Here is a 144,179-nt window from a genome sequence, read left to right on the forward strand (position 1 = left end):
TACTGGGGACAGAAATCGCTGCAGATATAAAAAATACAAGTTCCTGCTTTTGTTCGCAAAAAAATAAATAAATAAATAAAAGGCTGCTCGGCCAATCAAATTTGAGAACAGGACGCGGAATTATATGTATTTTTTTCTATTACTGGTAACTTTTTATGTCACTGCTTTTATATCGATGTTTTATGTGCTTTATTGGCTCATCAATTAGCCCATATTTGTATGTTATACACTATAAAAAATAATGCAATATATAATGTAAGAAAACAAAAAGGGTAGTCTTATTTAGCTATAATGCGTCCCTCTTTCAGTGGAAGGTTTTTGGTTTCTTTTTAAATCTATTTTATTGTCCAGACACAGGCCGTGCCGCTAATACGTAACAGTCCTTGATTCGCTTTAAAAGGAGAGTTTTTCATTGTTCAGCACTCTTTCTTCTTTCTCAGTGCTTTAGTATGCTTTACTGGCATGGCAAATCATGGTGTATTTGTACTGCTGTAGGAGTATCAGGTTAGAGACCGTCTCTCTCACACACATCTCCATGTATGTGTCTGCTCTCTGCTCAGGCCTTTCACACACCGACAGGTTTGGGACCCCAGAGCAGCATGACACTGCATGATGGATGAGCTCTCGGACCTTCAAACCAACCCCACCATAGGAGGGGTCTATGTGCGCTCTCCGTCTCCCCACCAGCACCTCATTCAGAATGCCAAACCCCCACCCTAGCCCATCCCGCTCCACACACTCTCCTCTCGTCCTCCTGAGAGCCACTCAGCAGGCGGGCCAGAAGAGGTCATGCCGAGGGCAGGACATTTATGAGGTGTAGATATTTGCCTTCTCTCACAAAAACACACTGTGGCATTGACACGGTCTGGCTTCTGCTCTTTCAGGTTTTTAAGTTTCAGGTTCAGCGAGTTGCCGGAGTAGCCGGCTATGGTCTGATACAGCTAGCAAAAACAGGATATTTGTTTATTTGTGTCGGTATTCGTGTCAGCGAGCTAAACATGATTGAATCCTGGAATGCTGCCCAAAAGATACTGTAAATTTATAGTGAACACACTGCTGAAAAAATCCTCCCTCAGTGGTCACATGCGTCTGATGCATGAACGGGCCTCCGGCTCTGGATTTGACTGATGTGCGCTCATTAACTTCGGTTCTTCGGGTCAGCCTCTCCCTCCAGTACTAAAGTAGTCACAAGCATCTCAAACCTTTCTCTTACACCGAGGTAAAGAGATAGTTACTGAAAAAATACCCCTGCTGATTCTACAAAAGCTTTTCCTACATCAATTATAAATTATTATTGGAAGGGTCAGGAGAACTGATTTACCAAATAAATGTAGCCTTGATGAGTATAAGAGACCTTTTTAACAACATAAAACACTTAACTATTCCAAACTTTTGACAGGTAGTTTATAAAGTCTAAAATGTTAAAATTAGGTATGCTTTTTTATTTTATTTTATTTTATTTTTTGCTTTCTTTCTTTTTTCTGACTTAACACATAAGATAACTTTGAGGAAACACAATTAGACATGAAACGGTAGAAAAAAAAAACATTGCAGAAGTGTCCCTGCTGTGTTTTGAATATTAATGTACTGGTGTCTCCAAGAAGCTTCATCAGAAGGACTTGTTTTCATTGTTTTGCTTAAGAAAAAGCCCCTTTCCAAAAATAAGGAGTTATCAAGAACATAAATCACACACAGGACGTAGGTTGCATTTTTAGCTTTGTGCACAAACCATCTTTTTCCTGCATTGTGAAGGGGGGCATCATACTTTTACATTACTCACTGTGTACAAAATAGCTTTACTGCGTGATGCATATGAAGACTTTTTAAGTGGTTCTTTTGAAAGCCATCTTTGGTGCTTCAAAGAAACCAGAAAGGCTTAATTTTTCCGGAACCAACACGCTGAACTGAAGAACGTATAGCCTAATGCAACATCAAAACTTTTTTTAATCTCCAGAAAACCATAAGGCGAAGTCAAAAATTATTTTTTTCTGTTCCTAAGGTGCTACAAAGAGCCTTCATATCTAGTGTAGATGAGTGAATTGACAAAAATACTGTAAGTGCAAATAATTTTTTCCAACAAAAACTAGATTGTTTTCATGAAATATAATTATGTGTATTTATCATGATTATTGTGCAATGTTCATCAAAAAGTTGCAATGTGAATACATTTTAAATAAGCATGAATTTTATACAAAATATTTTGTCTTTCTGTTGATTTTAAGGTGACATATGACATATGCCTGACTTTTACCCAGGTTTAATCTGTTTTAGTATTCAATCTTTTTTATTACCTGCAGAATTACCTGTCATATTTGTAGCGTGCCATTGTTTGCAGACTTTATATTTATATATTTTTATATCATCCATTTCTCCTCCACATCTCTCTCTCTTTATCTGTCCATTCTCAAATAGGTACTGGAGGAAAATGACCTGCATGTCTGCTCTTTGCTGCAAAACTGCTGAGATCAAACCAAACAACAGCAGATCAGTCGATACTCTGGACCAATTTTTTTCAAATATAATATTTTAACATTATTTGCTGTTTGCAGACAGTTAATCGGGTTAAGGTGCAAAGACAGTTTATAATATGCACATACATTTCAGTACATTGTTGCTTTCAACATACATCCACCAAACAAAGTACAACAAGGCATGGTAATTTAGATTTTTTTTAATTAAATGCAACACGAATGCAATAAAATTAAGATAAATAACATGTTTTAACAGTGGAAATATCTTAGATTTATATTCCCCACAAGGTCAAAAAGAACATCCACTGTAAAAATCAGTTCCAAGTGGGTCTCAAATTCAGGTTACACAATGATTCTATTTCCTTTGAGGCTTGGCCAACTTCCTGGCACGCTGGTGGTGCCAGTGCTACCATATCAAGCGTTGAATCCAGTGTTTGTTTACAAAAATACCATTTTACTTTTTTTTATAGACCCAGAAAGTGACATTACATTTATTTTCACATCAGATTTCTTAAAGCTTTAGCTTTTGCAGTGTAACAGCAACAATGTCCTTAAAAAAGTAAGTCATCCTTTAGGATTGAAAGGCATATCTGTCCTTTTTCACAATTCCAACACGGAACAATCTGTACAGGCTTGCATATTAAACAAATAAGAGTACAACGTTGACAATGGAGAAAAAAACAAAAAAAAAAACAAACAGAACAATTTTTGGCAAAGCAGGAAGAAAAAGTGACAAGAGGCAATATTTTAGATTAAATCTGTTTTAAACTGCCCTCACTAACAGGTTATGATTGTCCTTCATGATCACGTGACACAGGACAGCAGGAGGCTTCAAGTGCTGGAAGCGTCTGTTCACGCTTTGCATTTCCATACCCACTCCTTGCAGACATAAAATCCTTGGCCCACACTTTGCTACAACATTGCTGAAATATCGTAAGAATATTATTTCAGCTGTTTTCAAACACAAACGCATTTAAAAAGTTATCTGCAAACGTAGTTGTCATTCATCTAAAGTACATCAGGCAAAAACATTGCAAGTGCCCCTTGTTTATGATTCAGTCTACATATTTATTGCAGCTGGAAGTATAGTAATTCCAAGGACATACTTTGGTTTGATATTTTGGAGGCCAGATTCCTTCAGTCAGTATTTAAAATGAATTTCCGGACGGTAAAACCACCTCCACATGTGCTCTACGGACCTGGGACTTTTAACTACGGAGTGTTAGCTTTTTGCGCAAATTGTTACCAATTAGATCACACAAAGACGATGAAATGCAATAAAAAACAAACCATTCTTTCAAAGCCAAAATCAAACTCCAAAAGAAAAGATGAAAGAGTGAACACAGACAGCCTGTTTCCTCTGACTGGACTGCATTGTGTCGGTTCTAGTGTTTGCTCCGTGAGCAGAACGTCTCCCAACCCTCCCTTCCCTCCTATACAACAGTGAAGAGGGTATTCAGTAACTAAGGTCTCCCAAATCATGTCTGTCCCCAAAAACAAACCTTCCAATCAGAACAGTTATTTCATTTTAAAAAAATAACACAATCAAGAGCAATAAAGAGGAATAGAGTTCTCTCTTCATTTATATTATATTTACAGTTTGTAGTTTTTAATATATATTTATATATTTACACACATCAAATAAATCAATTGTACAACTATACACCTGAATGAGAAGATACGCAAGAGGTACAGAAGTGTATGGCTTGACTGGAAAAATCATTCCTTTTGTTTTTTGTCTGTGTTTGTTTTTTGTTTGCTCATTAACCAACTTATTAATATATTGACATTAGCGCCAAAACAAACGAGAAAAGAACAATAAAAAAATCCCTGGTATTGTCAAAAGAGGTCATTAGACTGTACACATATGAGAGCATCATTCAGTTTAAAACACCAGTTAGGCCTCTAATCTCCAGGTTAACACCCATTCCTGTTTCTTTTGTTTGTCTTTTTTTGTGGCTGATCTCTACATACAAACGTGGTTGTTCACATATTTGCATACAACAAAAAATTACCCTCTCATTCACATCTCCTCTCACGCAAACACACAAACAATCAGATCATACCACAGCTTAAAGTAACAGTGTATTTGGTCCTGCTGGGATATCAAAAAGTCCTGGGGACATCAGTTTGACGTGCTTAACCAGTGAAGATCTTTCTTAAAGAACTTTCCACAAATCCAAAAACATAGTCAGCGTTTTCAGCTCCAATTCATGTTGGTCAGTCTAAATATCCTACTCTGAACGAGTCCAGTGCCTTTTTCACTAAAAGATATAAAAGATGACCTTCACACAGCGATCACCACAAGTTGTCCTCCCCATAATACGTTCAATAATAAACTGTTACTCCAAGAGTAGAGAAGAAAGTGGCTGCAGAAACCCATGTTTGTGGGCTACACCCACTTTCCACATCATGCTAGTTTTGTAAGACTGGCCTGATTATCAGCCATTTCTTGTATATCATGATTTCAGTAGTGCTTTCAGCATTTTTCTAATGTTAGCAGATGATCGACTCTCCCTCAGCTGTCACCAGTTGGCCACTGGTTGGATCGTAGGTTCCAGCCAGATAGTAAAGATCTTGACTGTTGCTGTTCGGTTTTCTGATACGGCTCAGGCGCTCATATTCAGCTCGGCTTACCACCTGGCACTTATGGGAGATGGTTTGGACGTCATTTTCATCCTCATGGGAACTTTGGTACAAGGCATGCTATGAAGAGAAAAGAAAGGTTAGGTTATGAAATATCTACCTGAAGTCAATCAAAACCAATGTAGACCTTTGGTGACTACTGTACCTTCCCATCCCGGTGCCTTTTTCCAAGCTTGGTCTCTTCAGGGTGGTAGAACCACTTAACTTTGACCACCATGTTGCTGGACCAGGATTCCCAAAGACTCTCAATGCGACCAATGAAGGGGAGATGGGGCCGGCCAGCCGAGAGGAAAACCGCACAGTCGCCAACTTGGACAGTGTCTTTCCCCCGAACAATGGCCTTGTAGAAGAGCTTTCGAGCTTTTCCTTTCAAACCCCGTCTCTGATGACAAGAAAGTCAAGTTTAAGGGAGTCTTTCAGAAACTAAAACCATCCGTTTTGGATTTGTGTTAAAACAGAAAAATCAGGACAGGAAATTACCTGAGTGGGGTTCCCAGACCACCTCCACAGTTGCCGTCCTGGCATAAAAGAGGATGAGTTAGGTGAACCCTCTGATGGTATCTTCTGTTTTTTAAGGAAGTCTTTGGAAGATTTGGACTGTACTACAGAGGAATTGGCAATCTCTTTTCTCCTCTGAGGTTTTCCTGTACTACTATTGACTGCAGTCTTTGAATTAGAGATAGTCATAGTTTTGGCTCCAAAAGTGTGCCGTGGTGGGGCGGCGGGAGGTTCAGGATGCTGCTGTTGTTGAAGCAATGTATGATGAGAAGAAAGGCAACCCTGAAGTAGAAGACGTGATGCTTCTTCTTCATCCGAACTATAGGACGAGTCATTGTCAGATGAACAAATGCTAGAGCTGGACAGTGAGCCTGAACTAGACGCGCTAGAGGACCCTGAGGATGACGACGAAACAGAAAGACGAGACAGAAAGCGTCCAGAGGTGCGCAATGCCGCCCTTCTAGCATCTTCTTCCTCATCTTCATCTTCATCCATATCTGAATAGGAGCTTAGGCAGTCACTGTGGCAGTTTGGCCCATAATCTGCATATTCACTAAGCCCGAGACCCTGAGGGTGCTTACGCATTTCTGAGGAACTTTTGAGAAGATGGCAACTGTTCCTTTTGGCATCTTTGACTAGAAGAACTGACTGGGAGTAGCCCATTGTTGAGGTCAGTTCTCCTATTCCTTTGGCTCCAAAGCCCTTTTCCATCCGTCCACTTCTTTGTACCTCTGGGTTTCCAAGAAGTAACAATGCTTTTCCGTTCTTAGTCTTGGGGGATGTTACCCCTTCATGGTCCAGTTTGACCAGAAATTCCTTCCTGTCTCCTGACTTTCTACCCCGTAAACCAGGGACGCCTTTGTGACCAAGAGGCAGACCTGTTGCCAACTGCTGATTTCCAAAGGAAGTACTACCATTCGCAATGCTGCTAAAGGAGTCCACCTCAAAGGAAGTGCTGAAGATGCCTTTGGCTGGCGTGGTCATGGTGGAGCTAAGTAAAGGGAACATGTCTGACTCCTTTCCCCTTAGAGCTTTCTTTGTTAGCCCGTTAAACTGGAACAAATCCATGGAGGGTTTCCTCCTGGACATGGCAGCAACCGGCCAGCCAAGAAGAGGGGAAACAGTTTCAGTCACGTTCTCCGATGCACAGCTCTTTGATGATGCATTGATGGATTTGGGCCTTCCTGTTGAGGGAGACAAACAAAGGCATTGCTATGGGGATGTAGGAAAACAACCGTTCCATCAGTGCTCACTTATTTGCATTTTCCAAGCTCTGTTACTACCATATTACCTGTACCCCCTTAAAACAGATACAAACAGATATGCCTGACAGTGGAACATCTGACGTTGTTGTATTTTTGCAGATAACATCTAATGAGTTAGAGCTGCTGGACTGGTAGTACAGGGCTTTAGGATAGACTCTTTAGTTAAGTAGCATTCAACCTTGACACCAGTTTCTCTCATCCATTTGTTCAGTCAAATACGTCTCATTCCATTGGTCAACAAAACACTGATCTCATCAACGCTGATGTGTTAATTGCACAGTGTGATTAAAAGTAATGAGCGAAAATGCTTTTTTCTCTTGCGCTTACACAGATTATCCAACCTTACATCTGATAAGACTTTTAGGGCTCTTGACAAACATTAAATAAATCATTCTGTGGGAATGTCAGTTCCAGGAACAGGAACCAAGAAAAGTAGTGAAGCGTGTCCTTAGGGACAAACAGGTTGAGAAACATCTACCTAGCAAGTTTCTCTGACAGTTCTTGTGATTAGTGTTTAAAACACTAAATCACAAAAACATGTTGTGGAATCTTGTTTGATAGATACTTCTTAAAATGCCTTTGAAACAACATGTTTTATCCCTTTCATTGTAGGTTAAACGTAACACCTTAGGGATATATGTGAATTATGAGAGATTTTAATCTTAGAATGCAAAAAGCATCAGTTTGAAACACATAACCAAAAATAGTTTTAAATTCAACCAATGTGGAATTCAGGACACAGTAAGAATGTGGATGATGCAGCTGTCATCCCGCACCTGGCTTGGCTTTCACAACATTCTTCCTGGGCTCTGCGTTAATGGAACATTCTGAAGACACATCAGCCTGTTGAGTCATCTTCTCGTGAGTGGAGGTCTTCCTTCTGCGGTAGCTAGGTGAGAGCAGGTGGGCTGGTGATGGCTCTGCACCTGCAGACCATCAACAATGCCACAGGCTTAATGACAAGCATGGAAACTTGGCACATTGTCTAGAATTGCTAAACACAAGACTCTTTGTTTATACTGGAGATGAAATATGTTTATGTGCAAAAAACGTACAGTGGATTTGGTAGCCTGGCGGAAGCAGGCGAATGTTCGAAAGAGAAATCCATCCCCGGTCTCCATCGTCAAACTCTACCATGATGCAGCCTTCCTTCTGTTCCTCACCTGGACCTCCTGTGGAAATCACAAACATACAGGTCTGAATCCAAAAACATAAATGATTAGTAATAATGCTAAAAATGTTATTATATATTTGGTACTGTTTTAGATGAGGATTTAAAATATGATGTTGACTTTCTAATCCTTATATATCAAGAAATAGCAAAAAAAAGAATGGATATCTAAATAGCATTTGAGTGTAGACTGAGTTTGTGTGCTTGCACATGTGAGAATGATCTCACCTTTACGGACATATCCAGGATACAGACAGCGGGAACGTTCGCTCCAGTAAGCACACACTCTTGTTCCAGCTGTCAGAATTTCCACCGTCTCAGGCTGCACATCTAAAACCTGAAACACATGGATGAATTTAAAAATTAACCTACATATCTCGCAGACAGGCAGCTTATCAAGCATAACAAGTTGATTTAGTTAAAAGGCACACATGAAGAACATGAGACACGTCCACTTTGCAAAAGCATAGATATCTTTGAGGCCCTCCCCTTAATGCAATTATAACCATGGGTATACCTTTTTCAAGAGACGCTGTTGTTTGATTTTGTTCCCATAGACACTTTCTAATACTGAACCAGAAAGAGAGCAAATCAGCAGCGCTGAATAGGGTGTCTGCTTTGAAATAATGGGATAAAAGAGCAGAGAGGTGAAAAAGGCCTAAATCGATGACTTTATTGTGCGGCTGCCAGCTCCCCTCCCACTACACAGAGCACATGCACTGAGGGCTCTTTCAGGCCCAGTTCAAACGGGTCTGCTGCAGATACAGCTTTTCTGACAGACAGAGCAAACGACGAGCTGGGAACTTTTTAGCTGGGATTTGCAGGTAGTGGTGTTGGAAGCAAACAACTGATAAGATGTCTTGAAAGCAGCACAGGAAAAAAATAGGAGATATCACTGCACTGAGGCTAATGCTAGTGGCTAGCAGTGTTTCCATTAAGGAAAGTCCCCCCAGAAGTATAAACAATATAAAACAATTGTAGCCTCTATCAAAACACTGCTATTTGTTAGAGCGTGCTATCTCGTCCAAATACTGATTCAACCAATGGCATATGTTTGGACTATATGTTTATTTGACCAATGGCAGACCAATATTTGAATACAGAAAAAATTAAAATGAAAAATGAAAAAATGGTAACTAATACAGAAAAGAAACTTCTTATATGAGAAATTACAAATTATATTTACTCACTCTCAAGTCATTTTAAACTTTCTTCTGCAGAAGATAAAACATATTTTAATGAATACTGATAACCACCAAACAGTATTCCATCAATTTCCAGTGTATGGACAAAAAATATAATGAAAGTCAATGGAAACCAAAAATGATTAATGTCATTCCTCAAAGTATCTTCTTTTTGCAGAAAAAAAAATCTGCATGCAGGATTAAAACAATAAGATTTTTCAGTTGAAGATGAGATGAGTTTCCTTTCGGATTTTTGTGTGTACAGTCCCTTCAAAGTCGATATTCATCTAAAAAAAATTGCTATTGGTAATGGATCAGGAAGACAAATGGGATTTACCCACCAAAATTGACAAGACAAAATTTATTTGAAATTGCGAAAAAAAAGGTGAAATTTGATTTCATGTTGACTTCAAGTTTATGTAAACCTGAGCTGTGCTGGCTTTGTAATTCCACATTAGATCTAGTAATGCTGATACACAAACATACACATAGGAACAATGCTGCAGGCTTATGGGCGAGTCCAATTTGTTGGAGTAGAGTGTAGCGTTCAATGTCAAAGCTTTTACTCTGTTAGCCTTCAATAAGAATACAGTGTTAGCTCTTTCGTTCTTTCTGTCCTTCCAGCTTTATCTCTCCCACTACTATGCACAGTTGCATCCAACACTGCCACAAATGACAACCTCCTCTCTTTGTTTTGCATTTTGTGAACAATCAAGAGCTTTTTGTGTTGCAGCTTGTGGATTGTATCAAGAAGAGATATCTTCAGATGTTTTGTGTACTGTACTGAATTTGAGAGTTGCACAGAGCATGCTCATTAATACGTCTTTGAGGGAAACTGGGAACGGGTGGGTAAAGCTTGCGATAGGCGGTCCCTAGGCAGCGAGACAGTTTTTTTTCAGCCTATGATACTGAGAGAGATGAATGAGAGAAGTAACGCATGTAATGTATTCAAATGAATGCATGCCGACAAAGAGCTGTTGGTTTACGGTGTGTAATCAGCTCCCTTTTTCCCCGTCGGCTTAGATAAACTATGCGTGTAAGTGCAACCCGCAGTTCAGCCCCAAAGATGTTCCTAAATAAGAAGATAAATAAATAAAAAAGGGATAAAACATGCTTCTCTGTACATCCTCCTGGGGGGCCACGCAGAACTAATAAGGAACAGTCATATACAGTCACAACGTGAAACTGTATATATGCACAAATCTAATGGACTGCTGGACTGCATTAGAAACAGCTAACGAAGGGTACTGCCTAAAAAAAAAGCTATATTAGCGAGTTCCTTTGGTTGTCTACATTCTCTATCACAACCAGATGCTGAATGTTCCTTTACAGATGAATATGATGCTCAATGAGATAAAAAAAATAAGCAATAAAAGACGCACATGTGAAGGAATGCCTAAAGTTGAACCAGAGTCCTTCAAACACTGATCATAGCAGTTTACATGCTTCATGGTTAAGTAACTGCCTATCGGTGCACACACACTCACACAACCCCAGATGCTATGTTCTTAACTGCTTTAGCAGAGAGTCACAGAGCTGGGCTGGATCCAGCCTTGAGCTGATGGGGCTCTTGGGGGAGAACAAGGGGTCTGTGAGAGCCTGTGAGGGTGGCCTAGAGGGCTGGTTCAGCCCAAGGCCTGTATGGGAAGATGGAGGAGGTCTTTAGGGGAACGAGTCCCCTGAAGAAGCTTTTTAAAGTGTCTCACCGCTTCCTGAAGCAGCTGCTCAAGAGAGTAGATCCTCTGCCTGTTTCTGCGCTCTCCTTCAACAACAACGCTATAGCTGAAGAGACAGAAATAAAGATTTTTTCATTATTTGAAATTCTGAATGTAAATCAATACATCCGTTCATCCATCCACGCTTTTATCATTCCATCCATCCAATTTTCAATCTATATATATTTTTATATCTCTATCTATCTATCTATCTATCTATCTATCTATCTATCTATCTATCTATCTATCTATCTATCTATCTATCCAATGTTCAATCCATCTCTGTATTTATATCTCCATTCTTCCACTCATCCATTCATCTTTCCATCTATCCATCCCTCCATTACCCATTCATCCATCAATATCTCTATTTATTCATCCATCCATCCACCCATCCATCTTATTGTAAATAGAGGGAGATTGTCTTACATATCAGGTAGGTCCAGTGTATGTACGTAGGCAGCATACAGTAACTCATCCTCTTTTGAGATTAACACTTTCAGCCCGTCCCTCAGGATTTCTTTGGTAAGAATGCAGTTGGGCAGGGCTGTTTGTGACAAAGACAGATTAAAGTAAGAGGGCATTCCACGTTTACCACATGCATATCCTGTCTCGACATGAATTCAGTTTTATGTAAATGTAACAGCATTATGCATGTCCGATTGTGTATATCTTACCCGGTAGTGCACTGCCCATTGGCTCTGGTTCCTCCTCCTCCTCTTCTTCCTCCTCTCCCTCTGAAAAGCTGCTGTCATCATCGATACGAAATCCCTCATCGGCAGCAAAGCTCTCCAGCAAACGACTGACTGCTCGCCCCTTAGCCTGCTAACAGTCACGAAACGGCGAGTGAGTCGGTGAGTCCCTCTCTCTAACACACACACACTTGTAACGGCCCCGGAGAGAGTGATACAGGGCTCCAACATTCATTCAAACTCCCATCCAAATATATCATAACCTCTCACACCTTAACAGGTCCATTCTTGTGCACAGCCCTCGGTACTTAACATTGCTCAAAAAAGATGTCATATATTAACGTGATGGAGGTTTCGTCACTTGGGGTGATGCTGTTCGGTTTTCATTTTACAAGTGTGTCTCTAGGGTGAGGCCCAGGTGAAGAATGATGCGTGTCTTTGTTCTCTATCGTGCTCTTTGAGCGGAGTGGGAATTTTCCCCGGCTGCTGATTAGGCAGGCAAAGTCCCCTCGCATGCCTCACTGATGACCTCACAAAGGGCCGACGGTGACAGCCTTGACGCCTATGGTGTAAATCCTTTCAAAACTATTGACTGTTTTATTTAGACAATGCATGATTCAGCCTGTGAATTAGCAGGCGGATCCCATCTTATCTTTATTGTGAGCAGATTTACGAGAGCCCCTGACAGGACAAACCACGCGAGATTGCATAATCCTTCTCGGAGGGATGACTTTTTATGGGCGCCAAGAGGGCAAGGCAGATAGATCTAGGCCACTAGGGGGTAATTCGCTATGTGGCGCTGCAACTTCACTAGATCTCACTAACTTTCAGTATAAGCTCAAATATACCTTTCATTGCTGTTCACTAGTAAATATTTCAAAATCTAAATATTTTCAAAATCAAAATTTTGTCATTAACTGTTCAACCTCATGTTGTTCCAAACCCTAATTCACCTTCACGGCACAAATTATGATATTTTTGATGAGATCAGAGAGCTATCTGGCTCTTTACAGGCAGCAACACAACTGAAGTGATCAAGGTCCAGAAATGTAGTAAATACATCATTAAAACAGTCCATGTGATATCAGTGACTTTTTTTTGTGCAAAGAAAACAAAAATAACATAATTTACTCAATCATTCTAACCCTTTAACTAGCTTATCCTAACCAGCATAACTTTTAACTGGTCATACACTTTTCATTGAAAGCAAGCATGGGAGCCATTGCATACCTGCTTGTTTCTGATTCGTCTGCTCCAAGTAATATCATCATACTGAGACGACAGTGCTTCTAACCAACAGCTTTTCCTCTGAAAGATCCACAGGGAACATGTTAGCACAGTTAGACCTCCATAGAACCTTAGTTGTAGCTGTAACATTGCTACAAAACATAGATATACCTTTCCAAGAAGCACAGCACTCTTCCTGGTGGTCTTTTCTCGTGGAGTAGGTGATGTCTTGAGAACCCTAGTGTGGTCAAAGGTGTTCTCCCTTGACCCCTCTCTCCACTTGGGGCCAGTCAATCTCCTCTCTTCCTCCAGTTCTGAGTGGTTATGGTCAGCACTGACTAGGGCCGGCCTACAGGGGGCCTTCCTTCTCTTCACCTCTTCCTTAGCGATGGTCACGTTCATAGATCCTGAAGGGAACACAAAAAAACAAAAACGTTAAGTGTGACAGTGAAAAATGAGTGTTTGCAAACTAAGGTGATATCTGTCAATCTCTGCTGTCTAATTATATAAGGATGTAACATTTACCAAATGCTTGTCTTTCCGTTTTGTTCTTGGCTTTCTGATTGGCCTCTAGCTTCACGATGGAGCACTGTGAAGGACGGCCGACTCCAGACAGTTGCTCTTTAGATGATAGATTCTTGATGCCCTCTGCCCCTTCCTCGCTGTCATAGATGCCGTCATCTTCCTCCTCTGTGAAAATGATAGATCGATTGAATGCATTGACATCTTGACTGGACTACAGTTCACAGCGGGCATCTGAATCGGTCATGGTGAACGCAGCCTGACGATTTCTCTCACTGTATGATTTATTCGATATTTAGCAAAGTTCATGAAATGGGTGCCAAATGTGGCTGTGACTGTCAACGTTCACAGGAACTGTGGCGGTTAGAGAAGTCTAGTCACTGACAGGTTTGACCACCAGACCTTTGCTTCCCACAAGTGTCAGATTCCTGTTTACAGCCACACATACATGACGTTTCACAGGTCTGGAGTCACTAAAAAATTATGTTTTTGAAAGAAATTTATATTTCAATTCCCCAAGTATAAGCAAAAATGGCAACTGATTACATTTCTATTTCAACTTCATTTGGTTCTTTAAAATTTCAGAAGAACATTGGACATAAACTGCTAAATGGAAACACTGAAATTGACATTCTTTAAAACTAATACCCTACTTACCCCTTACCCTTAAAACAAACTTGGCAATTAAAGTATTCAAATAATTTAAAGTGCAAAAATTGCTTAAAACTAAAATTGAATCAAATACAACTATGACAAAAATGTAAGAAAATACATAAAATATAATAATAATAAAAAAACTTATAAAAAAAGGTAATACATACACTATGACAGCTTATAAATGATCTTAAAATATCATTGTTTCCCCTAGGCCTACAACTTCACCCATTTCCCCAGAGGTGATGATTTTGATATTCAAGTTTGTAACGTGAATAGATACAGCTATTGAAACCTTATGCATTCTAGCTGTCAGTTTATTAAGATATTCAGTTAAAGATGCTTTCTCTGGCACTGTTTTTAAATAATTTTGTACTTAGTACTGTATTTTTGATTACTTAAATTTTAATTTCTTTTAAAAATATACAAATACCTTTGTGATTACAAATCTTTCAAACTGTAAAGTACGCACACAAAGTCATGCTCGGATGCTTGGGTGTCACAGATACGTATTGGCAGATGCCGTCTGTGGGATATGTGTCTCGCATAGAGCGGAGATGGCACGGTGGCAGCAGTGTCGGGTGTCAACACAGTGCTGACACACTTGTCACTTACAAGGCGCTCGTCAACACTCTCGCAAGCTCGTGAAATGTGAAAAGGATAACTTTCAGGGCAATTAACAGAGCGGCGACAACACCGCCTAGCTCGACCGCAGGCATAGCTCACATTAGCGTTCATTACCGCCATGATTTCATCTCCACTTTGTTCACTTGCTGAAGTGTGTTTGCAGGCAGTGTGGACTAAAACGTAGCGGAACTGGGGCGGTAAAGGGAGTGCATCTCTTTTTTCCCTGTAGGTGTGGCATTCTAAACACAGCATGACGCAGGCTAGCGTTACAGCTTGGGTTTTGCCCAATGCATGCCTGAGGAGGTGTCGTTAATTTTTTTTAATGGCTTGACAGTCGAGCAGGGGTATGAGAGGATCCGCTGATCGTCATGGTGGGATGCATCTCTCTCGGCCCATAACTCACCTGTGTCGCTGTCAGAAGGAGAGATGCCCTTCTCGGTAGCTTCTAGCTTGCTATCGGTCACAGCTGTATTGCATAGCATCTGCTGAGTTCGGGTTGGAATTAGTGAGGAGCTCGGGATGGCCTTTGACCTTGCGCCTCTTCTTATCATAGTCCCCTTCCCATTTGATCCCTGGTGGAGTGCTGCCCCACTGCCTGCTGAGACAGAATAATTGTAATCTAAAATCTAAAATAACTTAAAGTGATCTAAATATCAGTGCAATCAAAATTCCTGCCATATACATCTAGCATGTATTATGTTTACCTGTGTCACTGTGCTCTCCCGTTTTATTACTGTGTGTGTGTTCTTCTTTTCCACTGTGCTCTCGGGACAGATGTTCTGTAATGGCGCTTGCTGTATTGGTTTCTCTGTGACACAACAAGTTCACCAGTCTCGATCCACACTTGGCTTTGGCTTTCTGCTTCAGCTGTGAGCAAGCTTTCTGTTTAAACTTAGTGCTGAGCAGTCTTGGCCTGCCTCTTGGCCTACAATGAGCCTTTATCTAATACAAAGAGAGATAGAGAATTAAACCAAAGTCAAAATTGAGTTGCATTAATGCACAGCATTAAGCATCACTGTTGATGTTTCTTAACCAATCCTTCTCTGAAGATTTTAATTAATTTGTCATAAGCAAATGTTTGTCTTCTTCACTAAAATGCATAGACAACAATTAGCATTCAGAATCTAACCAACAAAGGTGACATAACTGGGATTTTGGTAAAACTGAATTGTGACTGGCCTCATTGCTTCTGTTTAATTAAATGGGGTTTTTTAATGTTTTAACTGTATTTAACCATGCAAGCTAGAAAACAGCTAACCAATAGACAGAAAACAGTGTTAAACATCATGACAACAGCAAAGTTTAAGAACTGAATTTTGACATAAATGTGATATTTGTGTCTGGTCTCTTCTTGCATTTAGCTGAATGCTAAAATGTGATAAGTCTTGCTGTTTTACAAGTATTTAACCACTTGACAGGAAACCAACTAACCAAAGAAAACAGCTTAAAGCAGCATAAATAAGATGACATTTCTGAAAACACAACACATTTTTTCAGCCGTTTAGAACAGAATAGCTACAAACCTGTGTGCTACTGAGATGGTGGTAAGGGCTACTGGTCATCCTTCTCTTCTTCCTGTTCCTGTCTCCGCCTCCAGTCAAGTCCTCCGCCGTAAGCAGGCCCGGCCCCGCCCCCGCTCCAGCCGACCTGTCCATCACAACAGAGAGGTATTCATGAGGGGAGAGAAGAACGAAGGATGAAAAGGAGAGATCAGAGGCGAGCGGAGGGCTTGCCTTCCCTCTCTGTGGCTCTCTAATAACCTTCTTTTCAGGCTTTGATGAATGGAGAGGCAGGGGCCTGGTTCCCCGCTGCACGCTTGAAAAATTGGGATCTGACGCCAAACCGAGAAATATCTGAGAGAAGTGCTGGTAAAGCAACCTCCCACTCATAATTTTGTTTGTTCTTTTTTCCTCGCTCTCCCTCGTCTCAGTCTCTCTGTCTCTGCTTACTCCTTTTCCCATTCTGTGCCAATGGTTTCGGGGCTGTGAATTCCAGCATTACATTAATAAAAAACCCTTCTCTGTCTTATTACCATATCAATGCATCTGTTCCTGCACAAAGCAGCACAATGCACAGGCCTTCAGGAGGGCAACGAGAGTGTGTGTGTGTGTGTAGCCAACCATCTAGCAGACCTATTACACTGAAATAAGGCTCATACACTCGCTCTGCGGCGATCGGTCTCTCGTTTTGCAGTGTGTAAGCATCAGTGTTTTTACTCCCGAGAAGCAGACAGCTACTTCAAACCCTGCCACGGGCTGCCTTAGTCAGTGCTCGGGGCGGAGCAGACATCAGCTGGCCCGTCAGTCACCAGGATGACTGGCAGGTGAGTGTCGGAAGCTGTGTCGGCTGTGTGGTTGGTGAATTCCAGCCTCTCTTCTTTGTCCTGGAGACAGCTATAGTTTTTACAAGTGACTTCCAAATCAAGCCATGAAGACATTTTTAATTTTTCTTGCAAATCGAAGTGCCACAACACCAACCTGACCCCATAATTTCTACTATGTTAAATGCTGAACTGTTTCCCAGCATGCACCACAGTATGCATAAATCACCTACTGCCTTGTTGTTTTAATGTTTGTTACAATTTATGCAACTCAACTTAAAGTATATCTTTACCATAATGATGTGAAACACTGGCCAAATTGATCGGTGCACAAGCAATCTGCACTGCCTACTGGGTTGCACATGTACAATTTGTCATTAATAATTAACATAAAAATAATTGATTAATGAATAAGGAAATATTGAATAATTTGAACAACGCAGTCTTCCACTTTTGGAGCATTTGGCCTCCCGTGCAACTAGCAGCTTAATAAAAAGGCTGTGTGAAGGCTTGCATATGCAAATAAATATATCAAAACAAAATAAATACATGTGATATTTCAGAATACAATTAGATGAAGACCTGATAGAAATGTATGATGCATATGTACACGCATGAAGACATTCGTTTATACAGACTTGCATTCACCGCACAGTCCCAGCATTGGCTGCGTTGTGTTCCACTCTTCCTTTCAGCTGTCTGAACACTGGCTGTCTGCCCTTTACTCTGGCCGGTGCTGTCAGAAAGAATCAGTGTCCCCAACACATAGACCCCAGCCCTCCTCCTCAATACAAAGAGCCCCTGCTTTATCTGGAGATGGAGGGAGGATCCCGCAGAGACAGAGAGGCACAGATACATGACCAGGACAGATGGGTGGAAAAACATAGACTGTGGTCCAAAAACCTCAGCAGAACATAAAGTCCCGGTCTGTGAAAAGTCCTTTCCATTTGCAAGCTGCAACTTTCTAAACTAATATAACACAATGCTGATCAAAAGTTGGCAAATACACATCTGCAAAGGTTGAGCAGTCTCATTATGAGTCCTGTAGGTGAGATAAAACATATCTAACTACCTATGAAAAATATTGTATAATTGTAATAATTGTATAATTGTATTAACTGAATGGTATTAAATTAATTGAATATCTATATTTATATACAAACATGCAATGTTTGTGTAAATAAAAGTCATTATGGAAATTAGCATTACCATACAAATGCAGCTCAATCAGCAAAAACAAAACCAGAAAAGCCAGAACAACACCCAAACCATTCTATAGAGTAAGAGAAATGGCTCAAGATCAAAGCGGACACAAATGAGTAGAACTGATGAAGTGAAGTGAAAGAAAGAAGAGAGAGAGAGAGAGAGAGAGAGAGAGAGAGAGAGAGCAATCCAGCGGGAGTCACTCGACTGCCCGGAGCTGGATCAATGGACACTAACCTCTATCGACCCACCACCACATGCAACATGAACATGCCCGTCTACGCCCCATTCTCCACATCTGCATCCAATAAATTCAGCCGAAAGCATCATATTATCACCCATAATCCCTATTCCAAATGCCCCTTCAAAACACACCTGGAGATTAATTATTGTTTTTTGGGAGACTGAGCACAACAAAACTAAGTGGAACTGTAGGAAATATCTTCAAAAACAAAAGCATTGCTAAGAGTAAACTGTTCTGGTCTGAACAGAGTAAAGAGAGTGCTGAGTGCACTTCCCTTTCTCCTCCTTGTGGCACAAGTACATCTATCTACAGATCCTCAACTACGGTCTTATGAAGTCGTTAAGGGCCTTAATAAAGGCTCTGTTTTTGTCAAAACAGTGAATAAAGCTTTGGTCTGTGACAGGGAGGTATTTTCTCCCCGACCGTGTACATCTCCAATTCGTTTCTACTACATTTAAATGCCACAGAGTCTCTAAAACCCCCAAGGCCCGGGAGACCAGGTAACCGTGGAAACCTGATTAGTAACCCGACACCAGGTCCGAGGCAGGGTTTGGTGTGCGGTTGCTTTAGCTTGATGAGGACTGTGGCATGGGCGTCTATTAAAGAGCAGAGCTGACAGCCCACCGCCCTCCTCTCCGCTCTGCCTGTCGCCACCCAAAGACGACCTTCCGACCTCCTGACCCCGAAAGGCCCCTCTAGTCCTTGTGTCAACTCCATGTCACATTCCTGCTGTTAAGAGAGAAAGAGTATGTGTGTGTGTATTTGAGCGAGTATGCTGGTAGGAGAATTCACAGTCCTCTAATTACAAACCCCTTCTCCTCCAAGAGGTCAGGATTACACAGTAATGCTATTCAGGGAAGGCCATTGATTAGCAAGACACAATCATCAAGAAGAGAGAGAGAAAAGAGAAGAGGAAGACAGCAAAAGAGAGCAGGAAAAAACCGGTTGTGTGTGTGTGCGTGTTCCTGCCATGGTATCCTTCACAGTCCAATAATCAAATTCTAGGAACTGAACCGATAAAAGATGGTGTATGTTACTATTATTTACTATCAAAACATTCCAGCAAATGAATATCTATATATATGCATAAATCCCAGCATATGCAGTTTCATATGCAGAAAAGCGCTTGACAACCGCAAAGTGACCAAATATGTTTTCTTTTGGTCTAACCCAAAACACTTGGGTAAAATATATACTTTTGTAATTTTTTACCTTCTTAAAATAAACATCAATTGGTTTTATATTGTGTAAGCTAATTAAATAATATTTACACAGTTTTTCTAAAAGAAATTTGTGGTTAAAGCACACTTCAGTTTAAAATTTGCTCATGTCAAATCTTATGCTCAAAATGCTGTATTTATGTGATGAAAAACAGTAAAATACAGCAATATTATGACACATTATTGCAACTCAAAATAACAGATTTCTTTTTTATATATTTTATCTTTTATTCTTTTATAATATATTTTAAAATGCAATTTATTCCTACCTCATCAGTCTTTAGAGTCACATGCTCATTCAGAAATAATTCTAATGTACTGATTTAGTGCTTAAGACATGTCTTATACCAATGTTTTTACTTTTTTTCAGGATTCTTGGATTAACAGTACTGCATTTAATGAAGAATCTAAATACTGACTAAAAATTATTCTATATTTTATATAGCAAAATAACTTTTTGTCTAATTTGACCAAAAGTATGAAACCAAATTTGAACAAGATAAATTTGCAAAACTGTTTAAGATACACGGTATGGTTTGTGTTCAGTCAATCTATCTTTATTGTAAGTGTATTTTGTCTGCAATAACACTCAATTCTGCAGTGCAGCCAGACAAAATATATTCAAGATAGAATCTATGAAACTAAGCTTCAGTATCCATTAAGATGCATCAGGGTTGCATCTTAAGTAAATTTGTTTTGCACTTTGTATTTGTTTGTTTTAAAAATTATCTCCTGGAAAAGTCAAAGTCAAATAAGTCTACTCCCATGGCTTTTCGGGAGAGTAAAGTGTTCATCAGAGAAAACCAAGCATATTCAGATACAGAGTTAGGTGTGGTCCTCTTTAAAATCTGCAGACTGACCAGGTCTCCAACCCGTGCTCCCAGAATGCACTGCAAAAGGCAAAACGTCCAGCGTGTGCAAGCGCACATCACATGACTGGCCCATTCCTCACGCTCAAATGGGATTCGATCCTTTTGGCAATGCTGCAACGACCCATCAACACCCTTAACCTTGTCTGATGACCTTTGACCTCAAACAAATTTGGCCCAACACCAAAGGATGTTACAATTTTTAGTACACAAATGCATAAGGGGAATGAGAGACTGAAAAAAACCCCACATACCCAACACATAACCTCAAATCCAATAATGCTGACAAACACTACAATAAATGTTACCGTTCAATTGCTCAACAATTCATGTTGTCTGCCATCAAACTGACGTAAACCATGATGAGAAAGTCAAACCTCGGCTTCTCTCTGTCATTCCCTAAAGGGACTCTAAAAAAGGCTTTTTACGGCTCGGATAAATTTTAGTGGCGGGAAGTTGTCATTTGTTTTATTTGGCAGGGGAGCTTTATTAACGACAGGGATAAATGTGCGCTGGGTATAGCATGTGTAATTAAGCTCTGGCTCCTGCTTTTCATTAGCACGCTGCTAATCAACCAGGCTAGTAATAAAATGGGAGTTTTGTTAATCAGGTAGGGTAAACTTGATTTGACCGAGTTTATCAAAATGTCTAAAGCCTGGCGTAAACAGAGGTGTATCTCAGGGGAAAATGCTCATCCATCAGAGTGATAACTTAAAGCCCTGACTTGGTGCAGGCAATTGGTCTCCGCGCTTTATCAAATTAATATCGCAGACGCGTCATGGGTTAGAAGGGAGTCGCAACACTTGTAGATAATCAATGGAAGTTGTAAATATGATTAATGACGGCTCTTTGCACTGATTAAGTACTTAGTCTGCCTTGTATGAACTGATAGGAGCCTTCTAGACTTATTTACATACACACACTCATAATACGTGGTGGCATCGGATTGCACATGCACGTACAAAATGAGTTCACAAACATAATCTTTCAAAACATCTCCTATCTAGACTGTTATTAATGCATGTGAAGCCTTTGGCGACAGGTACGGAATTGTTTCTTAGCTAGGCTTAATACCGGTCGCAGTAAAGTGCTAATTTAACCCCAACTTTCTAGAGCTAGAAACTGAGGAAGAGCACTGTGATTATTAATATAAAAGAGCACAAGAACAATAACACTTTATTTACTGCTCTATGGGATTACATGATATTAAACATACACAGTACTCACATGTAAGGACCTCCCATATATAGCACTTACTCAAAGCTAATTATAATTAGATTTATGTGAACTATTAACTAATACCACAGCATTTGCCAAGCCATTGTTTAACAATGGAAGTAGTGACAGATTTATTCTTCTGTACTGTGGCACATTTAACATATAAAAAAAAAAAAAAAAATATATATATATATATATGTGTGTGTGTGTGTGTGTGTGTGTGTATTTTGAATTCCTATTGTTTAATCATTTAATCATAAATATTATATTGTCCTATGTAACTTTAAATCTAACTTTTTTAATCATTTGCCACAGTAAAATCACGAGTCATACTTAGAATTACGACAACAGAGTTTGAAAGACCATTAAATTTAATTAATCAAAATCCTGCCAATTCATGAACCTTTTTTCTATCAAGGAAAGTTTCTGCAGTTCAGTTGTACTGCATTCCAGGAATTTGGCCCCTAACAAACACACTGAAACGGTAAGTACGAAGAAACTAGTACAAAAGGAAACACTCACTTGACTTTTTTAGGGCCATCTGTGGGGATAGGGGGTGCTGGTGTGGACTTGCGCTTCCTTGGCCTTCCGGGTCCTCGACGAGCCGGACTGCGTGAGGTCTCTTCTTTCCTGTAAACACACAAACACGCGCACACACACAGCCTGTCAATCACTCTAATTCACATTAACGATGCTGAATGGAACGAAACACTAAGCCATCCTAATTGTGAGAGTGGACTAGAGGAAAGACTTAAGCACAGCTCAGGCTTATGCAAAGAGGGCTCAGCACACACTGGGTGGTCTCAGCAGAGCGTTGCGAGGGGACAGAGAAAGAGCTGGAGAGAGACTGTGTGTGCTGGAGGATCGAAGAGAGTTCGATCTCTCCGCGCATGTGTGTAAATGGCTTTTGAAAGGTGTGCGGAGTGCATTTATATGTGGAGGGTGTGTATTTGTGAAAGTGGTCTGTGGTTTGCTCACTGGTGGTCATGTTTTCTCTGTAGCTTGGCCAGCTCCCTCTGTTTTTCCTTGTAACGCCGCTGCAGTTCTGCCAGACGCACACGCATCGCTAGCTCCTCCCGGTCCAGCGTTTCCATGGTACCCTTAACAGGACACACCTACACATGGAACAAATAATCGCCAGTGAGTTTAAAGTTTATAGCTTTCTTTCGCGTGACACAAGAGGAGATATTTTGAATAATGTTCACAATGCTCTTTTCCATACAGTAAAATCAGCACATTTCATGTCTCATGAAACTAAACCATTTCTTTAAGAAATAACTCATAATAACTGAATCATAATTGAATAGTTTTTTTTGTATTGGCAGAAAAAAGCAGGTTAAAGCTTTTTTCTGTTGAAAACAGCTGGTTTATGAGTCACATTTTAAGTGAAAACTGTTGCCACATGTTGTGTTCCGTAAAATAAATGAGAAAATATGAAAAACATAAATGTTGATGAATAAACACAAGTTACATGTACCGGTTCGGGACGTGGCGTCCACTTGCACTTCCTGCGTAAATTGAGGATTCTGCGAAGGGGTGGAGTTGAGTCTGCTGGTATTGGTGGGACCAGTTCCAAGGCCCGAGCAGCAGCTAGTGTTGCCAAACTTTGGAGGTCAAAGGTCAACATGTCGTCTTCTGCACAGGAGAATAAATAAAGGAAGTAGAAATTAGACCATCTGATCTTACAATGACACTGAAGAAGAATATACAGGGAGACATCCACTAGGATGGGATGTCCGATCCTGTTTCTAGAAGGTCAACTTCCTGCAGAACCTGGCTCCGACCTGGAAGCTTCAAATAACTTGATTGTATTTAATGACATTAAAGTCAGTTATACGCTTGAGTAAATGATGACAAAATATGCACTGGGGTAAACATCAATTGATCATTGTTGCCTGAGATGCATTTGGATATGTTCACATGTTTATTTTTATTTTTACCTTTCTAAATGTGGATTGAGGAATAGGCCCTACATACATGTGTATTTAGTGAAAATCATTGGAGACAGATGTTAATATCAGATGTAAACATAGGCTTTCTCTTTCCATGCATATTCAAAGTGACCTAGCAAAACAGACACCCAGCCTATCCCAGAAGATGCAAGTGAAAAAACCTGTAAAGGAGCAAAAATAAAAAGAGTCGAAGAGCGAGAGAGAGAAAGAGGAAAGCCTCAAACGGTACAAAGCCGCCTCTAAGCACGCCGCTGTTTCCTGACAGCACTTTGTGCTTTCAGAGGCTGAATGAGCAATGATGATAGCTATTAACCAGAGAGCTTATCTCTGTACATGAGGCTTAGATGCCAGGAGCCATGTTACAGAGAAAAAGAGAGAGAGAGGGAGAGAGAGAGATGAAGAAGGGCGAATTCTCAACATTTATCACTGTCATTAGGGCAGGCCACATGCTCAGTCTCCACTCAGCCAATGAGGCTTGAATATTCATGACAGCCAAAGCTGGCCTGGGGATACTGAGAAGACGGCATGAGTGTGTATGTGTGAGCGACTGTGTCTGTGTTAGCGGGTGTCCACGGCTCACTATTTTGTTGCGTCACGGCAAGGCAGGGGCACAGTAAGGGATCGGCAAGGAGAGAGACTGAATAAGGGGGGAAAGAGGGAGGGAGGGGAGACAGGCAATAAGAAGTAAAGTGTTTATTGAGCTATCTATTTATTCGCAAACATCCCCTCATTACTAACATGGAAAGAATCCAATTTTCTCCTCCGAGGGGAAATGCATGGTGCACAAGCAGACCTGCGCACAGAGGGCAGAGAGCAGAGAGCAAGAGGAGATCAAAACCGAACGAGAGGACAGAAAAAGTCTGGGGAGAAAACTGTACATCTTACAAAAACTGTCCGAGAACATTTAATAAAAAAAATGTATACTAAAATTTAAAATTGCATTTAAAATTGGCATTAGGTCATGTGTAATTTTTTTTTTTAAGTTTAAATTCTTTTAACATGTGGTGCATTTAAGAGAAATCTGTGTAGCATGTTTACAAAGAAAAACCTGTTAAGATGGGATTTTTTTTTCATGACAGTTAAGCATATTTTCCCACAAATTCACAATGTTTCACACTTCATGCTTTTCCCATTTTTCTTGATGGTGATTCTAATTATAAACAGTGAAATATGGTAATGATAAATTACTGTAATCATCAGGGTGGCCTTTCAGCATTACAGTAATGGGAACTGAATGAAAACGTTTTTTTAATTGCCATTAAAATAAAGTAAAATGTAACAAATGTTTTCAAAATGGTTCTAAAAAAACATTGTTTTCGATAATCCACTTTAGACATTCTACCAACAGTAAGTAACTTTGCAACTCCATGTCAACCAGCTGTCACTTGAGTATTAGTAGATTGCTTAATATCTTAAACACTTTATTTTGATGGGTGCACAACATACTGACTATGGGAAACCTGCTGTATATGTCAACTTATTCTACTAATCCTAAACCTACCCTAACAGTTTACTCTGAAAGTTAGCAATTGTAAATTAATGAGAATTAGTTGACATGGATTTACAAAATAACTTATACTGTATTTAGTAGAATGTCTAAATTGGACTATCACTATAAAGTGTTACCAAAAATAAAAATAAAAATAAATAAATGAAACAATAAAACATTTCCTCTCTTTTTTCTTTTCTTTTGGTTTTTGGGCTGTAATGTGACCTGAACAAGTTCTTGACAAATTCTACGAGATTCACCTAAAACAGGAAGAGGAAGGAGAAATTTGAAAGACAAGTTGTGCAGGCTTTAAAAGAATTATAGCCGCATGAAGGAAATCTCTCAGCTGAAACGGAAAGTGAGAGAGACAAGTGAACCGAAAGAAAAAACCAAGAAAGACAAGATGAGGAAGACTGGATTATGGTGGTCTGGGAGGGTCTTCGGTTTCCCACCTAGCTGAAATCATCATGCCACTTTTAGCCCTGTGGTGGTCTTTTTGAAATCGATGCCCATCGGCCTGCCGTAACGAGGCCGGTGGGGACCGGAGCCACGGAACGGCGCATGGATAGAGTGATAGCATGAAAGCAAGATGTACAAGTGGGATGGAAAATCTGAGGCCCAAAAAAGAAATGAAAACGAGAGAGGGAAGGAGAGAAGACAGATAATGCTCTCTGAGAGCATTTAGCCCAGAGATCTGTGGAAAAAAAAAGAAGCGGGAATGCTGTGGTATCACTGACTAATCAATAACAACTACCAACAATACTTCAAAGAACCTCTCAAAATCTATATAATTTTATCACATGTTATTTGTCCGTACTTCACAATGCCCATAACACCGCAAGGAATGTTAGCAGAGAGCGCCCGAGACGTCTGCCATAGATAAGAATGCTTGAAATCAAATCTGTAAATCACTGAAGAGTAAACCCAATCGCATATGAAATCTTTAGCTGCCGAGAGACCGGGTCCTGACAGCCCATGTGGCCGCCTCACCTCCAGTTCTTTAATAATTCAGTGGCGGACGTGTTTATTGATGACTTCTTCCCCGCTGCAAAGAGCTTAATCATATTCTCTTATTAGTCCCTTTAGTGCAGCTTGCTTAGACAAGAATTACACAGCAGATTACATCCCTGTTTTAATATGGGTGGAAAACACATACACAAACAGTGAAAACGACGCACAACGCCAAATGCGGTTAGATTTTTTCCCCTGCACAGTGTGAGCGTTGGGGATTTCTCAGCTGCTAGAGGATGCTGGCGTAAATAAAAACATCCTTTGGCAGGGAGACCCTAAACGGTCCCTGGAAAAGCAACAAGCCTTTAAAACAGCGCTCACAACAATAGGGCCTAATTAGCCGACAAAAACGCTGTCGTCCTGAGAGGAAAAAGATCAGCTGTTTTTACTATTTCATCAACTTCGCACTGAGGGACTCAAAAAGCTGTGGGAAAGCGCCGAGGCTTTTTTCCATCTAAAATGAGGCTTATAAAAGTGATCAAACAGGTTTGAGGAGCAGGGGCAGGGGAGCCGTCCCTCAGGATGAGTGAGTGGACACAGTCCAATCCGGCAGACCCGGGGGGGGACTAGCTATCATTAGAGCTGCCTTTTAAGACAGGCTAAAGCCCTTTAAAAACATGGCCCCCTCCTCACCACTCCGTCTTAGTCTCTCCCACAGGAAGTGCTGAACCCCAAAAGGCCGGGGAGCATTTGATCTGTAGGCAGGAAAAGAAGGCAAGAGTGCGAGCTTGTGCACAGTCGAGTGAGCGAGTGTGTGTGTTCCTATGAAAGTGGAAAGCTGGACGGTCAGCTGAGAGTTAGCATTTGTGTGTATTTCAGTGTGTCTCTGCACGTATTGTCAGGATGGTGGGATGGGGGGGGCTTTGTTATCTTTCCTTCACACAAAGCCTGGAGATCTGGCTGGGCTGAAAACCCTATTTTTTGTGAGGAGAGAAAAAAAACAAAATGAAAGCCTCCATCGTGGTCTTCCCCTGCCGCCTATATCACAGCTCTACAAGACCGCTCATGCAAATCACTGATGAGGAATTAAATCATGTGTGTGATTGGGTGTGCTTTCTATTGTGATAAGAAAGAACAGAATGGCTGTTTCTGTCTTTTTAACTACCGTTTGTTAACCTGTTGGTGCTGGAAATGTTAGTAGATGGACAGTCTTCTGAAATCGTGTGGGTTAATGTGGTGTTGGTGTACACTGGGAAGGATGTAAGCAAATTATATCAGGGTGTGAATAATTAAGGCCAAAGGGAGCCTCAACAAAAGATTGGGAGGGTTTTAAAAGTTGTAAGCACATACTTAAAAGGTGGAACAAATTTCAGAAAATTTGCTTAAAATTCAGCATATCTACTTTCTAAATGCTTGTTAGTGGTCTCATCATGAATGATTCATCCATGCATATGTTTATTTCAGCATATGTGGAATTTTTAATCAGAATTCTGTGGAAACAACAGTTTTTTCTCTAGTGACTTCTATATTCTACCATTTTTGTGTACAATCCACTGCAAACTTACATTTAGTTCTAAAAATCAATCAACAACCAGTGGACATCAACCAATCAACAACTCATCCTACAATTTTTGCTTTTTTGATAATCTGTTTCAAATGGATGTACAAATGCGATATGTAATAAAAGATATGTTGCTATTTCAATTCCACTGAGACATACATTTCTTTTGATTAGCTAGAACATAAAATTGCAATGACATGCTATGTTATAAGTATTACAGTTTCCACATGCAAAGACTCTGGCACAACTGCAGTAAATAGATGCTCATGAACAGAAATTGTTTGCCTGAGGAGGTAACTGTAGCAACAGCTGACCATTTAAGCACTTTGTGTTTATTTCTAAAATAATTTTTAGGGAATCATCTTGTGCAACTAAAATTGTCTTTTGTCACCTCAAGCACTTTGTGTCCTTTTCAGATAATTATTGGATGAAAAACATTCAAATGCATAAACACTTACATTATCTCTTTATAAATGATTTTCATAAAACCGTTTTGCTTAAGAGTCTTTTAAAGTACAAATATCTACCTAACTGTGTAATGGCAACACAAGCCACATTTGGGCAAGATTAACCTTAATATTGCTAGCCAAATATGTCCTACTCCTTTACAAAAGCAGACAGAAAGTCACTGAAAATTCTGCACACAGAATGAAAACAGAGTACGAATATGCAATTCAAAACCTTGATTAATCTGAATATTGGGGGGCACATGTGTATGTTTATCCTTACCTCTGTTCTCTTCGGTGTTGTTCCTCTGCTGTTGGGATCGCTCCAGCTCTGCCAGTTCACTCAGTAACTCTATACCATAATTTGGGGCCACTGCGTTGCCAGACACAGGTGCCGGGACTGCCATAAGGGCATCTCGAGTGGCACACAGTGCTGCTGCGATAAGCAGCTCCAGGCTCCAAATGCAGCTCCCAGGGTACTGATTCCCCAGGGCAGAGGGCACGGGGCAGGGGGAGAAAGGCGGAGAGGGTGAGTCGGTGGGTGACGTGCACTCATCCTCAGCGGTCCTCTCTGGAACCTGCTTGGTAAGTTCTACAGACTCAGAATCCAGTGTGGAAGTCACAGCTGAATCATGTAGCTCCTCAACATGCTCCTTGTTGTCTTCAGCTGGTGCTGGACTCTCTATTCCACTCGCCTGGCTTTTGGAGATCATAGTCACTCTGTCCGGATCTGCTATGGTAGAGTCAGTAACAGGGCAAAGAGAAGTTTGTGAGAGAGTGACATCCACCTGTCCTTCATCCACCTGTGCATCTGCTTCTATTACTCCTCCCTCGTCCTCTACATCCTCCACCTCCTGGGATGTTCTAGTAGGAGAACCCACTCCAGTGTGGCACACAGGTTCCTCCCCTTTGGGTGAAACGGGGTGAGGTTGGGGTGCAGGTTCAGCTGGTTCCGCTTGCTCAGCCTCCAAGTCTGCATGCTCGGCCAATTGGACTTCTTGAGGGGAGGGGCCACCTTTGTAACCCATTGCGATGGCAGGGTAAGTGTAGCCAGGAGGGAGATCTATAAGGAAAAATATGAATAAAACTGATTGAGTATTTCCATAAACACTGATGTTGGTTTGGGCTCCTCAACCTTATTTGAAGTCACTCTATTACAAGCATAAAGATTTAACTGCTCCTGAAACACACTTCAGCGCACAGCGAACCAGCAAGCCATTACCATTCATTTGTAATACACATCACAATATGACCTTGTCAGTTAAGGGGCATGGCCCCCTGCCGCTGAAGTGCAGAGAGGGGTGATATATATGCTGTATACAGAAGCATTAGCGACAGTGTGTACCATTCGCTGCGTTTATCTAGTATAACTCACACACATAATGGAGCTGGCGCCATAAAGGCTATGGCGCAGGCATGAGAGATTTTTCCATGAATATTGAATTATGTTCAAGTTGTTATGGATGCAGTGTGTGCGAGAGAGAGAAAGAGTGCACGAAGGAATGTTTGTGTATAAATTAGTCTTTAAGTGAGAGTGTGTATTCGTCTCGTCTCGAAAACGATTGCATGGGAAACGTTGCTTGCATGAAAGAGCGAGTGTGTGTGTGTGTCTATATGAGATCTGCAGCATAGCCTGGTATATTGATGACAGCATGGTGTCTGGGTGTGATTGCACAGCCAGCCCTGTCACCTCAGCGCTGTATTATTGATGGTATCCATCCGCCAGATGAATGCGTATCCCTCCGCCAGCCAGCACTCAAGGACCTCTGAAGGATAAGAGAGGCCCTGTCTGCTGTCTCACTGACCTCCCTACTGTTTTCTGTCTGTCTCTCTCGCACCTACACCGTACGGCAAGCCGCTCCCTACAGCGTCTATGCTATCTTGCACATACAAATGTGTCACAAATGGATACAATGGTGCAAAGACATGAACACAAAGTGAAAAGTCAGCTCTTACACTTCCATTCGCATTAACAGGCTGATTGTCTTCGGTAATCAAAGGGCAAAGTCCTTCAAAGGCCCTGTATATCTTATCTGCAGCAAAATATCTCTCTCTTCTGTTCACTGTCCCTGTGGTCAGGGTCTTTTTTTTCTATTCGGCCATCTCTTCTCTTCTTTTTTCTGTCTCTCCTTCACTTCACTCCCTCTCCCCCGGGGGTTTGTGGAGCCAGACGCGATGGCAAGACCCTAACCTTGAGAATGAAATGAAATGTTCCAGCCTCTTTCCTCTAGTCGCTGTTTTTTTAGACTCAAATGTGAGAGCATTGGGATAGGAAGCATGTTAGTGAAAAGCACTATTCTTTGCTTTATTGTATTCACCCCCTTTTTCAGACTGAATTATTACTCCAAATAAACCAATACACTGCCTTTTTATTGTCAGACTCCTGTAAGAATGCTTTCTGATTCGAATACTAAGCACGTATAGGACATAGCAAACATTATTTTCAAAATTTAGAAAGCTGGAATCAATATGGAAATTCTGTCTGAAACTGATGCTTTTAATTACTAATATTTTTATGCCAGTAAATGATATATTGGCTGATATTAGACATAAATCTATGATTTTGTCAGTCTGATCACAAAAAAACTTAAACTGTATAAAAGTTTAGATTTATATGTGATGATTCTTAAAGATTATTAAGGTTTTATAACAGCTAAGCTACTTGGAAATAATAATTGAAGTACTATTATCAACTGGTTATAATTTTTTGGCATATGTTGATAAATTTACCAAACAATGACTATATGCCTATAAGCATATCCTGCATGTTAATAAATAATCTTGGTGGGGTGAATTTTTTTTTTTGCCACACATGTACATGTACATGTACATGACAATGCGCAGCTATGATGTGTTATGGCTAACATTAACTTACTAACACTTGCTTTTCTGTAAATAAGTTGTGCAAACCTCACAAAATATATTAATATTAAAAAGCCCAGTTTACAAGGCCTATAATGAGTCTTCCTTCAATCATACCTATGTGAGTTAGAAACTACATTTCTACAGTTACAGGTTTCTGCAATGCCTATTTGTTCCTGTATGCACACTAAATACATTCACCATTCGTCCTACTGAAATAACAGACATGAATGCTGTCATTTTCCCACTCACCAGGCTCCAGGGACTGAGGGTAGTCCTGTGGCGGCTGGCCCTCGCCCCTCTTGTCCTGGGACTCTGCAGGTTTTGGCAGGTGGTGGGGGGTGGCATGGGGGCTGAGCGCCGGGGACCGAGGGGCAGCCACGGCCGGGCTGGGCTCAGGGCAAGGCGTGCAGGGCGTACTCTTGAGGTGGGATCGTGGGGCGGGCGAGCGACAGCAGGGCGAAAGACGAGAAGCGCAGCCTCCTGGGGATGAGGAGGAGGGGGGCGGTTTAGCAGAGGGGCCAACGGAGAAAGGCTTAGTGTGCTTGGACGTGCGGAGCTCAGACGATCCCTCAACCAGATCGATGGGGGGATCCTCAGGTTTCCTCTGGAAAAACACAAGAAAATACAAACAGGCTTCAGAGACTGTATAACACAGCACGCTGCAGCAACAGTTGGAAGTCAAACATTATGCATATCAACATTATTCCCAGTTTCCTCACAACCAAAATGCATTTATAGTGAAAAAAGGATGGAGGTAGTTATGATTCAGTCATCTCAGGTTTTTTTGTGTAAGGACGTGCACCAGGGACATAGTACAATGGGTGCTAATGATCCACCGTACACTTGCATTCTGCCCTGCTTCTTTGTACAAAAGCAGTGAGATAAAAGACTGAATCCTGCCCTGTTCCTGAGAAGAATCCCACTCTTTCAAAACTTCCAACATTAAAATGTGCTTTGAAAATGAAAGCTGGCCGTTCTTTGGCTATAACTGCTATGAATTTCTGAGAGCAGGAATAACAGGCCTTTTACAACCTCGGGCACCCTGGGTAGGCCTGCTGAAAGACGGCAGGCTTCTGTAGAGAAATAGCTGTTGGGAAATCACCTTGAGGGGTATGAGGAAACGTGGCTAACCGAATGTACGTGCGGTAATACCTGTGAGTGACTGTGTCTGTGCACCAGCTCCATTGCCTGTGCAGCGCGATGCTGTTGGTGCTGATGTTGCTGCAGCGCATAGAGTTCCTGTTGCCGTAGAAACTGGGAGCGGGAATAGACAGCGGGATGCTGCATGTGTGAGGCGGGCCCTCGGGCTCCGTAAACAGGAGGCCACAGTCCCTGCTGCTCCATTACATCTACAGAGAGCGAGGGAGAGAAAGAGAAAGGAATGAGAAAAGAATGAACAAAGGTTTTTCTTTTGCCTCAAGGCAAGTCTCACTTATCGCTCTGAAGGCCTATTGATTTACGGCTATAAGATTCCACTCCTTTTCCGTCCCTCTTTTCTTCCACCCGCTTTTTTCTTTCCAAAAGTCATCCTTCGTCCCCAGGGCAAAAAAACTCCCTCACATTTCCACATCTCTTTCCTCATCATGTAGCGCACTCAACCCGTAGGCAGAGAGAGAATGCAAACTGCTTCCTTTTTACATTGTCTGTCCCTCGCACTCACCGTTAGCCTGGTCATACCTCAGCGGATTAACGCAAAACGACGGTCACCAGTGAGCTCACCAGCCACACTTGCCTGATCTCTGGCTCGCGCATGCTGCAGTGCCAGTCAAGACGATTCAGCGCTGCTGTCTCAAACTGTCACATGAATGTGGCTCCTCTGACAAGACTTTCCTGACAGCCTGCTGAGAGCGGGCAAGAAGGGTCTACTCCCAAATGGCTCACTCATTCACAAGAGCTGGGCTTGAGTTATTATGCCTTTAATAAGGGTTAGGTGATGGGTTTTGGCTTTAAAAAGGAGCACAGATGTTATACCCAGAGACACGGAGACAGACACGGAAGCATTAAGGTCACCCATTGTTTCGGCCTCACAAGGCAGCGCCCATTGGCCGCCTGATGCATATTGCATGCAAAAAAAGCCAAGCTCCAACTTAAAATAGCCAGTTCTCATTTGACTTGGTGATGCAAAATAACTTAACTGGAAGTAAAGTTGTTTAAAACGTACAAAAAGCGTTTTTTGTTTTGAGCGTGAAATGAATCACTGGATTTGGCATGTTAATGACAAAATTAAAAAAAAATTGTTTTGAATTTCACTGGACACACTTAGAAGCAATTTAATGGGCTAGTTCAGCCAAAAAAATTTAAATCTACCATCATTTTGTTCCAAACCAATATAACTCTTCTTTTGTGGAAAACAATGAAAGAAATGCAATATAAAAAAAACATTGACTTTCATTGCATGGACAAAAACAGTTATTGAAAATGTCATCTGTTTTTTTGAACGACGTGAGCATGAGTAAAATGATGTCAGAACTTTTTTTTTTATGTTAGATAAACTGAAATGTCTGCCCGTGTGTGACTAGGGATCTCACAGAGCAGGATATTTGAAAGTAGTCGGTCATTTCTGAAACGAGCTGATCAGATAGGAAGGATGGAGGAAGGGGGAAAGAGAGTGTAGAGGGATGAAGCGCAGCTGTGCAAAGCACTTAGTCTCAGCCTTGAGCCTCAGCCCACAGAAATTTCAACACAATATGTTTTTCTTTCAGCCATTCGGTTTTGCATGCTGCATATTCTCCACCCCTCCTTCCCTGATGTATGGCAAGGACCTTTGTTTGGGAAAGATTACTGGGACAGGGTTATGTTTCCCTAGGGAGGGATCCAATGGATGCACTTCCCTTCTTTGTTGCGGAAAGGGGAGTGTGACGCTAAGGAGCAGAGAGCTAATTAAATTTCACAGCCAGTGTGGGGAGGAGGAATGCCGAACAGAGGCGCACAGCACAGGACAGCAGAGCACAGCACAATACTGCAAAAAGCCATGCGATGATGCGCCGCACAGCAAGGCAAAGTATAATAGGGTGGAAAGACATTCAGAGATGCACAACAAATCAAAGCACAATGCCAGAACTGTGCAGACACGATGGCGCAACCGAGCACAGCATGGCATGACAAGGCACAGTGCAATACAGTTTAAAACCATTAAAGAGATGCTAAGAATACCACATCTAAACTCACTCAGATGGCATGGTGCATCAGAGAATGACACGACCTGCTGGCATGAGCTGATCATAAATATTCCTTTGGTTTTAAAGAGTGTAATGACTTATCCCAAAATAAAATACATTTGCCTATAAAATCTTTCTGAACAATTAAACTACTGTAACTACTAACCACTAGAAAAAAGTTTTAAACAAAATTTAATTACAGTAACTACTGAAATGTTATTTTTCTTTGACCACTCATAGGCCACTCAGACTATTAAATAACTAACAAGTAAATTCTCAAATCTGGCTCTATTCTTGTTCATAACAACACATTTCAGGTAGAGTAGGGATGCATTATTAATAAAATTTAGTTTCAAACTGACAAACAAATAATCATTTTCATATTATAAAAACCAATAAATAATATGATATACAAATTTAAATCTAAATCAATAAAAAAATGAATAAATATAAGTTCTTAGGTATTTAATAACTATAGTATATGATATTAAAAACATATTCATTGTGAGATTACATTGTTATTAAATTATTTAGTGCTTTTAAATATTAATTTTAAGCAAACATTAGATGACTGCAAAGGTAATGTAAAATGTAAAAAATAAAAGAAATAAGCATGCACTATTAAATATAATATAGACCAACAGATATTATCAACAGATGTATTCTGGCAATATATTGTCTATCCTTACCGTAGAGCAAATGAAAAGTAAGAAAAATGCCATGCCACTGCGCAAAACGAAAAAAAGAAAACAAAACAGTTTGATCCCTAAATTGTTATTGTTCCCCGTGTCCCTCACCTCCTCAGGCGGACGCAAAGGAGACAAACTCCTAAAAACCCACCTGGGCCAATTCTGCCTTCTGTGCGATCACTAACGCATTCATACAAATTTAATCTAAACCAACAGACCCTGAAACGTACACCCACACAGTGACTTTAGATCTCCATTTCTCTCGCTCGCGCACGCTTATCTATGCATACGCCCCCTCCCCCCACACACACACACTCAAAGTCAAATACGCAAGCTATCTACTTGAAATGATAATTTGTTTAAACAGTTCGAATAATTCCACTTTGCGCATTCAGAGTGTGCATTAGGGCCGCTTGTGAAACTGTTCCCATTAAGTCCATACTACAATGTGCTGTAAATGCCTGCTTGGCTTAGTGAAGCGTTTCACAATAATGATTACAGAATGATACAGGGGCAGAAGGGGATGAGATGGAACCGTACAGAGGGGGAAGGGACATTACACCCAAGGGGAAGGGAATTCAGTGTCGAATTCCAGAACAGAACAAGTGGACATAATGACCATGGATTGAATTGCTGTAACTGTCTGGCTGTAAAAGCAAAAGTTCACCCAAACATTAAATCTTATTTCAAATTATTGATTGATTGTTTTATGGGAGGTCTGCATAACTTCCATACCCCACCATACCCTAACATATTATACCCTTACAATATTGTTACAACGACCAAATAAAATACCAGTAATTTTGGCCAAAGTACCAAGGTGATGGGTGGCAGGGTGGGCTGCTGGCTCGGTAGGCAATACCACCAGGGCGGCAGAAGGGTCCTGAGGCAGGGGCAAGACTGGTTGCAAGGGGCTGGGCATGGTTGCGGAGAAGCCAGGGGTCAAGTTCTGGTGCAATGCTGCATGACTGAGACCTGAACAGAGACATGGAAAGCCACTTAATGATGAAAGATTTCAGCTTATGTTTCAATACTAATGGGCAATTCATTGATTATTCAGTAGGGTAAAACTAATTAACCAACACATGCAGAAATTCAACAAGACCGAAAAGTATATTGAAATATAATATCATTAAAATGGCAAAAACAGATGGCATTTGCTTACCATAAGAGTGTCCCATCCAGAGGGAGGGACTTCCTGTCCGAGGCATCCAGTGATGATGGGCGGGGTGGGCGTGAGCAGATGGCTCAGTGCCTAATTGGCTACCGCCTGGCACAATAAGGTGTGAGGTCAAATCTCCATGGCAACTACTGGAGGGGTGGATCCTGGCAAAGTCAACTCTGTCTTTGTTTTCCCTGAGGGGAAGCCATCAAAATGACACAATTTTACTCTCCAAGGAATTACAACTACAGTGCAGCATGCTAAGTTTTCAAGTTGTTCTTTGTTTACATACGACTGATGAAGAAATTCAATTGGAAGCATAAATCTGACTAAGTTGTACCTGAGGAGGAGTTCTCGCTCTCTGTCATATGGAGGCAGTCCAAGCTGTTCCTCGCAGACTCTTTTTACGTCTTCATCCACCTCCCGCTCCAGCGAGAACATTGGACGCCCAACACCTAACACAAAAGTTCACAAAAAAAGTTCAGCACCACAATCTAGAAACCCATGATGATCAAGTTCATTTATTTGCTAATTTCACTGGTGCACATTATTCTTTATCAAATGCTAAATCACACATGTATGACAGCAGAATATCAATGGTACAGTAAGATACATTTATTAGATTCAGTCATGTCTTGCTGTCATTCTATCTCTGTATATTACCTGAAAAGTAGCATTTTCAGATATCAGACACAGATAAGGTGTTGCAGCTGGGCGATAGCGACTCAGCACTTTAAATAGGAGGCTATAAGAGTATAAGTGCAATATGGCAGTCACAGTAACATCTTAAACACTCAATCTGGCAAGGTTATGCCTGGTCACTGGATGACAAATAATTTGGATTAACAAGCAAAAATGTCTTGTTTCTGACCATTCTCTTAATCACAAGCTTGTTTTTTTATGAAGTTTCTAAAAGTTCATCAAGTATATCCAGTAAACTGAAAATTTATATATAGCTTGTCATAACACACACTTGTACACACACACACACAAACACCAGACCTCCCGTTGAGAGTCGCTTACCCTTCATGCTGGGCATCACTCTGCTATGGTGGCTGTGGGTGGGATGCCCGTCTGGCAGGCGGCACGGGGGCTCTCTCTGCCTGGCAACGGCCACCGCTATCCCTACAGGGGGCTGTCGCACCTCTCCCTCCCCCTGAGCTTCCCCTGAGTCCTTGCCTGCCCGCTCCGAGCGCTCATTCTCCCCAGATGACGAGGCTCTCCTGGGGGGCAGGGTCTGCTTTGCCTCCTGCAGAGCACAGCTCGAACCACTTCCACTTTTGTCATTTCTCTCGTTCCTCTCGCCCCTCTCCCCAGTAACTGCCCCCTGCTTGAGGCAGCCCAGGCCACCAAACGGGCTCTTCTGAGAGAACAGCAGTGGTTGCTGGCTGCTATACTTCATCAGACTCCTCATGGCATTGCTTTCAGGTCCCTGGGGACCCAGCGTGGCCTCCTGTGAGGCAGTTAGAGGGGGAAGAGGCCCTTGGTCCCCATGTGAAGTCTGGGAAGCAGCAACCAGAGAGTTGTAAGCCTTGTGCGGTTCTTCATCCGGTCGAGACGGATGTCCTCGCACCTCCCAGGAGGGATGAGTGCCGGTCTGATGCCCGCTGTATCCCTGTGATGTCGATTCTATGTCCATCTTCCTCTTGTCTTGTGTGCCGTTGCCAGGCTCCAACTCTGGACCCTGTCCACCAGTGCTAGCCCTGTTACTGTGCTGCTGATGACGTATCCGTGCAACTCTCTGACTGTTCCTCTGAAGAGTGCACTCAACATCTGTTGCACCTTTACCTTCCGACGATGCCCTGTTCGATGAACCTGAGTGGGAACAGTCCCGGAAAGGTGGAGTGCTGGCATAAATGCTACTCTTAGCTTGGTGCCCACCCTTTGTCCCCTGTGGCAGAGAAGGACGGAAGGCATCAGATTCCTCACTGCCGTCCAAGCTACAAGAACGAGCCGAGTGGGGATGCTGACTTTGACTGTGCTGAACCTCGTTTGTGCGTGAATGGGGGCCCGGGGGCCAGTCTGGGCTCTTGTCTGTTTTGCCATATGTGTGTTGCTGCTGGGAAGATTTTCTTTGGCAGCTACTCGGAGTAGGCAGTAGGGTAGCTGCTCGACTTCCACTGCTACTCCTCTCGGGAGTTTTTGTTTCTTTCCCTGCACTGCCCCCAACTGCGACCATCCCACCTCCCACACCTCGACAGTGAGGGTTCCCCAGCTGGAACGGTCCACTGATTTTGTCTCCTTGTGGCCCCACAGAGGGCACAAAGGTAGGCCCCGTCACCTCAGTGTCCCTGCCAAGGGTCTTTTCCTGAGCAGTGGGCATGGTTAGCGGAGCAGGGGGTGGTGGGCAGAAGAGATCAGGGTGGGGATGATGAGGATGGTGATGGTGCGGATGACTCGGGTGGAGCCAGGATCCTCCAACGGCAGAGCCTAGGCCCAGGGGAGGGGGTATGGAGTAGGGCACTGGATGGGCATGGCCCAGCATGGCGCTGTGGCGAAGACACTCTGAGGGTGGCTCGCTAATTCGCATCTCTCCACTGATCCCCTCCTTGCAACAGTGTCCGGCTCCACTTGTTTGCCTGCCAGTCCCCAGGCCTGAGGCCCCCGGCCCCACACAACTGGGCAGGGAGCCCCTGGTGGTGGCCCCTGGATCAGAGCCATTCTGGGTCTTGGTGCTAAGCAGGCAGGAACTAAGGTGCTTAGGGTCGTCTTTGTGCCGGAAGTCTTCTTCTAGGCCATGAGGGTGGTGCTGGTGCTGGTGATGAAGGGTCGGAGGACCATGATGTTGCCGATCCTGCTTGGACTCTTGTTTACTCTTTTCTTTTTCTTTTCCTCCGGGTGCTACTCTTCGCTCCGCTACACCCGTCTCTTTGGAGCTCTTTTGGGAAACTGTGCTCCCAGGCTCACGACTGCAGGAGTCCAGTGGGTGGGCAGGGGCGGTCCTAGATAGTGGTGGGAGGTTGTGATTTGTGGAGAGAATGTGGGGCTGCGATGGGAGGCTTCGTAGATAGAAATCTTAAGAAAGAAAAAAAATGTAGCCAATACTTTTTCATAGTCTGTTTACTGTTGATTGACAGAAGAAATGGAACCACGCTCACCTTTCTGAGAGTCATAGAAGCGGTGCTGTCCATAGAGTACACTGCTGTTGCCATGGTGATCCAGGGGGCTCATGGGCAAGAAGGTGGGGGCTAGACTCCCTGAAAAGCGGGGATACCCTGGGGCTGAGAGAGAGAAAGGAAAGAGGGGAGAGAACATTGTCAGGATAAACAAATGTAACAAAAGAGAGTGACAGTTTTGGCCTTTTGCTGTGGCTGGACGCAGGTTCATGAAGCCCTACAGCACGGTACAACCTTTCCCAGAAACCCCTGCACAAACAAGTTCAGTTCTTTACTCGACATTTCTGCGTAGTTCAACTAAACAAGAGCTTTTATAACTTCTGTTTACAATTACAGCCTTTAAAATACATTTTAGTTGCTCTTGCTGAAGCAAACATCACACAAAGATTGCATGCTCAAAGATACCATAGATACATTAATTCCTAAGCAGTTGTATATATGGATCTATACATATATATATATATATATATATATATATATATATATATATATATATATATATATATATATATATATATATACACACACGTATACAAAAGGCAGAGACATACACAGACAAACAGAAATTCAAGATGCGCTTTTAACAGCTATGCATACACATCCCACTGGTTCAGAGGGAGGTAAATGGCCGCTCAGTTTGACTCTGCATCTTCAAGGACACTGCACTGTGTCCTGAGATAGTGAAGGCTACACTGGGCTGTATTTATGTGTAAACTAAGCACATGGCTGAAACCCAACCACAGAGCAGCAGAGGTCAATGACCAGGCTCACAAGGGTCATGCGCTTAAGCAGCCCACAACATAGAGCTATTATAGCCATCTGTGGTGTGTGTGTGTATGTGTGTTTTTGTCTGTCAGTGAAATGGAAGTCCGTGTAAGGGTAGAGTATAACGGTGTCTTTTTGAGTGTGTGTTCCTGTGTATGTGCACATATTTGTTTGAGACACCCTGTCCTTGCACACAATTTAATTGGATGCAGTTAAAAGTTTAACAGTCTAGGGCCAAAGTAAACAGCAGTCCATAATGCTCATCCTTAGCATTCCACGAAGCCATTGTCCCGTAGCCTACAAAACACACACACACACACTGTCATGACCCTGTCTGTCCTGACACAATAGAGAACTTTGAAAGAAAACGGATGGAATAATTAATGCACAATATATTGCTACCAAATCAATCATCATCTGATGTTATAATTGTTTTATTAGTAACAGTCAATATTAGACATTAAATTGTAATATTTTAAATATATATATATATATATATATATATATATATATATATATATATATATATATATATATATATATATATCACTTTTGTTCAATATCCATTATCGTTGCATTTAAAAAGCTAGATTTTAGCTTTTAAATATTCTTTGTCATTTATTTGTACATAATTTAAGTGGTTATGGTTAATCAGCCAAAAATATGAAACTGACTGTAAATATGGACCAAAATTTCATAATCAAAATAAAAAAGATTGGCTATGTTGTATGCCTTGACTGACCATTTTGTGCTTGGTGAAAATTATGAAAGCACCCCCTTCTGAACCGTTATTAAGAACTTCATTACAGTAACCGTCATTCAGGGAATGAATTAAACCTTTGTGTAACACATATATCAGTAACGAGCAAGAGGGTAAAAAGTGAGAACGAGACATGTGAACAAGGGAGTGCGAGTGTGATAGAGACAGAGCATATCATTTCGAGAGGCAGATTATGAGAGAGACAGACCTTAAGTGTCTGTAGGTGCATGTGTGAGTGTGTCTGTGTCTGAAAGAGAGAGAGAGACAGAGCGATTGAGAGACAAAGGAGTAGGGAAGGAGATCTCCCCCTCTTCTGCCTCTCTTACTAATTGACACCAGTGGAGCGTCCTGCTGACAGTGACATCACAAGGGAGTCCAGATGTGTAATATCAGGCCTTCTGGCTGCACCTGTTTCCTACAGCCACAGAATTTCAATTTTATCGACACACATATCCAGTGCGCATACACACACAAGCTCCTGCAGCATGTGCAGATACAAAGAGATGCACACATTAACTGTGAACATGCACTAAGACGAGGGACGGTTAGTGCAGTCGTTTGTAAATGTGTGTGTGTGTGTGTCCTTGAGCACATGTATGTGTTGAGTGCATTCAGACATTTGAGGTCGATATGATTTCTTTTTATATTTCTTTTATGATCAAAAAGGCTGTATTTAATTGATAAAAATGGAGTAAAACAGTGAAATCTTAGCATAATCTAAAAAGTATATCAGTGTCACATGATCTTTCAGCAATCATGCTAATATGCTTATTGGTCTGCAAGCAAAGATGTTTTACTATTATCAGTGTTAAAAAAAACAGCAACCTATTTTTGTTGTGATTAATTGCATTTAAAATGAAAGTTTTTCTTCACATAATATATGTATGTGTCCTGGGTATATTTAGTATATTATAATATTTTGAACATTTATTTTAAATTAATTGTTTGACAGCCCTAGTGGAAACACATTTTTATTTAGTATAAATAGTATAGAATAAATATAATTGAACAATGTAAAAATATTGATTTTTTTCAATTTTTGTCATTCTTGATTCATTTAATGCATTGTTGCTTAATAAAAAAATGTATTTCCTTATTGACCCCCAACTTTTCAATAGTATATGCAAAGATAATGAGAACTGAACGGACAAGACAATACCAGACCACCACAGTTGAGGTCAGACCAGAGGAGAGAAAAGAAGAGGAGGCCACAATCACCACAATCCCTCCTTTCAACAATTAATTTAAATGGCAACAATTAGAGCAGAGCGGCACGGCAGTCTGAAAGCAATCACACTCTAATGATGAGCAATAAATGCAGTCCAGCACAGACCATTACAGGCTAGAGGAACGAGACACACACACATAACTAATCAAACACACTTATTGTAAACTACAGCTCCCCAGTCTGAATGAAAACTGTATTCATCTAAATGAAGAATGATGGAGCCACAGGAGCTCAGTGTGCCAGATCAAACTGAGATTCGGCTCAGAAGCCAAGACACTGTTTTTGTTCTGTAAGACTGAGAAGCAGTGAAAAGTACAGGTGGGGAGTGTTGGACAGTTTCCCAAACAAAGTCAAAGAGGATCTGTGGTTGTGTGTGTGTGTGTGTGTGTATGAGAAAGAAAGGAAAAGAGGAGGAATGGAGCCACACAGAGCTACCCATTCAATCATATACATACAGACATTAACACTGGTGAGATGAACGCCAATGTTTGTTTTAAGGAGGTAATTTTCTCTTTAATCTTTGAGAAATTATTAACAATTATTCGCTGCCACTCCATACCTCACCCACCTCCCCCTTTTCTCTAATTTCTCATTTAGTTTCAAAATATTTTATTGCCATGACTGTTTAATATAAATAACTAAACCACAGAAAGAAAAAAGTACCAGTAACAAAATAAAATAAAATTAAATAAAAAATTAAATTAAATTAAAAAATTAAATTAAATAAAATTAAATTAAATAAGAATTTGAATCTAGCCAGTCAATCTGTTCCAATCATTAAGATTCCCCCAAAGTGTAACTCAATAACAGCTTTACCGGGACCCATGACACAGTCATATACTTTACATGTAAGACACAATACAGCACATCAGATTACAGCCTGTCATGTGCATGAAAAAAACCCATCCATGTAAAGTACAAAATCCAAAGCATGTCGTGCGACCTGCTGAAAGAGGACAATGGAGAAACACACACCTCTCTAATCATATATATGTGAACAAAGATTACTGACAAAGAAAAGGAAATGAGAGACTATGAGAAAGATGCATTTCTCTGTTACAGTTAATTTTAGATATTAACACTACATCACAAACATTTTATTTATGCAACACATATTTTGTCAATGAAACTGATTTTAAGAGAAAAAAAGAAGTACAATATAAAAAGGAAACAGGGCTGTCTCAAACGTGCCCATCTAACCCTCTAAATGAAGCGAAGCAGCAGAACGAAGCAGGCAGACGGAGGGAGGAGAGAGCAGAACAGAGAGGGGAAGAGGAGGAGGAGAGGAGGGGATCTTGTCAGCTCTGTTAATTGCGAGATGTGCTGAATCAACGGCTGCAGAATGCGACCACTGTGGTTGCAGAAAAAAAAAAAAAGATGCAATAAGCCACACAAGGCTGCTTTTCTTTTCAAATCTGTGGTAAAACCACTGTAACGTACAGCCTCAGGTGTCTTAATGGCAAGAACAGAAATAAAAGATATCAATATTTAATTCGTATTTATTTATTGTTACATAATAATGATTATAATTAATACAAACAATTGTTTTTAGAAAGTTAATTCATAGTAAGTTTATATAATAAATGTAGTTCATAAGACTAAGAAATCATTCAGAAATCTAAATGGGGAACAATGAACTGAGATAACATTTTTAACTTAAAAATCTACAATTTTGATATGCTGATTTGCTGCTTAAGAATAAGTTATTATTCTTATATTATTCTTTAATTTACATATGTTGTAAACAGCTGTGCTTCTGATTATTTAAATTGAATCTGTGATACTTTTTCCAGGATTGAATTTGAAAACCAATCTACATTTTGAGTCAGAAAGGAGTATGAGCGCACGTGTCTATATATAGGTAGATGTCTTGTGGTGTGACAAGTAAAAAGAAAAACTTTAAAGATTAACCTCTCACATGCTAAGAATGTAACTAAGAATCAAGATACATTATACAAGATATATATATATATATATATATATATATATATATATATATATATATATATATATGTGTGTGTGTGTGTGTGTGTGTGTGTGTGTGTGTGTGTGTGTGTGTGTGTGTGTGTGTTTGTGCGTGCGTATGTGTGTATAAAGTGTAAAAGGAAAGTAAAAGAATTAAAGAAAAGGAGGTGGGAAAAGAAAATGAGAGATGATGGGCTATCGATAATCAATAGTAAAAGAAGATGTCACAACCTCAAAGTAACAAATGATGGAAAAAAGTTTTAAAAGGGAAGAGGAGTGGATAAAGTGGGGGGAAAAAAGAAAGGAATGAAAAAAAACATTAATGTAGAGCAAGAGTGGTCCAGCACATCAAGGAGAAAGGACTCAGGTATTGAATGAGTGAGAGATAAAAGAAAGATGGACTATGAAACAGAGAGAAAGAGAGTATGTGCATGAAAAAGAGAGAGAGAGAGAGAGAGAGAGAGAGAGAGAGAGAGAGAGAGAGAGAGAGAGAGAGAGAGAGTCTCGGGTGGCAGATCTGTGTGTTGGCTGGGCGCCCGACACTGGAGTTTGGCCAGCTGGCAGCATGCCGATTGGGGCTTCCTGGATTCAGTCCTTAAAAACAATCATTTGGACAGAGTGTGTGTGTGTGTGTGTGTGTGTGTGTGGGAGAACATATATTTGAGCGGGTGTACATGAGCTACTGTAACCAATTATTTTCCTCTTACACTCTCATTTATTATGAAATATACAAACTGTCTCCATGTCTTTTCCCAGGCTAAACACACTCCACACACACACACATATTCACAGTCACTGCATGCAACGTGCCAAGCCAAGCCTGGCTTCCTCCACCAGCTGGGACTTCAAAGGTGATCCCCTCTCTGTTGCTTTGAGCCAACTCCCTCGCTCTCCTTTTCTCTCTCGCACAAACGTACTGCGCAGACCTACCTAACACCCTTACACGCACTCAAAATATAAAATCTTAGAGCTTTTGCTGTTCCGACTTCACTTCTACCTGCTCCAGGCGTTTTACATTAACACCCAGCGAAGCACTCAGCTGTGCGGTTAATGCCTCTCACAACACTTGTTTAGAGGATTTAGAGGGCACAATTGTGTGCGAGTGTGTGCGGGAAAGAAAGAGGGATAGAATAAACACAAGCGTCCTCTGGTCAGACACAATCGCAGCCTGATGTTTCTCAGAGGGCTCACACAGATGGGAAAACAGGTGTCCAGGTTGCTTTTAACTTGATAGTGATGTGTGTACACACACAGCCTCACTTTAGTTTTACAGGAAAGCATTTATGGAAAAGGTTAAAAATAGCACCACTCTGACAAACATGCTTAGAATTAATGGGATAACTCACTGGTAAATGAAAATGTATAAAACCTAAACCTTTTCTTTCTTCCATGGAACCTAAAAGAAGATTGTTTTAACAATATCCTGGCCACTTATATCCGTACAATGCATGCAGATAGTGCTGTCAAGTTACAAAAATCATGGAAAGCACCATGAAACTATCATAAAAGTGATTCATATAATTTCTAGGCTGTAGTATATCATTTGAAATCATTATAGCTTTTAGTGTAAATAAATGCAAAAAGTTCATGACAGAAAGAATGAAAACGCATCATTAAATTGTGTTACATATTTGAATTGTGCTGTTTAGTTTGTAAAATGAGAAAAATGTATTTTTGAAATGATTCTCTGACATGAAAAACTGGATTTGGTTCTCTTTGGTTTTCTGAATCAACTCACTGATTCGATTCAGTCACAGCACTCAAAACTAGCATGAAATTTAAATGAAAATATGTATTTGTCTAATCGTAAATTATTTATTTATGCATGTTTTTCTTTCTTTTTTTTTTACCTCAAAAATGTTCATTGAAATATTTAATCTCTCATCCAACAAATGAAAAGAAGTCCCTGCCCTATATTTTATATATTACACTTGGATGTACATCAAAATAGATTCAAGAAAATAGATCTGTCACTACTACCATATCACTGAAAGAGGAAGATTATCATTGTGCAGTGACTTAAATTTCAGTCTATTTAAGCTATATTATAGGTGTCACCAATTTTTCTATGTCCCTACTGGAGTTTGATTGTTCTTATATATACTTTGCATATGCATTGTAAATTACTCTTTTTGTGTTCCAAGAGAGACAAAAAGCATGTTTTGAATATTTTAAGTATAACGGTTTGAGTCCACGCCATATCTTGTTTTCTGTTTGGAAAACACACACCTTTGGCTGATCAGTCTGACACGGGGCGGTTGGGCGTTTAGTTATCTGGTTATCAGTTAGCTTGTGCCAGCATGTCTCATCGTTGGCTTATTTTTATGATATGACTACAAACACAAATTTTCTCAGATACGAATTTACACACATGCACACACACACACCTGACTGGTGGAGATAAAGGAGGCACTGAAAAGTGGTGCCTGACCACAAACTGTTCATAGCCAAAAGAGGAGCCGAGGGGCCAAAAGGCAGAGGGCACACACACACACACACACACACACACACACACACACACACATGCTAAGCAGAGTCCGGAAGCCAGCACCTCCCTGTGGTGATGCTTCTAACCCTCAGCATCTCTCAGTTTAAACCGCATTCACGTACCCACACAGATGCACACCCCCTGTGTGAGTGTCGGTTGTCTGAGCAGGAAGTAGACCGTTGCTGTTGGGTTTAACCGTAAGGGTCACGAGACCCCTGAACCTGCCTGAGGAAATCCCACATCAACCCCCAAAAACAAGGAGCCTCTAATGCTGAGTCTCTCTTGGCAGTCAGGTGAACAGACGACCTAACCCAACTTCCCCATAAAAGCCCATCACAATGATGCTCAAAATGCATTTCCTCACATTTATTTTTTTTTATTTTTAAGGTAATTTACTAAATTGCCGACAGACATTACAGCACCATCCTCATAAAGTTAATGAATATTAATTAACAATTTCCCCGACCACACAGGAGAACCCACTGCATCCAATCAACTAACGCTTTTCTCTCCTGTCCTCCCCCTTTCACCCCCCTGGCCTAATGGGTCAGGTGGGGCGTCACATCATTGGTAGCTGGACCGTCTCCCGGGGAACGGGGCTGGGGTAATTGCATGGCTCGTTTTGATGACATGCTTTTTATGCAAATGAAGGAGGGAGCGCAGGGACACGGCTGGGGGGGAAACGGAGCCATCCAATCAGCTGCTTCGAGGGGCTAAGCACAATTAAAGACTGATTCAGATAATGAGCTCTTATCATCACGATGGGGCTATTTGCATCATTATAGACACATTCTGTTATTAATATTATTGTTATTAGTTTTATTATTATTATTTTTATGGTGGTAATCAGAAGCATCATCATTACAGTTATGATTATTGTTATTGGTGTAAGGTTATTGATGGTTAATATAAAGCTCCGTGCACAGCAGAATATGTGCTAGATTGGCTACGGCGCTTTTTTTCTCTCCCTCTAACTCTCTCGTTCCGTCTCACACGCGCAGATTTGTTCAGTCATTCAGTTACAGTAGCACTGGGTGCCAGCAGTAACACCACTGTGTTCGCTGCCAACCACAATTACTGTTCCATTCTGCCAGCTGCCAAGAGCTCCGCAGATACAGAGCAGTTAACCCGCACCGATACACACACATACACTTGTACATGGTTGTACACGGATCTGTGAAAATACCAATAGCAAGTGCTCAGCTGTGCGTACTATTTAAAAAGAACAGCCATGTGCGCATGTTAACACAAATACATGCTATGCTCGCGCACACACATAAGGCTTAAACATTTGTATAAAGAGCTATATACATTAAAAAAAACATATCAAGCATTATGGGCAAACTTAATTAAAATATAAGCAGACTGAGTGGTTGCGAGGGGAAAACACAAATCATATACATACAAAAAAAAAAAACAGAAATGAAGAAGACTGTACTCTTATAAAGCACAGCACACTGACTCTCAAACATACTGTAAATTGTGCTTTTGTCTGTATTAGAAAGCACGCTGGATATTTATAGATACCTCAGGCAGATAGATAGATAGATAGATAGATAGATAGATAGATAGATAGATAGATAGATAGATAGATAGATAGATAGATAGATAGATAGATAGATAGATAGATAGATAGATGAATGATAGGAAGAAAAGAACTATAGATGCTGCAAATAAAATGTTAGGCAGAAAAAGATGATAAAACGATGCTGCATACAGAACAATATATACAAAGAAAAAAACAATGAATAAATGGATGGATGGATGGATGGATGGATGGATGGATGGATGGATGGATGGATGGATAGATGGAATAATAGATTTAGGTAGAATGATGGAGACAAACAGAGAACGACAGACAAACTGATAGATAGATAAATATACAGACAGACAGACAGACAGACAGACAGACAGACAGACAGATAGATAGATAGATAGATAGATAGATAGATAGATAGATAGATAGATAGATAGATCACCTTCATGTGAATGTGGGAACCAGATCTGTGATGCAGCTGTTGAGTGAGGTCCAGAGCGATAGGGCGGAGAAGAAGGGGATGATGGGGGTCCACTGGGGTGGGAGGGAGGAGAGCCCAGACTGCTGGCCAGAAACGTTCCCATGAAGGAGGCAGAGGAGTTCCCTATCAGTCCACTGCCTGCAGGACAGAATTAAAAAATGGTACAAAATCAGACCAACACTCAAAATGACAGTATAAATTAATTGAATTATTGAAAATTATAAAGTGGACCTCCACAATTACAGTGCAGCCATTATAAAGAGACAATACATGAAGATTTGATAAATGTACCAAATTCTAACATTCAGCCAAAAATAATCGTTCTAACTAAATTAGACAGAAATAGAGTGCAATTGTGGGGAAAGACTAAATGAATTATCAAGAATAAAAGTTAATGAGAGAGAGAGAGACAGAGAGAGAGACACAGAAAGTGGAGATATGAGACGCTAAAAAGAAAGAGAGAGAGAGTTTTGGAACATAAGTGCACGGTCTGTTCTAATACATGGTTCCTTAATGAAGTCCCTGTGATCTGTCTGCTGTAGCCTCTTTCTTACACACACACACACATTCACTTTGCGACAAGACCTACAAAGGAGAACAAGAAATAGGCCATAACACACGCTCATCCAAATAATGATTACCACATGACACCCAAAGGTGGGTTTCTAACTGACAAAATAATGCTAAATGCTGCAAAAAACCACAGCTAGTGTAGAAAACAACAGACATTTAAAATGGACTTGATCTAAATCCTGAAGCAAAACCATGTTGAGAACCACTGACCTACATCACCCAAAACACAGACGCACACAAAACAGAGAGTGAAAAATAGGGTGATGGAATGATAATGAGGAAACCCTGGATCGAAGAGCATCAAAGAGATACAACTTTATTCATCCCTGAAGGAAAATGTGCAAGACTTTATACATTCAAGCCAACAAGGGTTAAATCAAATCCATTACACATGCACTCTACATAAAAACCAAACGGAGCGTCATTATATTTCCACACACATCTTTTGTTTTCCTCAGCAGCGAAAGAAACAAAGCGAATTAGCAATGCTCCAATAAGCTTGATTAACCTATATGCTACAGAGGCACGGCTTTAATAAACTTTAGACATAATGTAATTTAAAGATAAGGGAGCTCACCGGAGACGATGCAGCATATATAGAATCATCAAATCAGCCGATTAAACATGGACTGTAATAGAACGATTTGCACTTAAGACTATGTCTGCATAACATTTACAAGATTAACAACAACGAATTCTGTGCAGATGAAAAAAAAAGCACGTATGAGATGTTAGTTTCAGCGCATACCGCTGTGGTTTCCTGCGTGTCTCCCCTGACAAAGAATCTGCCCTTGTGTCCTCTAAAACAACCAACACCACCAATTAAACAGCGAGGTGAAGGCGAGTGCGGTTTCATTTCCTAAACTGATAAAAGTTAATTAACGTGGGTTAGAGGGATGAGGTTAAGGAAGACATTTATGGGTGTGAAATTACTAAATGACTGCTCTCACAAGATAAACAGAGCACCAGGCCACAGCTCAAGCCCCAGGCACAAACGACAGCAAGCGGGGAAGGGGTTAGTCAAGAAAGCAGGAAAAGACCAGCCGAATTACAGGTCTGGAAAGACGTTAGGCCGCTGGTGCCGGGGTGGATGCTGGGATCACAGCCGTCAAGACACTTTGTTTCCTCTCACCCACTCACTCGCCTCAGGATGAAAGCAAGCAGGCTTTTTGCGCTGGTCTAGGAACAGTTTCCCGCTACATGAAACGGTATAATCGAAGCTACAGAATTCCCAGCACATTACGGCCGTCTTCTCCTCCCATATGTCCCCACCACCTTCCCACGGGCTTTACTACCGAAATGAAAGGCTTGTATTCTCTAAGAGCACTAGAGTCACTATTCGCCAATGCTTTATGGGTGTGTTCACCTCAAATCTGGCACAATCTACCACTTTAAAAGGGTCGTTTTCGGTTAGAAACATAAGACATGGAGTTAATTCTGTTTTTATAGTCATAGTCGGTATGTTTTTGTTTTAATCACAGAGTTAATTCAATACTTCATCATGTCACATTTATTAATTATAGTAAAATAAATACAAAAACTCTATTTTGACATTAAAATGTAGTCATAACTTTGTGCTTTTAAAAAACATTTAGTTGATAAGAAAATGTAATGTTTAATTTATATACAAATTTTCCTAATGTAAAAATTTTACGTAAACATTTTGTGAAATATATATGAATGTGTGTGTATTTATATGTGCATAATAAATATACTCAGTACACACGCAACTTTTATTAAGAATGCAATTAATCGCGATCAATCGTTTGACACCACTAATTCAATTACACTTAGTCAGAAAAAAAAAATCTAGATCTTTGAATTAAAATTGAAGCAATTATTTATCCTGTCAACAAAATTATAATTTTGGGGGGAATTAATTTGAGATTAACACAGCACTATACGGAAAACATCAGAAAACCACAGCAGCTGCTCATTCTGCCCTGAACTCCTGGAGGCTTCTGAAAAACTAAATATTAGATCTCTGATTCGTTTAAAGAAAATTAATGAAAGCGGAAAGAAAGGGAAACCAGATCCACTCAGCCCACAGACCGCTGACACTGACCGCCTGCTAAACACAAAACTGCAAAACGCTAATGAAGCGTTCAATCTGAGGAAAACAAAAAGCGTTTACAAGGCACCGAGTTAATATTATGAGAGCTTGAGAGGAAGAACAAATCACCGGATTGCCATCTAAATGCCATATGCAGACAAAAAGCAAACTGAATCCAGTGTTCAATTTTGGCCAAAATATGCAGCAGAGTGGACCAGACTTTACATCATAAGTCAGAAGTCTGGTTTGTACTACCCCCACTGTACTGAACAGCATATAAAGCCCTCGTTCCTCCTCTCCTCTACACCCTCCGCCAACTTCCCTTTAATAAAACGTTTCCTCTTGTTTGCTTTGCTTTATTGACTTTTTTCTCTCTTTTTTCTCCGTCTCGAGCACGCCGTGGGCCGAGCGTCAGCTGCAAAGGCTGGAATTATTGCCTGCGCCCATCCTACTAACTTCCCCCTCCTTCCACCACCTAATAACCAAACTGCAGAAATGAAACGCTGTTGATACATGAACAGAGGGATTGGAGGAAAGGGAAGGATGGCGGGAGGTCTAAAAAAAAGAAGGGAAACTGCCAAAAAAAACGTCCAAACGGCGTGTGTGGGGCGACTCGCTGAACCCGGGGAAGCCCAGTCGCTGTGAAAAACCAGCGGCAGAGTCATTACAGCGGGAATACAGTGAGCTATAAAGGATGATGCTGTCTTGTCAGGCGGATCCCCAACGGGAATGTGTGTTTATTTACGTCCGCGGCGCGAAACACGGCTGAACGAGAGAGAGTGACTCTTGTGTGAGCGCTTAAGGAAATCGGGTCATGTGCATACTAATCGCCTGATTCCAGGCTCAGAGCGACATTAATCCAATTAAGGAATTAAAAGGAAGAATCCTGAAGAGTGGGAGTCCCGAGTGTGTCTGCCACACACAAACACACACTCACGTAACCGCCAATTGCACAAGTGCATGTTCAGCCTTGTCATCAAATGAGAGTCCCCCAGCGCTGCCCTTCAGTGGAACAAGACGAGTGCGAGAGACCGACAGAGAGAGAGAGAGAGAGAGAGAGAGCATGATGTGGGGGAAAAAAGTCAAGTCAGAGGTTTGGATTATGTGTTACTTGTTTAAATCGGAGATCCAAATGAAGTGCAATCCATCAGCAGACACAACAGCTCGAGGTTCTAATGGGTCTGTGTGTATACATTACAACAGCTGTCTCCCTCTCTCGGAGTCTCGCTCTCTTCACAGGAGGATGTTTATGTCTACTGGTGCTGAGTAGTTAGTTCAACAGACAGAGATAGCACAAGTGCTGCCACAACTACAGTGGAGAAAAGAATAGACACCTACCTAAACTATGTCAAATTCTCTCTTTTTTTATTTAACTTCAATTTAATAAATGAATATGCATACCTGATGTAGTTTAAAATAACAGATGTTTTTATTTTGAATGTATATTTCCCTTATATTTTACACTTTATTTTAATGTGTCCTTCTTGTACTGTAATTAATTACTGACTAATATTAATTACTTTTAACATTTTAGGGATAGAATTAGAGTTTGGCTTAGGGTTACTTGAAGGTAATGTGCATAATTTATTGTTATCGTTATATAGTAAGTACATTTAATGCGTAACAATGACAACTTAATTTAAATTATTACCTAAAAATTAAATATTATATAAAATGTAAATTACAAATTACAAATGTATAATTTTTGTGATATATTTCTGCATACATGCATACATATTTTAAATTAATGTTTTATACATTTAATATTTTATTATAATAAATGAATTAACAAACATTAAACAAAAATTTATTCATTATTATTATTATTGTCAATATATTATGACAAAATTGTTGGTGCAAATAAATTGTGAAATACCTGATTCTGATTGGTCAGTTTGTGGTCAGATATTTTGTGCCAGTTTCATGTATCTTGTATCACTCTGTATCCTCTTTCTCCTCACATAAAACAATAAAACAATTTAACTCATTCTCATCAATATTGTATATGCCCATTATTTACTCGGTAAGTAGCTGTGTAATAAGTGGGATGATATACAGTCAGGCGGTCAATATTGCAAAATAATCCCTGAGAGGACAAGTGTGATCCTGGCACATATGGTACACAAATCTTGTACTTTATTTAAAGACATGAGATATCCTCAGAGAAAGTAAGCAAACATGCAAATGTGAGTGACCTAGCTGCATCAGAGCGATAACTGGAATATGTCATAGATGGCAAAGCTAGCGGAGGATGGGCATGAGAGACTTCATATTAAGGGCTTTGTCAGGGGAGTGGTTACTGTGTGTGTGTGTGTGTGTGTGTGTGTGTGTGTGTGAAATGGGGGAGTGTGAGACTGTTTACACAGCTGGGTTCCACGTTCTCACACAACCCCACGTCTCGCTGTCCCCCAAAACATGTGCCACTCCAGAAAACCCCAATATTTTCTCTCTTCACAGTCATAATAAATAGCTTTTGGGAGGGAGGAAGGGCAGGGTCTGCAGAAACAGCGCACTTCTCTCACTGCCTGTTTGTTTTGCGTCTCTATGCCGTGACTCAGTCCGTGCCGTACGAGAGGATATTTTTGACGTCGTTTGGTTTTGGCCCGATCGCTTGTGTGAATGAGTCTAAATTGACAAGGGAGTATTTAGGGTAATCCACATGTAAAAGTAGCATTAGTCATTAATCATTTCTGTTCCTAAACACAGAAATGGCGGCGACAGGAAGGATTTAAATGAACATGACACTGAATGTATAACCCCGCTCTCGCTAGAGGCCTATCCCCAGGATGGGCTCTAAAATTACATTCGTATGGATGCTGCTGGAAGAAATATAATAATATAATAGTTTTGTGTGATGAACAGACTGATATTTAAGTCATTCTCTGATAATCTTCCCCTCCGGTGAGCTGGTAACTGCTGCAACCATATCACTGAGTCAGTAATTTTAACTAAAGAATCAGATCAGTTCAATTGATTCAATTGGAACAAATGATTCATTTGGAACATCAGTAGTCTTGTGACATTGCCAAGGAAAGCGAAGGCAGATTTAGTGGAGGATTTAGTGATTAACAAGTCAATTTCTCACACATGATTTTTGTCATTTCAATACATTCATAGTAAAGTAAACAGTAAATAAAAAAATTGTATTGTGAAATATTTAAATGTTTTCTCTTTTGGTTAAAAAATGTGCTGTGGGAAAAATAAAATGAAATAGACACGGTTATTATCATACAACAATATCTGTGAAGCCTAAATGTCTCTCCTCAGGGATAACTAGGTGCATCCGAACAGGGCTTTAGAGAAATCTGCTTAATCTCATCACAACTTCACATTGTACTCTACAACAGGAAGCAAGAATCAAGGTCAGCTTAGACCTACAATGCCTGCTGCACATTTCTACTTTCAGTGAGTGAACACCAAAACAGGCAGGAAATATAAGGCGGACCGATTAACAACTATAGCTCAAACTGTGAAGAACATGCTCCATTTTTCCAAGAACCACTAGAGATGGGCTGCTGCTGTGGAATTTCCTCCCTAATGATGTCACTTGTGAATATACAGCCAAAAAGGCAGATTTGCTATTTTAGCGTGTACATTCTCATTTAATTCATCATTGGTTTGTGCATAAATGTTGTAGTGTGTGTGTGTGTTTGTGTATATGGATATGCCATTGGCGGTATTCCCTGGTCATGAATTAAATTATAACTCAGAGGAAGCATCTTCTCCTGGGAATCGAGCAGAGGCCGTATGAGTGGGTGTGTGGTCTTGTATGTGTGTGAGTGTGCAACTCTGCATTTGTGTATCTTAAAACAGGAGGTCAGACTGGAAGTGAGTTAATTCCCAGAGGATTGGGACACGCCACACCCCAGAACCGCCACAAACTTTTGGCAGCAAGCAGTCGCAGAATCACAATGGTGCATGTGTCTATGTGTCACGTGTGGGTCGTCCTATGGCAGGATCATTAAACACAGCTATGCAGCTTCTCAGGATGAGGTACGTCAAACCCCAGTAAATAACTCACACAGAGGCATGAAATAATATGTTGCAGAGGACGAAAGGCGATTTGAGAAAAAGACAAATAGGAGAAGGGGGAATTTTATACCGGCAACAATGAAAGAAAGGAGCAGACAGAAAGCTCATGGAACACAGCAGAAAACCAAAGGCTTAAAGATCTATAGCCGAAGTCCGACAGCCAGGTCTGCGGGTCGGAGTGTTTGTGTAGGCACAGACAGCACAGCTGGCGGGAACAACGGAGCATCGTTTGCTGGACAGTAAAAGTGCATCGTGCATGTAAAGAAACAGAACTGCACACCACCCAAAGAGAAAAAGAAAACAATGACGGATAGTCTAGAAGCAACACCATGAAGTGAATGAGTAATGCAAATGAAAAAAAACATTTGTTTTCTAGTAAGATAAAGGCTTAGCTCTGTAAGACAAAAAAACTAACTATGCTAGCTATGCAAGCTCGATATTCAAGTTCGACCTGAAATGTGTCAAAATACAATGCTAAACAAGTATGTTGTGTTCTCAAGTTGCCACAAGAGGCGCTACAGGGGCACTTCTATAATGATGCGCCAAAATTTCAGCAACAGAAAATATTTGTCAGAAAACATGCATTTATATATTTTTTTTATTTCAGCCAAATACTTTCGGTAGCTGACATTTTGTTGTCAAAGTAATTTTGGAGTGTCTAAATCATTAAATGAAACATTGATGTTTAATTAGCACTTCTTGAGTTCTTGACTGTTTCAGCATATGTTTCAGAAACAGAAAAAATGGTGCTAGAGTAGAAATATGTGAAATTTGCTTGGCTGAAATATTAAAAAGTAGCTCATTAATTGATTAAACATTTTATTACAACTGGTTTAATTACCCTAAATTCATTGTCAAAAGTGTTTCACATTTGGGTTTTTTGGTCAAATGAAAACTTTTACATTTGGCTTTTGGTGCACTGCAACAGCTAAATCCAGCATAGAAAGCAAACTAAGTTCTATTGTATTTTGTGTCCAGTGTAGACACAGTGTTACAGTTAACTTCAAACTTGTAAATAAAACAATGATATTAGAATATGTTTTACAAAAACACTCTAACTCAAATTGTTATGTTTTAATCAATGTGTTACTTCTGATTTCTTCGCAATTATATATGAAATTTACTAGTAATTTCTGAATGAAAATTCAAAGGATTCCAAAAGATCTAAGCATAAGGCATTGTCCGAAATACCACAAGAGGCACTATAGCCACTGCATGGAGCTAAAAGTTTGTGACTGCTGAGTTACTAAAACGACAGTTCAACTGTAAACATGTTACATAGTAAGCAACCTGAAAAATAACCCATCCAAGATTTATGCCACAGTCATCTGAAGGTAACTCTATCGCTCTTGAGTACTGGCCTAAGATTATTTTAAGAGAGACGGTTACAGTGCTTGGCAAGAACAGTTGAGACCTGGCAAGAAACTCTCAATCTTATTTTCTGACGAAAACCACAAGTACAAAACATTAATAAGTCGGCATGGCCACAAAACACTGGTGAAATTGAAAGGCTGTCTCTCTCTTTTATAAAAATTAGTAGGTGCTATTCATCACCTCCAGATGTTGGATTCGGACTACATATAATTTTGGTCTGGAAAACCAGGAGGACGTGTCCAACCGCATTTTCAAATATGACAAATAGCTGTTACGCCTCCATTGCGGATCAATTAAAAGCATTCACAAGAGCCAGCACTCACACGGGTATCACTTTAAATCAGCGACAGTTTTTCAGCCCCCTTATTAAGAACCCAGTCAATTCAAACAGTCGCTGTCAATCAAAAATCACACCCAGACTACTGTAAGTACACATCCTGAGAGTGTGTGTGCGTGTGTGTGGAAGCGTACATGTGCGACTCAGAGATGAGAGTCAAACAGAGCAGACGAAACAATAGCGGTGATGAGCAGACGTACACACACTCCAGGACACAACACACACACAGCTCCCCGCTGGCATTGCCGCCCTTCCATTTCCATGTATGAATGTTTGAATCAACCCCCCTGGGTGCGAAAACACCCCTCTATGATCAGCAGGTCTCTAAAAATCACTCCACCTTCAGAACAAAACACAGAGAGAGCGAGAGGGGATAAACACAGCAGTACAAGGTCAAACATTAAACCCATACACACATATAAAAATCACACACATAGTGCTTTACAATGCAAACACGGCAGTCTGGGTCAACTCGGGGTTCGCAGATAGGACACCAGCCTCACATACAGACTGAGCGTTGTCCAAAAATGAGTTTGCACAGACAGCAATAAACTCTTTCACTCCTAAGCATGGTATGGCAGGAACACTAGGTCAGGAGGGTCATCTCTTCTGCTACATTCACGCTAATCTACCTTTGCTAAAAAGACCAGCATATGTGGAGTTTTGTGGTGTTTGCTAGCATGCTGGTGTGTGGACCAGGTTACTAAACTAGTTTAACTAGTGAGATTCTATAGGTAACAGAGATTGGTATAGTTCGAAATCTGACCTTCCTGCTTCTTTCCGATCTATGAAAGCCTAAAAAGTAGCTGTAAGAAGTTAAAAAATGAAATAAAATATCATTGCATCTGCATGATATAAAGCAGCATTGTGAGATATGTTCACAATGTAGCATACAAGATCATAATCAGGAAGTATAAAATCACAACTGCATTAAATAATAATGTCACATTTTGCAATATACAGTTGTAAACATGAGAAACAAAGTTTGTGAGAAACAAACAACTACACAATATAAACTCACATATAAAGAATGCAATAAAGTCACACTATATGATCTAAATTTGCAAAAATGAGTAGCTACCAAGCAGTAGTTTTGTGGCATTGCAAGTTTCATAAAGCTGCAAATATGAGAAACGCAGTTGCAATTAAGTGATGTAAAGTCACATTGTGAAATATAAAGTGGCATATTTAAGAAACAGCTAATATTTTCATGTAATTTAAGAATTATGAAATATAAGTCTTTAGGTATTTTTATTTTGATGATAAAGACTTCCAGGGTCATCACTTACATTCTCTCCTAATACTTCACTTTTATTGCTCTGTTCTACTATTCTGTTAATCTTTTTTCTCTGACACATCGATTTTAACCTCAGCAGTCATGTTATCTACATGGATTTCCACCTGGCCAGATCACAGGTCCACTCGCCCGTCACGCTCCCTCCACAACACCCAGACCTTAATAAGGAAAACCCGTGCTCATTCCCCCCGGGATCAGCATCTTGCTGTCGCCATCACTTCATTGTGTTATCTTAGCAAACATGAGCTATGTTGAATTGTCATTTTTCGTGCTCTCTACCTCATTAAATCTCTCTTCCTCCCTTTGACGCTTCCTGCGGCTCCTCTCCTGCTAAAAATGCTGCGCTAGTGGCTAGCGCTCTACGCTCCAGCGCTTACGGTAAACTCACACACGCTCTCGCACCCTCTCAGACATATGGATGCTGTCAGCCCGCCTCGGCTAGGCTAATTACATGCAACAAGCAAAGCCACCATTTGTTCCAAACAGGGAACGATTCAATTGTCTGCTACGAGCATTTGTTTTCATGCTAATCGGCCTGTTGTCACAAGAGCACTTTGGCTCAGGGGCCGAATATCATTCCACGTCCCCCCGATCCACCCTCTGTTCTATCCTGAGTGTCGGCATGGGAAAAGAGGCAAGGACTTTTCCAGGGAATATCAGATGGAGCTCTCAGTATTAACTAATGACAGGACAGCGTCCAAAACCTGGGGCTCTGCGAGAGACGTTTCCCAACCCGAGGGGCGAGAGCAAAGTAACTGGGTAGAGTGGGCGGAATTAACATGGAGTCAAGCTCTTCTGCTCTCTGGATCGACCCGGCATGCCGAGCTGGAGGCAGAGGCCGAAGCTTAATAGATCTCGGTGGGCTACTGGATGGACCAAACGGGTTCTGGAAGGATGACTGAATGATGGTTTGTGTGTTTTCTAACTAGAAAAGACCCGCTAACAACAGTCCCTGTATGGGATTCCTGATGTAAAGGCCAGCAAGTGCCTGTCTCGTTGTCTTCCCAGCATTCTTCTCTCTTGTTTTGACTCGACTTCTTCTTTTCCATTGGCACTGTATGGAGAAAATCATATTCCCTTTCCCACTGGGCTCATGCAGTTGCACTGATATGGAAAATTATTACAGAGGCAGCCTGAACCGTAAATGCTATTTTGTTTTCTTTTTTCTCTCTCTCACACACCCCCTCATTTTTTCCTCCCTCTCTTTCGGACTCTTTCTCCGTTTCTTTCATTCTCGGTAGGGAGGATATATTCCAAGGCCTTGAGAGCGCACTCAGCGAGGGCGATTTGGCCGCTCTGTCCATTCCACAAAGAGCGAGAGGTGAGAAATCCATTTAGCATGTACAATACCCTCCACACACACCTGAATCACACCAGGTGCATGCTTTCAAATCGACCGGCTCGTCTAACACTCCTCCATTCAGTCCATTCACAGAGGCAAAGTCAGACTCGCTGCGCCTCTCTTTTCTGGATTATGTTTTGTATCATCCACACCGCTGGTGGAGAATTTGACCCACTGTAAGCAGAGATTCTTTGCCAGGTCAGAGCCGTCTCCCGTGGGCAGCGGGTTTCTGTGAGCTGAGTCTGGGGGAAGAAAGCCGCTCTATTTCATGGGTGGAAATTCACGAGGCATCCAGCGAGACTGGAAAACAGGCCCAGTGTGAGACTGATTCCTGTAATAGATGACTAATACATTGCTTATCCTCACGCCACTGTGTGTTTGTGCATGTTGGCGGCGTCTCTTTGGTTTTAGCTTGAGCGCATGCATGCTTTACAGTCTTTCCTCTGGTTTTCTGAGCATCCTTCCAGTCCGCTTTCTCCGGCACGATCCTGACAACAAGTTGCCACGTGGCATGGCAGAGAAATATTACAAATGACATCTTAAATGTGTAAGTGTTAGGCCCTGTTTACACTAGTGCGTTTTCAATTTAAAACGTAATGTTTGCTACAGTTATGCCTACCGTTGACTATAATCCTTAGTTTTCAAGGTCAAAAACAGACTTTTGAAAATGCTGGCGTGGCTGTCCACATTCACTTTCGACGTATCCTTGATGACTGTGTAAAGACTAACATCATGCGTTGTTGTACCTTCGATCACCACAAGCACACAAACGCGACCGTGATCTAAATAATATAGAATTGTTCCTGCATGAATGGTCATGTGAAATGCGTTTTAGGTTGCGTAGAGAGATCGTAGAGAGATGCTGTTTTAAACCAAAAATAATCTCAAAAAAGTGCTCAAAAGAGATTTTAGTATAAAAAAATTTCTCATAAAAGCATTAGGGGAAACAACTGACAATTTCTGAAAATCAAAATGACGTCTTTTGAACAAACTTCCTATAGAAACATAAACACTAGGGTTATGCATCATTCAGAATTCAAATCAAACTGAGGTAGCAAATAGGAAGCAAATCTGAAATTGAAATGTAAGAAGTTCATATAAATAAAAGTGTGATTTTTTAGATAATTTTTGATAGATCTGAAACAATTCAGATTTATGAACCAGGATGAAAAAACGCATATTCTTAGGTTTCACAGACAAGGCTTAAAACCTAGTCCCAGATTAAAATGCAATTCTGAGCTGAGTTGTTTTACTGAAAGAAAATTGCACTGGCTCGTCTTAAAACTTCAGCGCCTTTGTTTTGTCTCAAGATGCACACCATTACTGTTTTCTCTAAGGCATTTTAATGGAAATTACTTAAATGTACTAATTGAACTATGGCCTAATGCTGGCTTAGTCTAAGGCCTGAGTATGAAACCTGGCCATCAATTCCATACCTACTGAATTTATTTGAAAAAACTTTACTAAGTTCCTGTCGTTCAAATTCTAATTAAACAATTTTAAGCCTAGAACTACAAAATTGCAATTCCATCTCATAAAACTGAAAAAGCATGTTTTAATTTTGAACACGCATAAATATGTAAGCGAAAAATAAAATACACATGTCATATGTATACCCACATGAGCCCACTGCTGTATCTGAAGAGTCCTGGGATCAGGTGGATGGGTGGTCTGGTTAGGGAAGATGGGACTTAGGCTGGGCTAGACTGTCAGCTGGGTGGGCTCCCAGCACGCAGCCTCAGGGGCCACTCAGCCAGTACACACACACACACACACACACACACAGTATGTCCAGTGCACAGGACTTAATTTTCCCTAAGGAACAACATGTTTCAAAATCAAGGACACGCACTGTCTGAACAGAGAGAGAGAGGGAAAACAAGTCTGAGAGGGAATGAAGAAAAGAGAGTAGAGCCGGAGCAAATTATGCGAAGTAATAGTGTTTTGGTGTTGGCAGGTTACAGTTGGAGGACGATACTTATCCATCTATCTTTCACTCCCTTTCATTCTAATTCCCAGATCCTGTCTTTTTCATTATCATTTCAATCTTTCATTTCATCCCTTCCTTCCCAGAAGCCCTTGCCCTTCCCATCAGGCTCATTCTTACACACAAAGCACATCATCATTGTTTTTAATCAATGTCCATCTTGATTATGTTCAATGTCTTCAGTTCTACCAAGAGCATACAGTGCACGTGGTTTTATTGCTCATTAGGCCCACATGGATTCTTCGCACATTCTGTTGCATTTTCTACACTGTAGAATTCTGTGGGTTGTATTTAAACATGGCAAGAATGCATTAAACTGAGCTGAAAGAAGTAAACTCTTACTGTTCAGCCGAAAGCATAATTACATTAATATTAAAAACATATATGTGCTGAAATTGTTAGAAATGAAAGGCATTTCAGTACCGTGGAAATTTGACATTAGTTTTGTGGCTGCAGATTTTATGTGGGCCAATGATAGGAAATTAAATGATTTCAATTAGTTAATGTGATTGCTAGCAAGAAATAAGACTGAACAATATTTTTATAGCATTTATTAATATTAGTTAATATTACTTTCTAGATAATACATTAATAAACCATAAAAGTTGTATAAATTGACATAAATGCTTTATGAACAACAATAGTAAAAAAGAAAGTATGCAAATTAACATGTTTAAAGGTTAACATATTACAGGGGTAAAAAGTACATAAATTCTCTCAAACTAAGAATGCATTAATATTACCTTTTTGCTAGTTCTTTTAATGTTGAATATGTTGTTAAACAAATATAAATATTTGTCAATATTTTTAAAATATTAACAAACTAAAAAAAACTATCAATTTAAATGAAGCCAAATTAGGCATTACAACCTTATCATGTACAGTATGAAAAAATCAATATTAATTTATAACTTTATAACCTAGCCATATTTTTATATTACTTCAAGTGTTAAAAGGATGATTTGAAAACTGCATACAATTTTTTTTAAATAAACAGAAAATGAAACGCTAAATACAAAAATCTATCATTTAAAATTTTTATTTAAAAAAATCAATGATATTTAAAAATCTGTTATATGTTATATGACAACAAATGTCATTTAAATAGTTAGAAAGGAGAAACGACCATGAATAATCACAGAATCTGGTAAGTTTCTTTTTTAGAGAGATGGACATAAAATTAGACCTTCCAACGTGCAGACAAGAAGCGATTAGTAATAAAATAAACAATCATTCCAATCAAAGCAATGATCTATAAAGCATATTCCATACTTTTCCAGTTTCCCAGGCTTCTTTTCCCTGACCCTGGGCCACATCATCACTCCAGAGGCCTTTTTGCAAGACTGCAGCCTCACAGAGGAACCAGAGATCCCACACAGCACTGACAGCTCACTGAGAAGCCATTCCTGCCCTTGACTCACAAGACCTTCTAAAAGTTTCCATAAAGCTGTAAAGAGTAAACCAGGTCAAAAGGAATCTAGAGGGAGTCGGTACGCCTAAGGTTCAACTCTTGACAAATCATCAGCGGTCAGTATTTACACAAGCAACTCAAAATGCGTGTCATAGATTTCAGGCAGATGCAAAATTGCACAGTCACTTTCCAAAAAAGCCAGACGATGAAAGTTCATGAAAAATCTGCCACCGCTGTATCAAGAAATAAACAGCACATGAAACAACTTCACTTATTGAGAGAGTTTTGCCACACTAATCACCCATTCCCACCATTAGCTCAGTCCTAACATTTACACAACTTTGAAGCATGGGCCAGATAGTTTTTTTTGGAACGACAGCAAACATTCATATGCCCCGCGCCGGTATCAAGACCTGAGCTTTCTCAGGGCCGCACTCCCACTCTTGTGAGTGAGAAGATCCAGAGCAGGCCAACAGACGCTAGACAGAGCTGACCACGACTCGACACCCGCCTGCATCTGCTCAGAGCCCAGCCCTTGGTGGAATCTCCCCGGGGGTGAGAGAGCGCTCAGATTGAAAGCAGAGCTGAGAAGATAAGCCTGCCGGCTGCACCGGCCAAGGACTCTCCGCCCCGTGGTGCAAGGCCTGGTGCTGGCGTATACTCTGGGGGAGGCGAGGGAAGATTCTTTTGGGCTTGGAGAAAGAAAGACAGGAAGAGCAGAAAAGGAAGAGCGATTCAGAGAGAGGAAGGGTGTAAAGGTGAACGAGGTACAGATGACCAGGTGCAAGAGCGAACATTGGTTTCTGTGTCTAAATGTGCTTTTGTTTAAATGATCTCACAGCTAAGTTTGCACGTTTCCATATGAAAGAAAATGTCAACAAAACAAAAAACAAATGTTATCCTGAAATATCTAAAAAATGAGTTCTTTAATTTACTCCAATAGTTACAGTTCACACCCTACCACAAAAGAATGCCCTTTTATATTTACTATAAATAAGAGATATTCTTAATTGCATTATTTAGATTTTCCCATTTCATTACAGTTTTTCCATTACAAGTTTTTTTTTCCATAGCCATGCCATAAGTTGGAATTAGTGCTTTGATACAATCTCTATTGCTAAAAGCGCTATATAAATAAACGTGATTGAATTTATACAGCTGTAATGTAACTCATAAAGAGTTCCTAATTTGTAAAATATAAAATTAGTTAGCAGGACATTCATCAGGGCTGATTGTGAAGAGTTTCAGATAAGGTCTCTGTGTCACAAACTCTTAACATATGTACAGTCTCGTTGTAAGAAGATTCCCGAGCCATGAAAGAACAACCTCTGAGCAATAATTTCCTCTGCTTGTGTTTGCGTGTGAGAGCAGGTGCTTTTAGAAACCACACGGGTTAAACACATGCAGATGAAAAGGTTCATATACAGAGATCAGACAGTCGTCTTATCTTCCTCTCCTCATCATTGCTCTACTGAGGCCTAAAGATTACCCCCTTATTCCTTACAGTGAACCTGCCCAGGGGCCTCTTTCATGTTTTTCCAGCCTCTGGACTCCACCAGTCAGGGGGCGAAATGGAGAGACGGAGGCTGGTAAAGCACTACCAGAGACACATCTGAATCTGACTTGCACTAAAGTTGAATTACGCCTTCCATCACACAGCCGCATTCATCCGTAACGTTCAGATGTCTGCTGGACATCTGGTGAAATAATGCAGCAAGCCTTCCCAGCTGGGGAGTAAAATTAGGGAGCACTTCCTGCAATCTGTACATTCGCAGCAAAGGTCATCTTCACAGGGGAGCGCACACACAGAGGCGTCATTTGACCTCGTGACGTTACCGCCAGAGATATCAGCCAATACCTGCACTGCTCAGAGGTCGCTCTCCTACAGCTCAGCTGGAGACATAATGGAGCTCACTGTTATATTTAAAGGGACAGTCCACCCCAAAATGAGCATACTTTGCTCACCCTCATGTCATTCAAACCTGTATGAAGTTCTTTCTTTAGCAGAACGCGTTGGGAACTAATTTTTTTGTCCATATAGTGTCAATGGGAACAAAATTCTTTTGTTGCCATTCAAAATATTTTCTGTTATGTTCCAGAGAAGATGGAAAATCATACTTTCTGTCCTCATAAAAGTCTAAAGAGATGATACATGTGATTTTTTAGATGTTTTTAATTATCAGGGTTATTTTCTCAGCCTAAAAAAAAAATAAGAAAAGCAAAAAAAAGTTTCCATTTGCTTTGTTTCATCAGGAGAGAAAAAAACTATATTCTTTAGATTTTTTGTATTGTTTTCTAGCAAAAACAATTTAAATATTTTTTAATTAATTTAAATTTACTAGCAATACTGTACAACATAATAAATATCATAGTTTCAATTAAAGTCAATAGCATTTATTTCATAGTAAAAACACCACAAAATTTTAATTAAAAAGTAAAAATTCCATGGTCCTTGTTGGATTTCAAAGGTTTTGACTGAAATACAAAAACCTCTTTTCTGCATTAAGAAAAGCTTTTTTATCTATGACACCCTTTTGTCAGGAACCATGTTCTTTCAGTTCTCAGTGATTGTATTTTTTGTCCATACAATGAGCGTCAATTGAAGCAAAAGTCTTTTATTACCAAAATTCTTCAAAACCTTTTCCTTTAACATTCCACAGAAGAAAGACAATCATATTTTTTACCCGTGGTCAGGTCAAAAACCTCTTTTCTGCAATAAAGAAAGCTTTTTATTTATGTATGACACCATTTTGTCAGTAAAAAGAAAACAAAAAGCAAAAAGCCCAATATTTTCTCTATTTAAGGAACAATATGGCAACCATGGAGATATTAAAGAGCTTCCTTTATAGCCCATGCTATTTTCACTGATTCAAACCAATGAATGTACTTTCACAAGCCACACACTCGCACATACACATGCTCACGGTGAGTTCAGTCATGATGGGAAGTAATACTCTGCATATTCGATCCCTGGCCGATCTGGAATCAATAACTGCCAGTGTTCTATTGTCACAAATGCCAATTAACAGGGTCTCTACAAATGCTGACTTGTTGATCAGGCACTCTCTCATTCTCGCTTTCTCTCTCTCCATCTCTTCCATTAGATCTCATTCTCTCTTTTTTTCACACATAAACAGTGCGTGCACACACTCTACCTGTGTTGAATTACTGCATGCTTCCAGGCTTGTGAGGTAAATAAATCTGTTGAAATAAAGTGGGAGGACCTGAGCCGGTTGCCGTAATGGAGAGAAACTGCTGCCATATTTCAGCAGGAGAAAATCTCAGAATCTCCTTTACAACATATAAAAAGTCAGTTGAGACCACAATAAAATGGTGTAAGACATTCCTTATGTATCTGACCACAGCTGTGCGCTTTGGTGCCAAGAGATAGTAAGAGTTGTCGCATTGCATCCTGGGATTGCTTTCTCTTCAAAGCCTACATGGAATCTGGCCAAAACTAGGCAGCATAATTAAGTTTGGACCTTTTTGAAAAGCATTCGCTTTGGGAACGCACCTATAATTGCTTAAAATGCGGCCTACGTAGGCAGCTCGCTATGTGTGTGTGTGTGTGTGTGTGTGTGTGTCTCGCAGGCTGACAGGAGAGCACAGGGCCTCTGTGCGGTGCGCTCAGATCAGCACCTTCCCAAGAGTTCAACCTTTTAACAGGTTGAGCTCTGCAACCACCCAGAGACTTGGCAGCATGCTGCGTACCGACAGAGTGTGTGTGTATGCATGTGTGTGTGCGTGAGTGTGTTGAGAGTCAGAGCGCAGTCCCTGCTTTGAGATGTTTTGACATAAAGCAACAACACAAGTGACAGGGGTACTTACTCAGACAGGAAGCCTGATCTCATATGCTTACACACATACGCAAACATGCACGTAAGCACACACATACATATGCAACAGGCTCATTAACGCAGGACTGAATTCTTATTAACACCAGCGAATCCCTCTGTTAAAAGCAATTAGGGAAGAATTCGTTAATTTTCACTTTTTGTTTCGCGAACAAAAAGCGTTAAAAGAATTATGTGACATAAAAACTATGTTCCCTCAATGGGTTTTATTCATTTATAATTACATACACACTGAAAAGGTTCAAGAACATTTTCTGCCAGATTCACTACAGGTGCATATGCACATAAATTTGTTCTTTCTTATAATCTAATGTTTATAAATGTAGGTTATTCTAAACAAAGGAGCACGTAATTAATGCAAAACACACACTAAAATAATCTGCATATAAGGGCTTTGACAAGACAGTCACTCATCACTCTCTGCAAATGTATTTTTACACTCTTTAAAATGCATTTAAACTTTTATCAATAGCTTCTCTATTGTTATTATTGCAGGATAATTTAGTTATTTCATTAAAGGAAAAAATACTTCTTAATACTTAACACACATACACACATTCATGAAAATAATTAAAAATATATTATTACAAACATTTTTCATAAAAAATACAATAAAAAATCATTCTGAAGTGTTATGCTACACTAATAACTTGAGTAATGCTGGATGAAAGCTGAATATTACCATTACAGGAATAAAAGTATATTCAAATATTTCAAATTATAAAATTAACAGCGGGTACACTTTATGCCTTCTTGAGCATAAGACTTCTTTGAACAATCAATATTTTACTTTATTTTAGAGTAAAGAGTATATTTGTTTATTTTATTTTACATGTATCTATATATGTATAGATATATATAAAGGGAGAAAAACAATACACAAAGCAGATAAAATACAAAGTTACTGATGAATCATGATATCTGCTTTCTCACACTGGTTTACACAGGACACCCATAGTCAAGACAACATCAAAGGCCTCATGCGGTGCTTTACAGCCAGCACAGTGCGATAAAAGAGCTGGTCCTGGTCCAATGTGGTTCTGATCTGTGTAATGTTTGTTATGTGAAGCTATTTGAAGGGATGAGCTGTGGTATCAGTGCGGTGCAGGTTCAGAGCATGTGGATCTGGCTGGGTTGGCTTTGGCCTTCAGCCTCGAGCGCTGGGCTAGATCATTAACTTGTTGTTTTAAATCTGCATGCAACTGCGCAGGCTGTAGCAGCATGCTGTACGCACTGTACGGACAAGTTAAACTGAGTATTTCCTCATTAGAGTTGTGCGCAGTGACACACACACACATACAGAAACATACACACGCACCCATGCACACAAAGGACTCCTGTGTTAGGAATGTTTATTCAGGGCTGACCGTGCGCTGCTCTCTCAGATAAGGGAGCAGTTAAGTCAACAGTGGACAGCGGGTCTGCCGGTGAGCATGTTAGCCGCTGTTTGTTCAACAATCTGTTTACAGTAAACACTTTGACCGCAAGTCTGACCCCCTTCACACCTTACTACCTACAGCGCCCTCTAGCAGTGTCGCCCCCTACTGATAGCACGCTGGCTTTGCGTGTCAAAATGAGGAAAAATATGAAGAAACCCTTTGCACACTACTATGTGAAACATTCTGACTCATTCAGCGATGATAGTAAAAAAACTTTTTATGTAAAAGCCTATGTTTGAACTGAAATAAAACTGCATAAATGTAAATTGCGTTCATGAATTTGATAACGTTGCTATTTTCATTACTAAAATGTGGAAATTCAAATCATTTGTCTTTACAATACATAATATTGTTATAAGCTATATTTATGTAAAATACATTCACAGGAGAAGCTTGTGAGATACTTACTACCGAGTCAAATTCCTTTACAAAAATGTATGGCATTAAAATTATTTAACTTGTAGGAGACGATTCTTTTTAAGTGAATCGAGAGCTTTCCGTGCAACCAGCGTAGACCGATTCCCTAATGATCGACTCATATTAGTCGATTCTTTTTAATGAATACAAATCAAGACCGACTGCTGAACGAATGTCTGTATAAGTCGGTTCTTTTTAGTGGATCAAAAACATGTAAAGAGCAACCAATGTACACCAACTCCTGAACGAATGACTCTTATGAAATGGTTCTTTAAGCGAATCAAAGCATACAGTGGAAGCAACTGCCAAACTTATTATAAGCATGTTATTTTTAGTGAATCATAAACATACGTCTGACAATTAAATTGCAGATTATCAGCAGACATAAGCAGATGGCACGATCATGCCTGACTCTGCTACATGCCAGGCGGTAGTTGGTGCACCAATGTGAGAAAAAAGCTATATGTTCAAATAACTAGAGACAGATAAAAGTATGACCAACAGTTCAGTCTCAACCATGCCTTTCATCCTCTCATTACTGTGAATTTTTACTGCGTCTTTTTTCTCTTTTCCATAGCATGACTTCTACCTGTTCTTACACTCTTGTCTTCCTTTTACTAATATTTCTGACCCTGCTTTCTCATTGCTCGTCGCTCATTCAGTGACTGAAGAGAAAAGAAGAGAGGCAGAGAGCAGATCATCCAAGAGAACCAAACCAAGTGATCTGAACCATCTTAAAGGAGCAGTAAAAGACTATAAATGAAAGATAGAAAAGGATAAACCTTTGCAAATGGATAGATTTCCATGGCACAGTTCGAGAAAAGCAGACTGGCATTCATGAAAAATAGAGGCTCTTTAGAATTCGAATGTGACCGCCGCTTTGAACACACAACAACCAAACTGGAACGGTGTTGGTCCAGAACTAGCTCTCATAAAAATCAACGACCGCCCAGATCAGCATGAAGTTTCGAATCAGTCATTTGCACTACCATGAGCCACCATAAAAACCCAGCAAGAAGCAGGCTCCCAAGCTCAAATTAAACACAGAATTGCATTGCTATATTCAAAACAGACACTAGCATGTCATGATTTTCATGTTCCATGTCCTTCAATGTGTTTATAAACAGGAAAAAAATGTTACCTTAGCAATGGCAGAAACCGATACAACACTGATTCAAAATGCAAAGTTGAGGCAAGAACAGAACTGCTTGTCACTTGAAGTTATTAAGTCATATTTTGTTCTGTATCAGTTCTCGCACTTGCATTTTCTGTCCATGTTTTGCACTACACCAACACTCCTGTAATCCAGCACCGCAACATAGCTACTTTAATACAATGTGAACAAACAAACGACTCTTGTGAACTGATTCATTTTAGTGAATCAAACACATCCCAGATTACTAAACAACTGACTCATATGATTCGAGTAATTCAGTAAATCGAAAACATACAGCACAAACAGTGAGGTCCAATTCCCCGGTGAACCTGAGCGGTTCTTTTTAGTGAATCAAAATTATAGCGTTTACCATTTTTTGGTTTGTTTGGAGTCTTTTGTAGTGCAATTGACTGGATGTTTATATGAGAGATACACCCTGTCAACAGTTTTTTTTTAATGAACTTGTGAATATATTACCACGATTTGTTCTATCTTAACAGCTTTTACAAAGCTTTTCCCAAATAATTCTTGATTTCCATCTCTAGGCAGGATCTGGTTCTCCGCCAATGGCGATTCCGTGTTTAAAGCAGTCGATATTTTTGCAATTCTGTTTGGTGTCACTAGTGATGCAAAAATTACACACTTCACCTTTAACACTACATCTTTTACAGTTCTTTGTTTCCACATTCACAACTCTCCTTAAGAGTTTTCACATTCCCACTCTCTCTTTGGAGATTTGTATAGGTTCAGCAGCTGTCAGTCAAACGCTTCTGGCAGCAGACTGGAGGTTTCTGAGAGTTCACTCCAGGTATCCGCCCCTGTACTCTCACACACTGCCACAGAAATCACGCAGCAGTCCTTCAAGCGCTCATCCGTCTGCCTGTCAAGAGACTGAAAGACACCCCAGACTATAGAGCTCAGAATCCCCCAGAGAAGAGAATGACAGAAGAGACAAAGAGAGAGAGATGAGTGTAGAGGAAGGGAGGAGCAGAGGGTGGATGAGTGTGTCTGGGGAAATGGGGGACGCTCTCACATCATCAAGGGCAGAAGTGCATGCTGCATCTCTCACACACTGAAAGGTGGCTGAGCGTCTAGACACACACACACACTCACACATATACACACATACAAGCATTTACACAACACAGAAATGCAAAGTTATGCATTTACAAAGACATCAGCATGCAGGAAAATGGGCACGAAATGCATAAGAACCAACACACTCCCTATACAAATAGAATACATATGGTTAATGCAAAAATCAATCCACACACACACACACAAGTTCTCCCAGTGGTCTCAAAGAGAACTCAAAGAGCTAATGATTGGCTGACAAGTCAGCTGGGGTTTGTGTTCTTCCTCTGATGGCGGAAGAGAGGAACCAATCAGAGACAGCCGCAGGGGTCCAGGCACCAGGCTGATTAGTTTTGCCGAAATGGCAGTTAACATGAAGGTAATAATAACTAGCATGCACCATAAAACCAACAAAATTCATCTCACATCAACACATCCATTTAAAAACAACTGTGAAGTATAGGTTAAAACGACTGCACTAGAATTAATTGTATTGCCACAATGATATACATAATGACTTGTTTAAAATTGATGTAATGAAATTGTCAAAGTTATGCGAATAAACTGTAAAAATGCTTTTTCAAAGCTGTAAGTAAAACATAAATAAAAATGATTGAAGTATATTTTACTTGAAAATATTATTTCAGTTTTCCATTTCAAAATTTCATGTTTAATTATATTACTTGCCATATGTTTGTAATTGCTTGTGAAATATACTAGCAATTTAAGAAAACGAAATTCAACTTATGCTGCATGTAAAACTTTAAATGTCTTCAAAACAACGTAAACACAAATTGTGACTTTTTTAAAGTAATTTTAAAGTACAATAATTATTGTAATTTAGTAACTTGTAATTAAGTAATTATACACACACACCCACACACACACACACACACATATATATATATATATATATATACACACACACACACACACACACACACACATATACATACATATATACATATTACACACACACACACACACACATATATATATATATATATATATATATATATGACACAATCCATATATACTAGATGCTATATATTCATAGCACAAACATAATTCATGAACAATGGCAATGTCAAATTGCACCTTTAAAGTGTTTAAGTGTAATCACCAGAGACATCATTTCAGAGTAACATTGATATTTAAAGGTGTTTGTTGTAGCACTAACACAAACAGGCTGCCAGAAACAGCAGTTACGCATTCTAACTTTAATCACAGATGCTGGGTACGTAGGTGAGTCGCACGCCTCCTTCCTGGTATAATCCAGCAGCCTAATTACACTGACTCGTCTGAACATGCCACGAGAATCAACTATCAGTACTTATTCCAGCACAAACTGACACTGGCATCTGTCTCGGTGCTGGCTGGCAAAGACGACCAACGAAAGCACGACTCACATTTGAAGGGAGTCACACAAGCAGAATGTGGACCCCGAGGAGACGTACCTACAACTCATTAGTTTCTTGTACAGAGACTGCGGGAACAACAGGAACTGTGGGAGAAGCCATGTTCAGCAAGCGTACGTTTGTGTGTGTGTGTGTGTGTGTGTTATGATAAGGCTCTGATGGTGCTGGAGGCGACCAGGGGTCAGACACCTCATTAAGCCAAGAGGAGGAGGAGGAGGAGAGGGCAATTAACCATGATGGGGGAGAGAAAAGCAAACACACTTCATTCACTCATACTCACACACAAATATGCACACACACACATGCACAGAAACCAAACAAAACAGGAGTGGCTGGATGGGCCCTGATCATTAATGAGTAATCACAGAGACAAATGACTTTTTCCGCTGCTCTAGGTATGTGTCCACTTACGCACACACGCATCCAGAGCTTGTGCAAACAGGCATGCAGAGACCTGCAGATGAATTACTCAAGCTATTCTCTTCTGAACTACTTTAGTCACACGCACTAATTCCTTCAGGTTGCTCTTTTTGGTCTACTTGCTCCTTTTTTTTTTTTTTTTTTAGCCATAATGATATTTCTGTGCCCTGCCATTGTGTAAGTGTGTGTATGTACAAACCATGTGTATATATGTGGTTTTGCCTCCGTTGTGTTTTCTTGGTTTGCTAAAACTGTTTTTGTTAATCTGCTTAAGTTTTTCTTGGGATGTTTGGTTTATGGTCTTCTGTGTGTTAACGTGTGTTTGTGTGCGTGTGTGTGTGTGTGTCTGCGGGTTTGCTTAGCAATACTTTGGAGACTTATTTGTTCACATAAGTTAACAAAATATGACAAAACCTCATTTTGGGAATGTCTAAGGATGTCCTTAAAAGTAAAATTGATTTGTAAAAATATATGTGGAAGTCTACTTTTGCATAGTTGGGCAGGAAAGACAAAACCTCACTTTGGAAAAAAAAAAATGCATGGATAAATAAAGAAAGAACAAACCTTTTCTTAATTGGATTTTTTTTTTTTTTTTATTTTGTTATTTTTAACCAGAGTTTTAAATAAATAAATTATACTTTTTGCTAACAATTGATGTTATTCATTTAATTGTATGATGTCACAAATAAATAATGCAAAAGTTGTTATTTAATAAAAAAAATTATTACATTTATATAACAATCTAAATACGTGGAAACTGAGATATATTTTTTTTCAAGACTCTTATATATAGGAAGTTTAAAAGAGGAGAATTATTCAAAATAAAATAATTTTGTAACATCATAAATACAACATTGATCAATTTAATGTATCCTTGCTGAATAAAAATATGCATTTCTTAAAAAAAATGGTTACATACTAGAACCGTTACAAACTAGAGTGTAGAAACTAGATAAACTAGATACTGTGGGAACAAAACACCCAACAGAGCTCAATTTAAAAAAGCCAAAACAATTGCACGCACAACAAAAAAAAAACTTAAATGTAAAAGTGCAGAAATGTTTGTGTGAGGGCTAGGTTTAGGGACAGGAGTAGGTATAAATTATAAGCTCAGTGTAAAAACAATAGAGGTCAAAGGAAAGTCCCCGCATGATTTGTGTGCGTGCACGTATGTGTGTGCGTAAACGTTATCAGCACAATATCGCTACACTTTAAATGCTGATCAGAGATATTAAATTGCCTTTTTCCAACCACAAGCGCAGCTAAACAATGGCTGTTTTTGCAGCTCCGCAAACAATGACACTCTATTGTAAGAGTAAACGAGGAGTGAGGGATGAGGGAGAAAGCAGATACAGAGGAGCACAGCTTCCTGCTCTCTGACGCCCATTGGTAACTGCTCATTACATCCGATATGCACACGCACAAATGTTCTTCTGTCCAGCCTGAGATTAACCTGCACATGCGCGCATGACATTAAAACCCTCCTTATTTTCTCTTCCACACACACAAACTCAAAAAGCCCTTGCTAAGCTAAAGCCACACAGCTGGTTTCCTGTTGGAAAGTGGAAATAGCAGCACTTGTTGTAGAGGGGTCTAGTCTGGTCAGGTCTGGCGGTGCCTTGCACCCGCACTGGAACGAGCCTCTATATTTGGCCTCTGCAAGAGAGCGTGAAGCACGGCTGAAACCCCAAAGCTGAGGTACGGCAAAACCCTAGCCCTCCCATGTTCAAAATAAGTGATGGGAGGGAGAAAAGGCAGCAGTTTCCTTTGGGGGGTTTTAACAGAAGTGTAACCAAAAACCACATCTGCTTGGCTTGAACACACATGCAGACTCAAATCAAATGGAAAGGGCCGCTTCTAGAGGGAATTGTTCAGTACGGCTTGGGCTAAAAAGAGATGCAGAGAGAGACAATGACAGAGGGGACGAGTTCACGCTGCAAACCAAAGAGCCCAAATTACGATTTTCTGCATAAGTTCACTTTTTCATGTGGTTGTTTACATGACTTCTTAAATGTGACCCATATCAGATATCAGTTTAAACAGGTGACGCTCTCAAACCTGCATGTGTACAAAACTGATAAACTACCATACAAAACGTTTTTGAAAGAGGTTTGTAATGCTCAACATGCTGCATTTATATATGCATGCTTTTTATTCTTTTGGTGGTGGAAAGCTGAATTTTAAACAGCCGTTACTCCATTTCAGTGTCACATGATCTTTCAGAAAGCATTCTGATATGCTGATTTGGTTCTCAAGAAACCTTTTTTTAATCAATGTTTCGTTGGTGCATTTTTGGTGAAAAGAAAGTGCAAAAGAACACAATTTTTAAAAAATCTTTTGTTATATTATAAATTTCAATATGCATTAATGTAATGCTTCCTTGTTAAATTAAAATGTTAATTAAATTTAAATAATTTTCCTAGGGTATATTCAACAGAAATAAACAAAACCTTTCTGTCTACTTTTCCCCAGATTTTGCACAGTCTAGAACAAGTCGTACAATTCTACAAATCCTTAAACAGTAATGAAAAAAAACATTTTATCTTATTTTTTTTTTTCTGTGAGGAGAAAAAAGCCTGATTTAAGGCACATTTAACAGCAATGTGAAACGAGGGGAGAGAGAGAGAGAGAGAGAGAGAGAGAGAGAGAGAATGAGATAAGAGAGATGACCCCCAATCATCCTGTGTTCATGCCTCTCTCTCTCTCTGTGTGTGTGTGTGTGTGTGTGTGTGTGTGTGTGTGTGTGTGTGTGTGTGTGTGTGTGAGTAGTGGTTAGTAAGGGTCACAGTAAAGTTGAGTGCAGTCAGTGAAAAGGTGAGAGTTTCGTTAGACCACTGCTTCCTCTGACAACCCAACACCGTCCTCCTAATCAGACTTTTTCAGGACACACACACGCACATGCAGGTCAACATGTCACACAGTTCTCACTGTCTAAAGCCATCCCTCACTCTAGCCTCCTCTCTTTCTTGTCTTCTTTTTTCCATTAATTGTATAACTGAATTTTTTTAAATAGTATGAAATTCCATGAAATGTAAAAAAAAAAAATTTATTGTTCATGTTGTATTGTTCTTTCTAAGATTTTTTATAAATAGAAAATAATCTACCAATATAATACCCATGCAATTAACAACTTTATAAATGAAATCAATAACTAAAAGTTGATGAACATAAAAATTTGCCCAACAGAGGATCTAAAAGTCAAAGTCCACTCTTTTGATTCAATACAAAACCAGTTTAATATATTATTATTTGTGATTTATTACAATTTCAGGTTTGCCAGATACACAGAAAAGCAATGCAAACTACTTCATTTCTCAGCAAGTGTGTCACAATGTTCCCTCTCTTTCCTCCTTCATTCCCTTCTGTTCATTCCCCTCCCTGTCGTCCACCTCCATCTATCTGCCTTCTAAATCAATGTGTCTAATAAAGCCATCAGCTGCGCTGAAATATTGGGCAAACATGCACTCAATCAATGCATGCAAATGCCAGCCATCCATTCAGGGCCCTTCTGAATATCGACGGCGCTGCATGGGCGCATCGTTCCGGGGGTTTGTGTACGTGTGTGTTCGACAAATAAAAGCAGAAGGAAGGACACATGAAGGGTTGAGAGAAGAGGGAAACCCAAGATAAATGTGTTTCATTTTCTTCTCTCATGGCTCCAAAATGGAGAGAGAGTGAACGGCAGGAAAACAGACTTCCTCTAGATCCGACCTGGAGGCCACAAACATGCCCCTGTTTGAACTACTGTAGAATCAACGTTCACCATATGAGGAAAAGCAAGGCTGATCCCAGATCTGGGGTTAAACGCCTCTGAAAATGAGAAGATTGGAGCGCAATTGTAGCACTGTAACCTTGAGAAAACACAATGCAGCAAAGATGAGACTGCGTGTGTTCCAGTTAGCGCTAAAGAAGCAATTTCTCCTAAGGAGAAAAGTAAGATTCATTAGGAGCAAAGGTGAGCGAAGACCTGCAAGATCTGCAGGAGAACCTGAACAAGCCACCTGCAGACAGTCCTTCCAATCCTGGACAATCACACGTACAGAAAATAACATAAAAGAGTAAACACGGCCGATTTACTGACCTCAACCTAACCCTTGTTGTATGATAGAGGCTGGAGTAAAGACTCTGGCCAATGTAAGAACTCTCTTTTGAGACTGTGAACCAGAGTCAACAGCAGAGCATTGAGCTCTTTCTCTCTCTAACCTCACATCTACACTTTAATTGGCCATAAAAAACCTGTAAGTATCGAAAAAACAACAAACTATTCACAAACATGTCAAAATGGGACCTCATTTTAAATTTGTGGTTGATAACACTGTTCTAATTCACCAGGCAGCAATTTGCATCAACAGTGCACACTTTTTTGGACAATTTTTCTTGTGGTTTTTGAGACTCGTTTTGCCAAAATTTAAAAATGCAGTTTGCAATGAACAACAGACGTCCATCAGATGAATGTGCAAATGAACCTGCAACGACTGGAACAAACAATTTGATTGCAAAACAAGACAAATTATTTTTGTTCCCTTTGTTTAAATAAATAAAAATATTAAACATTTCATCAAGCTACTTAATAAAACTCGCTTTTTCAAAACTTGAGGATTTTTTTATTACAAAAATATGACCATTGATGTTTAAGTTTTAAAAAAATAAATAATAATAATAATAATAATAGCACTATATTTTTGAATAAATTAACAGATAACACCAAAAAAAATAGTGTCACCCCATTGGCCAGTAATCAATTTCCAATTTGATTTTAAAATAATATAAAATGAATAAATTACATTTCTGTTTTATATGCACTCAGATTTAGAAATTTAGATTTGGGTTTTGCTTCCTTGCTATAACAAAAGGTGGCCATGCTGGAAATTCTCTGAACAAGTGAGGTGAGGGGTGGGGGGTGTCTCTGAAGTGCATGACTTCCGGCTCTTACCAATACTCCACAAAGAGCATAAAGAGTTATTGAAAGAGTATTAAAGTGCGACAACTCAAGGAGAAATGTACTGAAAATAAAGGCACAGAGAGATGGAGGAGAAAAGAAGTGAACGGCATGAGCAGGAATAATGTTAGTAATATTCAGAGGGGAGTGAATGTGTGACTATAAAGGAAATTGAATCACTTTTGCAGATTATAGGTTAAGGATCAAGGCTGCAATACAAAGGTGTGTTTGTCTGCACATGCATTAGTATAAAACAGAAAGTGCATTGAAGGTGCTCCAAGCAATATTTGCAATACGATGCACAAAGCGCGATTACTGTAAGACTTTGCTGAAATAGGTGTCCTAAGAAGTCATACCTGTCTCTGTGACAGCCCAAGGCTCAAAGTAAGTACTTGTTTTTAGCCAATCGGAATCATTTCTGAATGCAAATCATTTAGCACGTTCGAGTTTTGGAAAGAGGGTGTGAGAACGAAGTTAACAACAAGGCGGATATTAGCAAAACAGCACCTTTAAACTGAGTATCAGACTAACAGTTGGAAGTGAGAGAGAAAGAGAGCGAAAGAGAACAAGAAGTGAGTGAAAGAGAAATACAACTTGCGGAGTCACACGGAGAGCTGAATCAGAGCCAAAGGGAAGTGTGTATCAGCCAAAGTGTAATCATAGGCCGGTCTCTCGGCTATTAGGAGAATTAAATACTGATTGAATGGTCTTTACAGTGGAAACATAACATTGGGCCGCCTCACCGTGTTTGTCTACTCGCTGCAACAGCTGCCCCACCGAGACGAGCCAAGTTATGAAAAGAGTTTAAACCATTAAAAAGATCTGAATCACTAACTTTCATACAAACCGGCACTCGTTCTATCCTTAGACATCCGTCAAGGAGCGAGAAGAGCAGTGCTCCTGGCACCCGAGATGTGGAATCACTAGCCTCGATTCACGCCTCACATCTTCCCCTCTTTCATCAGGCTGGACTGGTTCCATGTCCTGGGTGTATTTGTGTGTGTGTGTGTGTGTGTGTGTGTGTTTGTGCGAGGGGGAGATGATAGGGGAGGACTGTGGGACTTTGACTGCCTCTGTGTTGTGTCCACAGCTGTGTGTAAGGCTCCTGACCTCCAAACAAAGCCCAGCACAGAGGAGCCACTATCTGGCAGGCATGATAGAGGACAGACCAGGCCAGCCAGACGTGCTGAGGGAAAGACCGTAAAGCCTGAGAGACAACACAGCACCCGCAAGGCCTTTGATAACCGCTGGCGACTGGAGCCAGCATGACACGCATACACTCATAGCGCTAATACAGACAGACACACACAGCAAACATCACTGAGACACACACACACAGAGACAGACATTTAATGTACATGTATAAGAAGCGGAAAAGCCCAGACAGGTTTAATACGATGTTCATAATGACCTAAATCATAAAGGATATCTGTTTAGCATCTCATTTGTTTCTCCTAGACAGCAATAAGATTAGCAAATCCAGACGTTTAAGGAAATAAAAGGATGTTTCACCCAAGATTAAAACTTTGGCATCACTTTATATTTTTGTGGGAAACAATGCTGTTTTTTTAATTATTATTAAGCAAGGAAGCATAAAACTGATTAAAAGTAAGGGGAAAGACTTCCACTGTTACGACTTGAACTTTCTCTTCAGCAAAGAATCTTTAAGGAGCATTTCCAGAAAAGCAACTGTTATAAACATTGATAATAAATATTTCTTGAGGACATTAGGATATTTCTAAGACATCATGTGACAGTGAAGACTGGGGTAATTTCTAATAAAGAATGGGCTTTGTTATTTTAAGAATAGAAAATAGTTACTAGTTAAGTTGTAATGATATTTCGCTATATCAGTACTTTAACTGCATTTTACATTGAGTATAAGAAAATTAAGGTAATACTTTATTTTATGGTGTCCTTTTCACATGTTACATGTACTTGCTAATATAATAACAATTAATTATGCATAATTGCATGCAAGTAATGCTAAACCTACCGTATAGTAAGTCCATTAGTTAATTAATGTAACAAGGACACCTTAAAATAAAGGGAAACTCTTATTTATTATTATAACATCCAGATTCATTAAAGCTACAAACTATTAATTTATGTCAACGACTGACTCAATAATGTTTATGTTTTAATATCTGGGACATGTCAGTAAAACCAAACTGCGAACTAACATAAGCTAAGATGGCACTGAAATGTTCCTCAGGGAGGAATAAACTTGCGCTCGAAGACAAAACTATGAGGAAAAAACAAGGTAAGCGGATGACTATTTTCCTTATCGTCGCAAACACAGAATCTCTAAACTGCAGGCAAATTATTTATGTGACTATTTTATTTTCCCCTGATTTCCGTCAGCTCCCTGAGAACTGCTTATTTCCTTCATAATCAGATGCAGGATGTTGATTTGAAGGACAAGAACAGGAATACAAGAATTATCGAATCAAAAAAAGCCTGATGAATGCCATAATCTATTACGTGGCGCGCATGAGGCTGTTGTAGCAGCCAAAGCAGCGATACGTTGACGTGTCTCGTGTAAGCGCATCTTATAATTACAGCGCTGTAGTGAAAACAATGCAAACGCTGTGAAAGGAACGCTCTTTGCATTAATGAACATGCACTGCTGCTGATGTCATTGCCGTGAGCCTTTAGAGAGTCATTACACAACTTTCCCTTTCATTAATCAAACACTCTCGCTTTCTGTTGCTCATTCTTGCTATTTCTATCTTTCTCTGTCACCTTCTCTGTCTTTCATTTCCATGGCTCCCTGTACCCCGTCCCACCGTCTCTCTCTCTCTCTCTCTCTGCGGTGTTTAATGTGCCGGCAGTGTTTACACCCCAGACAGCGGGTGCAGCACTTTAATCTTGGTAGTGTCTACATGACATCAGCACTCTCGCTGAAGCATAAACTATAGTGGAAAAAACACACACACACACACACACACACACTCGCACACTCACATATACATTATATTCACACATATATCACCTGCTTTCTTCCTCGTCTGCCTTTGCCTTGCCTCCCTCATTTCCTTTCTTCAAGTCCATCCATCCCTCCTTCCTTTCCTTTCTCCAAATTCCCATTTGCTTTCCTTCCTTCCTTTTATCCTTCTTTCTGTTCAACATCTTTTTCAACTCATTTCCTCTTCATTCCTTCCTTCCTGACCAGTCTTCCTTACATTTTTTCATCTTTTCTTGGCACTGTTCTCCTCTTTCTATTCTTGCACTTTTTTCTTTATTTCTGTTTGCTTTCCTTCTTCATTTTTTTCCTTCTTTTCTTTACTTATTTTCCACCTCCTTTCTAACCCATTTTTCTTTCCATCCTTCCATTTTCCTACACCTTTTCTCTTCCTTTCCTTCCACCCTTTCTCACCTTCCTAAGTTTCCTCCTTTTGTTCCCTCTTCGTTCTGTTACCTCACACAACAGTTTGTCCCTTCATTCCTTCTTCCTTCTCCCTTTCCGTATTCCTACCCTTTCTACTTTTCTTCCCTTCTTACTTAACTTTCATCCTTTTTCTTCCTCTGTTTCCCTTTTCCTTCCTTACTGTCTTTTCACTTCTGCTTTTCCCCAAACTACAACCTACATTTTTTTTTCCCCTTTTCCTTCTTCCTTTCCTTCCTCCCACTTCTCACCCTGACCCACACCTCTATTCTGGGGTCCAGTGAATGATGAAGTCCTCTAATCCCCCTCTAACCAACCAGTATCAGTGTGAAAGCGAGGCTCAGAAACTCCGAGCCCAGAGAGGGATTACCTGCAGCCCCGAGTCTTATTCTACCGCCCTGCAAACTCTGATTCAGGAGAGACTTTTAACAGCACACGCTCCCATGTGCGCCAAACCCATAAACTGCATCATCTTTAAAAAAAAAAAAGTATTACACAAAGGAACTTGCTTTATAATTGCCTACTTGTCAATAAGCAGACGCTTCCATTCAAGGCTGTTTACAGTACATTAATTACAGAGACGATTCCCCTGGAGCAAGCTCAGGTTAACCGCCCTGCCCGAGGGCACCATGATTCTCAGTAACGCTGTGGTTCGTGGGTCACCTCTATCTGGGATCACACCTGTTTGGGTCGCCAGCCCAGAGCTATTACCACCAGGCTACCTACACCCACTTATATGTGTCTGTGTGGGTCAGAATGTGCATAAGTAATTAAACAAACTAGTTTTCTGACGTTAGCCCATTCGTTTTCAAAGCTAGAGATCTGTTTATGTTAAAAGAGCGATAATAAGGGTAGGCTCATATAGACTTTCACACAAACACATCCACGCACTGACACGCCACTTTCCCTTGTCAACAGCCCCTCTGTATGTAGTCGTGCATTCCTCTTCAATCCGAATCACAGTCATTATGTTGCCATGCTGATAGCCGCGGAGCACGTTTGTGTCCTAATTGAGCCGACTGTGACCACACCGCACACCTGACCAGAGATCAGCTGCATGGACAGAACAAAGCAGGCAAGCCAAGCCATACCGCATCCGTTTAAGCAGTTCAGCGTTAAATCGACGCATTTTAGGGGCCGAAGCAGCGCAGAAAGGGAGGACTTTTTCAGATTATTGGAATGAGACCCGCATGTTTTGACATGTTGTTCGCTTCGCAGAATTTGACTTGTGGGAGGAGTGAAGCTGAGAATTCGTGTGGTCAAATAAGGCTTCGTTTTTTTGTGCATTCTTGGTAAAAATGGCAAGGCCGGAGTCCAGAAATAGAACAGGGGCTATTATGGGATGCATGGAAGGCTGGCTCCGTGTTCAGGCATGACTGTGTGGTCACGGTGGTCACGGCACTGTCTTCCCCCACAGCTAGCCAACCTCCTGCTGAGTCTGAGAAACGCTAATCAGAACCAGAGAGAGAGAGAGACAGACAGAGAGCGAGACAAAGGGGAAAAAAACAAGCAAGTTCTTGCCTAAAAGAAAAAAAAAAATAATAATAATAAAAATGCAAACAAAAAGATTCAGGAAGACGATTAGGGAGGGATGAAAGTGAGCAAGGAAAACTCAACAAGCAATCAAAGCATGGGCCAAAGACAAAGGCGACGCGTCAACTGGAGTTTTGTTTTAATCAGAGAACATGAAAATATTCAGACATGCGGCTTGAAAGCAACAAGTCCCTCTCGAATTAAAGCTTTCGCTATAACGAGAGAGAGGAGGAAGAGAGGAAAACAGAGAGAGAGAGAGAGAGTGTGCGCGTCCCTTGAGACTGATTAATATTGAATTCCTGATGCTAATCTTTGTTTTGTGCTTTTTTTCCTTTACTGGTGTGGAAGCCGACGTGTCCTTAAAAAGCGTGCTTTATGTATATTTAATGAAGGCTCTGCATACACTTGGTGCGCTCGTCTTGCTGTGTGGTATCCCACCCTCGCATGATCACATACTGCCACATACTGCTCAAGATACCCAAATATCGAAATGTACAATGTGCATTTTATAACAGTCGCATGAACGGTAAGGTAAAATGCGTTTAATAATGCAAAACAGTGAGAAGCGTTAAAAATAATATATTAAATGATAAATGCATGAATGAGGGAGTTGGATTCTGCTTGCATCTTTAGTGGGAAATAAGCTCGTTTTGTGTGTGTGTGTGTGTGTGCACCTGGTACATACAGGTGTCAGATGCCATTGCAGCATAAAATCCTTGATGATATTGCCTGATACCATGTAAGTATCTGATGGTGATGAGCTCAGCACAACTGTGAAATTGCATGCGCCAAGGCGGGACGATCCGACCTTGTTGAGGACACACAGACTGATCGATTATCGATCACTGTATGCACACACATGCACAAACACACAGAAATTACACAGCATCCATGATTCAGGACACACATACCCACACAGTCCAAAATAAGGGAAGTGGATTTCCCAGTTCCTCCTAGCGTACACATTCAGGCCTGTCACTAGTTTCCTCGTCCAATCACACATCCTTACCACAGAATGGAAGCACTTTCAAGGTTTTGTTTTTGCAGCCTATTTAAAATGTCATTTCTCTCTTACTATCAGACATCAAAGCCGGTGCGGAGGGCTTTTATTTTCTAAGCCAAATCCCAAAATTGTTTCTCATTTACAAAAGCTGGCTGCAGGCCGAGTCAAAGTTTGGACTTAATAACAACAGCGGCGCTAGAGACAGTGAGAGGGAAAGAGCGCGGGGAGGAGAGAGAGAGATTCCCCACATGGTTATAATATGCTGTGGTGGTTGAGTCCATCAGTCGAGGTGTCACAATGAAAAGTAGCTCACAGGATGTAGCAAGCAGCATGCAAGCGCACACATGTACACATGAAAGAATGAACGTGTTTCGCTCCATACAAAACTGGTGAATTTTCGGGGCTTAACAAAAAAGATAGCCGCTGGCTCTGGTCACCGTATGAAATGTCTGAATATCCTGTTCAAATACTTATTTGTTTGTTGCAAAGTGTTAAATAAAAATTACATTAAGCTTTAAAAAATTAATGAAGATTAAAAAATATATATATCTAAAAATATTTTTCTAAAAAAATTGCATACTGAAATAATATATAAAAATAAAAAAATTAATTAATAAAATAACAAAGAAAAAATATCTTGGAAAATGTATTTAACAAAAATAAAAAAGGGAAAATATAAGGCCTTGATTTAGCTCAGAACTATTCGTGCAATTAACAGGAACTTTCAATGTATTTTTAATCAGAATAATCTAATTTCCGAAGCACTAAAGAAAGCCCCTGCAAATTTTAGAGCACTGTGTAACACCCTGAAGCAAATGTGTCAAAATGAGTGAGATAGCTGAAAGAATCACATATACATGCTAAACAAAACAATAATAAAATGAAAAAAGAAGAAAAAAAATATGCTGGGTGTTAAACTGATGAAATCCAAACAGCAATGTTGACGAGTCAGGAGGGCTGTTTCTTGTGAAAATGCGAGCCAGTAGGAAACAGAGAAGGAAGAGGAGGAGGAGGAGATTGAAAAAGGGTGGAGAGAGAGAGAGAGAAAGAGAGAGAGAGAGAAAGAAAGAAAGAGGGAGGCTGACAGCTGTATAAATGAGCTCTGTAGCTCATGGCGCCCCAGAGTACTGCCTCATTGTTGTGCTGATCCAATGCACAGCAGATGAACCCAGGGTTTAAAAGTTGAACCGTGTGCGTGCGTGTGTGTGTAAGCGTTAGTGTCTATTGACCCTTATTTGCTTGCATCCGTTATTAAGTTTAGCTTATGCGTGTTTGTGTGCGATTGTGTCTGTGTGCATATTACAAGCCCTCCCATTGAGCATTTTTTTAACCCAGTCAGTTCTCAAGTATCAGTTGCACAAATCCAAATCGGAAGGGTGACAATTTTCAGATTTGGTGTGAAAACACCATATCATATGTCAGGTGTATAATAGGTGCCATGTCTGAGTTGCCATGCATGCATTCACACTTCCTCATTTAAATCCTCCTGCTTTGCATTAAATCTATAGCAAACTGTTTGTAAATTGTTAGTTCGCCAGCATATAACAAAAAAAAATCACATTCAAATTCTTCACTTTACTGATTTTCACCAACGATTTTGAAGAACTATTTTTTTTATTCACGCAATAAAAGTTAGTGCTCTGCGAAACAAATTGGACCACGTTGACTTTCACCGCGCAAAGAAAAAGTAACGTCGTAAAATCATGCCGTAAAAATGCCATAAACGGAGGGACACGGAGATGAGTAAATTACAAAAAGATTAAACGACGACAGAACTATTTTTAGACGAATGCAGGTGAGCCGCTCCGGCGTCTTTTGGAAAGCACCGTGCGGGCCTGATCCCGTGACGTTAACGGCGCAGCTGCGCTTTTGGGAAACGCGGCCCTGATCGATAGTCGCAGGCATCGAAAGTGATGATATTCCGGGCGCTGAAGCGGGTAATGCATATTTTATAGGTGCACATAAGAAGGTGTACGTATCAAATATTAATAAATGATTTTCTGCCGGCATTGATGACGTGCAGATGCATTGTTTAAAGGGGGGGCAGCGGCGATAGGTGCAGTCGGGCCAGGGCGTTGGGACTCTCTCAGCCTACCGAGGCACATCAAACAGTGAAAGAAGAGACTGTGGGGTGGAGGGGGGGGGGACGATGTCGCTTCTGCCAACGAGGCTCTGCTGAATCACACACACACACACACACAGAGCGTCGCACACTCGCGCGCAGCACTCAGCTGGCAGGCATAGTGAGTGGCGATGGAACACGCCAGGCTCTGTGCTACCAAGCAGAGGTAATTGGGCCAGATTACCAACCAGGTGGAAACATTCAGCCGCTCTTCTCTCTCTCTTCTCTCTCTCTCTCTCTCTCTCTCGCTCTCTCTCTTTTAGTCACTTTCACTCCTTTACTGTATTTTGGAGCAGTTAAGGAATCGCATGCCATTTCGGAAGTTGTCGGACGAAGGCGGAATCAAACGCGAACGTTTATTCCGAGGACGCCGTAATTAATTTAGCGTTTATGTAGCGCAAGCGATCCGTTGCGAGCCGGGGATGGCGCGGAGACGGGCGCGTGGAGAGAGAAATGGAGAGAGATACTAACTAGACTCGAGCGAACGCACTAATTTAAACTACAAGCCCTATCAAAGGCGAATGGCCTGGGGGCAGCAGCACCTCGGCGCGGAGCAGGGCTGCGCCGCAGAGGAACGAGTGGACGGGGAGGGCGAGACAGGTTAGGATCAACAGCAGCGCAGACACAGCATTGTTAAATCAGGACTCAAGGCGCACACAAGCAAGAGAGGAAGAAGTGATATGAAAGAAGGCCGACCGAAGCTTGACAGGGCAGACCACTGCTTTTGCAGAAACATGACTGCTATGGCACAGAGCTACAAAACCACTCTAACGCAGAGGGTGAGGGCAAATCACCAGGTGGATGGCTGTGACAGACGGGGTGCCACCTAATTGAACTGCGGGCTGCTGTTGGCTGCATCAGGAAGAAAAAAAAAAACTTGAATCTTCCCGTCTCTCAATCAAACTGTAGCTATTTTTGTGATTCAACAGTTAAAGAGTAGCACTGGCTAAAAGATTGCCAGAGTGCATTTCTTACGTGCATTATTCTTTCGTATATCGTTAAGGAACGTCTTTCGCATGTCTGCTCTGCAGGGGTTAGTGTTTACATGCAGTCCTGCGTGCGTGCGTGCGTGCGTGCGTGTGTGTGTGTGTGTGTCTTAAATAATTCATTTTAATTAAGACGAATATAGGGAGATCAAGTAATTGAGCAAATGTTCAGAAATAAAATAATTTAAAGGCAGAAAAAGGGAAGGGGGATATATACTGATGTCTGCTCGCGCGAATGCTTATCCAACGCGAACAAAAAAAAAAAGGAAGTCTAAAACTTAAATATAAATTACTTTGGCCTCAGTATATGATGTAAAATAATACAAGAAGTATCATTGTGTATTACCTATTGTGTATGAGCAGAAAAGACACCTGTGTTGATTAAAAAAGCCACAGCGGAAGAACAAGAAATTGATACGAGCGCACACACATACTCATACACACACACACACACACACAAGTAATGATGCACCTGTATGGCATGAGCTGGCGTCCGCCTTGAGGCAGACGTTACAGACATCTGCTGAGGATATGGAGGAAAGAGAAGAAAGAGAGAGGGGGTGAAAAAGAAAGAAGAAAAGGAGATCCTACTGTACACATTATCAGCGCGCACTGCCGGAGCAGCATTTGATGTGCACGCGAGACCTGAGCAGCACAACAAAATCCATCAATCTACCGGCGGTGCGGCTTTTAAAACGCATTCAGCTCGACGACAGTCGTCGAAGAAAAAGACAATGAACCGATTCAATACATTAGAGATGAAAAATAACGACAGGAAGATGCACAGTTATCGTAACAAAGGCTGTATGTTTTATAGAGTTTATCTCGCCGACCTCCGCAGTCGGTCTCTGTGTGAAGTAAGAGGACGGGGTTATTTGTGTAAGGAACAAATAAAAATTACTTAAAGGAGGCAGTGGGTGAGGGTGCAGCAGCAGCAGCAGCAGGAGGCCGGAGAGAAAGACAGCCGCTAACGACCCCATCAGTGCCCGCGCGCATTCACCGCGCGCCGGGGACCATCAGGGTCAGCGAGCGCTGTGATAGACCTCGCTTCTGAAATTTCAGTTGAGTCTGCAACACAGCGAACGGTACGCACCGGACACGAATTCGGCTGAAAATACATCAACTGAGTCTAAAGCACAGTAAATGAGCGAATGAAACGTCATTCAACTGAAAATAATCCATATAGACCTCTATAAATACATATATATATATATATATATATATATATATATATATATATATATATATATATATATATATATATATATATATACATACGCACGCACACAAAAAATATATATGGGAAAAAATCTACATGTAAAAAAAACCCAGAGGTTGAAATCATTGTTCAGAGCTAAACTGCTGAACACCTTCTTTAAAGCAACCCATCAGCCAACAGGACGGTTATGTCAACCAACGTTACATATTAATATGCATTTTTAAAAAATGTGGAATTACACACACACACACAAAAATGATATTCCCCGCGATCAACAACAAAGCTGAAGCATTCACGGGCTGACGTGTCCGTACGCATATACTATACGAATTTATATCTCATTAATAACCAAAATGCAAAGTGCACCTCTATCCCAAAGGTGCTTTGAATGCTGGAGACACTTGTTAAATCTAATGCATGCACTGTCAACTCATTCGCACCCCGTCACATCACCGCTCAATATAGAAACCGGATTTTCTGGTATTACAGACGCCTCTTTTAGCACACACACATACACACATAGCTACTGACCCTAATCTTGGAGACTTCTCGAACCACAGCTCACACACACACACACACCAAAGCTTGTGTTATTAACTTAAAGCAGCTGCTGCAGCAAACCGCTCAAATATGCACCCTAATAATTAACAGAAAATCATGGGGCTTTACTACCAAACAACTTATTTTGTCAGAGAAGACTAGATGTCTGAACGAGCGCGTAACAAAGAGGACAGCCCAGCTATGAAGCAACTGTTCGTTGTTAACAACAGCACATTCATTTAAATCAGCAAAAATAAACGTAAGGGCTTAATTTAAATTAGGCTAATATTACCAGTCAATGTTGAAGGCAGACTATATATTTTCTTACCGCTCTCTTTTAATACGCACTGCTACTAAAACAGAAACGACCGGTCTTTCGCAGCACATGTCAGATTTTATTCAAGCAAACTATCCGATAAAACGCTGCGACGCAGTCGGATTTGATTATAAGCATACCTTAGCAATTGCTTATTTCAAAAAAAAAAGACCGATAAAAAAAAAGTAAGCGTAGGCTGAGCACACGCCAATGCGCTACTGTGAAGTTAAGCGATTTTAATCTGCTGAAAGTACGCTTTAAAGGAATTCACGTATCGACGGGGGAAAACAAGCACAACACTTACCCGAATGTGGAGGCATCGGTATGTGCGAGGGGTAATATTTCCCAGGTTGAAAGTGACCGGGATGCTGCACAGCCGTGTGCCCGGCAGGAGCGATCCTCGAGGCGCCTCTGTGAACCAGCGCGCCTCGCTCTGCCAGAAGGTGCGGCGGAGGAGCGAAATCCCGGCCTTCCATCCCGATAAAAAAAAACGATAAATCCGAAATCCAGAGCGGGAGACCACCAGAACCGAACCGAACGCCGCCCAGATGTTATAATCCCGTTAAGAGTTTCGCTCAGGTCTTGCATTCAGCACGGTTTGGGCTCTGACGGCCAAAAAAGTATGTCCCGGTCATGTTTTCTGCAACACAAAAATCATAAAATGCAGTTTAAATTACAAACTAGTTGCGCGAGCGAGCGATGCAAATCCGCGAGATCGTATCGCGTTAGTATCCTTCGGACGTGTAATGGTAATCCTTCATTGAAAACACCGCGAGTGTGCGCGCGTCCATTGCTGCGACTGCTGCCTAAACGCAAATTCTCCGCTCGTCTCTCTCATCTCACCACAATTGAGCGAGCTTGCAGCACACCTCCACTTTTACACAGAAGACTCACTGCAGGCTATACGCCATTCACAGAGAGATGCCAGGATCAATACGTTTTTACAGTATCCTTAAGCCTATGTGGAAAACCAAGGACGTTTTCAGCAACAAAAAAAAGAGGGTAAACCGACAAAGCCGAATCAGTGTTTTTGACGAGACGAAAAACATGAAAATCTATAATCGCTGACGTTTGACACGACCGCTTTCATTACAAACGCGAATTTATTTATCGCGTCCAACTACAAATGTAATTTCCTCTGTCCTTTTGGTAAGCCATTTCAGTTAATTAAACTGCTTTGTTCACCCCAACCAGGTTTTCCATAAGATTGTATATGGGGGGGATAACGCACGCGGATGATGGCGTCTGTATTTCACCTTTGGCCTCAAGTCTTGAAGTTTTTTGAATCGCGGGAACAAGCAATATAGCGTGATCTTACGCAGTTGCAGATGGAGTCTCGTCAAAATGGTGCATTGAGAGAATTACCACGCGATGTGCTTGCGAACGCGTGACCAAACGCGCTTGCAAACGCGTGACTATTAAAAACTGTAAGGTGATAAAAGAAAGTCCGCAAAGCAAAATTACGAAAAGCTCGTGCGAACGGTCGCGCGTGCTCTCCCTATCACACCGAATCAAAGATGAGGAAACAAAGACGTTTTGATCAAGTTTGAATCTTCGCCCGAGCTTTCCATTTATGCTAAATTACAAACAAACGAAAAACACGGGTCGCGTCTCCGTGTATCTGACGTTCAGAACGCTGAACGTCTGCTGGATGCTTCAACGTATTGCTCGATCGAGGCCTTAAAACGGTGGAAGTTCCCAGTTTGGAGCCTAAGGATGGTCGCACTGCCAAATTGCTGTAGCCCTACCGCCTTCATTAAAAACACAAAAACTGCAAAGAGAGAGAGAGAGAGAGCGAGTGAATTGACATGCACAAAATTACATATTTTCTCAAACAATGACCATGAGCTGAAATTCCTCAAGAACGAGCCCTCTGAAGCGCAGAATTAAATGCAGTGCACCATTTTTGCGCTGACAAAGGACATTCCCAGCAGCCATGTATCACTCCTGCGATATCATTAAAAGAAATTGGGCGCAAATTTTAAAGCGTGTGGTATGCGAACGTATCCTCCCACTGTTAACCAAAGCCGAACTTTTAACGTTTATTGGGATCTGAGATCTATTAGATTTGGCTCGGAGGACGGATGGGAGGTGAGGAGGAGCGCACGAAAGAACAGGTTTCCTGAAGAAGGATTTGAGTGGTAGGAAATATCCTCTGATAAAAGCCAGACAATTTTATGAATCATGGCACATCGATGGGGGGGAAAAAAGTATGTATAATAAAATCCTACAAAAATAAAATTGTGTTAAAATAGATGTATTAGCTTTCATTTAATAAACAAGCGCCCGATGTTCATTCTACATGTAAACTAGTAGAAAACACGTAGAAAGGTAAAAGCGCTTATGTAGCTTACTTCTGCCATCACGTCCATTGCATATAGCAGTTTTGCGAATGAATGTCTCAAAGAATGGAATTATTCCCACTTGTATTTTACCCTTTATTAGTCAATAAGACACTAAGGCATTCGCTCTAAATAAAATCCCCTTTTATTCAGAATAATGCAGCAATTCAGCATCATTATAATGATTTTGAGTATCAGGCTATTATAATTGTTTTTGCTGTTGATGTCATTGCTATTGTTATTATTGCTCAAAGAAAGCAACAGACTCGGTTGAAAATTAATGGATGGATATTTTTTTTCCACCCCCCCTGCGACACAAACTCCATAATTTTGTATAACGCCAGATGTTCTTAAAAAAGCAAGAGCAGCTCTTGAAGGCAAATGTTTATTAGTGCACGCATATAAATGTATACAATATAAACGAATTACTTACTGGTAAGTTATTCCTTGCAAACAATAAATGGGTTTAAAAAAAAACTGATACAAAAAAATACGTAAAAGAGCAGAAGCAGAATAAAAAACATGTGGAAATGGTTACATCCTAGAGTCTGCTGATTGCAGTGCGTGTGCAGTGCAGAAGTTCGGAGATGCACCGTAGTAGTAAGAGCTTCTGCTGAATCGAGCCCCGTACAAGCAGTCAGAGGCTCTTTCCTGAATCTGCTAGTGCCACTCAAGAAGAAGAGGAGGAGGTGACTGGGGGAGCAGTCGCGCCCATTGGTCTAATACCTACATGTCAATAAGCTCGTGCAGCGCGCCCCAGGATAAACAGTGGCTCCGATTGGACGGCGCTCTGAGCCAATGGCGCGTCAGCTGGATCAACTAAACAAAACGGCGGGCGCTTTATTTGAGCTTTCCTGTCTCGCGACGAGTTCAGTGTGAGGCACGACCACATGGTTGCTTATGCAGCCTTGAGTGTCATTATTTAAATGACTCGAAACAAAGGCTCGAAACGCATTTCACGACATTTGAGTTTTTAACCCTGCTTTTAGTCGAGGAAAAGCATTAACGCAGACACGGTACATATATATTTATTATTATTATTTTTAATGACAGCCAGCTTCTGGAGTATAATAAATCTAACTGAACAAACCTAAACAAGCAATTGAACAGCTCAACCGCCGAAATAAATAAACCTCAAATCAGGACGAAACATGAAGTCTCTCCATTTCTTTGAGTCAATTTATGAATTATACAATGCCACTTAACTTTAAGCGCGTCTACGGTTTAAAGAGTTTAGAAACAGATCAGCGGTCGAATTAACAATTTTAAGGCAGAACAAATTCAGCATGGAAAATAATCAGTTAAAGACCAAACTACGGCGCGGTGGCAAACGAAGGGTTAAAAGCCGGGCCTCGTTCTGAATTGTTTGATTGGTTGGCGTGTTGCCAGAGCGCTGTCAATCATAGAATGTAAACAAGGCTCTGATTGGCTGCTGTCCAGTCCGCACTGGGCTGCCTGAAAAAAGCAATTACTGGCCTTGCGGTTTCAAGGCGGCCCAGAACTGGATGATGAAAGGAGATAAGGAGGGGCGGTTTCAAGGCCTCCCCTAGGCGAACCTCGTTGGCCCCAAAGCTAAAGGAGAGTCAAGAGTGACTTAATCAAAGGGAATGCGTTAAAAAGGGGGAAATTACATGTTGTATTAAATTTAAAGTATAGATTCTCGGATTAATATCGCTTAATTCAACAGCAACGCGATAATTCTAATACACGGAATCTAATAGACTAAAGCAGGACCGGGCTGGAAATGAAGGCAAAAGCGACCAAAAGCGTGCGTGTTGAGGATTTTTTATTTTTTTTTTTTTACGATGAAATGTAAAAACTTCACGCTGACTGCGACTTCTGACTCTGACTGGATGTTTAATAACAGTAAGTAGTAAATGGCTGTAAAATAGAAACTAACAATTACACGCTAATACGGAAACTGTTAGACGCCGTTGTTTCTTTCGGTGCAAATGCGATCCAGGAAAACCTTGGTGAGTGAAAAACTGGAAGACGATTGTAAACACAACGTATTTAATTACTCTAGTATTTGTTTACACTATAATGTTTGTTTTAAATGCATTATAATTTAATTTAAAATATGAAAATGCCTTGCCTGTCCAACTACGTTTTTCCTTTCTCTCATTAAACATGTGAAATATATACTGCAATGTTGTGTCTTTGTTCCTCTGTGATTTTCAATAGTCTGCTATTTTTCTTTCATTATCTCTTTAACTTCAACCCTTGAAAGTTCATCCAGGAAAGCCTTCTGTGCACCACCATCGCACAAACCTTAAGGGCAACTTCAGCTAGGCCACTGGAAGAGCTGTATTACCATGAATATGTACCATATGGGTTTTTATTATCACTGTCCCGTTGTAACAGTACAGAGTCAAAATAGCTTTATAGTGGATGTTGATAACAGGCTGCTACGTTTTTAATATTTGTTCAATATGGTTGAATAAAACACATGTAGCCTAATCAATAACTGTATAATGTGCTATATTACATAGTCTACCACATATTCAAAAAGGCTTCTCCCTATATGAATATTTTACATTTAGGACTACATAGTTTAATCTACATGCGCCTATAGATAAAAACTAAGCTGAACTTTGGGGAGAAAAGTGAGAGAGAAACTACAGATGTAGGCCTAATAAAAAAAACTATATATAATTACAGCGACTTTTTTAAACTATGTAATAGCTGTGACCAATTATTAATCAACCGTTCAAAAATTATTCCAGTAAATGTTTATGGTCCTATAGGCGTGGGGCTTATTGTAAAGAAAATAAAATGACAGAAATCAGGCCAGTCCTAAAAGAAAAAATATATATATTGTACTGTTTAACCCTCATTTGGCCACGAAAGTATGAATTAAAGTATGCAAAAGACCCATGAGCAGAAGCTCTTAATATGACAAAGTACCCAGTCATTGTGTTAACCAACTTTACAATAATTGTTACAAAGAGTGTGCTATGGCCTACCACCGACCTTCCTATCACAAAAAAAAAAAAAAAAAAACATGCTAGGAAAAAAAAGCAATAACACTGGGGCAATAAAGAATTCTGTTCTGCAATATACAAAGAGGTGCAGCGCTTTAAGCAGATATCGGCACTTAATTTATTTAGTGACAAGAAAGACCCTTTTATTGTTGGGTTTTTATTGGCTCCTTTTCGCAACTTGAAAGGTGGGGGTGGGGTGCATTTTTAGTGGCGTACGGAAAACACACACACACACACACACACACAAGAAGCTCGTGCAAACACATTTGCACACAAGCAAACGCAATAACTCGCACACAGACCCGTCTAAATATATACACACGTATTTACCTGAACACAAACTCAGCGACTTTTTCTTTCTGTCAAACACACACACACACACACACACAATCTCCTCTCCCCACGCGCGCACTTACACACATTCTTTTTTTTTTTTTTCTTTCACTCACGCACACACAAACAGACACACACTGTCCATGTGCCAGCGCGAGCTGCCCTACTGTGGGACGCGGGGATAATTAATGCGGAGTGACTGATTGCTCTCGAAACAGACCAGTCCCGCGAACGGCATTGTCCGCGATCAATGAAGCGTCTCTGATTGACACTTTCCCTCCATCTTCCAGCCACATTCAAACTACCGGAACGGGGCGTTTGTCACCAGCGTACAGGCCAAGGGTGCGCGGAGACCCGGTTATTGTCAGGCCCGAGTTGCACACCGGTTTTAGATACTGCGAGATCGCCCCGGTCTGCCATTGGCAGTAGAATAATTCAGACGGGGCTCCTGAATTCAGAGCCCGCTCCGATGCGAATGTGTAAACGGTGCTTGCATGCGCCTACACGTCCGTGTAGGTTAGGGGATTTTATGTACGCGTCCGTTGGATGAATCATTGTGACAATGCTCTCCGTTGCTGGTGATGAGGATGAAGCATGTTCAGTCAAGACGTTCATTTTGCTCGCGGCCCAATAAAACGGCCAGAGATGTCTGCTGGAAACATTACGCGAGAAACACGTGCTTAAATAAGGCTACAAGTAATTGCGTTTTATTGTGGTGGGTATCAATAATATTGCATCATGTAGCATGAACGTCAAGCCTATTTTAGTGTTAGATTATGCAATAACATAATTTTGTTCCTCGGAAACAGGAACAGGAAAAAATTTTTTAATTTGATAATACGCGCTGACGTTTAAACCGAACACGAAATTAGTTTGACTGTTGTTTGGTGACCTCCCTATTTCTCTTGATCGTTAAGTTATGCTACTTCACTCGATATCCAAGTGAAATATCATTGGGCATACTTCTGAACGTTTTGCAACCGTTAGAATTGCAAAATTCTTGTGAAATGACTTGGCCTCTGTTAAGTGTCAAGTAATAGGGACGCGTAGGCTAAGCGCACGGCTTGGGGAAACTGTTTAGAAGGCCTGATGTTTGCAGGGCTGGCGTATGTATCTGAAATAAGCACTTGTAGGCCTGCGTGAAACACTGACGCCGGGCTACGAATAAGCATTTGTGCGCATAAGAATATTTTGATCGGATTTATGCGTATTTAGGTTTACGATAACGAGCTTCACAAGAGCAGCGAGTTCTTATGAAATCATGGAGATGCAGAAACGTACTGCGCGGATCGCTATAGGAGTCCTAGGCCTATGGGAGAGGATCGTGAAAGGCACAGCTGACACCGAAGTCAAACTACCTGAAACGATTAAGAAACGTTAAATGCAGTCAGACCTTAACCCTATAAACCGAAGTAGGCATTGTAGGTTTAGGGTGGTACAGGCCTAGGGGTAGATTGCGAGTGATAGAAAAACAACTCCCAATAAGGGTGGATACCGACTAGCTGCCCTTTATAAATTCCAAAGAATGGTGTTATCGATAGAAAAAGCCCATCTGTGTCCAATTAAGGGAAGTACTGGTTCACCCCCATAAATGGCACAAACCTACCTCATTACGACCTGTTTTATTGTAAAAGCTAGAAGTCAAACTACAGAGAGGTAAATGCATGTAACAAAATACAAAAAAAAAAAAAGTAAAGTGCTTCACGGTGCTCGAACAAAAATGACTCAAGAAACTTTCTGTTATGACCGTCTTAGGACAAAAGAAGAAGCACGAAACAGCGCTGATGAACGGGGAATAAATATCCATGCCATTGTTACGCACCAATTCTTGACTGACCCATTTATAATGAACAAGAAACCGACGACTGCCCCCCCGCAGTGCTTCATTAATAAGACTGTCTAATAAATACCTCCGTTTAAATTCTGCGATAATTCGCAAAATGTCTCCTTAAAGGCTTATCTCCCAAATTTAACGTGACTAAAGAAATTGAATATTAATCGGATGAGCGGTCTAATTAGAAGGAAATTTTAGTGAGTAAAATCATTAATACCTATTCCGAGTGATCTTCTTCGCATCGCCCCGTTGTTCAAGACACAAGTTAGAAAACTGTAATAGGTGTCCGCGTGCAGGGGGAACGACTACGAGCCGGTATATCGCTCTCTGCTGCCATAAATCTAAAACAAAGTAGTACAACCGTAATTAAATGCATTATATGAAATCTTGCGAGAGATGGGATCACGTGGCGCGGTATCGTATATCTACGCTGCTCGCGTTATCCTGAGATAATGAGTAAAGATGTAAAGATTCGAATGAGGGGACGGCTCAACCACACGCTTTTAAGGGGTTGTCAGTGGCCCACTCGGTTTCTGACGGGACGCGGTCTTGATCCGAGTGTAGCCTACCGTGTATGCAGGGGTACACGCTTGTATCGCAGCCTCGTGGGTGTCGGATCTTCGCAGTTCCTCTCGCAGGTATGCATTCAGTGTGTTACACGTCGTTATCAATCAGCGACACGGGTACATCGACGTCCCAGCGTCCCTCCGTGAAAAGCCCAGGCCCTCGAAACATGCTGATTTATTATGGGAACAAAAATAAGCAGTTCCGAGTTTCATTTGATCGCGCGAACAAATGCATAGCGTCAAGTTTCACGAACGGCTCCCTCTGAACAGACCGAAATAATATAAAAGCGCTCAGCATCTCTGCGTGTTTCGTTAAGCGGCGACGATGTTTTGACCTTGTGACCCGGTGGCGTCGGTGAGCGAAGCGGTAACACAAATTAATAAATTCAAATGAATGCACGTGTGACTGAACCGTCGTGCATTTATATACTACAGTACGCGTATCTGTACGAAAACAACATGGGTGGAAAAAGTTTAAATACATTTAATTTATTACAATTTCTATTTATTAGATAAATGAATCTTTTTTTGCTATGCAAGGGATTTGAGAGTGCAGCACAAACAATGAAAAAGTCAGAACAATCAAAAATCCGGTCAAAAGGCCCTCTCCCACGTTACACAGAACGGCACGTCTTTTGTACCCCAGTAAACAGTGATACAATCTTTGGAGATACAACACATTGGCATCTTTGTAAAATTGCCATATCACGTATAGCTGCGCGTGAGAACGCTGTCTAAGCTTTGAAGCGTTTAAATCAAAGCCAGTGTAAACCCGGTTTTAGAAATAGGCTTCACTTCTCAAAAAATGCAATAAAAGTCACTTTTTACCGACCGCTAAATGGTTCTCGCTCGAACGGCGCATCTGACATGAAAAGTGTATTTTTTTATGTCAAGAACGACCTTATGTAAAGTCGTTATTCATTTTGACAACCCGTATACCTTCTGCATAATGGACGCAAACAAACGTGCAAAGCGCGATCTTCTAAATACTTCTGCAAAAGTCCTGACGGCCGCGATAAATTGCAATCAGATGAGCAGAAAACACCTACCTATAAAAAAAGGAAGTCCATCCGGATAGAAAATATTTTTGGAATACGGATCGACTATCGATTTATGCAAAAATAAAAAGGAGTTAAAAAAAAATGCGTCAGCGATCCGGATTCAAATCTTGATAAAGAAAAAGCCGTCTGAAGTGTCCCTTCCTCGCGCAGAGCCCTCCTAACAAATCTTAACAGCCTTTGGAAAAACAAATAGGGGGCTATTTAATTTATCACGACTACTTAATCGCAGTCTAGTCCGGTTAAAGTCTTTAAAGCTTAAATGGTACGTAAAAGAGCGCTTGGACGGTTTCTGGTTGTTGGAGATCTATCTGAAGGTACGGAGCAAATCCGTCCGAATAGAGCCAACTGCCTCCTCGAGCCTCTATAATCACAAATTTATGGCTGGATGACGCGTCCTCTTCTCCCACAATGGAGCTCAGTGACATTAAACAGAAAATTGATGGAGAGGCGAACGAAATTTAATCTTCTGTCATACCCAGACCATTGCATTTTGCCTCATTTAATTAGGGGAGAGGGCACGCGTCTCCCGAGCATACCCCAACTCCTTAACACACCTTCAACTATTCTACTTTTTAGCACGTTTGCGCTGAACGGGACCCTTGTAATAGACTTGGAGAAAGCGACCCGTTTCCTCCGCTTCGCGCAGACATCGGATACACTTCATATCTCCAATCATCTCCTCTCCACCATGTTGGACTTTCCACATGGTCCGCATAAAAAAAAACCCCGCGTTAATCGAACTACGGCAGTCGGTTTCATGTGGTAACTCGGGAAATTTAAAGACATCGCGGGCAAACCACGAGCCGCTCGCGACCGGGACGTCGACGCGACTGTAAGCTGCACTGTTGTTTTAAACCGATAGTTTTTCGAAGCACGTTTGCGCTTCGCGAAAGGGACACGCCGGGCGTCGATACAATGTGTTAGATAAATCCCGACGGGTCTGCGAGCGGAAGATGTGCAGAGGTGGTGAGATCAGTACTATAGAAACACCACAAAACACACGTTCGCTTCAACATGTCGTTTACTTAAATAACTACAGATTTACCTTGAGGAAACACGGGCAATCCGCTACAAAATACATATGTTGTCCTGAAACAAAACCAAAGCCCGACTCTTACAAACAAGTTGTGTTTTTACATCCAAAACAGGCTATTTGCCTTGAAAGCGAGGCGTATTTCCCACTCATCCCCGGAGCAAAAAATGTGCCCCCACCCCTACCTTTAAGGTCACCGCCCCGGGAATGGTGACGTCAGACAATTAACGCTTTCGGTCCCGGGAGCGCCGGTCGAGCGCGAGCTCTTTAGCTTCACACACACACACACACACACACACACACACACACACACACACACACACACACGCCCACCGATATAGCGCACTTACGCGCCGAGAGTAAAACTTTTAAACCCCGGGTTACAACTATGGTTTACAAAAAGTTTCACACACACATACACAGAAATACGCTTTTGAGAATATTTTTTAAATTGATAAATCATTTTTAAAGTGAAATACAGTCTCATAAAAAATGCGTTTGGAACGTGTTACAAACGAACGCGATAAAGTTAACTTTTCGTATGTGCGTAAAACAAGCATATACAAAATATGTCATTTTTCATTAGCCTGTAAGAGTTTTCATCGTGGCAAGCATGTTACAGAAGGATGATAGAATTTGGAGCGATCACAGTGGATATGCTAATAATATTATTTGCTTCTGTCCGAAATTAAGCCAAAAAAGTCAAAGGACCCAAATGATTTTTTTTTTTGTTTGGGGAGATTATAATCTGTCAGATTGATATTCATTTTATTTTATTTTTTATTTAAATAGTGGTTGTGAACTGTCAGCAAATATTAAACAAATAAATTCATGCAATTGTTTATTGGTTTTGATCTCCTTCTCAAAAAAATCTAATAAAATAAAGTCCTGACTGTTTATAAATACCTTTTTAGCCAAGATGCTTTAGAATTTATAAACACCCAAGCAAACCTGCTCATGAACTTATGATGTGTGTGGAAGAGCAGAAAGGTGCTGAACATAATATTTTTACTCATTACGGTTGTCACATCATATTTATCAAACGCGGACGTTCATTGAGCAGGCCTACCCTAAATGACAAACAAATCAGAGACTATCTGCTAGTATGCTTACGTGCGCACGCCCATAATTAGCAGTCGAAGTGTATTTAAACAGTTATGCATCCAGGCTGAGGACAACAGCAAGCTGACATCTACATATACTGCACATACAATAGATGTTCGTATGCTTTTATGAATGCAATTTCAAAAGGGATCAATCTAAGGAGGACAGTTGCTTAGTGCTTTTTTCGTGGATACAAACTCATTACCCCCGCATGACCCTGACTGTGCCATTAAAAACAGTGTCATCGGCTTGACTGCAGTGACAGAAATTATGAGCATCATTTGCTCGTCCGTTGAATATTCTTAATAACTGTGTGTTTTGGCCACGTTCTTGTTTGTTGCATAAACATATGTGAATGGTAAGTGTTTGAAGGAGAGAAGCATGGAATAATTAACACTATTGTCTGTGCTAAGCAAGCTTCGGGGCAGTTAACAGAAGATTAAAGTGGCGGAGCTCAAAATTCTCCATATTCATGAAATCGTGAATGATAGCGTCCCGCTACAAACTCCTAACCTTTCTTGTACGTACGCCTTAATTAAAATTACGGTGTGACAAAACTTAAGATCCACGCTCCTTATTTGTTCCGCAGCGCTGCAAGGATATAAGTGTCAGAAGATGCGAATATGTGACTGATACTGGAACGCTTTAATGCACGTTTTCCATTTATTTAAATCGAAAAAATGTAATCTAATCAACCCGATGCGTACAAAGATTTTTCTTGCCCTCCCCTCATATTACGTATTTGAACCAAAACTTATAAATCTGTTTAAAAATGTCATTTAATATAGTCATTTTTATAGAAGAACAAATCCTCATTGGCCTTTCAATCATCCTTCGGCCCCTCCAGACCAGCTTTGAGATGATGAGATTAACAGATTAATCAGAATGGCGGATTAACCAAAACACAGGCAAATATCATAGGACAACAAAATATTGTTTTGGACTTTCAAAAACAAGACATGGACTCAAGCAAATTCAATTGTTCGGTAAGGGTACGCTAACCTAAATAAACTGTTTTTAAAGTGTCACTGGGAATATGGCTTCAAGAGGTAAAAATCTAGATAAAAAAATAAAATCTATGGATTATGAATCCGCACAGGCCTACAGATACACGTTCCTTCCTTAGACCCACAATTTTGCTTTGGACTTATCAAGTTCAGGGTGTATCTGAAATCACAGTAAACCTGTCTGTGCTTAGTCCAGTGTGATCACAGCTGTAATATGTTAGAAAAATAAGACTCTAAATTCCTCCCTAATCTAAAGCTGTGGAGTATCCAACGAATGGAAAACTTTTTAAAGGAACCCCCGATTTTCCAAACATTTTAGACTGTTTTGATAATAGGCTATAGGTGCGATTCCATTCTCAGCTTCAGCGGTCAAAGAAACGGGAACTTCCATTAATTTAACCGCTGAAATCAACTCATAGGCCACGTACAGACTATCTAAACGTTAGTGATCGCCGATGAAATATCGATGATTGACACAGGCCTAGTGATAACCATAGCAACATTTTTGCTTCCCACAACCAAACCGAAAACACAGATGACACCAATTTGAGCTGGAGCTATTTATAATGGAAGTAATATTAATAAGATAACAGGAGAAGCACTCTAGCGCGGCAGAACCGTCGACAGAAGACGCGTGTTTTATGTTCCTTAGTAATCCTTGGTCTTTTGAAAAGACATACGGGTCTCCCTTAGACAGGGTAGGAGTTTGGAACCGTAGTGAAGAAAAACAAAATCAAAATTTGTTAATGTGTAAAGACACACACATAAGGAGGGGTTCTCGCACCGCGAAACCAGACAAGCTGTCAGCGTCCAAGCTAGCGTGACGTCACCGCGATGGTTGCCAACTTCGCGCGACCCCGGGAATTCTGGGAATGCGCGAGCAAAATCCAGATTTTCCCTAAATGAGTATCTAATTTTTGCAGGTAAAATATGCAATTGGCAATTAATAATTTAAAACGTGTTTTTAAACAAACTATATTAAAAACGCTGCGCTGGGGGAATGACTCCAGTTTCGGGAAAATTTAGCTTAACACCTCAATTCCCTGATTTGTCGCATGTTTATGAATGAGAAAATGAAGAGAAATACTCAGTGCCAAATTCACACCACCAAACCAGTTCCAATTCCACTGCAGAAAGACTTGGGCAAAGGTTGATAGATGTGAACAGGGTTGAGCAGTGCTCATTCTTTTATCTTCAGATCAGAGCTAGAGGTCTGATTTAAACGCTTGCATACATATGCATGAGGCATTAGATGTTGTAGTACAGAGGGAACGACAAACAGAGCCATTCCTTAAAAAGTCGGAGGCATTCAATTTCTTCTTTTTTCAGGTTTTTCAAATAAGCTCTTTATTGCAGCTGTTAAATACAGCAGCTGGGAGAAAGGCACAAGGACAGTATTGTGACCCTCGCTTTGTATCTGACGCATTTGCTTTTTGCCCTGGCTGTAAAAAGAAGTTCCCTCACCACATCTGTAGCGCCATCACGTGGCAGGGCAGGCATCTTCTGTGACCCCCCGAAGCCATGGTTGTTGTTGGGAAGAAGAAAGACAGTTTGTGAGGGCATCAGAACCCAGCTGCAGGGTTGAGGAGCGCCACAGTCATCAAGTGATGAGACTGGCCACCCAACAATGAACCATGTCTTTTCCTCCCTCTCCCCGCCATCCCTCGTTCCTTTCTTTTTCTCATTCTGCTGCCTTTTATCAGTCTGTATCTCCAGGCCTTGGGCATGGCTTTCTTTTTAAAGATGAGCAAAGAGAACGAGACGACCCTGTGTTCACCCTCTGATACACACCAAGATCCCAAGACCGCTGCTGATTTGATTTTATGAGAAGAATGAACAACCAACTCCATCCGCCGCAGAACGCATGGGAACAGAGTTAAGGACAGAATCGGAAAAAAAAAAAAATAAGTGAGGGGGCGAAGGGAAGGTTGAAATGAATTTGTGGTTCTGCACAAATTCACATCGCATTTGCACTTTTAATTATATTTAATTCTCTTGAAAACAGAAGTAAAGGAACTGTGAAGGTCACTCAAAAGAACAGTTCTGACAGGTTTGGAACAACATGAATAAATGATGACAGAGTTATTATTTTTGTTGTTGTTGTTGTGTGTTAACTACCCCTTAAAGTTCGTAAATATGCTTATATGTAACCCTTCACGTACGGTCGACACATGCATTGAAGAGCAAAAGCAAAATGAAGACTTACGTGGTATATAATATTGTATACAAATAATGATACACATTGTATCTCTCTCGTCCTCTGCAACAGGTGGCCTCTTCTGTAGATCAGTTCCAAATCCTGTTGGCTCTTTTATCACTGGACAGCAAGAACACGAGTGATATTTCATAGGGAAGGCTTAAAGGGTGCCCAGACATTGAGTTTTACAAGCTACATGAGCAAACGCCCCCCTTGGCAAAAGGCAATAGTGCTGTTATACACATATTCTCTCACACACTCTGTATCCTGACAATGTTAGCTGGAAATAAAATTTTAGTACCCCTGGTAATAATGTGAAAGTCGTGCTGAAGACCAGGGCACAACTGAACACACATACTTAAACACCGATATGAATCGCGCGAACGTTTTCAGACCTTTCTATCGGTTGCTTTATTGTCAATAAATGCTCAACCCTGGTGCTACAAGTTTCAGCGCGTACGCAGTCAAGCAAATTACACGAAACACAAAACACACACGAAGAAAATTAACAAAGTGAGTTATTCTGTTTGGTAAACTGTGCCAATAAAAGTCAAACGATAATTGACAAATAAGGTTTCTGCGTTTTTAGAGCAGGTTTAAAAGTCTCTAAAAACCCACTGCATTGAAAAACAGCTCTACTGTCTGATCCTAAAACTTCAAATCAAATCCAAAATGCCTCCCCATTCCCCTCTCCGCACGCGCTGCTGTGTTCTTTATAGCTTTTAAATGGGGCTCCTTACAGACCACCACAGGGGGTCTGCAGCTAGCTCAGGGGTAAATGACAGCCATGTTATGTTTATCAGAGTTAAAGTTGGAGATTGCATCCAAAATTCCAAATATTATTGGCTACTTATTGCACTGTAATCCCGACACGCAGAACTCTCCTAAAACACCAGCCAAACACATTTAAACAGCCTTAAAACGTAGCACGCAAAAACAAAACCTTTCAGGCCTGTTTATTCATCAATCCGTCTATCCGTAGTGGACGTTTTCCATTTCCAACACAAATTATAGATGGATAGATTAATGAAGCAGTGCAAGAGGGACACCGTCAGTTCAACTCGACCGTCTAGAGTGGTAGTAATTCGCACATTCAGAGGGTTCACCAAATGTGCGTCAAATGATCAATTGTCATGTAGCTGGTGACAGACGGACTGCGAGAAAGGCAGATCAACCCGAAAGTCGAGTAATCACCCCTCTACGGAGTTATCCATTAATTCAGGGTTAAAGTCTATTTGCATTTAGACAAAGAGAGATCGTCCATCCATCACCGAGTCGAGGGTAAGAAGGAGGGGTAAAATAGTTCTCTTGCAAATAAATCTGTTGCCCTCCGGGGTGCGTTTACATAGGTGTGAACTGCGACTGTTGGAAAGCCGAGAGTAATTCATTTGAAATGCGAAACCCCAACTCACAATACTTTCCAAATAGCCGTGCCTCGACTTTTTTTTTTAGTCGTGCGTAAATATTCATTCATAGCTTTTAAGGATGTTTTCAGGTTAAACGATGTTCGGGAGACCGTTGCGCGAAAATTGCTGGAAACCTTGTTTTGTTCATACTCTCACACGCGCGCAGATCGCACGGCTTAAATAAATCACCCATAAAACTGTTAATGGCTCCATCGCTTAATTTATTATTAAGTAATTGTCTAATATTATATCGCCCCTTCTGTCATTTTTTTTTTTACAAATCGACGCGCTAGAAAACGATCTTAGCTTTCCAAAAAGTGGCCAAGCAGAACATCTGACCGGGGCATTAACCACCACCATCACGAGCTCTCTCCGTTTGAAAGCGTGCGTGCACGTTTTAAGGTGGACGCGATGTTAAGCTCCAACGCAGAATCGGTTTTCATCGAAACAAAAATAGGCTCAAGCCGAGTTTAAAGTCTGCTGCATTGCGTTCGGTTCTAACCGAATAATAGCCCGCTCAACGCGTGATCTATTTGTGGACGTATCGCATTCGTATCCAAACTACTTTCTCTATAAACTTCCCACGCACCTTCCCCTGTGTATTAGAGCGACCTCTCCGACGCTGTGTTTTTATGAGGTCTAAATAAAATCGTGGCACGACCGGAATGCGCGTATAACACGGCAGTTGTTTGTGTCTATCGAGTCTACGGATCCCCCTTAAATCTGGGCTGCGTTTGGTGGGAATTCCTTTTTGCGCGGCTGGCCAAGGGCTCCCTCCCGCAGATCTAGCGGGTTTCCCCTCCCCCTCTCCACCTCGGCGGCTGGGTTGGGGAGGGGAGATCCCCTTGCGCGACTCCTCTCCAACCCTGCTACCTAAAGACGCCCGTTAAGAAGAATGGCGCGCCTCCGGTGCTTCAAACGCCGTTGTAGAAATGGACGACGGCGCGCCGACAGCGGAAGACGCGCAACACGCCAAATATCTTGCCTTTTTTTATACGTCTAGATCGTCGCTGTGGAATACGACAGTGAGGAAGATTGCAGAGCGGACCGCATCGTCTGGAGCGGAGGGAGGGCTAGATAGCTTATTTCACAATTTTGTTCGGAGAGCGTTTTTTTTCCCCACGTAATCTTTTTAAAAAGGCAGTAAACGGCACTCGGCGGCGCGAACGCTCCTATCCGAGCAGCGCTCTCGTGGCGTAATGCAACATGGTCACGGATGTCGACTATTTGTAAATGTTTCCAAATAGCGCTACCAGACCAGCACGCGCTGCGGCGTCGGCGCGTCATAACGACCTGCGAGAGACGGAGAATTTGGCGCGAGTTTCGAATGTCGCGCTCGCTTGTTTTCTTCTGCTTGAGTTGGGATGTTGGTCGCCCGGTACTGTTCCAAAAAAAAAAAAAAAACAATAATAATAATCGCGCCAAACAAGAAGTTTCGAGAAAAAAAAATGAAATTTTGTGTGGTTAAACAAATTCGTCCTTTTCACGTCAAGGATGTTTTTATACGCGGAAGAAGTCTCGGAGGTCGCATTGCCGTTAAGGTGGGAAATAGAGATTCATTTATTTAGCTTATATTTAAATAATGTTACTGATTGTTATCAAAAGGACATATAAGTCATTGCGTATACGCATGTGTCTTAGGGTAGCCTACTATTGTTTGAATCATTGCTAATATACACAAGCTGTAAACTGGGTTTTATTAATGCAAACAGCGCGATCGACAGCCAGGCTGGTATTGTTTTCATAGTCGGCCTATGTATAAATTGGCTTATATAACATTTTAAAATTTGATTTATATCAGGCGAAATATCCTGAAATAACGAATACACTCTACCTTGTGCTATTTCATTTTAAATCTACGCATATAGCCTACAATTGCAATTATGATTATAGAACTGAAACAGGCTTAAATGGTTATTGATAATGATATTTTTTATCGCGCTTGATATACATTTTATTGTATTTTTACTTCTGAATTTATCTAACCTTTGTAAAGCATGTTTTCTGGTACAAAATAGTGTAATACGATGAATGGTTTCTTATTTCTTTTTTCTCAGTGTGTAAAATAAAAGCCATTTCTCTGATCCTAACGTATTTTGTTATTTTATTTCGTTAACAGTTAAGTCGTATTTTGTTGTCTAGCATATATATATATATATATATATATATATATATATATATAGAGAGAGAGAGAGAGAGAGAGAGAGAGAGAGAGAGAGAGAGAGAGAGAGAGAGGCCTATACGCTACACACAGTTGTCAAGTTCTTTAAAACCTGTCGACTCATTTTTATATCGTTATGGATAATTAAAAAAAAAACTTGATTAAGAGTTTGTTAGTGAAATTGTAGAAGCCTATAACGAGTTCAAAGAATAATATTTGTACGATGGCGAAATTTACATTTTTGTGGGTGACATAATTGCCAAAAACTAAAAAAAAAAAAAAAAAAAAAAGCTTTGCGTGTCTCTGCCATAACTGAACACATTTGAACGTGTGTGTGTTTTTATCAACATGCACGAAAGCAAATCCAATTCAACATCGTAGAATAGGCCCAAGATAATTCAGGAAACATATCTTGCCTCGAATCTAAAACAAACTACACAAGCCTTATTATTTTTTCCCGACCTTATCTGCTATTTTATTTTGTGGACATATTTACATGTAACACCACATATGTTTCACCAGTCCAATAATAATTTTTTATTTATAAATACATTATGTTTTTACGTCTGTGCAGGAATATTTAATTCAACGTGGGCTTTTCTTTATGGGACAGGGTTGACGTTTTTACACTAACCCTACATGCTTTTTTCTACGTTTTGTCATTTTGAGATGAACACACGCGGTATGGATAATTAGATAATCAACGAATAGGGTTTTTTCCTACGAAGGGAGCACAAACCAGCTTACCTCCAGTACTTCGCAAAAACAAGACTAGAGGAGCGAATAAAGAATATTTAATTTGCCTCGTTTTCTTCTCTCCGTATAGCAACAACAGACTGAGCCCCACAGCGAGCCGGAGACGAGTTTGTGAAGTTAATTCAAACCGACTCGAGCAGAAGGGTTTTTTTATGAATTCGATGACGCTGATAGCAGCGGAATATTGTTAAAGGAAAACACTACATTTATAATCAATCAAAACGGCCAATTTGCGCGTTCACGTGGCGTCGCGTTTAACGTAACGTTGCGTTTTTACGATAACTCCATCTTTCTAAAAAAAAAAATATATATTGCACGCCAGACCAACAGTCTGCCATATGACCCCAAAGCCTTACTCCGACGACGGCCAGTAGAGCACCAAGGCCAAATAAGCACATTTTCCTCGATCGTTTTCAGAAGACCAAAGACACATCTGTGTTTTGTAGATTTTCCAGATTGACGTGGGTGCTTGATGTATAAAACATTCATTAATTTATGCAGGCCGCTGGCCAGTATAGGGCCTCTCGTATAGTTCGTGTTATCAGTCTTTTCACTTCATTGACAATGCATCGCGCTGCCAACTGTATTTAGGATATTTATAGTGTGGGGCATTCAAAAAAAAACGCATTGCTTTTATTTTTAATATTCTAATTGAGTGATATCTAAATTTAATTCAAATCAGGCGGTTTTATACTTAAACTTAAAAGATAAGCGCAGGCTTGGGCTATTTTACCATTAGGCCTACCAACAAGTGCGTTTTAATTTATTTGTTTAGACGTTTGTGTGCGTGCGGACTGTTAGCGCGCGAAAAAGATAGGAGGCGAGTTAATGTGTGACATTTTATATGGGCACGTAATAGCTCTATGTGTTATTATGTAAGCGTAAGTTTATAGTTTAACAACATTTCCATGCTAAAGGCAAAGCAATGCGATAAGAAAAATAATAAAGTAGCCTACATAATTAACATTTACTCCATTATTTATTTCATTAAGACTAAATTAGTGCATTGAAAATTATGGCCAGGAATTAGTTCACGAACTTCTTTAAAATACCATAAACAAATGGGATGTGCAGAATTATAAGGCTTGTTAGGTTACGAACATTACGATCAGCAGAAACGTTCAATGCGGTTAAAACAGCACTGGTAACGTTTTATAACGCCCTATATTTATTTTTTGTAACAGCACCGATACGTACAGATTACGTAAAGATCATTAATGTACATTGTTAGTGTGCATTTAAATAGTTTGGGAAATCCTTGATATACATATTTTTATGAAGATTGTACATTTCGTGCACGTGAATTACTGATCTGTGTTTGTTGATTTTATATTAATAAAGGTGATTTCACAGTGTTACCCCTGTAATTCAGAGGGCCGACCGACCCGTATAAAGACAGAAGGTCCATAATCGTAAGAGCTCTATGGAAAACTCCGAACTCTCAGGCAGGAGCCTCTCTCGCCCCCCTGAGGCTGCCTCATACCTTTCCCTTTGTGTCTGATGTGTCCAGCTGAGAACTAAAAACAAAATCACTTCAAAATGCCTTCTTAAATTCATTATGGATTTATGAGAAATATTGGAGGCCGACCGAAGACAAAGAGCTTGGAGCTATTTAAAGTGGAGACATGACTGAAAATCGTCGCTCAAAACTTAATTAAGCAAACTTTTTTTTTAAGTTCTGTAACAGTCGACGTGTATATTCAGCAAGTTTTGTTTATTAGTAACTATATATATATATATATATATATATATATATATATATATATATATATATATATATATATATATATTCACACACAACACACTACCCTATTGATAACTACCAACGCATATATGCAATAATAACTGCTGAGAGGTTGTTCTAATATACAGGGAAACTAAGAGACCTATTATTTTTTTTATATGATAAACTTGCTCTTAAACGTCTTAAATAAGGTTTCCTTAAAATGACTGACAGTGGACAGAATCCTGCATGCGCTGTAAAACACAGGAGAGCCCTTTAAATACAAGTCTAAAGCCGCCGTGCTCATTTAACCGGCTATTTAAAGTAAATCCAAATACCTTTCTGATCCTTTCTGGAAACGTGCTTCTTTCCTTTGATTATTTTGGCTATGGATTTTAAACATCTTTAAAGCAACGTGACTTAATATTTTTTTTAAAAAATGGGTTCTTCTCTTTCTTTTATTTTGACAAATAGGCTGTGATTTCATATTGAACTGTTAATGCATAAAATGGTAAACACATTAAAAACATCACAGAATTAACCCAAGCATATTCTCTAGGTAATGCAATAAGTCAAACCAGAAGCATGTCTGTTTTTACCCAATGCTTCTCTCACAACTCTATAATATGCGGTTTTGAATGACCCTGGCTCCTCACTGCAAGTTCCTGTTTAATTCTTTCATAGTTGCACCGTATCAGCACCGAAGCAGTTCTAGAACACTGTCAAACACAGAATGCGACCGAGTGATACTGCTCCTGAACATGTTTTCTCTTGTGTGTGTTTTCTGTCTTCGTAGTGTTCAGTTTCCTGTGGTTGTCTGAGCTCTGCATGTAATGACCGATGAGGATGTGAAAACGCTAACTGCAGATTCTAACAGCGCAGTGGCCATGATGAATGTCCATTCACTGGCCTTTAAGACTTTTGCATTCTTTCACTGTATTGATGTATTGACCGACGATCAGAGACTGATCTGGGGATATTATTTCACGCAGTGCATGCACCCCCTCTCTTCTGCCTCTGGTGCTTATCATATAATAAAAATGTGATGGGGTCGATCAGTTTCTCCAGCTTTACAGGTGTCCTGGCCAATGGCTGGGTCTTTTTTTTTTTAAGCCGAATTCTTCCCTGTGCTGAAACCCCACCAAAAAACGCCCCACAGGCTTGTAAGGTACTGAACATATCCGAAGACTCAATGGCCTTTCTCTGCTCTTTGGTCTATCTGCTTTACCTCCAAGGCCCATGGCTATGACTGACAGACAGTGATGACAATAGAGATCTCTCTTTCTCTCTGTCTCTCACTCCCTTAGTCTCTCGCTCTTGCTTTTTCTCTCTCTGCCTCTCTGAGTGAGGAATGAGTGTTGAATAGGAGGTGCAGGGGGTCTTGGAGCGAAGGGTGGGTGGGGGTAGGGTGGAGCTGGATTGGTGCTTATTTAATTGGCTGTCAGACCTCCTGGAGTTTCAGCATTTCCACAAAATGGGATGAGCCTCCCTCTCCACCCCTACCCCCCAACACACACATGCACACCCCTGACATCTTTTCAAACTAATGTAATTATGATTCCTGGGGATGTATTACGATACATTGACTCAACATGCATGCACAGAACAGAGAGCGGCACAACAGAGAATAAAAAGCAAACCAGAGTTTGAACCTCTCCATTTAAACTGATATGACTTTTATGGTAAATGACAATACAATTTTTATCCAAAGAATCCCTCGCTGGATGACTCCATGGGGGAAGACAGACATTATCTGTGTGTGTCAAAAAAAAAAAAGCTAAAAAGAAACCAGCTTCTTTCGGACTCCCTATAAGTTCTTGGATTGATCCATGTGTGTCACCGAAAGTGAGATATATCATTTGTTAATTAATTTTTAACACAACGTTAATTTACAATAGCTATGTTTTCATACAGCAGACCTATCTAATAAAAAAAAAAAAGAAATCTCCCTTTGTTTACCTTATAGACTCAAGAGAAATCCACGTTTTGCTTGATTTATTCAAATTGGTAACTTGAAAGCGCGCTAAATTTTAAGAACCAATGAGAAACTAATACGACGAAAAAAACAGCACAAACGTATTAACAGAAACCCCGCCCACAATTACGTGCCAATGACGCCTGCGCCGTGTTCAGAAACTTGGCCTGACAAGTCTTTATGGTCGCGTTCATACAATAGCAGAGTACGGTTGTCACTCTTGTATTAACAGTGATTAATATTTAATGTGGCTACCTTCGTATAGACTCTTGGTGCGCCAATTTTCAGAATCTTCACAATAGCGTTTTCTAATCGAATCCACGCGAATCATAACCGCCTTTTCATTTAACAGGCCTACGCTGTGTGAACGAAACCAAACCGGACAAATACTTGTCTGTCAGAACTTGGCACCGCTCGCAGGGGTATTTTCATGTGTGGTTTGAGAAACTTACGAAGACAAGATGTGAAATGGGTCTGTACGATCCGTATTCCTTCCACCGGAGCTCTTTTCTCTGGTTCTGTATTATGCGCGCGCAACTACGCACTCAAGCGTAAAACTGCTGATGTTTAATTAAAATTTGACTGACGAGCGCGCGCTTCTTTCGGCCTTACCGGAGGCCAACTGTTATAAAACATGCTTTTTGGATAGCCTATGGTCATTTTTGATATGTACAGGAATCAAAATCAAACGTAAATATAAAAGAATAAAATGCTAAGGACCAGAAATTAGGTTTTATTTTTTGAGGTGAAATAAAAGAAAAACTTGACTATGAGCTAAGACATGAACGTAAATAAATGCATTTATATGTGGGTGGTTGACAAATAAAAACTGGACTGTGTCCTATGGTGCAACATAGCAAAAATGAATACGTAATATACAAATGATATGAGAAAAATATATCTTTGTTTGTAGAGTTACAAATAGAATGAGAGTTTTATTAATGTTACAGTTTTTCTTTTAATTTGTTAACATTTTTGCTGGCACACCTTCTAAGATATATGTACACACACACACACACACAAACATGGATAATATGGATTATTGTTTTGTGTAACGTTTGTAGTGCATCATCTTCATCTTCATCTCAACTTTCATTCAGTGATTATATATTGTTCTTAATTATTAGGATCAAGAGACAGAATTGCGGTTCAGTGAGATGATCATTGTTCTACGGCGAAAGCTGCAGCAGCCCGTGGTGTGTTTAGGCTGAGAAATAGCAGTGTGATTGCTGACGACAAGATGGCTGAAAATGAACCCCACATTGTCTTTCGAGACAACAGTTAGTTGATGTTTTTATTATTCACAATGACAGCGCAATGCTCTCATTCCACCGAATCATTACAATCCACTGCACTGCTGAAAAAAAAATCTAATGACAAAATGCATCATCTTGAGACTTTTTTTTCTACTCTGTAACAAAAGCGGTGCAGCGTTTATCATAATGGGTCTTAAATGATCAAAAATTAACGGCATTTACTTTAAGACGCTGTTTTTGGAAGCTCATAAGGCGGTAATGGCCTTCCGCAGGTCCTGTCTCTAACAAGGCTTCGGCTCAGATGCTTCCAATAAAAGGCTGAAAAACTCCTGCCTGTAAACCGTTGTGACATATAAGGAGGACAGGTGTGTCTTGCCTATTGGGAGAAAAGGGTTTCTGGGAGAAGAGTGGGGTCCTTCGAAGGGGGAGAGAGCGGCACAGCGGGGTCCGGCTGAGGTTGAGGTTCTGCTCGACTGTCGTTTCCGTAGCAGAGCAGCTCATACATCATTTTCACGTCTTGGGTTTACTTTACCAATCACGGCGAAAGCAGAGGGCATGATGTGGCTGATACGATTAATGGACGGAGGGCAAGAGGTGGCGCGTATGTGTGTGTGCATGTGTGTTTCGTTGAGGTAGTGTGTGTGTGTATGACTGGGATCACCGGCAGGGATAGGGATAACCAAACCAGATGTTGAGGCAGAGGGAAAAAGGGGTTGAGGAAGGTCATGTGTGCTGTCTTCCTCATGTCCTTTGAGCCTTAAGTCCCGTCTCAGCCTCTCAGAACTGCGCGGACCTGGCGTGTGGAGGACCCCAAAGGACACCGGTGTATGTGTGTGGTGTGTCCGGGTTTGCTTTACTGTGAATGCCTTACAGGGAAGAAGGAATACGGCAGTGTATGTGTGTTTAAAGATGTGTGCGTCAATCTCAAGGCAGACCTGTCAGCGGGGGTAACCTATGACTGATGAGATCTGAAAGGGTAAGTTTCAGTAAGAGAGATGTTCTAGAGGAGGCCACAGGGGAATTGTATAATGAGTCGAACGGTGAGGCCTGCAACATTCAGTCCTTCTTCTTAACATTCACAGTCACATTACTATTAAGCCTACTTTTATGAAGAAGGACATAATTCCATCTTAAATGTTAATAACAGAAATATTGCGTTCATGCTATGCAAGGTAAATGGAAAGAACATGCCTGTGTTTACAGTTATGTTATTTGAAATATTTCTGAGATAAACAGAATATTGTAAGAGAAATCATAGGAAGGGAATTCGATCAAGATCCATCCCAGGATATGTGAAGGTGGACGTTGCTAGAATGAAGGCAGGTGAAAAACAAGTTTGAACGTCGACCAAAAAGGAAGGTTGTCTCAAAGCTTGTTTGATTCCATATTGACTTGGGAAGAAATCTAATACATGTTTCTAAAATATAATTTAAAATATCAATGGCATTCGCATCAAAAATAAAAGTATGAAAGAAAGAAAACCACACTGACGACTCCACCTACTGGTGCGAAAGCATAGTGCAGGTTGAAAGAAAACGCATCCACAGTAAGATGGATTGGTTTGCGTCCTATTTACCTGCATAAGCATGAAGTGAAAAAATAAAATAGGGAAAAGGAGCGATAATATAACATGTAGCATATAAATAAAGTGAAATGCAATATTGATTTATTAGTTGGAATTCTCATTCAACCGTTATTTTTCTTACTTTGTTCAGTAAACTTTAGCAGTTCTCGTTGTTCTTCCTTTTTTAGGGGTGGGTCAGACTGTTAATGTATTTTCGGCCATGCCTGAACTGAGATGATATTGCCACGCCTGTGATGTATAACCCAGGCTCAAGGCTTAGTGCTAAACAGTAACACCTGCTGTATGTATAATTCATACAAGACCCTCTCTCTCTAACACACACACACGCATGCATCGCCTATGTATGTGGAAGAGGATTGCAGTGACAAAAACATCTGCAAGGGATTTGTAGAGTGAATTGATACCTAATCATAAATAACATGAACATTTGAAACTCATTTGGTAGGCTGGCTGTGACCTCAGAAGAGTTGAAGGCAGCAGGGTTTGTGTACGGCGCAGAGAAGTTTTAGGCATGGAGTTAAATGACTCTAAATGAGATGGGAGATGAGCGTTACATGGCTGCTGATTGGTGCGGGATGCCCCACCTCACACTGATGAAAAGATCACAGGGATCAGTCGTGTACCCAGCCGGACTCGGATGCAATGCAAGCTCCCCTTGTGCCCCCCAATTAAGCTGGGTTCTAGATTACACAAATTGTAGCCGGAAAAAAATGCAGAAACTTAAATAAGACACTCTGTGATTGCGCGACGTGATTGCGTAGATTAGATAAAACCTTTCATGGTTTGGTTTTGCCTGTTTCCAAAAAAATTAAAATCTATAAATGAATAAATAAATATATATAGTCACATTTTCAAATATTAAATCCCAAGAAATTAATTTACACTGCTAAAGCATAAATGTACTCTTATTGCATGTTAGTTATTGTGAGATGCAAAGTCATGTTAATTAGTCACATTTATGATAAAGCTGCGATTATGTGATGTAAAGTAACATTGCAAATAAGCCGCAGTTATGAGAATTTTGCAATTGTGAAATATTACGATTTTGACATTTTGTCAAATTTAGTTCCAGAAACAAAAAAACAAATCTAGTTGCAATTGTGAGATGTAAGGTCACAAGTTTAAAATATAGTTGTGTCCAATTGTAATTGTAAAATTGTAAAAATGTATCTAGCTACAATTACAATACAGAAGTTGTGCAATTGTGAAATGTAAACTCATTTTAATATACAGTTACAATTACAGGAGTTACAGAAATAGAATTGCAATTGTGAAAAACAGTCATAACTGAGATATAAACTAAAAATGATGTTAAAATAAAGTCACAATTATTGTACTCTGTCAGAGTAATAAAATACATATATATATTTTGTTCTGATGCGGAAACAGGCGAGCACTGTTTACAAGCCTGTCCTGGAAAGATAAATTAAAAATTGAAGTATTTGTAGCCCATAAGCATGTTGTATGTCAATGTGCGGAATACGCTTTATGTGACAGACTTGGAAAAAGTATGTGCTTTCCAATTTCCAAAAAGCTTCCAAGAACTTTTCAAATCTGTGGCTTGTAAAAGGTTGCTTGTTCATACAGTTAGTCAAACCCAGCATGAACGAAACTTGTCAGCAAACACACATTTTTCCCGCAGACTCTATTTTTAGTATTAAAAACATTTTAGCCTCACACATGATAGCCCTCTGCGTTTGTAAGCAGCAACACAACACGGGATGTTCCTCGTATGAAAAAAGCATGCATTATGCGCGAAGAGTAGAAATGCCAGTGACCTTTAAACAGAAAAGGTTCAAAGTATGAAATGCAGGAATCATTCTCAATACCCGTCTTCATAAAAAGCAGTGCATGCGAGATTTGAACTGCATATCAAGGTCATTCGAACGCGTTTCTGATAACAAGAAGCTGATGGAAATATGTCATATTTTTCTTACTCTTTGTAATCACCTTACTGTTTTATCTCTCCATAAAACAGTTTTCATCACTTGCTTCTGTTGCCAGATCAAAGAGTCTTTTTTTTTTTAGTCAAGCCGGTATCTCAGAAGCCAGCGGTCTTGTTTCTGTTGAAATCGGTTTAGCCCAGGTTGGGTGGGTTTTTAAATATTTTGACACTGGCTTCTTTAATTTGAATCGGCTTGTTTATGTTCTCACCTCAGCAGAGGGAATCATACAAGAGGAGTCTCTTTGTCCGAATTGCATGTGTTTCTTATCAAGGCAGCCAGGCGTAGGCATATTTCCAAACTGCACACAAGGATCCTGTGTGGCCAATGAAAAACCCAGACCCTACAGCGCCCCCTACCTGCACCGACTTGTCTGCTTGCACGTCATTAGTCTTGAAGCCTTAATTGTTCTCCGTTACCTTTTAAAGATTATTTTCCTTTTGGATACATCATTAATTATTCACTGCACGCCCTCTATCAACTCGCTATCGTTTTTTCTCTCTCTCTCTCTTTCAGTGCCTCCCTTCCTCTTGTCAGTGTGATTTGCTGTGTTTCTGTCAGTAGCTGACTCAAGGCAGGTGGAGGGGTTTCCATGTGCTTTCCATTTGCCCTGGACTGAAACGGCTGCAATTAAAACCAAATGTGCAACCTGTGGCTCGCGCATGCAGCACGCTCTGACACACAGACGTGTACTCGCTTGCAAATAGTAGGCCGAACAATAACAATTCAGATTTATTGCCTTGATACGAAACGATTGGCTGAACTCTGAAAGTCTGCGTTGGGCTGGAGTCTCTGAGCAAGAGAGAGCTTAACGTTGTTTTGGTGGGGTGCTAGACGTGCGGAGGCCGGGGTGAGCGAGAGGCCAGGCCGAGGTCACCGGCGAGATTCAACTAAAAAAAGGAGAAAATTATGCGGGCAGCTGAAGTTTCTTCTCTGCAGCCAGAAAGTCTGCTGACCACATCGTGTAGCTTGAGGACATGGAGACTATGATTAGAGCCTTGGTAGGCAGGGCTGGGGTGACTCTGTTAAGGTCGCATATAAGTACACCCACATGTTGTAGGAGTGCAGGTCCATATACCTTGTGGGCATATACACCCCACCTCTGACACCCCAACGCCCCTCTTCTTTCTCTAGCATGACCTCAGCAAGCTGATAATCATAGTTATTGACAGAACAGGCTCCAACTGCGCTAAACAGTCCCTGTAGACAAATCGAGGTCTGATTTTCCTTTTGTCCAGATATAGGCTACGGTAGTGGTTATGTACAACATTGCTTTAGGGTGCGGTTGAATCAATTTTAGGATGTTCAGGGCACAAATGTTCACTACATATTGCTGGTTTTCATAAAAACCTTTTGATCGATGTGCATTTTACATTTAGTAGTGCTGCTAACCTTTAGACCACTACTAATATCGCTCATTCTAAGCCTCTAACCTTGAGTGTTAAACTTCGGTATTTTAAATCGTAAAGTATAGAAATTTAAATAAAAATTTAAAATCTTCCCATAAAGTTTGTGCTGAGAGTGGTACCTCACATTCTGTCACTTGTCAATGAGAGTGGTATTACTTTTAAAAGACAACTGGACTTGTGATTTCCATCTGACAGTTGATAAAATGGATACAATTCACAGTTTTCAGTTGCATGACAGGTTTGAACCCCTGCTGGAGGTAATTCTAGTTGTAATATTTAGATTAGTTTTGGCATTTTGCAATCCATATTAACCAATATTTCAATCATCAATGTATGTACATTTTAGCAGCATCTAGCAATTGAGATTGTGAATTGCAACCAATGAATCGTTCCCCGCTCACTCCTTCAGAGAAGCTAGGGTGGCCGTTACAGGATTATCTCGTAATCTAAGACAGTGGAGATAGCCGGCAATGAGGTTTCTTCACAAAGGTAAATTAATGAAGGGAAACCGTACAAACATGCTGGCGGTTTCTATGCAAGGGGACCAGTATATGTAAATATAAATAGCTAATACTAAGTTAAAAAAAACATAACAGTTCATTGTGTAAGGTCTTTGTAAACCTCTGAAAACATAGTAACATATGTTATATTGCATTTCTGTCAATAGGTCCTCCTAAATATTACACACTGCACCTTTAAAGTGACTTAATATATTTAAAACAGTAAAATTATAATATCAAATTCAGTAATATCTGTATTAATGATGTGTAGTTTACATAGGAAGGCAGATGAGGCTGGAATATGAAGATTTTCCTTATAACGTTTTTTTATGGGAAACCACTTAACGTGAAACTTTGCACGTTGCTCCACTGACCACCAGTTCATTTTAAGCAGTTTCCATTACAAACACAGATTTTTTAAAGGTGAAATTCAGTAAACATTTATTGATGATATATATTTTGTACATTATATAATTTTCCAAATTAATGTGCCATGACTTTTCTGGCATGCCGATTGCAGAGGTGATTAGATGCTTTCTTAACTGCTGTTTTCTCGCTGTTTTTGCTGTTTATTTTGTTACTAAGAGGAAACAGCACAATTTAGATTTACATATTCAGACAATGTCACTCTCAGCAATGTCAGGATGTTTGCTAACAATAAATTGCTGCTAGCACATATTGAACTTCTTTTTATTATCCCTAACTGAATAATAAAAAAGAACTTTGCAGTGAGTATACTGAGGCCTTTACACATGGCAGCTTCCCGTGCACTCTGGTTTGACTTTGTTTGATAGACTCTACATCCTCCAGTGTTACGACAACCAATCAGGAACATATCATATGCTCTCGAGGCTTTACCATTACTTCTCATAAGCATCTCTTCTTGTATTGGATTGCAGCCAGGATTTTTTGCTACAGTACCACATTGGTCAAACATTGTTAATGCAGACCAAAACATTAAGTCATATGAGATCAAATGATTATTCGACAAAAAAATGCATACTTGTCAACAATTGTTTCTATGTCAACTAATATTTTCAGCCCTGTTACCAATCACATAGTCTCACGTAGCCAGACATTAAGATTGATGGCTGAAGATGTGGACTCCATGGTAGTGTTCGCTGGCCAAGGTCCGCCCATGAGGCAGATTGACCAACACGTCAAACAACCAATCACAGAACGTATTTTAAAGATTCGTCAAATATTTCATACGTTTAAAAATCCAGCATTTAGGTGATCATGACAAAAATGCACATTCATTTTGTCTGACCACACCACCTGTTTTTAGCATCTTCAAATACAGACAATAGACCTGATCAGAATATTGAGTCACCACAGCGAGACCCCGAGAGCTAGTTATTCCCCTTACGGTCTATCTGCGGGCTTCATCTAATTTCATAAGAGCTAATTAAGCAGTGAAGGAGAGCTGGGAAACGGGTTAGTTCCTGCGCCGGAGCACAGAGGGGAACGGTTTTATCTCTCTGTGTCCAAGGGCAATGCCACTCCTCTCGTGAACACAAAGTGCCACCCACTATGTGTTCCGTGCCCAAATATTTACACTCACTGCAGGAATGACCCCCACCCCACCCCTCCTTTGATGTGGTTTACAGCTCAAAACTCACTGGAAAATGTGGCTTTGGCACAAAGTCAATGACTCACAGCAAATAAGCAGCACCATTACAGAAAATAAAGAGCCACGCTGTTGTTTCAGGACACTTGAAAAAGAAAACAAATGGGGAGGAGGATGTAATGACAAAGGGAAGACAGGGCTTTATTCCTCAACCACCTTCCTCTGTCCACACCGCCGCATCCCCAACAACCGCCAAACACATCAATCGCGTAGCCCTCTTTTTTCATTTACCTGGAAAAAGGCAAGAATTACAGAGCTAAATTTCAGAGAGAGAAGAAAGCAAAGGAGTAGACATGGAAGAGAAACATCCCCTTGAAAGTGCACGCAGACAGGGCACAGGGAGCTCACAAAGACTGCCCCTGATCAGACCAGTGTAAGAACAAAGGCGAGATTGTGGGGACAGTGAAGGCTTTCATGTGGATAGCCACTGTCTGTGTGCAGGCCGCTCACTCATGGGCAGGCGAACACAAAACCAGGGCCATTTACAGCTCATAAGAGGCAAATGGAAAATACACAAGCGTAGCGGCCCCAAAAAGCATTTGGACACATAAGCAGCACTTAAAAATGCTAGAAAAATGTCATTGCGTTATATGACAAAATATCAAACAAGTGGCATTTATTTAAAGTCAGCATGAAATCAAAAATTCTAAACTTTTGTGTGAAAGATTTGTACGTTTATTTTTTGAACTCTATAAATGCATATCATTATTATATAATGACGCATACAATTATTGTTATTAGAAAACTATGAATGTCATGACATACTATATATAATGTACTATTACTATATTTTATTCAGTGATCACAAAATAAGATTATAAACAATTATAAAAAAAGGTCTACAATCTAGCAATTAGTTTTACTAGCATCACTTTCTAATCATGACATACGTCTATGCACATAATACACCAATATAGATAAGCTGCACAGAAATTCCAGGTCACAAATGTTCTCTGTGCTATGAGGATACATAAAAGGCGGACTGTGAACTAATAACGGTTTAGATTTATGTGTGATTATGTTTACATATGCTGGCTTTCGACATGAAATAAAAAATAGTGTGTTTCCAGGGCCCAACTGTGCAGTGAAGCCTTTACTTATGGCTATTTAAGAAGACATTTCCTGTTTAGAACAGGATAATGTGTTTCTCTTTGGCCCGAACCTGCAGCTCTTGCCAGCAGCTGCTCTGTGGCGATCCTCACACATTTCTGCGCCACAGAACGAGGGAGGAGGAGGAGGAGGAAACGGGGCAATAAAAAGTGAGAGCGGGGCCTGAGTGAGGAGGGGGGCTGAGATTCCAGAGGAGCCGGAGCAAGTGTGACACACTTTTCTGGATGAGCGTGTACCTGTCTGTATTTGCTTGTATTTGAGTGCAAGTATGCGAGTGTGGTGAGTGAGTGTGTGTGTGTGTGTGTTCCCAAGCATGTGTTCGCGAAGGCTGAGTTAGAAGCGGATGCGGAGATAATGGATGGATGTTGATTCTACACTGTCACCACAGTATGGCCATTTGGAGCCATTAAAAATCCCCAATGTCTCTTTGATTCCTGCTCACTTCAGCTGCTGTGCTCCTTCTGAATTTTATGTGTGTGTGTGTGTGTGTGTGTGTGTGTGTGTGTGTGCGTATATGTATGTGTATTAGATCTGACAAAACGATCAGGAAAAAGGAAAACCATGCTGGAATCTGAATGCAAGAAATCCATACAAAAGCTTCTGAATAAAAAGAGAAAGATGACGTGGATTCAATGCAAGCAGAAACAGACTGCCCATAGGAAGCACTAGGACTTTCTTTATGGGGTTAAAGAGCTTGTTTTATAAATCTAATTTAATTAAACTGGCATTTTTTACAAGGGAGAAAAAAAATTAATCCTCAAATCGTCCATTTAACTAATGGCCTATAATAATAATCCTGTAATCCTGGATTATCATATGTATATAAAGTTACATAAAGTTAGGTTGATTCTGTTTTGAACAATGCGCATGTACGTAAGACGTCACGAACGCAAAGTGGCAAATACGTAAAGCAGCAAATATCAACAAATCATAAATAACTAGATACAGGAGGTGCCTAACATACAACCCTACTACACACACACACACACACACACACACACACACACACACACACACACAGTAGAGTATACACACAGGCACACACATTATAAGAGAAAATTTCCGTTTGAACGTTGCTAACGTAATTCAAAACCGTCTGGTTAGATGAGTTAGCGCTGACGGTTTGGCCTATTCCTGAGAAATAAATAGGCAGTGGTATTGATTGTACACAACATTTTAACAAACAAGAAATTTATATTGAATAACTTACCGTTCGGATACAATATAGTCAGATACGTCGTCTTCAAAAATGAGCGAAGCGCAGAACAACGCGGTAGTGTTGTTTCACGATTCGGTGTTCGCGAAAGAATCGAATAAACGATTCAGTTAATACATTTTTGAACAGAATAAAGATTCTTTTTACTATGTCTGCCATAAAAAAATATGGTAAAAACGGAAATGGTAGTGTGCTAGTATGCTGCACGTCTTCCGTTTTTATATAATAGTGGTGAACGAATCCTCAATAAGGAATGATTCAAAAATTAAACCATAAAGACACCTAATACTACAGCCACCTTAAGGCATATCGATGTAACCTAGAGTTTTGTATTAATATTATGGCTACATTTAAAAGCACTATACATATATTGTTCAAAAAGGACAAATTAAAAATACATAAAATTACATAATAAATGCCTTAGTTATATTACAAATGCCTCAATTCATTTCACCAGATTGGTTTTATGGTATAATCTATTTTATTTTATTTTAAACACTGAACAAAACGGTAACTAGTAAGATATCATGGCTGAAATTTAGCATAGATATATCCTCAACATTGAACAGCAATATCAGATTTAATTTAATTTTACGACGTCAACAGGCTTTCCTTTTATTTGCAAAAAGATTCTTTATAATGTGCGGCACACACTCACTTCTCTAAAACAGAGGAGCCTAATAAAGCTGCAATGTTGATGGAGAAGAGAGAGATTAGGGGTCATAGTCCATAAAAAGGGGGGTAGGGGGTTATATGGTTATTTGATGGAGGGATAGAAAGACTGAAAAACAGGCGAGAAAAGGGGGGTATTCCTGTACCCCATCTGTTCCTCTCAGTCACTACTAAGAAGATACGTGGCCAGGGATGGGGTCAATCAGAGGGCAGGGGCTGGGTAACTCACTTGCTGCATGTGAAGCCATGAAAGTCATCTAAAAGAGATTCATTAGCAATGTTAGGGGAGCACTGGCTGTACCCTACTAATTCCTCAGCAGCTGTGAGCCACGCATCTGGTCTGAGCAATGGATTTGTGATTGGCCGTGTTTCAGTGGGTGGGGCCCAAGTGGGTGGAGCCACTAAAGTGATCCGTGATCTATGCTTTTCTCTTTTAAGGCACTGAGCTGCCACTGTCTCCTCTCTTTTTTACCGCAAGGGTTATAATTAGTGAGAAATGCCCAACGAAAAAAATTCTCAAAGAATTATTGAGAGGCCCAAAAGCGGCACAGAAAGATTTCCAGAAGCATGCGGTGGCCGTAGCTTGAGTAAACTGAGGCCAAATCAAAGCATTTATGGCGTAATATATTATATTTAGAATAAACTTTCATCAAGCAAACCCTAAATGATCCGTTAGTTTTACTGAAACCCAAAACCGCCCCAATCACTCCCCACTGCCACACAGGAATGAGGTGCCTTCTTTCTCCACGCGGACCCCCCCTACCAAGACTGTATATCAAAAAATCAGTCAAGTGTCGGCATTCGCACATAACCATGTCTCAAAAAAGGATTTTAATTGGAGGAACTCAGCAGGAGCCGACACAGGAGCCCTTTCTGTGCAGGTCACATGTAACAGGCCCCGCCATTGACCGGACCCTACAGCCCCTGTGGCTGATATATAGCGGGCTTGTATAAGGATGGCTGTGCGTAACTTTGAGAGGAGAGGCTACATAGATCAGCCCATCAGCGCAACTCTTGTCACCCTCCTTTTTTTACGAGTCTGAGGGTTTTTTTTCCTGTGTAAAGATTTATGACGTTTTTTTTTTCTCTGCTATTTCATGGCTGTTTGAGTGGGGTTAGTTAAGCCCAATTCAACATGAAGACCTGATTGAGATGTACTAACAGACGCTACTGTAGTTGGCAGTCATGGGGGGAGGGATAGGTCGGGTACAGCAAAAGATGTAAGGAGAGGCAGAGGAATGTTTCAGGCCTGTAAAATAGCCGCCTGTCAAGCTGAGACGCTTGCCATGTTTGGGTGGAGAGCAGCTTTTAATGGGGAAAGACAATTTGGCGCTCTTTCTGAAAGACTGACTTTCTGTGAGTGCTTCACAGGCATCCAGCGTCTGTACACATGTGGTCAGACAACTGATAAATGGACAGGACAACTAATCTGAAAGGAAAACATTCTCACTTTAATTACCCCCTATCTTTAAGCTGTGTGAAAACTGAAATTATAGCTGTCAGGCCAAGTAAATACTGAATGCACAGCTTTTCCCTTCACAATTGGCATCTTGTGTGTTGAGTGTGTGTGTGTGTGAGAGGGAGATTCATCCAAAGCCATAATAGCAGTATCTGTAACATACAAAGATTTAGCCGTTCTAATGGTGTAAATGTCAGTCTGACACTTTTACTGTCCACATGCACATGCCAAGGAGCTGCGCTATGCCTGCGCATGTGTTACTGCGGGAAAAAATCCCAACAACGTTGCTGACCCCCACGCAGTGACGTGTCAGCATGTCTGAGGCCATGTTCTGCTTATTTAACTAGAAATATCCATGAAACAATGAACACTGTTTTCAAGCACCAGTTAATATTCTGTGTCATTTCCCAAATGTTCTCCCTAAAGCGAGGCTGTAACCACCATATACACTGGGTATATACACATATACACATTTTAAATAGTGTACGATTAATATGAGTTCTTTAATGAAGAACTCTTAAACTTTAAACCTCAATCTTAAAACGGGCAAAATCTATCTATCTATCTATCTATCTATCTATCTATCTATCTACAACACAAACTTGGATATGCAGAAAGTCTAAAGGTTTTTTTCCTAAATTGTTTTTCTTATTTTTTTTTATCACTGAGCCTGCTGTATTTAAAACATGTCACCATAAATTAGAAATAGATTTGAAACTCATGATCATTCAATGAAGAAATTATTTGATTTAGTAAATCTTATTAAAACAGGTGACACTGGAATGAACAAACACCGACAGGACTGTTTAGAATACTTAAGTAATCGATTAGTGGCACAGGATAAGGTATGCGTTTCTTTTATTGAATTCGGCCCTTAGTTTCAACCAGGCTCCCATTATAAATAGGTCCGACCTCTGGTTGAACGGTTGATTGAGGCATTGCACAAAAAACATCTTTTGTTCCTTTTATTCACAATTATCAACATAATGGCCGTTATCTGCAGCCTTTAGCGATGCTGATGGTTAATAGAGAGGGCTTTAATAGATTTTAGGAGGACAAAGGTAGGCAATGTTTAGCTGCACATGTCAGTCTTTTTGTGTGTAGGGAGAGTCTGCATTAAAAACCTCATTCACAAGGCTGGTTGATGTGTAATTAAATGTGATTACTGCCGCAGTCTGTGTGTGTCCTTTCTGAGGTCACTTGCACACACACACAAGCGCTGCAACACTCCGTCGCCAGGTTTCATCCCCCTTCCTTGGCTTCCCGAGGAGCCTGTGACTTTGGTGGCTGATGGGAAATTTTGTGCATGCCTGAGCTTACAAAGGCACTCTTTCAGCCGCATGCATGCTTGACCTCTCGCAGTTCATCGCCCTACTTTGTGCTCCGGTGACCTCGCGCTGACCAGGGGTTTCCCCTGGAGGTCAGCGGTTCAATCGGGTGCCTGTGTCTAATTTCTTCCTGGCTACAGAATCTCTCCCCCCCGCCACCAAATCTGCCCAGCAATCTGCCCACTGTCTCCCCTTCTGCTGCTCGGGCCTAATTCCAATCTTCAGGGATTAGGTGTGGAGTGACAAGACCCTCCGGCCAATGGGCTGACTTGTCAGTTAGGTTCGAAGGCCAGTTGCGCACAATAGCCAGACTTTTCCTGTCTCCTACCTAAAACCAGCCCCCCTAAAACAACACACTAAAATCCCCTCCCAGGAGAGCGCATGCCTGACTGGGGCACGCTGGTCCCAACCTCTCTCCTCCAAGCACACCAGTAACAGAACAGAAGCCTCTGTTACCCGGATTCCGCGGGGCTCCTGTTGCAGATCAACATCCCTTGTTCCTGCTTCCCTTTCCTGCTCAAATCTCTGTCCAAATGAAACAACACCGTGTTTTCGTCTGTGTAGGTGCTGTTGACAGACCGAACCATTGATACGATCTCTGCATGCATAAATTCTTCACCGTGTGTCAAAGTAAAGCATTGCAGGACTCAGAAGATACTGCAGGCGCTAGTTACTTTGAAAACAAAACGAACAAACCGCCAACTTTCAAGTTAAGCTATATTTGTCAAACGAAAGTGAACCTGACTAACCGTGACAGGCTGTGGGCAGCGTGCAGTTCCACTCCTGACCGCTGGAGGCAGCAGAGCGCTCCAGTGTCTTCGCTAACGCCACATTGGCAGCGCTGCGCGTACTTCCTGGTTACAGACTGAGGAAACAAGGAAATTTTCGTATAATTTAGTAAAATTCTTTTTAAGCATTTGTTGAATCTCCTGTAACTTAATACGGACGGCGCAAATATAACAGGAAGTTTATTTGTGATCGTTTTAAAACAGTCATGATCCGATGGTCACTTAGAAATGAATGACTGATGGGAAAAAGTGTGGACGTGGTATGTAAACAAACTTTTTTTATAACCTCCTCAGTCTTGATATGAGAAACTTTATAGACGGACAATGTTTACTTATGAGAAGTGATAATTGTTGTATCGAATAGCACGTTAAATTGGCTAAATTAAGAGCTGTATACGATAATTAGTATTTCTGGTGTGTATACTGTGTGCGTATGTGTTGTCACATGCATATTGATATTACTCTGATAAATTAAATGTTTGCTTTCAAGAGTGGTTGAAAGCACAGCATATTTTCTGTGCATGCAAACGCATGCTGCCATTTCTGATTATATTTTAAACTAAGCCCCTTAATAAGCATCATCCCACTCTTTACCAATCAATTTGTTCTATGAGTTGTGTAAAAGTACTCAAAAGTGCCCCTGACAACACAACTGTTGCCATATGGCAGGAAAACCTAAAACACATTTAACAGCTACACTGAATGTTTGTAATCAGCGCAGCAATTACAGATATGTCTGTTTTAATGTTTAAAGGGAATCAGGTTAGTTGAACATGTCTGCAGACCAACAATAGATAAACACGTTCAATTCGTTCCAGATGTCATTCTGCAATGAATTGCTTTCTTTAGCATGAAAGGAAATCTTCTAGGCCTTCTATCTATCTAAATCTAGCATCTTCTGTATGTTTCATTTCACAGTCTGTTTGATATAGCGTTTACTAGAATAAAACATATTGATTACATGGATACATAGATCTTTGATTTTTATTCATTACAGAAGCTGTTTGCATGTTGTAAAGCATACAAAATGAATAAATAAGCAATTAAATTGTGTATTAGTTGCTGTTAATTGCCTTTATTGTAACATTTAAAAAACAAAAAAGGTGTCATTCAGTAGAGTTGAATATGTTGCTGGTGTATTTGTTTTCTCCACAGAATGTCGTAGCGGCCAGTTGAAGGACAGCTGCATCAAGCCACTTATCTCAATTAAACCATAGGCCATTGTGGAAGCACCACACATACCTGTCTGGACATTAGAGATCGCAGCTGTCTGAGAGCCAAAATGACTGTGTCAAACTGGGGTCTGATCATGAACGTTGTAAACAGCATTGTGGGTGTGAGTGTCTTGACGATGCCCTTCTGCTTCAAACAGGTAAACACATGGTTAGAGCTTATGGGAACGTGTGCTGTGTTGTTTTGTATGCTTAAAGGAGGATTCCATCTGTTGAAATCTGCAATATGGACTTGGAGCGGACGCAACTTTCTGGTTAATAATCTGTTAGCTGAGCGAACGCAGTAAATTTAAAATTGATAAGATGCCATTTTAGTTTGTCCAAGAATCAGTAAAACATGTAACCTTTACTGGGCCTGGAATTTAAGTATATATGACAATGTGTTTGTCTCTTCTTTGTAATAGTTATTTTTTTTCTTTCCATTTTTTTTTTTTTGTGCAGTGTGGAATCGTGTTGGGCACGCTGTTGTTGTTCTTCTGTTCGTGGATGACCCACCAATCCTGCATGTTTCTGGTCCACTCGGCCAGTAACACAAAACGCAGGACATACGCTGGACTAGGTGAGACTGACTGAAAGCAACAGGCAGACTTGGCTTCTTCAATTTTCTGATAATGTTTAAAGCATCCTTAATGTGAATTACAGTGATGTAATATTTTACAGAAAATTGTATTATATTTTTAATTAAAGTAGGTAACCGGATTGCAACATCTGTGTTTTCTCATTACAAATAAAGCAAGATAAAACAGAACTCACGGCTAACACAGACTAAAAATTGTATTTTTTTTTTTTTTAGATTAGAGTATTAAAATTCTAATCAAGATGAAAATGTGCAACCTATTTTGTGAATATTATAAAAAAAAGACAATTTCACAAGAAGCCTTTTTTTTTTTCTCTCTCTCTCTTCCCAGCTTTTCATGCTTATGGAAAACCGGGAAAGGCACTTGTGGAATTAAGGTAAGATGGCTTTGTAGAGATTCATCTTCAACCTCATGAAGGAAATAGGCTCTTTTTCATTGTATTTTCTACTTATATTCTCTCCTTTCTTTTCAGCATGATTGGCCTCATGTTGGGGACGTGTATTGCTTTCTATGTTGTCATCGCCGATCTGGGTTCCAACTTCTTTGCTCAGCTGCTTGGGCTGGAGGTAAGAAATAAGATTTTATGTTGTCATATGACTAAAGTTATGTTAACTCCTGTTAACACCTTTTTTTCAAATCAGTTAATGATAAGCAATTCCCAGAACTGATCATTGCCCTTGTTCATTAACCTCCTGAAATGATAAAATCAAAGGCCTCTATCTTGAAAAAAAGTGCTGGGCTTTGTCTCATGTAGGCATGAAAAACACTTCATAGACTTTTTATGACTTTAGTGTAGATTAGATCACAGTTTCGGTGTGAAAATTAATTTTTTATCACACCTGTCAGTGACAGATGAGAATTTTTTCCTTGCTGTAAATATTTCTTACTGGCCACGAACCACCATATTTTCATTGTGTTATGGGCAGCATCTTATTGTTCAACATAAATTGTTTCTAAAAAATGTGATAAATAAATAAGCAGTTAATACATTTTTACTGAACATTAAATGATGACCAATGCTTTCTGTGTCGTTTTAGCCGTGTTAATGTTTGTAGATGTGTGTGTGTGTGTATATGGTCCTCAAATGGCCAATATCTGCTTTTTCTTTTGCTCCCTCAGGTGACGCGTAGCTTCCGTATCGTGTTACTGATCGCTGTGTCGCTGTTCATTGTGCTGCCACTCAGCTTGCAAAGAAACATGATGTCATCAATCCAGTCGTTTTCAGCCATGGCGCTCATCTTCTACACACTCTTCATGTTCACGGTGAGTCGTTCCCCTTTCCACAGATCTAAACTCCAACCCTTAAAAATGTAATATCAGAATCTATCAACACACTCTCAATTAGGTGCAAGCAGGTGTAGGAATCTATGACATATAGTCACTATTTTTGCCATTTGTATGAAAAAGTAATTTGATCTTTTAGCATTTTGAGTATATTTTGATATAAAATGTTTTGTAAAGCTAAAGAGTGCACTTAAACACGACTTTCAAACACTTCAGATTGCAGCTGTTCGTTATGGTTGCTTTAAGGTCATGTTTTTCACTTTCATTTCAAGTCACTTCAGTGATGCAGTGTATTAAGTATGTATGGAATTCATTTCATAGCATTTAAAAAAAAAATTGTGGTCCCTTTTGAAGAGTGTAATGTGGCAATTGCCTGTTTTTTTGTGAATGCATTGTGAGTATGCATCTCCATGGCAGCAGATTTTCAACCTGTAAAAGCGTAAAAGTATAGAAAGTTCTGAAAGAACTGAAGAGAACCCTTCCAAAACATTCCAAAACCCTTATACTGAGTTAGTGTTGTACGCAGAGCTTTTAAATCAAGATTGTACTTAAATTCAAGACTTTTTTTTATTTGTCCAGGTTTTCATTTTTTTTCCATTTAATCTGCAAAAATCTTTAAGATATTGAAATGTATGAAACAAAGAATGAAGACTGACACTAATCATACAGACAAGTGTTTCATTGCAGCAAAAAACTGGAAAGTCTCAAACATTCTCAAATCTAGAGAACACCATCTTCTTGAAGATTTCCCTGAAACTTTTCTGCCGATAACATTAGTAATTAAATTATAACAAAAAAAAAATTATTTGTACTTGTAGTCCAGATCTCTGAACTAAATATCTTATATTTCCAGCATCATTGACATTAAAGACATTGTTTGTTTTTTTAGTGCGATAAATGCACAGAGTGTGCAACCTATACAGTTTGTATACCTTATTTCTAGCTCAATGGGGCGTTTTTTTCCCAACCCATTTCTTAGTTTAGCATTTTACCATCTAATTATGTTTTCCCTCTGCCCCCATCTGAACCGCTGCCCCGCCCCCATTCCTGATGCTGACTTCCGACTGACCATCTGATGCTCTGACTTGGTGGCCTATAGATAGTGTTGTCCTCTCTGCGTTACGGAATAATCAGTGGCTCCTGGGTGGAGCAAGTACATCTGTGGCGCTTCAAGGGTGTCATACAGTGTCTGCCAATTATCGCCACCACCTTCTGCTGCCACCCGTAAGTAATCCGCCCCAAAGAACGGACCATACCACTGCCATGGATTCAACTACATTACCCAAAATCCCCTTCCTCCTCTGTCCACCTTCATTCAATCCAAAGCTCTGTTTGTCGGTGCCATCCGGTTCAGGGTTTTTTGTGTGTGTGAGTGTGTGAGGTTAGTGCCATGGTGGCAGAATTTATGTGTTGTGTGTCATCAGAGTTGCCGTGACTCTTTGGTGTTACCCAGAGTCCTCTCATATACTCCTGCTGGAAAAAAACCCCTAAAACTGAGTAAGCAGATCTAATAGGGTTGGTGATTCTGATGGTTACACGGGCTGGTGCTGTTGATTTTGAAGGGGAAGTGGCAAATGTTTTCTGCAAGCGTGTGCAGCAATTATATTTTACCCTTCTAGATTTTCTTGCATGCAACAGGGAAGTTTTGCTGTCCAGTAGAGATGAACTGGCATTGTAATTATGTGTGGAAGCGGATCAGTATGATTTGTTTTTCTCAGTTGATTTTATCCTCTTGAAGGTGTAGTTCGCCCAAAAATGAAAATTTTATCATAATTTACTCACTGTAATGTTGTTCTAAACCCATATGGCTTTCAAAACAGGCAGTAATGAACTTTTAGTGTTTTTATGCATGAAGTTATCATATATAGTACCAATCAAAGATCTTCTATAAATGCCTTTATTCTGCTAATAATCATTAAATTGATTAATAGTGACAGAAACCGCTTATAGAGCAGCTCTATTTATTTATTTTTTTATAAACTATCTATTAATCAAATAATCCTGAAAAAAATATGCAAATTATGCAAAAATATTAAAGCCCCATTTTTCAGCAATGGTAATACGAAATACTAATTAGAGAACTGAATCAACATATTATAATTTGTTTTGAAGGATCATGTGAGACTGAAGTAAATGGCTTCTGAAAATTCAGATTTGTCATCACAGGAATAAATTACATTTCAAAATATTCAAATTTTAAATTGTCATAATATTTTCTAATATGATTTCTTTTATTGTTTTTTTTTCATCAAATAAATACAGCTTTGGTGAGCATAAGAGAATGTCTTGCCAATTTAAAAGCTTTTGAATGGTAGTATGTTAAAGTTTTATGATACTTTGATATCGTTGTCTTTTTATCTGCGCATTTGAAAAGAGTGACCAGCACATTGCCCATAATGTGCTACATAAATAACGTCATTCACTTTTGTAATGATATGAAGGTGAGTAAAAGATGACAGCATTTTAATTTTAGGTTGAACTATCCCTTTAAAAAGATTCCGGGATCTCCATGCACTCTTCATTGTCAGTCTAAGGGTCTTATCACAGCATCATCACTGCCCCTCTCGTCGTCCTCTTCCTCCCTCTGCCCTTTCTTTATGGGACGATCTGTAACCCTCCTGCTCTCCCCTCCACCACAGATGGTGCTCTCCTCCTTCAAACATGGCCTCCTCACTGGCCAATGGCTGAACAAGGTCATTTATGTTCGGTGGGACGGCGTCTTTCGCTGCATCCCTATCTGTGGCATGGCATTTGCCTGTCAGTCGTAAGTACTCCGCAATTCTTGCACCGCCTCTCTCCTCCTTTCTGTCGCCTGAATAAGGCCAGTTAGGCTTAATGTAGGGCTCCATTTTCATGGTGCAAAAGGACATCATGGTATTTTGTGAATTTAAGAGCCAATGCATCTTATACAAGTGTGTTTGCTCTGAGAAAATGGACCCTTGTTGGTATACCGATACATTCTGAAGGTGCTCAGCTTATGCCATAACTATATTCTTTATTCACTTGAGTGTGGCACTAACCTGCGTGTAATGTCTAACTTTTTGCCTTCCGTGTACACTGTTTTTATCCTATTCTTACACTAACTCCTTTCCTTAAACGCATAGTTAATCCAAAAAAGAAAAATCTGTGATCATTTAATTAGTCATGTCATTCTAAACCATACGACATTCTTTCTTTCGTGGAGGAAAAGATTGGCTTTAAGGTTTTGTTCACTGTATTACTTCTGCCATAGCTTTAATATCTCTATTATATATCTGCATATTGAAAACTTGCTATGTTAAAATGTGTCAAAAGAAAGTCCAGGTTTGGAATGACAGGTGAGTGAATAATGACAAAAACAAAATTCTTTTATGAGTGAACTATTCCCACCCATTCTTTCCCTTTTTAACGTGTTTGAATAGCTTGGGATTTCTCAGCAATAATAGACTGACCCACAAGGTCATCTTGATTTTATTTCATCAGTTGGCAGCTTGTCAGGTCTGCGTACAGTTGAAATATTAGTGCATTCTCATACAAGTATTAATGATTCATAAACAAGGAACGATGAGTTTTTGCAGCTTATCACAGTTGATCTATTAAGAGCTCACCGTGACCGGATCTTCCCCTGATGAATTCAACCACTGTGCACTGTGTATTATTTGTATTATGTTGAAACTCTGATATGTTGTGGGAGTACCATAGACTTACGTTGAGCTCATAGTTAACATTGTTAGAGGTCTTTGATACTGCTGGGAGACGTTTGTTCTGTGTTTATCCACTTTGAAAAGAATACACTTCTTTTTTTTTTTTTTCTTCATATTGACATTTTATGTGTCGTTTCTTTCTTTTTGCGTTAGCTCAAATATACTAACCATGCAAGGGACTGGTAATCTGAGTGTTTACCTGTTTATGTAATCTCAATCTTGGTCATGGAGAGTCATTGACTCACTTCTTTCTGTTTCGTATCTTTCACAACATTTGTGCCATTCAGCCACGATTCCACTCTTTCAGTTTTGCATGGCGCTTTAGCTGTTTGATAATGTGGTGATTTGAGTTAAAGGAACATTTCTGATTATCATAAATGTTCATAAAATATTCTCAGAAAAAAATAACATTTTTGGCAAAAGTGTCTTTTATCCATACAGTTCTCTCAGAAGAATAGACATTGAAGGTTCCTTCCTTCTTATTCGTAACATGGTGCTTGTGCTTGTCTGGATATTAATGTGTTTGGAAGTCAATAGAATTGAGGTGTCTGAGTGTGTAGATGCCAGCACAGATGTGTGTTTGAGAGTGTGGGTGTTGGGGTGGAGGAGGTGTCAGTGTTGGATTCTAGTGTGGATGAGGTAATGCAGCTCTTGAAGCTTACTGTAACTCCCCCTTTACACACACACACACACACACACGCGCACGCACACAAGCTCTCTTTCTCTGAAGGGTGATGAGTGATATTTGGCTGTGGCTTCTTGGCCAGCATTGACATACAATGCCACTTACACCCGATCATTAGAAGAGCGAGACGGCGCGACATGACCTCTGATCCGACCACAAACAGTTCCTGTCAGCGCCTACGTTTACCCATCCATTTACATTTATTACTTTAGTACATTTAGTACAATCTCTCTCTGATGCCAAATTGAATATTTAGAGAAAGGTTGACCTGCTTGCTCTTTTGACTGAGAGAACAGGAACTGTTCATTGAAGAGCGGCACTGGCGCCCTTATACAGCTCCTGCTTAATGTGTAAATTCCACTGTAATGTGTAAACACTATAATGGTGTTATTCCTATCGTAAAATTGTCATGTCAGCTTACACAGCATCAAGTCACAGGTTCACAGCTTTAGGTGTTATGACGGGATCATTTTAGCGGTATTACAAAATAATTATTGTGTCAACACTTGGTAGAGGTGTAGAGAAAGTGCGATGGGACTGTAGCATCACTGATCTTCACCTTCCACAATACGCTGTAATTTCATTAGGAATAGGTTTTTGGTGTCTTTTTTTTTTCTCCATTCATTAGGAATGACTATTCTGTGGTCCTTTTTTCAGTGTCATGGCACTGAAATCTATATAATTAATGTTTTCTGAATTCCATGTTGTATACATGTCATGGCTGTAAAAGCTTTTCGTCGCCGCTTATTTCTCTCTCAGATTTAAAAAAAGATGAAAGGTATTGTCATAAAGCTTTTGGAAGGACTTGAAAAACGTAAATTATATTGCCGATTTGTAGTTTGTGAGGGAAATATCGAGGCAAGTGCAATTTGATTTTAGACTGGTTCTGGGTAAACAGTGGCTCGATAAATTACTTGTTTTTGTTAATTGTACATGAAAATCGATCATTTTGTGACAAATGGTGTCAGTAAATAAGCGTTTTGTAAGAAAAAGACAATTGGCGTTTCATTAAGCTGAATTCTACATTGTCACATTAAGTTCATAAACATTTTTGTTTTTCTGGAGACAATTGTAAAGATTTGTGCTATATAGTATACAAATAAATAGCGAAAATTCTGTCAATATGCTCTACTGTTCAGATCAAATATTTCCCCAAAACACAGTATGAATATACTTTATTAATTTATTGGAAAATTTATTGGAATTTTTGGAAGCCATTATTTCAGTATTTGGTGTCTCATGATCCTTCAGAAATAATTTTAATATACTGATTTTAGTGCACATTACCATCATTGTTGAAAAACAGTTGTACCGCTACATATCTTTGGGAACCATGATAGTTTTTTTTTTTTCCTCTGATGTATAGAAAGAAAGAAAGTATTTAAGTATTTTGTAACGTTATAAATGTCTGTCACTTTTAAACAATTTAATGCATCCTTGTGAATAAAAGTATTAGTCTCTTAAAAAAAAATTTACTGACGCTGAACTTTGAATGGTAGTCAGTGGGAGATTTTCAAACCTTTTGAATGTAAAATGAATGCTTGAGGAGCATCAAAACTGTACTGTGTTTTAATAAATAAGTAAAAGATGAAATATAAATACACGGAAAATGTAGAACATAGACCTCTCTCTCTCTCTCTCCTCTCTCTCTCTCTCTCTCTCTCTCTCTCTCTCCTCTCCCACTGCTCTGGTTTTTATTGCGAGTGAGTTCCAGCTATGAGACAGACTGGCCTTTGGTGTGAGATCAGGCGTTGGCTTAAAAAGCCCAGAACGTGGTACTGTATATCCTAATAAAAGCAGGAATGGGCTCCGACTGTGTCTACGAGAGCTGTGAGTGGGTTGAGAGCAAGAGAGCCCGAACAAAAGCCCATACTGCCAGGAAATTTTATAACATGCTAAAGTCTGACTAGCACTTGTCGCTAATATATAGCCGTTGTAAATTCCCCATTTAATGTTTTGCTGGCGTCTGGTTTTATTGGTTGTCCTGATGACAGACATAGATTTTTTTTTCTGTTCTTTTTGTAGCTGTTTTTTGTTTCTCAGTGATACTGAACCCTTTATCAGTGCTTGTTTCATCCAATTCGACTCTCCCTCCTTCCCACCCTCCCTCCATTTTGTCTTTTGTGTGTCCGAAATGAGTGATGGCTTTCCTATATTAAATTCCTGCTTCTCTTGCTTTCTTGCATGTTTATGTCTCTGGAGCTCAAACGCACAGTTCAGTATGCTAAATAATGATTATACTGTGACTGGTCAGTTTGAGTTAACCCATAAATAAGCATTTATGTGAATTCACATAATGTTATATTTGTTGCATTTTGTCATAACGTCACCATAAATCTGACATTGCACAAATTGTGTGTCTGTTATAATAATGCTTTGGGTTTAATGTTAGTCTGTAGACTTTATCTGTGACATGCTGTCGATTATAATATGTTGTTTCTTAGTTTGTAAAAACAGAGAAAAATCATGTTTACTTTAAAGATATTGGATCATCCAATTAAAATGGTTAGACCTTGTGACATGATACAAACAAGGACACAAGAAATGAACTATTTACAAAATTTAACATTCACCCAATACAACCAAATGTACCGTAGACCCTCTGTTAAATGATGATTTAGTCTTATTTACAGCTCAAATGACAAGATTTTTTGAAAGCACTTCATGTATAGATGTAGTAATCAACCGTATGTCATAGTTTGAAGTTATTGAACTACTTTAATGTATGCGTCTTGAACCTGATGTATGTAAAAAGTTTTTTTCTTCCATAGGCAAGTATTGCCCACTTACGACAGTCTGGATGAGCCCTCAGTGAAGAGAATGAGCACAATATTCACCTCCTCGCTCAACGTGGTCACAACCTTCTACATCACAGTAAGTGTGTGAGACCGTTCATTAAGCGCTAACTGATGATCAGCAGCTTCAACAATAACCATTCCATTTATTATTCTGTCACAGGTGTGATCTTAAAGCTTAAAATCCGGCCAGTCTGACCACCTCTTCTGCTTTTTAATATGCTGACAAATGAGATGTGGTCTTTCATAATTCTATAAATAAATAAAAACTGCTTACGCTTTGGATAGTCATGTCACATGACGATGAAATTGTATATATCAAATAAATCTATGAAAATATATTACTTTAAAGTCAAATGTTTTTTAGAAAAAAAAAGAAATTAATATCTTTTTCAGACAAGATGTATTAATTCGATTAACAGTAACATTTACAACATTACAGTAAGACCTTTTATAATATTACAAAAGATTAAATAAATGAATGCTCTTAAACTTCATCAAAGAATACTGAAAAATGTTTAAACAAAATATGCTTTTTTTAAATGTTTCTTCAGGACTAGATCAACATATTATTTGTTTGAGAATCATGTGACTCTAAAGACATCGCAAGAATAAATTACACTTTAAAATATAATACGTCATTGATACTACTGTATTTATGATGTAATAAATGCCACCTTGGTGAGAATAGTAGTTATTTCCTAACTACTATTCTCACTACTATACATAAAACATGTCAAATTCAACCCCAAACATTTAATTCAAGTGGGGTTTTTTTTCTTTTTTTTATAGAAACTGTAACAAAATTCTTTTAGCTTCTCTGTCCTTATTGGCTCCTGGGAGCATGTGTCTCAGACATGGTAAAGAAGTGAGGATTCAAGGATGGTAGAGCTGCTGTCTGCTCACGTTCTTACTCTTAGATCCATATCCGGCCCCACAGGTGATCGCCCTTCCCCTGTTGTGGGTGGTGGGCGCACACTGATACCCTGGAATGTCTTCCCGATTCCCTTTCGAAGGAACAGAGAGAACTCAGACGATGGGGTCAGACTTGCTGGCACGTTCTTCTGTGACCCACGTGCACTGACACGCTCCATCAACATCAAATGCCGTGTCTCTTTTATTCCTTCATAAATATTTTCAGGGCCACTTTGTGTGGAATGTGTTTTAAGACATCGTCAGAATGTTTCTGGTCCCCGTTCTCTTCTCTGAAAGGGGGAGTATAAACGTTACCTTGAGAGATAATATGGCTCGTGATTTTTTTCCGTAGTGTTCTTTGTATTCTACTTTTATATTTCATCATCTTTTTGCTTTTTTGCTCTTTGAACAAAAGCTGAATTGAATCAGGGGAGGGTTGTAGAATAGAATAGAGAGGGAGTTTTGTGGCGGGCTCAAGGACTTCTGCCTGGTGTTGCTACTGAAGGGAACCTTTTCCTCTGCGGATAGATCAAGGCCAGCAAGGTCGGAGAGGGAAGGCACTGCTTTGTTTCTCTGTAGAGAGGGCCTTCGGGGGGCTGACAGGCTTTAAAGACCTTTTGAAAAGCAGCTTGCTATTTTTCATCACATAAAAACAATATCGTTGCACAGTCAGGAGGTGTTGTGAGGTCATCAAAGAGACAAGGAAAGAGACATGGATCTCTGTTGGGCTGCTTCTGTACAATGCCATAAGAAGTATTAGTCCTGATCATTTCAAGCAGGATCAAGTGACCCTGTATGAAATTATTTGTTTGCTTGGACGTACCACATATTGAAGGGAAAAGTCAATGTAACATATTCTTTATTTAGTTTGCATCCAAACAAACATTAAAACTTAGTTGTGGTCAAACTTTCAAATTGAAAGACTTCAGTGAATATATTTAAACAATGCCCAAATTCAATATATATATATATTATATATATATTTTTATGATTTTAATTGAACATAAAAACACTATAGCAACTTTTCATGATCCAATAGATAAAATCAAGTCTGGATTATGTACTATTTAGGTTTTGGAAATTACTTGCATTGCAAAAGTTATGAATTCTGTTTCATTTTGTTTAGTTTGTTGAGTGTTATGCAGATTTATATTTATAAAGACTCAAAGACTTAAATGCATAACTGTACTTTGTACTGTGTTCCTCCAGGTGGGGTTCTTCGGTTATGTGAGCTTCACAGATAACATTGCCGGGAATGTACTGATGAACTTTCCATCTAACTTGGTAACGGAAATGATCCGCGTGGGCTTCATGATGTCTGTGGCTGTGGGCTTTCCCATGATGATCTTGCCCTGCAGACAGGCTATCAACACCATGCTATTCGAGCAGCAGGTAACAATTTCACAAAGACAGACATTTTCAAACTTTTTGGTGCCATGGACCCCTAAATATAATGTTTCCCGTACGACTGACCCCTTTCTTGCGTTAATGCATTATAAATACAGTATTTCTTTTATATATTATATATATATATATATATATATATATATATATATATATATATATATATATATATATATATATATATATATATATATATATATATATATTATATATTATATATATACATATTTACACACTTTTATTATTTATTTATTTATAATAAAAAAAAAAAAAAAAATCATGATTTATTTCACTATGCTTAGACTAAACCTCTTTGTTGGCTCCCTTTGGGTTTCTGGAATTCAGTATGATGCTTTTCTAACCCCAGCACTTCAGTTTTTATTGCATTTACCATTTATTTTTGAGAAGCTGAGTAGTGTATCATTGGATTGAGCTTCTTTAAAGTTAAAATTGAGACAGGACTGTGAGAGGTCCCTTTAATGTGCATTGTGCCTAGTTAAAATTGGTTTTATTGGTTTATCTGGTTTCAAATTAAAACTCATTTTTAAACATGGCAAAATTCTTGGCCTATTTTTAAAATCGTATACTTGGCACCATCTGGACATTGTCTGAACAAACTCAGGTGTCTCCTCCTTCCTGATGCACATAAACCACACCAGCTGCAGAAGTATTTTGCTAAATTTAATGGACTCAATAAAGACTTCATTGAGCCTAACAGATTTACACAGGGCTGATGTCAGATCCCAAGTCTGGTCTCAGTCAGCATGCATTCGCCTGCCTTGTCTCTCAGTATGGATCCCTTGAGATCCAAAGTCTCCTTGCACCTCTCAGACATCAGTGATCCAGCCTCCACGGACAGCAGACTGCTGGGGCATGGAGAGATTCAGGAGGAAATAAAAGGGGCTGGATTGATGAGAACAGGCCCAGATCTCCTCCATAAACCAGCCAAGACATTGGCTCGCTGTCTCACCGCCGCTGCCACGCTGAATCAGCTCAAATCACGGCTGGATTCGTGGTCGGCCGAAGGGTTTTATGCTGTCGTTAAATCTGGCATTTTGACAACAGAGTGGAGGGGGGTTTATGAAGCTTGCATGCCAAACCCAATATCCTTACATGCATTTCACTTGTTCAGCCATAACAGAGGCTTGGAGAACTACATGTGTGCTTGGTATCTAGTAACAGGTTTTGTGAAAGTGCTCTGTTTGTCTCTGTTTTGCAGCAAAAAGATGGGACCTTTGCCGCAGGTGGGTACATGCCACCACTTCGCTTCAAGAGCATCACTCTATGCATTGTTTTTGGCACCATGTTGGGCGGCATCCTTATTCCTAATGGTAAGTCTGTTTGTGTTTCACTCTCCCTAAAACCCCCATGACGTCACACCCCACTTCATCTCCCCCTTTTTAAAATATCTCTCAGTCAATCACTCCTTATCCTTCCCCTCTATACCATCCATTCATTATCAGCGGAACAGGATGATAAAGATGTGTGTTTTAGGCAATGGTGGGGTGGGCCATGTTTTATTCATTCTTCATGGAGATTGGCTGTCGCTGGCTTGGGCTCCATTTGGCTCAGCGGGCCCAATTAGACTAATAGAGAAGGGAAGGTGAGACTTGCAGAGACGATTGAATGGGGGAAAGGCATAGCTCTGTCCTCCATGACGGCTCCGCTGGCCACCGGTGTGTCCTCACGGCCACAAATCCAACCATAGGGAAGCAGACACTGCAGGGCATAAATTTGAGTAAAACAATATGGCTGCTCTCAGGATGAAAAACACCCCCTGGGCCCACTGCCCAGCCTTGCAACACAAGGGCAGCGTGGAGGAAGGATGGTAGGAGGCAGATAGAAGGATGAGGGGGGGTGGCGTGTGATGGAGCGGTGTGGGGAGAAAGACTGATGGAGGATGGATGTGGTGATTCAGGAGATGAGATAGTGTAGATTGCCTGTGCTATTTTTTCCGGTTTAAACTGCCTTCTCATGCTGGGTCTGAATATAGTGCAATTTTTTCACTTGCTGTTTTATTTAGGTTAATGTCTTGGAGCAATTAGCCATCTTAGGCTACGCTTTACAGGGATTGTTAAAATAGTGTTGTATGACTGATGGTGAGTGTCAAGCGCAGCAAGTTATTGGTAAATTAGTAAAACAAGGGCAGCAAGTTATCAGTATATTAGTCAAACAAATCAGATAATATAACCTGTTCATTTAACTAAATTCAGGCTTAGATTTAATGGAAAATGTTCCCTGAGCACCATATCAGAATATCAAAATGACAGACTGAAAATTTCCCGCTTAGAAATACAGATTTGTCATCATAAGAGTCTTATGTCATTTTTTTAAATATAGAAAAAAGATATTTTCTAAATTGTAAAAATATCTCACGTTATTACAGTTTTACTTTTTTTTTAATGAAATAAAGGCTTCCTAGGTGAACAAAATAATATTATTTTAATATTATTAAAAATATTTTAAGAGTAGACACTGCAGACTAAAACCCTGTTTTTGCACCTGTCGTATCTGAGATTTTGGTTTTTCTAGTGGAAAGAAAACACATACAAAGTGTATAAAAAAAACCCCCAAAGTTTTTGTTTTATAGCACTTATTCTTTTTGTATCAATAAATTTCAATTACAGTACATATTTTTAAAACCCTCCTACACGTATCTCCACTAAATAATAATTACACACTAAACTTTACATTTTTATTCCTTATATCCTGAAGGTTTTTACAGAGGGATTCATATATATGTTTATATTTACTTTACTTGATAATCTACAACATTTTATTCCCCAAAAGTCTGTCAAAATGTATTGTATTCTGTATTCTATCTGTAAAGTATTTTCTGAATTATGGAGCAACAAAATGAGATGCCTAAAATTCTCTCTATAAAATTTATTTTTGTTTTTGTAAATATCTTTGGTTAAAGAACAGTTGTATAAAATAAATGTATGTTTGTGTGTGTGACATAGTGGAGACCATTCTTGGTCTGACTGGCGCCACCATGGGCAGTCTGATCTGCTTCATCTGCCCAGCTCTCATCTACAAGAAGATCATGAAGAACGCCTGGACTGCACAGGTACAGCACATCCGGCAGTCAATGTTTTACTCATCTGACGTATCTCTATATATACAACTTGCGTGATGATATTTTACAATATTAGTTTTTACTGCTTGTCAAATAAATGCAGCGTTGCTTAACAAAAACTGCCCCCAAAGTTTTAAATGGAAGTAAAGCTCATAAAAGCAAAAAGAGCAAAGAATCTAAAGAGAGTGCATCAATTTTGTCTGTGTTGATATCTGATGCGATCTGAAGGAAGAAGAATGCACTGGAATTGTGTGTCAGGGAGAAAAGGCAGCTGCTCCTCTCTCTTTGTAATGGAGTTTGTCATTAATTTTGATATCCTGCGAGTGCACTGACTTGCTGTGTGGAGTCATTCCCACAGTGTGTGCGCTGGCACTGTGCCTCGGGCTGTGCCCCCTCCGTCTCTCGCCCAAATTACAGATGCTTTTACTCTTACACAATAGAGTGAAAGCAACTGAGGTCTCATCTTAGATGATGTGTAACCACAATGCTGATGTCTTCCTCACCTCTTTTATATTGTGTGGTTTGGGAGCAGCCAACATACTGATGTTCACTGTTCTTCGGTGCCAACCATGCCACACTTCCATGCCCATGAGTCTCTGCCCACAGGGTTACTTCCCAAACACTGGAGTCTACCCAAATGGGTGGCGGTCCTGATATTGGGGCGAGGACCATTCCAAAAGAGCTTCTTGTCATAACGGGCGCAGCAGATGTTTGTGTTGGCATGAGCGGGTGATGCCACTCTGCCTTGTCTCATGCCAAGCAGCCTGACATGTCCAGGTCCACCGCTGCACACAGAATACCCACAGATCAGGGCAGTGGAACTGGGAGGGAGCTGCTTTAATAGGTTTCATCAACGTTTGGTGCACCATTAATGTGACTGTAGGACATTATTGTAGATTGGATGCCAGCAACACCCTTGCCAGCTCTGTATATTGAATTTAAACCACTAAAATTAAATGTGCACTGATTCTATTGGAATTTAAACAGTTTTATTATGTATGAGGGAAATTGATGCTATCGTTTATTGTTTTGAATCAAATCACAGATTTATTTAAAAAAAAAAAAAAAAAGATAAGTCAACTATGAGAGTAGTGTAACACTGGGATAGTTTAGAGAATGCACACTTCAATATCTAAGGAGAAAAAAACAAATGCATAATTTTTATTGTACTATTAGGTTTATACTGTGTATATTTATTATAAATATATGTGTACACACATATGTGTACACATATATTATATAGATGTATATATTTCTGTTTTATATTATATATAAATATATCAAATATATTAAAATACATTTCTAGAAAAAAAATTATAATTTTGGTGTAATTTAATCTGATAAATATGGTCTTATTAATATAAAAGGTAAAATGATCAGTTTATGTATTATATATGTAGAAATTAATAATATATTTTTCATAGATTTAAGTCCTCTTCTGGATAAATTGCCATATATTATTATGCTTACACATGTATTTAATATTGGTCACAAAAAAAAAAGAAAACCTACATCAAATCATTTATCTTTTACTGACATTTGTTAAATGTACACTAGTATCATATAGACTAACTTTGCTTTCTTTTATTGTAATTCCTCTCTTCATTTTTTTTTTTTTTTAAAGCTGGTTCTGTGGGTCGGTCTCGGCATCCTGCTCATCAGTACCTTCACCACGCTGTCCATTTCCTCCAACGAGCCACAGAAATTAAACCCCCCTCCGGATGTCCCTGCGAAAACTGAGGACAAGCCTCCCATCCTTGTCGCCCCCGACTTGCCTAAAGGACCAGGTACATCTATGCTTTATATTGACGAAGAGAAATTTATCAGTTGACAAATGATACAAATCAGAAAAGGAAGTTCTGAAAGGACAAGTTATAATGAGAAAAAGAAAAAGAACGGTGAAGGAGCACAAACGATGAGCTCCAGTAGCAGGCCTCTCTTTGAATCGGTGACCTGAATGATGCCCTTCAAACCTGAGCGCTCGCTGTCCCAGAGCAGCAGTGAAACGGCCGGTGGCGATTTCCCGTTATGGCTCCGGTCAGGGGAGGGAGATGGGAGGGCGTCCAAATCTGGGAGAGGGCAGAGACAACAGCGTTTTCTCCCATACAGGACAGAGGCTCATAAAAAGGCAGATACCAGGAGCGTCCCAACAACTTCATCCGCCATTACCTCTCCTTTTCTGTTCTACCACTCCTCCTTCCTCTCCCTCTCACTCCCTCCTGCTGACTGACACTGGCATTTATCATTGAGCGGACACCCACTTCCACACCTGTTTCCTGTTTACGGCGTGCTGGTGAGGGCAGCTGTGTGAAAACTCGGGGCTCAGTGAGCGAGCGAGTGGAACATGGGGCCCGCGGGCATGTAGAGGTGTGCGTTTGCAGCTGTATGCACACGCACGCTTTGCTTTTCAGGATCGTAGAGAAGTGCACCCCACCCCCTGTACTGTACGCTCTTTCTGTCTTTTCAGCTCCCATAGATAATGTTTATCAAAACCGCTGTCCTTTCTCATTTGCAATGTGTAGCTCCTTTCTGCGTATGCATAAATGCTGTCGTGCAG

General features: G+C 40.2%; 2 protein-coding genes across 11 annotated transcripts in view; one reads left to right on the forward strand and one right to left on the reverse strand.

The window, feature by feature from the left end:
• Positions 1–2,655: 2,655 nt before the first annotated feature.
• On the reverse strand, positions 2,656–98,410 carry bahcc1b (BAH domain and coiled-coil containing 1b). Of its 6 annotated transcripts, none has more exons than XM_043253876.1 (29): positions 97,698–98,410; positions 88,894–89,229; positions 48,321–48,497; positions 39,118–39,240; positions 37,043–39,034; positions 36,360–36,474; positions 36,023–36,213; positions 35,653–35,832; positions 32,163–32,359; positions 31,260–31,614; positions 28,429–29,208; positions 23,224–23,381; positions 22,725–22,861; positions 22,269–22,376; positions 16,196–16,319; positions 15,377–15,614; positions 15,076–15,270; positions 13,395–13,559; positions 13,041–13,276; positions 12,873–12,950; positions 11,628–11,775; positions 11,380–11,497; positions 10,942–11,017; positions 8,280–8,388; positions 7,936–8,052; positions 7,657–7,806; positions 5,598–6,799; positions 5,263–5,499; positions 2,656–5,177 (listed from the first exon to the last, which is right to left on the reverse strand). In XM_043253876.1, the coding sequence occupies exons 2-29, from the start codon at positions 89,063–89,065 to the stop codon at positions 4,968–4,970; spliced, it is 8,088 nt and encodes a 2,695-aa protein (XP_043109811.1). In that variant the 5' UTR covers positions 89,066–89,229; positions 97,698–98,410; the 3' UTR covers positions 2,656–4,967. The 6 variants fall into 6 exon arrangements, with proteins under 6 accessions (XP_043109811.1, XP_043109815.1, XP_043109814.1 ...); XM_043253880.1 differs by lacking the exon at positions 97,698–98,410 and adding an exon at positions 91,365–91,584 and having other exon boundaries at positions 35,674–35,832; XM_043253879.1 differs by lacking the exon at positions 97,698–98,410 and adding an exon at positions 91,365–91,584 and having other exon boundaries at positions 15,076–15,267.
• Positions 98,411–125,994: 27,584 nt separating this feature from the next.
• Positions 125,995–144,179, forward strand: part of slc38a10 (solute carrier family 38 member 10) — a 25,253-nt gene continuing 7,068 nt past the window's right edge. For 2 of the 5 annotated variants that reach the window (XM_043253651.1, XM_043253652.1), the window contains exons 1-12: positions 125,995–126,227; positions 127,123–127,339; positions 127,641–127,758; positions 128,108–128,153; positions 128,250–128,343; positions 128,897–129,040; positions 130,161–130,285; positions 136,201–136,303; positions 138,349–138,531; positions 139,763–139,874; positions 141,507–141,613; positions 143,247–143,409. In XM_043253651.1, the coding sequence (XP_043109586.1) occupies positions 127,250–127,339; positions 127,641–127,758; positions 128,108–128,153; positions 128,250–128,343; positions 128,897–129,040; positions 130,161–130,285; positions 136,201–136,303; positions 138,349–138,531; positions 139,763–139,874; positions 141,507–141,613; positions 143,247–143,409 (1,285 nt within the window). In that variant the 5' untranslated portion in view covers positions 125,995–126,227; positions 127,123–127,249. The other 3 variants (XM_043253650.1, XM_043253653.1, XM_043253655.1) reach the window with 3 other exon arrangements.

The sequence above is a fragment of the Puntigrus tetrazona genome, chromosome 12 (assembly GCF_018831695.1).
Source record: "Puntigrus tetrazona isolate hp1 chromosome 12, ASM1883169v1, whole genome shotgun sequence".
Lineage (NCBI taxonomy): Eukaryota > Metazoa > Chordata > Actinopteri > Cypriniformes > Cyprinidae > Puntigrus > Puntigrus tetrazona.

Bases quoted from the DNA above. Each gene is read 5' to 3' on its own strand.
- bahcc1b (XM_043253876.1), bottom strand. From the start codon at position 89,065: ATGGAAGGCCGGGATTTCGCTCCTCCGCCGCACCTTCTGGCAGAGCGA. The intron at 11,018-11,379 runs GTAAGACAATCT...CTGTCTCTTCAG, and splicing joins ACACTGGACCTACCTGATAT to CTATAGCGTTGTTGTTGAAG. The intron at 8,389-10,941 runs GTGAGACACTTT...CATGTGTTTCAG, and splicing joins AGCAGCTGCTTCAGGAAGCG to GTTTTAGATGTGCAGCCTGA.